The 144179-nt window shown below is 34.1% G+C and overlaps 1 protein-coding gene across 1 annotated transcript; it reads right to left on the reverse strand.

Annotated features, from left to right (window-relative positions):
• Positions 1-43177: 43177 nt before the first annotated feature.
• Positions 43178-100259, reverse strand: LOC149533442 (26S proteasome non-ATPase regulatory subunit 2 homolog A-like). The gene is made up of 25 exons (XM_089805544.1): positions 100044-100259; positions 99850-99950; positions 84589-84709; positions 84413-84472; positions 84222-84289; positions 83949-83991; positions 72416-72481; positions 71660-71698; positions 71354-71436; positions 70917-71031; positions 70576-70650; positions 67726-67887; positions 66626-66733; positions 66415-66519; positions 66195-66335; positions 65934-66038; positions 65588-65809; positions 45172-45285; positions 44843-45058; positions 44661-44720; positions 44434-44547; positions 44238-44323; positions 43899-44007; positions 43633-43811; positions 43178-43530 (listed from the first exon to the last, which is right to left on the reverse strand). Exons 1-25 carry the CDS (start codon positions 100146-100148, stop codon positions 43446-43448), a joined length of 2682 nt encoding a protein of 893 aa, XP_089661670.1. The 5' UTR covers positions 100149-100259; the 3' UTR covers positions 43178-43445.
• Positions 100260-144179: the final 43920 nt, after the last annotated feature.

A 144179-nucleotide genomic window follows, 5' to 3' on the forward strand; every position in this document is an offset into this window, starting at 1 on the left:
TTTCTTACAACCTCACCTTGTTTATTCATCTAATGTTTGAAAACCCACTTAGTTCAAATAACATTCTTATCCTTAGGTCTAGGAACCAAATCACATGTATCATTCTTTTCAATCTGATCTAATTCTTCTCTTATATCTTTAATCTAGAAATTATCTTTACTAGCCTTGTTAGCACTTTTTGGTTCTACTTGTGAAATCAAACATATTTCTTATCTTTGTACCTTATTCCTTGTCATCACTCCTTTCACTCTATTGTTCTTCTCTGTATTCTACAATTTGCATGTCATTCTACAAATATGTGTCAGTCTCATAAAATGACTCAACATTCTCTTGGTTAGCCTTTGGATTAATCTCTTCATCAAAATTTTAATCAAGCATTCTTTCTTGAATCCCAAACTTCCCATCAACTTTAACATTTGTGCTCTCAATAATAGTCTTGGTTCTCTAATTAAAATATTTGTAAGCTTTGATTTTGAATGAATAACCAAGAAACACACCTTCATCACTTCTTGCATCAAACTTACCAATATCATCTTCTCTCTTAACATAACACTTACTTCCAAATATTCTGAAATACTTAATTGACGAAGCATGTCCAAACCAAAGCTCATAGGGGGTCTTATGCATACCTTGTTTGATCTATACGTTTTTCATGGTATATACTGATGTATTGACTACTTCTCTGTAGAATATCTTTGAAACATTGTATTCAAACATCATAGCTCTTGCTTCCTCTATTACTGATACATTTCTTCTCTCTACTATACCATTTTGCTCAAGTATTTTAGGGGCTGAAAGATGTCCTTTAATACAATTTTCTATACAAGCATTGTTCGATTTATTTAAAGTAAATTCTATGCCTTTATTAGATCTCAAACACTTAATCTTCAAACTAGATTCATTTTCAACTCTATTTGTAAATGCCTTAAACTTCTCAAATGCTTTAAAATTTTATCTAACAAATGTCACCCACATCATCCTAGTAAAATCATCAAAAAGAATCATGAAATACCTTTCACCATAGAAAGCTCTTGTCTTTGTAAGACCACACAAACTTATGTATATTATCTCCAACATTGCTGATGTAGTAAAATTCTTGCTCGGAAAGGAACTTTTCTTCTACTTTTCTATAACACATTCCTTGCATACCATGTTAGTAGGCTTCAAAATTTTAGGCAAATCCCTAACAACAAGTGTAGTGCTCACTTTCACAATGTTATCAAAGTTTATGTGACAAAATCACTTGTGTCATAACCAATTGTTATCAACTTTAGAAACTAAACATGTCATCTTAATAGGATTCAATTAAAAAATATTACCTCGTGTTCTTGTACCAATGTCAATCATCTTACCATCTTTATCCTTGATAGTGCATGTCTTTTCTACGAATTGCAACTAATATCCCTTGTCAACTAATTGTCCAACACTTAGAAGATTATGTTTCAAACCATCAACAAAACAAACATCATCAATTTTAATTTTCCCATCAAGAGTAATAGATCCTATTCCTTTTATATAGCAGGTTGCATTGTTTCCAACTCTAACAATTCCTCCATCACAGCTATTGAGTTCAATGAACTTGTTCATGTCTCAATCATATGGTGTGAACAACCACTATCTATAATCCAATCATATTTCTTCTTTTCCACTTGTGATACTAGGAATTTTTCTTCTCTAACTTCTTCTTTTTAAACACTTTCCTCCTTAATTGAAACAAATCCTATTTGGTCACTTTCATTATCACTTTCACTCAAAAATATTTCCACACTAGCTTTTATATCTTCATCATTTGCATTAAGACATTCTCTAGACTTCCTAGGCTTTAAATTCTTATTAAAAAGATTTAGAATAACTAAGAGGGGGGGGAGTGAATCAGTTATCCTCAGGTCCATTTGTACCAATTAAACTTTTCAATACTCCAAACAACATAGATCTAATATTTAACCACTCAGTCTCTATGAAAACTTATTAGTAACATAAAATTGCAGTCCACTATCCCAATAATAACTAACTTCAAGAATGTAAAATATTAAACAATAAAACATCTCAAACATCATTCACACAAGTAAGACACCAAGATTTAATGTGGACACCCAATTTGGGAAAAACCAGTAGTAACACATCACCAAATTTTTACTCTTTTGAAGTGAGCTCTATTAGGAGGCAACACTATTAAAGGTGATGTAGGAGCATCCAGAGGTATAAGGGCAATCCTGTGTCACCCAAAAAAATGTACTTAGACTTAGTTTCTGTTTCATGTCTTTACATTTTGGATACCCATTTGGGTCAAATAAAGGTTCCAACTCTCACAGTTCAACTATCAGTGTGCTAGAAAATCCTGAAAAAATAGGAGCATGCAATTTGGCCATCATTTTGGTGACCTAGAAGGTGTGAATTGGTCAAATGAATGTAATTGTGATTTAGAGCATTCCAGCAAAAGAATCAGGTCAGAAGGCCCCACGGTTTGAAATTTATTGCAATTTTTTGAGTTTTGGAGACCTCCTAAGAATGCTTCAAAGTCATGTTTGGGGCATTAAATGATCTCGAAAAGGGTCAAAAAATGGGGGACGAGTGAAGGTTGTCCATAGGGCTATAGAGCGCTTCGAGAGCTTTCCAAAAATGTAAACAATTCGTCAATCGGAGCTACGGTTCAAAAGTTATGCCTCCCGGAAGTTCGGTTACCATTTTTGGATTCTTCTAGATTTGCATCGACTTCTAACGCAACTTCTGGAACCTTCTATTTTGTCGGTGGATGCCTACTAGCACTTTCTAGAATGTACTCCTAGTCCTTAACCCTCCGGGGTCTATTTAAGGAGATTTCTGGCATTGTAAAAGGCAGTTCGGAGTGGAGTTTGAGAGGAGGTACTAAAAGGAGAAATTATCTCTAGATTTATGCTATTGTAAGCCCTTAGGGCATGTTTTGAAGTTTATTTTCTCTGCACTGTTTGTACTAGCTTATTTTCTCAGTTAATATAATTTTCCCTTTCTGTTGGTTCCATTCTGTTCTTGGGTCATGTCCCCATCAAAAGGTTACAATACACACTATTAGGTGTGACCTTATTAAAGGATTTGATCACCTTATTATGAGTGGTCTTGTTAGAGGACTTAAGAACATTTCATTAGAATGTCACCTTGATTAAAGGATTTACAAATGACTGTTAGGTACACCTTGATTAAAGGATTTTAATTGATACAATGGTTAGAAAGTAAAAAAAGGTTGATCTAATAAGTACAACTCACTTTGCAAATAAAAATCATAGTGTAGCTTATATGTTAAGTTGTTGATTGAACTCCGTTCATGTCTCCATCACTATCTCTGATCTACTTGGAAAATCCTTCAAGAAATCACTCTTTACCTCTTCTCTTCTCCTTCTTCTAAAGTTTGCATGTCAAAAAATTAGCAACTTCTTACCCCCTTATGTTAATTTGTATGCCTCCTTAAATAGGTAACTTTGATCTTTTGTAACCTAAACACCATTTTTTATCTTAGGGTTAGGTCAGATTCATCGAATCCTTCTATCTTTTCATTTCCTCCTCCTTCTAGAAACTTCTCAAAACTTCTCTTTGAATCCATACCTATAAATGCTCAAACACATTTTCTATTACAATAAATTCTCTAGCTCATCAATACTTTCCTTCATGCACTTTGACCAATCCAGAATTTAAACTATGTCGGCTTGGAATCTCAATTCACTCACAAAATTACAAATGTTGACATTTGGTCAATACTGTGTTCCTCGGCCTTGGTCATCACTAGATAACTTGGCCATTACTAAATTTCTTGCTCAGTATACACTATCTTTGCTTGGTCTGACTTTTTTGATACTTTGTCTTTACTAATGCTCAATCAACACTATATTTTCTCAACTTCTACTATTCACTTGATCGACACTAGCACATCTCAGCTTCAACTATAAGTTCCTTAATCTTCTGCTTTGTAGTATGGTTTAGCCTATGCATTTGGTCCTTCATTGATCATCTCTACTAGGCTTCAATTCAACTATCTTCTCCACTCAATGCTATGATTAAACAACACATTATCTTGTCAAGATCTAATTGATCAAGTACCCATTGTAATTCCACATAACTCAACCTTTCCACTAGGTCATCTTGTTATCTCTTATTTTCAAATCCTCTTCATCAATCATCTTGATATGGTACTCTACGTAATTAGCAACTATCTCACCAATAAGGTTTGACATCAATGAAAACATAATAATTAGTTCAATTGTAGTTTCAAACAATCTCCCTATTTGTCATTGATGACAATACCTCACTTCAAGTTACCATACAATCCAAAAATTCACTCGAGTATCCACTTGATTTGCTTATGTCAACTCCCTCTATGTTTAGTAACATAACTTCATCGATATCCTTAGTTTCATTTTGATTCTTATCTCAGCATCCAACTATCTCTTTGATCTCATCTTTGTAGTTTCATTCGAATTCTCATCCATGCATCTCAAATATGCAACACCTCACTCTTTCTCTTTGCATATACACTCCCTCTTGGATAGATATTGTTTAAAATTGTCTCCCTCTTTGATGATAACACCTTCACAAATCTCTTTTTATATAAACTCTCCCTCTTTTCTCATGATGATGGTAACTTCCAAACTTTTTTCCCTCTTTGACAAAATTTCCAAAGACACTTCAACATCTTCAGTTATATGTCTCATACATCTTCAATATGTAGATATATCTTAGTTAGTTCTCTAAACCAAGTTCTCCTTTCATCTTTCTTATGACTAATTCAATATCTTGTGCTTTTGTCTTCGCATCTTTAGGTAGGTCCTAAAGTGTGACCTTCTACATCAATTTCTAAGATATTCTAATCAAAACATTTGATGTAGAGCTCCATCTTAGTTTAAGTAGCTTCAATTAAGGGAATCACCCCCAATTTACCTCTTAGATATTCATGTGCATCCTTAGGTAAGGCCTTTGTGAATATATCATTTATTTGTTCCGTTGTATTCACATACTCCAATCTTACTTATTTGTCTTGTACCAACTCTCTCAAGTAATGATACTTGATAGTGATGTGCTTGGTCTTGGTGTGCATCACAAGATTTTTAGATATACATTTATAGCACTTGTGTTATCATAGAATATATAAATAGGTTCAGTGATCTCTTCCTCCATTCCTTTTTAAAATTTCTTGATCCACTCTATGTTAGAAAAATTACCTATTACTACTACATATTCAACTGCAAATGTAGATTAGGAAATACAATTCTTCTTCTTTCTTGTCCAAGAAACTAGTCTCTTTCCTAGAAAGAAGCTCCATCGCTTGTACTCTTTCTATCGTCAATATTGTAGACACCTAAATTTGATTACACCGCTTTTAGTAATCCTATTTAGTTATCTCTAAAGGCATCATTAATTAAATTCTTATTTAATTAATCCTTTGCCATCCCCTAGCTAATTAATTTAATTAATCATCTATAGTCCTAATTGATAAATCAAATAACCTATTATTTATCAATTAAATCCTTTTCTCCTATCTAATTCCAAAAATCCCCATTTATTAAATAAATCTATTTGATAAATAAAATCCTCAAATCCAAAAACCCCTAACTTATCCCTAATCCTCCATTTAGCCTAATCCACCCCATCCACCCATACTAACCAAGCTTAGCCACTAACTCACCCACCCTCATTAATGCCATCCACTTTCACATCTCTAGCTAACATCTCTAATCTAATCTTAAACCCAAGCCTAATCCACCCCCTAATGTTGTCACATTCCCTAAACAAGTTTAAGACTTTCCTAAACCAAACCAAAGTCTCCTCTCAAAAATCCCAACCACCAAGTCATGAGTGCTCTTACAAACCATAAAAGACTCCTACAAGCCCACTCATGACTCTTACATCCATCTTCCACACTCTTCCCTCTTCCACATTCATTCCTCTTACATCTCTCTTACATACTCAACCCCACTCATCATGCCTTTAACCAACCCTTTACCCTACTCTCTCACACTCATCCTCCCTGTGACAAGTGTCACCTTCCCATTGGTGCTAAACAAGCACAATCCATGTGCTCTCCTTTGAGTGCATCCTAGCCCTCCTTAAGCCTTCATCTCTCCTTGCATCTTAGCCCTCCATCCCTCAAGCCCTTAGCCTATAAATTGAATCCCCTCCCAAGCCATTTAACAAAAATCCTTGAGCTAAATTTATCATACCCTTTTGAGAGCCAAAATCCATACCCATACCCTTATAATGCCAAATTGAGAGCTCACAAAGCTACCAATTTTCTATTACCCATCTCCACCATTGAAGCAACTTTGAGTATCTTGAGTATACATCCACATCAAAGGACGCATCTACAAAATCAAGAAAGCATGGAGTGTTTTCTCTTTTGAGGTTTGCACTTCTTGTTTGCTTTTCTTTGTCTAAACATATATGTGAATTTAGTTTTAGTTTGTGAATGTTTACTTTATTGTTAATGTTCTTTGCATACTAAGATCTAGTTCTACAAATATTTCTAGCATAATCTACATCAATATAGACTTTCAATTCAAACTTTTCATTCTTCTTGTAATACAATCCATAATCGTTTGTTTCGTTCAGACATCTCAGTATTCTTTTCACAGCCATCATGCAGTTCTCCTTAGGATTCGTATAAAATCCACCAACAATCCCAACTGCTAGTGCAATATCTAGTGTATTGTGAACAACATATTGCAACTTTCCAATCATTGATCTATAAAAGGTTTGATTCACATTAGCAGAATCATTATTCTTTGAAATTTTATGTCCAGTAGCCATGGGTGTTCCAACTAGTCTTGAGTCTTCCATACTAAAAGTTATCAGTGTCTCCTTGATATACTTTGGTTGTGTAATGTAGATCCCTTTCTTCATTTGATACACTAGTTGCAATCCAACAAAGAATTTGATCTCTCCAAACATAGACATATAAAACTCTTGCCTCATTTGATCTACAAATGACTTACACAATGCATCTTTTCCTCCAAATATGATATCATCCACAAATATCTTAGCTAGTAGTATCATTTTTTAGATTCAGTCTTCAAGTATAGATTTCCATTGTCCTTTTTCCTTGTGAAACCAATCTTCAACAAATATGTGTGCAACCTTTCATACCAAGCTCTAGGGGATTTTTTCAATCCATATAGTGCTTTGTGCAACTCACATACCATTTCACCTTTGTTTGGGTCAACAGATCCTTCAAGTTGTTCAATATAGAATTCTTCTAGTATTACATTTAGAAATATAGACTATGTCAGCTAGGAATCCCAATTCCTTTCCAAAATAAAAAAATTCTTGACACTCGGTCAATACTATGTTTCATGTCCTTAGCCATCACTACATAACTCAGTTATCACTAATTTTCTTGCTCAGTTTACACTGTCTATGCTTGGTCCAACTTTTATGATACTCTGTCTTTATTGGTGCTTGGTCGACACTATGTTTTCTCAACTTCTAGTATTCACTTGGTCAACACTAGCACAACTCAACTTCAACTATAAGCTCCTTAATCTTTTTCTTTGTAGCACAATTTAGCCTATGCATTGTTAGGATTAAACCATGGACAGAAATAACAATTACATGCAAATATAACCAATAACAGAAAATAGTAGATCACATAGAAAAGAACACAAGGCACCAAGGTTTAACGTGGTTCACTCAATCCTTGGGCTACATCCACCAAACAACAAGTCCAATATTTTTATGATCCAGTGATTACAACCTGATTACAATCTGTAATCCCTTACAGCTTAATACTGCCGCAAGAACCAATTTTGCATCACACCTTATGAAACAATCCCTAACCCTAAGCCCTTTTATACAAGTATTTTAACCACTTTAGGGTTATAATTAATAATTACATATCGACCCAAAATCTTGATAAAATAGGGCCCAAAAAAAAAAATTCGAGGTGATGCCTCGAACCCCAAAGAATTTATGAAGTATGTACAATACTTTCCTGATTAGTCACCACAATCTAACAATCTCTCACTTGGGGACTGATCAAGATCCACACTAAACAACATGCATTTGGTCCTTCTTTGATCATCTCTTCTAGGCTTCAATTCAACTATCTTCTCCACTTAGTGTTATGATTAAACAACACATTATCTTGTCAAGGTCTAACTGATCAAGTGCCCATTGTAATTCCACGTAACTCAACCTTTACACTAGGTCCTCTTGTTATCTCTTGTTTTCAAATCCTCTTCATCAATAATCTTGATATAGCACTCTACACAAGTAGCAACTATCTCACCAATAAGGTTTGACATCAATGACAACATTACAATTTTTCCAATTGTAGTTTCCAATAATTCCTTCTATATTTTTTCACTCTCTTAGGACATTTAGAAGCATAATAACCATATTCATTATAAGTCCAACATTTAAAGATTTTCTTACCTTTAGTTTCTCTTCTCACAAGTAGGACAGTTCCTTCTTAAATCTTTCAATCTTCTTTTGTTTTCCTTTATTATTGCTAGCATAATCTGCACTAGTACTAGCACCTCTTGTCAATGTAGGTTGAACAATTAATGCATTGAAAGAAGTCTCAATCCTATGCAGATATCCACTTTGTCTCAAACTAATCCCAATTGATTCTAATCTTCCAAGAAGAGTCTCTCTTGTGAACTTTTTTATGCAAGGTATAACTTGTTCAATCATTTGCCCTATATGCTTATATGTAGCTGTCAAATTTTTCAACATCTTCCATAAAATTTCATCTTCATCCTTGTTTCCATTGCAAGCCTTTATTCTTGCAAAAAAATTGATATTCTACCAAAATAGCTTTTCACATATTCATCTTCCATCATTTTAGCTTCTTGAAGTAAACATACCCAATTGTTGAATCTAACCTTTCTAGCATGCTTATCACCTTCAAAAATAGATTCCAAAGCTTTCCAAATTTTCTATGACAAATTTAAAGATTTTACCTGACTACACTCATTTTTAGGAAGAGTTGTCAAAAGTGTTTCCCTAGAAAGCATATTACACATAAATAGATCTCTCTAACCTTCTGTACAAGATCTTCATCAGCTACTCCCTTCTCATTTATAGTGAACAACCAACATCTTGGACCCATGCATAGAAGATGTGTCTTTATCTTCTCTTTCCAATAGTCGTAGTTAACTCCATCAAACTTCAGACTTTCTTTTCTAAAATTATTCTTCATAGATCCCCTTAAGTTGTTAAGTTTTTCCTTCAAGGACTTGATACTTTAATACCAATTGTTAGAAAGTAAAGTCCACCAAGATAACTAAGAATGGGAGGGGGGGAGGTTGAATTAGTTATCCAATTAAAACAACTTTTATCAACCTTATTAAATTGGAAACATATAATCAATAAGTGCAACAACCATAGAAAGATCACCATACATAATAAAATCAAATTTTTTAACTAAGAAGACCCTTGATCAAAGGGAAAACCCTGGTGGGGATGGTACCCACAAAATGATGTACTAATATATAAGTTCCTTGCAAGAGGATGGACCCTGTTAGGGGGCCATGAAATACATTCAGTTCATATCAATCCTTTTAGGAGACTTTGAATCCCTATGAGAAGAGCTCAACCCTATTAGGAGTTGTGGAAGGCAGAAGGACCCACTATCCAAACATCTTCAAGGGCAAGATCACTTCACTGTCCAACTGATCTTAGTACTTTTTTTCACAAAATAATACAAATAAACAATTGTCCATAGAAACCTCTTTGTCAAATACAGTCTCTATGTCATCTCATCATTCCTTATCCGCATCAAACACTTATCTAATCTCAAGATATTAAATATTAGCTTCATTGGATCTCACATCTAGGTTTACATACTTGTATTACACATTCATACACTTGAATCACACTTTAATACACATATTCCACAAGGAAAACAAAGTTTCTTTATACTAAGTCCTCAAACTAATTAGGGTGAAAGCACAAACCTATCTCACCATTTGTGATATTTTGAGGGGATACGGCCGAAACAGTTCTAACCATAATGGTTACGATCAAACACATTCTAGTCGTACATACGTGGCAGGTTTCCTCGTCGACGTGGCCTGCAAGGTTACGGTCGAAACATTTTCGACCGAAAGGGTTTCGGTCGTAACCCCATGTATCAAATAACTCAAAATATCATAAAAAATAGCCAAAAAGTGATGGACGAAAATTTTATAAGCCTGGGTGTTTCGGCCATAACCCTTCCAGCTGGAACAATTATGAACAAAATGGTTTCGGTCGGAACTACCTACGTGGCATCGTAGGTGGCAGCCACATAAGCAAAAATAAGAACTTCTGCAAACTTCTCACTTTGAAGGCCAATCTGACTTACTAAATTGAAGTTTTTTAAAAAACTAAAAATACAGTTTTGTAGATCTCGAAGTCAAGATTATGATCATATAATTTTATTTTATTTTTTTATTATGGATAATATGGTATAATTTGAAAATATTACAAGTAGGTATTTTAAGATTCAGGAAGATGTCTATTCAAAAATAAGAAAAAAATAGTAAATCATGTTCAAAAATTATTATTTTTTAATGCTACACTAGAGGAGAGAGTCTTCTTCAAGAATATGTAATTTTTTTTTAAAAATATGTAGATTTGATGGGAAAAGTTTGATGGGAGAAAAAAAAGTCAATTTTTGATAACTTTGACTTTGACCAATTATAACTTGAAAAATATTAGCTAAATTTCAATTTTTCTTTTTTGGTGCACTAGGTATACATTTCAACTCTAACATATTCCAAAATCAAACCAAAATATGAACATTTTCACATATTTGTTTGATGGTAAAAAAACTCTATATTTTTAGCATTTTTAAAAAATTAAAAAATAGATAAAATTTTCACTCAATTTTTTTTCAACAAATTACACACATAAACTTCATCTAATTTTACACATTTCATTAGTTTACATCATCTTCAAATTCTAAGCACAAATGCCACTTGTATGTCATTAAAGTTGAAGACTTTAAATTTTGATATCACTTTTCCTTTATAAAAGGTGACATGGGTTTGTGCTTTTACCCATTATTGAATTAGCCTAGAGTATTTCTCAATTCACAATCACAATAGTACCACATTGAGATAATATAATACATGTTACATTACATCTTTTCACAATTTCATAATATTGTCAGCTCACAATCTTCACAATCCTTCACATATGCACTATCAGGCTTAGTACGATCAACTATGCCATCTTTGTCATGTCTTCTATCTCTGTACAATTGCTCTTAATCAGATTCTATCTCTATTAGGAGATATATTCAAAACATCAATAAATGTTTCTTAGGAACTCTACCAGAATGTTGTCTTCAATATATCTTGAATAAATGTCATATGTATACATATTTCTACACGTGCAAAATTAACCACATAATTAGGACACTCTATAGAACACATCCACATCTGTGCATAGCCTCATCTTTAATCCTCAAACTGCACAAGCTCAATCTCTATTTATTGCTATGTTAGTCTTCACCGACTCATTAGTATGTTGACATCAATGATAAACATAGTAATAAATGCAACACACAATCATGCTAACAATCTCCCCAATGCTCCAACAATGCTAGGATACTCCTCTACATGAATACCATCACCATTCATGCTAGCATAAGTATGATTGTAGAAAAATTTAATAGGTGTGCTAGAAGAGAATGAACTATAAAAAATAATAGAGTAAGCTCAAAAAATCAAAACACATCTTGTGTCTCCTACATGGTGTAAGTATAAGAGTTATGAATAAAATGGCCTGAGAGAGAAGCCCCTTACTAAGGGTGCACCTAGAAGATATCTCAAGTACCAAGTACTCGCTAAATAATGAAAAAAATCATTCATATGGTCATTGGACAAAGGCATTACAACTAAATCAATAAAATTTCCCTTTTTAGCATAATATTTCAAGAGATCAAAGTAATAGAATCAATCAAATTTAAGGGCTCATTATGCAACCTGCAATTCCACATAGGACTAATAACTTCTCAACTGATATGCATAACTCAACTAGCTAGCAATGATAGAATTGTTAAACAAGAAAGATCCAGATGATATAGTGACATTATTGTTATTGAAACCAATGCCACGTATCTATAAATGACCCAATCCATCTTTCCATTTGAACTATTGGGTAGAAATCTATGAATCTAGGGTTCCAACTCTTATAAAGTTTGTAAATTATGTTGAAGATAGTCTGTACCTATAATATTCTTTTATCTACCAATATTTTCTTCATATGCAACAAATGACACAATGTAGTGAAGAAATGATGATAAACTTTTTCTAGCTACATTGGCACCCTTACTCTTAGGGCTCATTTGGTTGCATGCATAGAAATTGAGAATTAGAATAGAAAATTGGAATGGGAATGGGAATGGGAATGGGAATGGGAATGGGAATGGAGAAAGGGAATAGAAAAATGGCAATTCTAGTTCTATTTGATTCATCTAGAATTCAATTGAGAATATGTTAATCCTTTGTTTGGTTGTACAAAATTGGAATTGGAATAAGATTAAATTTATATTTTTTTATTTTTCTTTAATTTTTTTTATTTTAATTTATTATTTGTTTGGTTTTTTTTTAATTATAAAGAAGAATGTATTGTATTTTATTTTTATTCATTGAAGATAATGGGGAATTTAAATTATTTCAACTTTTTTTAAATAAATAGATAGCATCATGAAAAGGTTATACACAATAAATAATCGTGAAACTAGTAAAATATATTTATCATTTATATACAAAATCATACAAAAAATAATCTCCACGATCATAGTTAAGTTCAAAACAACAAAATGGACATGTCAAATTACTAAAATTTTCCCACCATCAGGTATACAAAGTCATAATAAAATTTACATCTCCAATATCTATCTTTTAACCATATTTATGCATTTGGCCCCAAACTGCCACAACCAATACTACAATAATAGAAATTAGCACACAAATAACACATCGTGCAAACATGATTTCAACTTTTGCCATGGAAGCAATCTCCTTAGTAGCAATATCTTGAATGTTGCACAACTTGCAACTGTTCCCTTCATCTTTTGTATAATTCGATGCAGTTGACGTAGATGGGCCATCAACAACCCACTTAAAGAAATTGTATCCATTATCACCCTAAATTCCAAAACTACATAATTGCTTGCCACAATAATTTATTAAGTTAAAAATAAACATCAAAAAAATAGTAAATTTTCAATTATTTAGAGAACATAAAAAAATTTGTCCATTTCTACAATACTAGCACCACAATGACACAATGGTAAAGTATCCAGAGTCATCACCCTTCTATAAATTTTTTAAAAATATAATGGGAGAAAATGAACCAAGAGTTAATAGGTTCTAGCATTCATTATCTAAGACTACACAAATAATTGACAAGTCAAAAGTATTCACAAATTCCAAAAGGGGAGGTAATGAATAATTACTAATTATAAACAAAATATTCCTACTGTTAAAAATGTTCACAATGTTTCACTGTACGAAAATATTTGATTGTACATGTATCTCAGATCAAACTGCAAACCAAAGTCTAGGTTAGTACTTTGGCTAATGTAGCCACTAAACCAATAAAGAAAACATCCACCTTAGAATCATATTACACTAATAGCCATACTAAAAACAATACTAAAATTATGCCTTTTATGAGTGGCCTGATCAAAACAATTGAACTGCTCCAAATTTCCTATTAAATAGCAACATATCATGGAAGAAAAAAGATTATAAGTTATCATAGAGTAGCATATGAAACATATTATGCCACACTAGTTTTCATACAATAACAACCATCAAAATAACATAGTTCAGAATTCTCTCTTTATTAGAGAACAAAATAGGACCTCAAATTGCTATAATAGCACCACAAATTATATCAATGTGATTACAAATATATAAACAAAAAATACAAAGATGAAGTTGCTCCTTCATCCTATGTATCCTCAAGAATCTATAGACAATAAGATAAATGTAAAGAGAGATACAAAGATAAAACCTTACTCCTACGACATATGAAAATTTGAAAGAAATGGGATTAAGAAGAAATGAAAACTATCTTCCCAATATGTTATATGAATCTACTCCAATATGTAATATACCTAATATTCAATTGAAACTTGAGACTCAAAACCACCTTCACCATCCTCAACCTTGAATCTACTATTGCATTGAACTTCCAATGTAGCAATTTTTTACCACTTCCCCCAATTACTATGTAAGCTCACATATCATTAGCAAAGAAAACATATATTTCAGAAAAGAAGAAATATAAGATAGATAGCTTCTACAGCAACACTCACACAAAAAAGGAAATCAGTTCCCAATCTACAAGTATGGTGTTCAAGTACAACAAAGGATTATCAAGTGAAAAAACTTCATGTTATCGGACATGCAAGAAGCTCAAACAAAGATGGATTCAAATCAGTTTGGGACTATTCTCCACTAGTGAAAAGTGGGTTTCAAGGTGGTATTGATAGTAATACATTTCAAACTTGCATGATTGATAAGCTCTTCAATAATACAGATAAAAATGAAGTAAATTATTTGGAATTTTTTAGATCACAAACAGTGGTATTGACCATGGTTTATGTCTTATGGACCATGTGAAGAATATTTCCTCTAAGAAATATAAGATTAATAGAGAAGAAAATTTCAAGGATTATTTACTAGTAAGAGCATTAAACATTGCCATTAAAGTTGAAGCTAAGGTAGAAAATGTTGACAAGATTGAGAATATGGATATCGACAAGATTGAACATTATATCCCTAAACATAGAAATAACTATTGCAAGTAAGTAATAAAACATAATTCAATGGAACTATAAATAATTCTGCAGTACAAAATTACCCCATCTATATAAATACAACAGCAATTCATCCAAGCAAGGAATGAAGCATTTCACAAGATTATTTAGCACCTATATACAAGAAATTATCTGCAGATTTTATGAATTTCATTTACATATTCCATATGTATACGTCTATTTAAACAATATGAAGGTAAAAAAAATTGTACTATTCTTTGGAAAATATCCCCAACATTTAATCTTAAATGACCTAACAAGTCATAAGTGTTACAAATCTTACTTGAAAAAGATTGTAAGTTCATAAACAATCTCAAAAAATTTGTAAGTTCATAAAGATTATAATATATTACAGAACTCCTCCAAACTTATATCTCATGTACTCTTCCCTATCCTCTTTAGTCATCTCTATGAACCCCCAAGCTTTCATGGGATTACAAGTAAAAAAGTTATATGCAACAATCAAAGTCTCCATACTAAGTCTAGGCATGGCCTTTAGGGAAGCATATGCACTTTCTATGTCTTGTTTGACTTCCCTTTTATCAACATTGATATTGGGAGCCTTGTTCATGCCTTGATCTATGTTCTGGATACTTTCACATATGACATCCAAACAAGTAGTCATGGTTGGCTTCCTCCTCTTTGGCCTCCTTATTGTGGGCATATAATAATTTTGTCTTACAGACGTAGTATAATTGTTTGAATGAAGGAACTCTTCATCCAAATCAAGAGTATTCAAGCCCCCATCCATACAAGTATTGAAGCCCCCATCATCCTCTAGATCAACAGCCTCTTCAAATAGATGTCCATCATCAATCTCTATAGTTTTTGTTATTGTATTTCCCTCAGCTATATCATTCCCAAAAATGATTGCTAACTCATTGAAAAATGTGAAAGGTTGCCTCTTGTACACTTTAGCATTTTTGCAGTCCTTTCTTTACATGATGCAAAAATTAATGAATTAGATGTCTTTCGTTACAATTGATTGCGATAATTTTTCTTTCATAAAATTGTTATCTAGAGAACATTACCTTCATCAACTCTTCCCATACACTATCATTGACATCCACACACTAAGTAGTCTTGTTTGAGGCAAGACCAATCATGTTTCTCAACTCTTTCATCATTTTGTAACCTTGCTTCCATGTCTTCAAATTGTTTTTAAAGTTATCCTTTACAAGATTCATATGCATATATTCATTAAACTTCTTCTCTATTTTTGTCCAAGCTTCTTTTCTAAAGCCCCCATCACCTTTTCTGCCTAACTGAATCTGCTCAAAAAGAAGATCTAGCAATTTTTGTTCCATGTCTCTTGTCCACACCACTTTTACATTTGTTGCCAAAGTAGTTGTCCCAATCACACATAACTCTGCATCCATGCTCATTAACATAATGGTGAATGACATTTGTAGCTATCAATAGGTAGCTAAAATTTTCTATAAAATAATCAACATCCAATATAACTCTAGATCGCATCCAATGAAATTGTTTTTTCATTACTTGGGTGCTGGAAAATATGTTACCCCTCATTCATTTAGACAAATTCTTTAAAATGAGCTTCAATGTGTCGCAAGAACATACCATATATATATATATATATATATATATATATATATATATATATATATATATATATATATATATATATATATATACTTGTAAATGATAACACAAGTTTCAAATACACAAAAATAAAGAGGATTTAAGGTTGTAATGTTATATTTCTACCTCAAAAGAAGAGAACCTCATAAACTAGTTAAATATATACTCATTCTATGAGAAAGAATCTCCAAAAATCTCGAACAAAACAAAGACAAATAGCAAGAGCTAAAGCTCATTTTCATGAAAATAAATCTACAACAAAACAAAGACAACAAGAAACACATGCATAGGCATAAAAAGGATCCACATATCAATTACTCATTAGTCAAATTTGATAGTTTTTGAATTTGTTTCAAAAAAATAGCATTTCCAGCTTAACCCATCACGATAAGAAGAATAAGAGATCTTCACTGTCAAATCAAAGGAAAAATACATCTATTGTACCATTCAAAGCCTCTTCAAAGGCCAAATCCCAATGACTTTCAATAAAGTCTCATATGTTTAAAAATGTATACATCTATAATATATTTACAATTTATTGTCGGTATTGAGGTATTAAATATAACATAGATGGGTAAGGAAACTAGATGAGACCAATAACATAATACAAAATCAAAACATAGATGGGTAGGGAACTAGATGAGACCAATAACTTCGATAAAAATTTTGCAATAGGATAAGGCACATATTAATCTCGGGAAAGCTTACACAAACCAGCTATAACATGCCAATAAAATCATGGCCTCTCACACATAAGTAATAAAATAAATACCAACTTGATATCGTACTAAGTGTAATAATAAAAATAATACCAACCTAATACTAGACTAGTGTAACAAGCAAATGATGAAAAAAGAGCTTTCTAAAATGAAGTCATCTTGGCATAATACCTGATGAAGGCATAAGAAAACATAAAGCATTAACTAACAATAAATTTAGTGCACCCAAGATATTACACACTACTTTTGAAACTTGGTTAATTAAACAAGAAACTGACACACCACCACTACATGCAAATGATTATTCAACAGTACCTTTGAGAAGACTCATAAATATACAATACATGTACAAATTCAAAATCATTAAAAAATTAAATGGTATCGTCAAATTTAAATAAAAAATTAGAAGTTAAAAAAGAAGACACAACTTTCAAATCCAATCAAACGGTGCACCTTCAAATCCAAACCCTAGTTTAAAAAAGTCAAGCACAACTTTGAATTCTATCTCGTACTTTAAAAAAATCAAACCTTTTCGGCAAAAAGAGGGGTAAAAATTTATTAAGACAGAAAGGAATACAACAAGGAGAGCTCAACAAGGAGCTCGATCCTGAGCAACAAGATCATCAAATTCTTGCACCATCTCAAAGGACAGTTGCCCCCTATCCCTAATATTCCAACCCGGATCATGACTAGAAGCCCATTTGGCTAAACAATCAACAGGTCTATTCCATTCTCGCGGAATATACTTGAACCTAATGAACTGAAAAGAGGAAGAGAAGAAAAGAATCTGCTTAACAACAGTGGCCAGCTGCCAACTAACATCCTCAAGCTCTTGCGAAGAAAGCATGTTCACCACCACCTGGGAATCAGACTCACAAATAATCTTACTCCATCCCCACAAGCAACACTATTCCACAGCATATAAAATAGCTTGAGCTTCCATGAGATTGTTAGTATAATCACCCTTATGAATTGAGAAGAAAAATTTAACATTCCCAGAACTACAACGAGCCACTCCGCCAATACCAGCCGGACCAGGATTCCCACGAGAAGAACCATCAATGTTAATTTTCAGAACTCCACAGGGAGGAGGAGTCCAGTGCCCATCCCGGTTAACCCGACCCTTCCTCTGATGGTGAAGCTGCTTGGACATAGAAGGAAACCTATGAGTCGCAACCCCATCCTGCAGATGAAAATTGAGGCGATTACAGATAGCAAGATCAACTGGATCCATACCCCCATCAAGCTCACACTTCACAAGAATAGTTTCCTGGAGAGAATGTGATATTTTCCACCAAAGATGCAAAACACCATAATTTTTGCACATTTCTTCCAAACAACTTTTCATGTTGTTTTTATTCATGTCATTGGGCATTAACATAGAGCAGTATTTGTTATTATATTTCTTTTGATAGCTATGGATAGGACATGATGAAACTCATGGTTGGAGCTTTAATAATTTTTATACCAATCATATGTAGGTTTAGGTTCCTATACCAGAAGCAAGGGGAACCTTTTGTGTTGAAGAGCAATCCTCATAATGCACTGGTAGTGATGGCTATGTTTTTCTTCGTAATGCTCGCTATTTTCATTTATTAGCACAAATATGTTGTATTGCATGTGATGCACCGGTTGGCTATTCCCACAACTTGTGTGGAACTTTCATTTTAAAAAATGAACATTACAGAATCAAGTTTACATATGATACGTATGCAAATTTTTAAAATGAAGATCATCACACTTGAGTTGTTTAGTGGAAAGCATCCAGTGTGACACCATCTCTAGAATTGCAAATGGAAGAATATACAAATAGACACAATCGGTCAAATGTTGAATTTGACTTCAATAGTCATTGCCAATGTCCTACATACCCATTTAAAATAGGAGACTTGGAAATTGTTATATGAGGGAGATTTTGGCCTTTACAATGACTAAATGTCTTCAAAAAAAATACTATTTCAAAGATTGTACAAATAGAGTAATTTTTTCTAAAAGATGTGATGCAAACTTCACATGTGTGAAGGAAAATATAACTAGAAACCTGGTTCATATGTGGGGGCTTCAAATCTTAGGACCGTCATCCCTCAAACTATTGAATGAGTAGATTAACCTTGCCAAGATAGAAATTAGAAACATCAGATGTCCAATTAACTAAGCATCAACATGTGGGCACCTTTATAAAGTACTACAATTGAAGATGATGGCTTTGAGTCCACGTTAATGGAAATTGGTGATGAGATTTTTGTAATAGGTACATGTTGGCTTCACATAAAAGTAATGGCATGCATCTCATTTTCTAACACCATGGAATCTACCTTGGGAAAGGTCCATGGAGGGAAAATGGCTACAATTGCTCTTTTTGTACAAATCGCAAAAGCTTTCCATGGATTTGAGATTTGTACTAGAGAAAATACGAATAAGGTTCATCTCAAACTAGAAGGAAGCACCTCAAATAGTAGAATTAAATTGATTCATAGTTCTCTTCAAGATTTACTAGGTATATTATATATAGAACTAGATATGTAACTAGAGAAAGTAGTTGTATCATATCATCCAAAGATGGCGGGACCTAGAACTTTCATGAAGAGGTGATCTTCGACAATTTCATCACGAGGCTTGTAAATGTTATACCCACCAGGATCTAATATACATCTTTTTGATGATTCATTCCATACTAAATCCAAAACCACCACCACATAATAGAAACTAAAACAACAAACTTCAAGCTAAAAGAAAAATTTGAATCAATTGCAACTAGAGACAAATCATTGGAAACCCTGAATGACATCCTCAAAACCCCTTTTAACTCCTTCTAGCAATGGCACGCAAGTGCAACACTGAGAAATAGTGGGAGTGCAAGTATATGTATCTTTATACTTTCTCATGTGTAGGTTATTATGCTATGACCTATTTCATGGGGTTCATCAAGTTTAATAAATGAAATTGAAAATTTGGTAAACTTAAACAAAAGCTAAAATATTATTTTAATTCATTGTGAATTTTCTCAAAAAGGGGCTTAAATAATTCAAGATGTATTGGTGGCCAAACCTTTTTATAGAGTTTAGATACCAAACTGTTGTGCTCCCTATTGAGTGGAGAATTAGTTTGGTTTTGGTGTGGATTCACATGTAGTATGGTTATAGTACTCATGCTCTACGAACAACATATACCCATTCATGGACACTGCTCCCTATTTTTTTCCAGCCAAAAACCTTAGATTCAAGCCAATCACCCATATTTATGATGTGATAGTTTTCCTTAATTCATGATTGACAATGGGTTTTCTAGAAGTTTTTCTCAAAATACAAATGACAATAAATTATGTACACAAGAAATTAATTGTTGTCAAAAATAAATTATGAACATTCTTTGACAAAATTTAGATAGATGACTCGAAAATAAACATCCCATGATTTGATATATTACCAAAAAAATACCACTTTGAATAAATGTCAAACACTTGAATCAGAACAATTAATCACATATTTTGATACATTGCCAAAAACAACACCAAATCATAAATTCAAAGCTCGCGTGTGTCTTGCATTAGTAATGAGGACATTAAACACAATGTGAAAAACATTCAATTCTACAAGGGATCTAATTCCCCATGGAATCTGCCCAAAACAAGATATACATTATAAAACCCTAGAAATGAAACAGAGAAACAAAATGAAGCAACAACATCCTAAATTTTCATGGTTGTGGGCATAGCTCACGTAAATGCCTGGTTGTATATGACAAAAAAAGAAAAGAGGTTTCAAATCTAAAATAGAAAAGTTCAATCCCATATCTTACCCGTCTTGCGAAGATCAAAGAGAATAGACGAAAATGCTCCCAGAAATGGTTGCTACAGGTAATGGCACACCATATTTGATGATGTGCACTCCTCTATCTCACAACCCACACTCAACAAACACCCTTGCAACATCATGTCAAAAACAAGTTTTAATTTTACAAATAGAAACCCCTGCATATTTGGTGTCAAAATTTGTGATTTGGTTTCTAGAAGCAGCAATGGTAAAAAAAAACTTCAAGTTCCCCAGAAATGAAGGAAATCATAGTGCATAAGCCCACCTGTTCAACACTTCTGCAACCGGTAAAATCCTGCCCAAACCAAATTTTCCCTAAAACATTGTGCTTCAACCTTGCACAAATGAGTTGGATTATTTCATCCCACCAAAAACCTACCCAACATACCCGCACATAGAACCATGGATCCAACAAGATTATTGATTTTGGAATAGTCATTTTGAGAATAGGAATAGCCTATTCTAATAACAAGTATTTTTTAGAATGGATAAAAGCTCATTTGGGGGTTAAAATGGGTATACATATTCTTATACCCAATTCCAATTCCATGCACCAAACAACAAATTAAAATAATATTCTAATTCTCTCCGCGTATTCCAATTGTATTTGAGCAACCAAACGGACCCTTATGTAATTTCCCTACTACTAAGTGGTAATGATTATGTATATGACTAGAATTGCTCCTTCTAAGCCATCCTTGAGGCGAGTGTTTATGGAGCTCTTTGTAGTGCATTGTTGTGTAATGGGCATTAATTGGAAGTATGAATTTGGTAGGCGAGGAGGTTGTGAGTATGGCCAACATGCTCTCATATAAGTTTCTTATCCGTGCAGGAACCATACTCGAGCTTTCAAGTCAAAAGAATTGCCAAGGGTTTATTATAATTTTCCATAATGCTTAGCAATAATACAAATCATTTGCTTTGGAACTTGCTAATGATAGCTAGGAACATGAGATGACAACTTACCTTCTATGTAGAATGGGGACAATGTTGGCCAGGTAGTTTGCAAACTTGAAAAAAAAATGGACATGGAGAGATAAAGTTGGTCATGAGGGGATTGCACCAATGTCCAATTTTTCCTTGTCGGTAGATTTGGTCAAGCTCCCCACGATGTTGTAGTTAAAAATGTCTTGCAGAGAGTTGGGTTGTTTGGTAGTTGATGCAAACCAAAAATCACAAGGAAATTGTGCTTTGTTTTTTAACTTCGCGCTAGATTGTCCATCCGTCTCTGAATTAGACAGTTGTGTATAAATAGCAAGATCCTCATGAAAAAGGAAAACTGTCATGTAAATTCATAGTCATTCCATGTTCCTCATTAAAAAGAATAACTAAGGATGAACACAACAATATTTATTAAAACTAACAATTTCATTGTCTAGTGCGCAATTCACTGTTGACAATGTAAATTACATAGTTTCTTGTGCATTCTATTGCATTGGGTCTGAAAAAAACTCTGTCCACCATCTGCATGGCCAATCAAAAGAAACCAAATATTTTGCATCAATCTTTTTGGCACAAAAGTATGAAAGTTGAGGCAAGTTAAACTACTAATAATAAACACTTACAGAGAAAATTTACGATTGTTTTTTTATTAGTTCCTATCTTCAAATTATATGCACGATATATTTACAAGAACTGCACATGACTCCTTTGCATGCCCTAAACACCAGTTGCTTTTCTTTGGATGCACAACCTCCTAAAAAAATGGTGCTACCGAGGCCCTATTGGCTGATCCAGTCAAAATTTACTATAGATTTTTTTTTTTAAAGTCAAACATGATTCCTTTTCAGATTTACAAAAACACAGTGAAATTTTCTCAAAAATTATGTTATATTCGATCACAAATTATACAGATCATGAAGATCAAATGCTGAAAATTTCAAAAAAATTCAGTGTGTTTTCATTTTTTTGAAATTTAGTCAATGGTGCAATTTGTAGGGAGGATAGCCGCATCCACTAATAGGATTTGGGCAAAATCATTCCTGATATGTATTTATTATCTTTGCAAAGTAATTGAATAACTGATAGAAGATTAATTGGTAGAGCCTTTGCAATAGCTCCATGCATGGCAAGAACTAAGAATGTTAGAAAATGACTTCAATTACCTTGACAGCATTGTTGCCCTCCTCTATATTACTATGAACTAAAAATGTTAGAAAATGACTGCTCAATTACCCTAACAGCATTGTTACCCTCCCCTATATTACTTTTGTGCAAATATTAACAATAAGAAATTAGAAATTCCAAAAACAAAATAATAATTTTAGAGATACCTCCAAAACAACAACCTCAAATCTTGTGGGGATTGCTCCCATGCTTTCAAATGTTCCTTTCCTTTTTAAATGTTTTGTTTTAATAATATTTGGAGACTAGGAGCCCAGATTTGTGAGCCATGTATTCAGAGGAAGTTGCTTAAATCTCCATCCACTAAACTGAGCTTTTTTGAAGAAAGAAAAGGTCGTTATTTCTATAGACTCTTCTACTATGATGGCAGTCAAACTCCATTAACTCATATAACTCTCCATCTAAGTGTTTGTAGCATTTACACGTTTATATGGCTCTCCATCACACTTCACATTGATAAAATAAAATATATGTGAGAATTAAATCTAGAGTAGATATAATACAATAATAACATATATTTAGTCTATAAAATAAAATATACAAGGAAAAATGGTTTTATTTTGAAGAGAATAATTATAGAGCAAAAGTATTAGAATATTTGTGGAGCTACAAAGGCTGGATATGACAAGAAGTTATCAAAATGGTGTTCATGGACTTCTAAAAGTTGGATTCTTTCTTTGATATATATATGTGTGTATATATGTATATGTGCACACACACACGCACATAAATCTATGTACACGCACATAGACATACATACACACATAAATATATGTGTGTACATAGATATATATGTATGTAGGTATGTTGTAAATATGCTCATGTGTATGTACACACGCATACATGTAGCTATATATGTATACATAGAGCCACACTCATGATGAACAAGGTCAAATACCAAAAAAAGTGTTCAAGTATTCAAAAAAGCTTATTTTATATCAAAGCTATATTGCATGCCTAGTATTACAAATAAATTTCAAAATGTAAATCCATTTTTCTATTTTATAATGTGTCATTTCTCAATTTACAAATGCTAGATGCATTGGCTTGTCAAAAGAGACATCCTCTTGAAAGAAATAAAGACAAGGCATATTCAATACGACTAGACTAAGGGAAGTCAAACCATTTATTGATGATATATTTTAGCAAGTAACATTTCTATGTCATTTATTTATATGTGAAAATTCCACCACACTTATCAATATTTTGATATCGCATGCCAAGTTGCGGGTCATTCCTCAAGTTTGTAATGCCCTCTCAACTATTGCAGCATTGATCTTGAAACAATTTAAAACCCCATTACTTTTCGCTGAGACGCAACTTGTAATTGTGATTAGAAGAAAACTAGTGATATGTTGCACTTAGTTATTGAAGGTTATCGATTCTTGATACTCAATCTAGTGGCATTTTATGTGCAAGCCCCTTTAAACTAAAAAACTATTGTGTTGTTGAAACTTTGCAATTTCCTTGGCCAATTCACCAACTACTCATATGCAAGTTTGGCTTATGCAAATGAATACTATATTTAAGTACAAGACATTATGTTCTTGGGCCACATCCTAGTACTAATTGTATTATCATAAAAACTATAAAAACATGATGGAGGAAATGTCAATGCTAAGAGAATGCTAATGCAATTGTTGATAACTTAAACTTATAGCTTTATTTGAGATATGATAAATAAGTTAACATATATGATGTTCTTATGGAATGTGTCTAATATTTTTTACAATTTTCATCTAATTGTTCTCTTAGCCTTTGCACTATGTCCTCTCACACCATGTCTTTTCTAGGTCCCCCTATCATTTTTCTTTGATGTGATAACTCAGCTATGCTAATTAAGTACATCACAAGGGATATCTATTGACATACCTTTCTATTGTTGCTTTGCAAATTGCCCATTTCTTCATGTATTCTAAAAAATTGTACATCTTTTCCATTCAAAGTGATTAATTAATTCTTAAATTGTGTAGATAAGTAATCAATTCTTGAAAACCCCTTGAATAGAATCATACACATTTACAAAATGACTTTCCCTCTTCTGTGGAACACTTTAACTAGGCGAGAGATAATAGAGCTCTTGCATTCTTACTATTCAAGGTTATTATGAGCCATCATAGCTATAAGGTCTACAATTCAAAATATAGTTTCTACTTCCTTTATGGATACTTGACACTCCCAAATTAGTGGCAATTAAAATCATCTCTTATATCGTAGCTTTTCCAATCACATTTCAAATTCAATCCACATATACTTAAAGCCCTTTTATTACAAGAACATTTTTCTTGATCTGTCAAATTCCCAATATGTTTCCAAGCAATTTTTCAAAAATAGGACAAGTAATAAGAATATACAACTACAATAGAAACATATAAACCACATGACTTATCATAGATAGTATCAATTGATGAAGTCCTAGACTACGTATGTTATTTCCAAGTTCAATTAGTCAATTTCAAAGTTGGTGACTACTTATTTGATGCAATATGTGTATTGCTACCTTGTTGTTACACACCTAATGATTCGCAATCATCTAATGGACCACTTTTTCCACTGCCTTCATTATTGCAATGATGTGGTTCTAAACTCTTTTAAACGTGAACTACACCCATAAATACTTTAGATTTCAATAAGATACATGAAAAAACCACTTATCTATGTAGAATGAGGCTTAAACAATTTAAGTCAACTCAAGTGGTGAGGATGGACTTTGGGGCATGCAATGGCTAGCACGTTGGTTGAATATACCAATATGTTTTTGGTCTAACACATAAGAAACCATATTTATATTTCAATATATATGCATCAAATTCTGGAATGCCAATTATTTTTCATGATGCTAATCCAATAGCTTGACACTTTGAACCTATCTTTTTAAGATTAAGTATATATATTGGGCTGCGAAATATGCAACCACAATTGTCAATTGTAAAGTGAAATGTAATCAATATCTGGATCACAATTGGAAAAACATTTGAAATGATTAGGCTCAACCGGCTTGCTACATTTTCTAGTTCATGTTTTGAAAGCATGTTTACTCCTATAAATTTAATGGTTGATAATCAATTTGATAGAATTGATTTACAATTATTTATGGCCCATTCCTTAGCCAATTACTTGAGAGCGCAAGGAAAATTTGCATTGTGATACTTCAACATGTTTGAACAATCTACTATATATCATACAACAATATTCTCTTGTAATTATATTCACTAAACTCTATGTTTGGAATGGCATATGTTGAAAGCAACCCTAAAGCTACTTAAATTGATTTGTCCCTTAGTTTTCAACCATATGAAATTTACATATAGTCATGTCATTTAAATCAATGTTTTATTAATGTTGGAAACTACAATTGGAACAATTGTTATGGTCTCATTGATGTCAAACCTATTGGTGAGACAGTTTGCTACCTAATGTAAGTGTCAAATCTATTTGATTAATGAAGAGGATTTGAGACATTATTCATAACAAAGAATCTAAAGGAAATAGTGAGTTATGAAAATGAAACTACAAATGGACACTTGATTAGTTGAACTTTGACAAGATAAATTGATTATTTAAATCATATTACAAGTGGAGAAGATAGTAATGATAAAGCCCTTAAGATGTGATCAAAGACAGATCAAATGCATAGGCTTGATTGAGCAATAGAGAAGAAGACTAAAGAATGTTGAAGTATATGCCAAGTGATGCTAGTGTTGATCGAGCTCCAAAACAAGCTTAGAAAAATTAGTGTTGACCATGCATCATTATCAATAGAGTGACAGTTTATGTGCCAAGAAAAAAATTTAGCAGCGACCAAGTAACCCAGTGATGACTGAGTGTCAGAACTTAGTGTTGGCTGAGGAACAACATTTTAACTATTTATGAGATTTCATAATTTCCATATGACTAAGTTGATTTCTTCGAATATGGAAAGCGTGTTGAAGATAAGGATCGATGAGTTGGAATAATTAATTCTAGGAGAGGATTAGGTAAACGACCTAAGGAATGGATTCCAAGAGAATTTTAATGAAAAGAAGAAGAAAAATGAAATGGTGATCAAACTCATTGTATGTAATGAATTGAATCATAATCCCTAAGATCTACAATGGTGTTTAAGTGGCCAAAGATCAAAATTACCTATTTAAGGAGGTACAGAGGCAAACTTATAGTGGGTGAGAGAGATGTTCCAGAAAATGTGAAGGTTGGAACAATTGTTGATGTTATTGACTAGCGAATCTAAGAAGAATTCTAAGATGAGTTGAAGAGGAGAGAGATTGCTTGAAGGGATGCCAAGTGAATCAAAGACAGAGACGATATTGGAGGCCAAATAATGATTCAATGTAAAGAGCCAAACAAATATCTATGAATGCAAAGTGAGTTTTACTTGAAAAATCAAAATATGTTACTTTTTAACCATTGTAAACGGTATTTGAAATCCTTTAATCAAGGTTGACCTAACAGTGATATGCAAATCCTTTAATAGGGTGACATTCTAATGGAATGTTCTAAAGTCCTCTAACAAGGCCACTCCTAACAGGGTAATTAAATCCTCTAAAAAGGTCACATTTAACAATGTATTTTGTAACATTTAACATGGTTGGCTCCTAACAGAGCTCACCTCAAAAGAGTGAAAATTGGTGACATGTTGTTGGTGGTTTTTCCCATGTTTAGGTTTCAAAGTTAAATCCTAGTGTAAAACTTTTGTGGATATTATTATGATGTTTTACTAATGAATGTTTACATTCTGCAAGCCAGTTATTTTAGGATAGTGGACAAACTGGTCGATGTTACTAAAAGTTGACTATAGAGACCGACCTATGGAATGATAAGATTTGAAGTTGATTATTTGTTTGTTTGTTCAATTGGTACATATGGACCTTGGATAAATGATTCCCCCCCACCCCTTTCAGTTATTCTAAACATTCTAGCAATTGGTATTAGAGAATGGGTGCTTATAGAGAGAAGTTTGAAGGTACTCAAAGCTAAAGATCATGATGTGCTAAAAGGAGGTGCCAAAGTTGAACAAAGAGAACTTTCTTGCATGGAAAATATTGATGAGTCTACATATAGCTGGTATTGGTGATGTTTCACTAGAATTTGTGGACAATGCATATGTGACTATTACAATAGTCTCTCTCACTACTCAACAACTGAAAGAGAAACAAGAGCACAATTAGAAAATGTTGGAGATTGCTTCAGCCCTAAGCTATGTTGAGTTTGATGGCATAAAAGAATGCAAGAATGTGAAGGAAATGTGGGATAGATTGAAGGACATAAATGGAGGATATGATAATGTCATTAGAGCCAAGTCAAAAAGTTTGAGAGCAAAATTTGATGAAATGTGACTATCAAAAGGTGAGGATATAGTCCAATACTATACAAGAATCAAAGAGGTTGTCAATTCTATTAGAGGAGCTAATGGAAAGATCAAGGATGAAACAGTGATAAGCAAGGTATTGAGAACTCTACTTCTTATTTATGTTATTAGAGTTTCTGCAATACAAATACTAAGATGTACACCAAGCAATACCCTAACTTTGGAAGGTGTGATTGGTAGGCTTACTACTTTTGAGATGTCTAATTTTGACAATTACACTCCTACTACTATTGAATCTTCTTTTAAATCACAACTGGTTCTTAGCAAGAAAGAAAAAGATAAACATGTGAAAAGTGACAGTGATACTTCTAATGATGCATCCTCCCATGTAGCTAATGACTCATCAGTAGGGTCTCATTGGACTCTTACCTGCTCTATGGTTTGACCCCTTAGGGTCAAATCTCATTGCTAAAGAATGTGCACCAACTCTAAATCCAACTACTTATCCTCTACCTATAGCACATTCCAATCAAGAATATGTATCACATCAAGAATCTACTGTTAAGAACATAAACATGGAAAACATCATGTACACAAGCTAAGTTGGGAAATTGATGCAAGAGCATCCTAGGGTAGTTGGTCATCCTGCATGATGGAGAGATTTTAGTGGAGTTGTGTGGACCTATTTGAATCTTGGTTAATTATTTTTGATGTATTTAATAAGTGTTGTAAGCCTTTTAAGGCATTTGGTATTTAATTTCTGTTGGAAGCTAACTTGTGGCTCAACATGTATTTAATGTAAGGGTTATTTAATTTGTATCTTACTGGGTCGACTTGTGGCTTAGTTAGGTATAAATAGGGAGTGTGGTGAAGTCTTTAGTCATTATTCATCCATATTGGAGAAGAGGATGCGGTAGACGAGAAAATTTTGAGAAGGGCTAGTAGCTAAGGCTTGGGAAACAAGGAGATTGCTTGGTGCGCTTGCGAGCATAAGTTTAGATCTTCCTTGTAGGTTTCTACTAGAGTATGAATCTGTACTAGCTAGGGTTTGGATTGGATCTTGAGGGATCTTGCAAAACTATTACTTGCTTTGTATTTGGTTGTAACCGAGAAGGCCTTACAACCTGACACATTGTATGTAATCACTTATTTTATGAATAAAGAGTTGTGATTTGATATCAGAGCTTGCATTGTTGTTGTATTTCCATTGTGTGGTTATTTGTTAGGGGCTAATACATCTTTTGTCTTGCACTACATTGTGGTATCAAAGCGAAGGTTGTTTTTGAGTGTGTAGACCAAGCGCTAAAGTTGAGGCAGATTGCATTAAGACTTGGGTGAGGCTGGAAGAGAAGGTTAATCTTGTGGAGTTGATTGATCTTCTGGATTTGTGGATTTATTGCTTTGGGTTTACGAAAATCTTGGAAGATGCCTCCAAAAAGATTGGACCCTAGATTGATTGATGATCTTCGTGATGTTGTGGAAAAAAGGATCTTAGGGAAGGTTAAAGAAGATTTTAGATCTAAAATGGAGGAGGTTAAAGCCAGTATCTGAGATGGTGTTGATGAAGAGTGATATGATTGTTGAGATCATAAGTGTTATAGGTGGTGTACCTTGGCATGCGGGTACTGAAGATGGCTATGAGAAAGTTGTTGAAGACTTTGAAGTTGCTGGATCAAATGGTGAGGACAGAACTAATCGTGTGGAGAGACCTATGGGAAATAGGGTTGGTCAATTTTCTAGACCTAGATCTCAGTTGAAGTTGAAGCATAAGATGGAGGTTTCTAATTTCTCAAGTACTTTGAATCCTAAAGACCTAATTGATTGGATTGGTGAATTGGAAGACTACTTTGAGCTTGAGGATATTGAGCACCCACTCAGAGTAAGGTTGGCACAAACTAAACTGAAGGGACATGTTGCTTTTTGGTGGAAGGAACTGCAAAGAGATAGAGATGAGGAAGGTGAGATGATCACTAGATGGAGGTTGATGGTAACTAAATTGAAGGCTAAGTTCATCCTTGGTGATTATGAACTTGAGTTGTTTAAGAGATTATAGAATTTGAAGCAAAAGGATATGATTGTGAAAGATTATACCAAGGAGTTCTACAAGTTGACTATTTAGTCTGGGCATAAAGAATTGTTAAAGGAGAAGGTAGTGCAGTACATTAATGGTTTGAAATCCAATATTCAAGATGAGGTTGGTATGTTGAATATTTCTTTGATTGAGGATACTTATTAGCATGCTTTGACAGCAGAAGAAAAGTTGAAGCAAAAGAATCAAGGTAGTTCCCAAGGGAAAGGGAAGCAGGACTACTCAACAAACACTAAACCAAGTGGAGAAGATGAACCAAAACCTTTTGATCAGAAGAGAAGGACAGGTAGAGTTGAGTTTAAGGGTACTGCAGAAGGTTGGTGATAGAAGAGTTTATGTGAATAAGGTTGAAGAGCGTAAACCTAAGCAGGGAGAGAGTTTGTTGGCTTGGCGAGTACTAATTGGTCAGAGGGCATTGGAATCTTGTCAGAGGAGTGATTTGTTTAGAAGTCCATGCAAGTTTGGTGGTAAATTTTGCAATGTGATTGTGGATGGTGGTAGTACTGATAACCTTGTTGATGAGGAGATGGTTCCGAAACTTGGTTTGAGAAGAATGAGACATCCTTATGCTTATAGGATTGGCTAGTTGCAAGGTAAGCATGCTTTGGAAGTGAGGGAGCAGTGCCTTGTTGATTTTCATATTAGGAAGTATAAGGATCAAGTGTTGTGTGATATTGGGGACATGAATAGTTGTCATGTGTTGCTTGGTAGGCTTTGGCAATATGATTGCAGGGATGTGTATGATTGTGTCAAGAATGTGTTTACAATTGTGAAAGGTGGACAGAAGCATTCCTTGATTCCTTTGCAAAATGAAGAGGTCAATGGAAGGAACCTGAGTATTGGGAAGAAGAAGTGGAACAAGTGAAAGAGTATACAATTTGCGGACTTGGAGGACATGTATGTGAAGAACCAGTTTGGGATTTATGTGCTGAATCTTGGAAGATGTTCTTCCAGCTATTGAGAACATCTTTTCGCACCTGGGGAGTTTGATGCAAGAGCATCCTAGGGTAGTTAGTCATCCTACATGTTGAAGGGATTTCGGTGGAGTTGTGTGGACCTATTTGGGTCTTGGCTCATTGTTTTTTATGTATTTAATAAGGTGGTGTAAGCCTTTTAAGGCATTTGGTATTAAATCCTTGTTGGAGGCCAACTTGTGGTTCAACATGTATTTAATGTAAGGGTTTCTTAATTTGTAGCTTACTGGGCCGACTTGTGGCTTAGTTGGGTATAAGTAAGGGTTGTGGTCACTAATATGTTTGGGTTGCATTTTTGACCTAAATTTTTTATGAAGGACCAATTTGGCTTGTCAAATTCATTTTTTTTAATATGATCCCAATAACATCAAAATTTTGATGCTACTTCAGTTTGTCATTGAAATTTTGACATTGTCGGGATATAAACAAAAAAAAGAAAAGTGAAACTTCATTTATTCATGTGGCAAAGTGCGAGCAGGAGGGTTCAGTGGCGTGACGAAGATCTATTCAACGTCGTTCAAGGTAAAAGGTTTAAATCCATTATATTCCTTATAGTCAATTGTTTGTTGGAGCATGGTTTTATTGCTCTATATTAAAGATTCAATGCTACAGATATAATATATATTTTTCCTCACCAGAGTCAAAACACTTTGTTCTTGAGTAAAAGAGAAACAACATAATGGAAAGTACACAGATTTAGGGATTCAAGATTATTTATCATATAAATTCAAGGATTTGGTGACTGCTGATAAGAAATATAAATTGAGGGAGATGGTTGATTAATGGATAGCTTTATTTCTTTTAATAACAACATAATTAATTAGAGATAAATTGTTGCTTCATTTTGATAGGATAAGGGGGAAAAAAGAGGAGATATTGGATCAATCACACACTTAGGAATGGTTGTGATTATGCCGTTATAGGCTATGGAGAGTAGGAAGTCATAGTGCAATTGGGGAAAGGACTGAAGCAATATGGGAAATTAATTTTTTTTGGAGAATCTTCAGCAACTATGGGTATCCCATCTCCTCATTAGAGTTTATGCTTATCCCATCTCCTAATTTAGTACTAGAAACTTCCTCATTTGTCGGTATAGGGGAGTCACTCTTGCTTCTTATCATTGGAAGAGGATGGGAGGTAATTTCTTATGATATGTAGTTTATGATTATCTAAGTTTCCTTTGGTAAAAGGATTCTATGGTGGCACAAAGCATTTATCTTTGTCCTTGCTTCCAGATGTTCTTTTGTGGGGGGAATGTAGGCTTTCGGGTTGTCTGTTAAGATGAGGGGAACCCTAAGATTTGACTCAAAAGTGTAGTTTTGTTGTTTAGGGCCTAAAGGGATGTTATTCACTTTTGAAACTTTTGCGGGTCTAAGCTTGCTTAAATCCTTAACTTCCTCAATCTTCGTCTTGGGTACTTTATGTGCATCAAACAATGTTAGCTTCCTTGCATATCTTGTTTTATTGAGAAAAAAAAATTACTTGTTGCCACCCATTTTTTTCTTCGTTAGCAAAAACTTGGGCCTATTTTACTTGTGCTTTGGTAATATTTGTCTCTTGCTTCATGAAGTTTGACTATGGATTCGAAAGATGCCTTCCTATGTCCATTACTTTCTCTTTTGGTTTTGCAGATAAGACATTGAATCTATTTCTGGTAATGACACGGTTAGGCTCCGGATGACCATATCACCCAAAATTAGAGAGATTTGGTGAATTTTGTGGGAATGGTTTTGCCTTGTCGGGGCAGATGGTAGCCTTTTGATTAGTGCAATCAGACTTTTTTGAGAAAGCGCGACTGTGATTTGCTTTTTTTGCTAGTTTTGGTAGATTCACTATTTTGTTTAAATTTGTACTTTGTAGTATTACTATCAAAATTTATTTTAAAATTATGTATTAATTTCTTTTAAAAATAAGAAAAAAAATAATCCCCAAAGACTCAGTAATCCAACAACAAAAAATCATGAATTAAATACAATCTTATGTGAATAATTAAATTGTAAATAATTTTTATTTATATAAAATAATTTTTTTTTAAAAATTAAATATACTAAAAAATTTATTTATTTATATTAAATATATCATATATGAATAAAATAATCATTTAAACAAAATCTCCACCAAAAAATACAATATGAAAGTTAATTTTTTCAAAAAAAAAAATAATTTCAAAATTACATGTTATTTTTTTTCTATAAATAAGTTATTTTCGGAAATAAAGTTTCCACATAACATTATTTGTTTCTAATTTAATCATAGTTTCAACATTATTTGTTTCTACTTTAATCATACTTCTAATTTAATCATAGTTTCAACATTATTTGTTTCTACTTTAATCATACTTCTAATTTAATCATAGTTTCAACATTATTTGTTTCTACTTTAATCATACTTTCAAAAGAAATTCTTTAAATTCTAAAGCGCAACCATTTTTCGACATTTGTTTGCCTCATCTTCCACTTCAATAGTGTTGTTCATATCTGTCATCATATTCTTACTCTTTATCGAATGTCTTTTGGGAGCTTTATTAGTCCTCTGCATGGTTTTCTCTTTTTCAAGAACATCTATTATATCTTTTATGTCCAAAGTAGTCATTGGTGATCATGTCAACTCAAACTTTTTTCTTCACTTCTTTTCTATGTTTCTTTCCATGCTTATCATTCACCCTTATAGTAATCCATTCAAGATTTATTTGTAATAGGTACCGAGCATAGCTTTGTACTCTGGGCCCATCCTTGCATGTTTGCTATTCTCAAGTTGAAAAAAATGTTAATGTGAACAAATTATATTACCTAAATAAATATTATTTATAGATAATTATTTCATCTCACCTTGGCCCTAGCTCACGATCTTTATTTTTGTAGTCCCAATTCAAAGTTTTATCCATCTATATAACATGTCCAATCTTATTGATTTGTAATCATTTATAATCTAGAATTCAAAGTGTTTTTGAAATATAAAGCGACCGAGATAAGGGGGTCAACCCTTACAGGAAGAAAGTTGGTAACCAACAAACACCTACAAAAGAAACAAGAGGCAACACAGCCACATACTATACTAACCAAAAACTTCCAGCAATAAGTAAGCAAGTCTAACAAAAGCCTGTAACAATCAAACCAACTAAGATTGTTCAGAAAGAACACTATTGGCAAAAGTAAGCCAACCCAACCCAAAAACAACACACAACCATTAACAGCAACATCTAAACTATAGTACTAAACGAACTATAAAGTTCTGAAACAAAAATTGTTGGCTTAAATAGGCCAACCCAAGTCCTAGTAACAGTCGTAAACCAGCAAACTATGTAGCAGTAGAAAACAAAAGAAACTAGGATCATTAGATCCCCCAAAAAAATAGCCAAATTATTTCTCATCTTTTTCCTTTCCTTTCCCGACCAAAAGGACCTGAGCCCAGTTTTCAGAAAGAAACTTATAGAGGAGTTTCTTATCTTCCATGGCCATCCCCAAATCATCCTTCTCCTGTGCTAGCAGTTTGAGGGTGGTAGCAGCTACATGATTGACCTTCAGTGCAAATTTAGAGAATGTGTAGAATCCCTCCTCCAAGGTTTTAACTCTTGTTTCTATTTGTGCAGTCTTTTCATTTTGTTCCTCTTCTTTTTCCTTGATTTCTTTATCAACCTTTCCAGTCCCCTCATTAGTCTTTGTCAATTGTTTTTCATCTTGCAAAACTTGAGGGTTACTAAAAACATTACATTTTTCCTTTACTGGAGAGGAAATTGTGATGGGGGAAGTGTGCACTTTGTTACTACATTCACAGAAAGTAATGGGCTGGAGAGTGAAGTTGACCGACACATGAGTCTCGGTGGTAATGTCTTTACCAGTTGACACCTGGATATTACCAGCAAACACCTGGGTATTATCCACCGAGTTCTCACTTTTCTCTTTTTTCCCTTCCTCTTTTTCTCTCTTGGAGTTAGAGAAATTCTCCACCTCCAGCTCCCTTTCATTGTTCTTAGAACTCTCCTCTTCCTCCTCTTCCACCCTATATCTTTTGGACTTTTGTTTATACCTAGCCTGGGTTTTAGCAAGCCTTCTCAACCTTCTCCTACCCTTTCCTCCTCCCTCCTCTTCTGAATCCTCAACTTCCACCTCCACGGGTTTTTCAACCTTAATTTTTTTACAACCCTTTTGTTCAATGGTCGACTCTAGTTTTTTCTTCTTTTTTTAATCTCCGCTAGGGGAGGGGTGCGGGTTGTAGATTTTGGTACCTATGCTAGTACTCGAGGAGGAATTCCAATGGTGGCGTTGATTGTCAACGACTATAACCCTAGGGGGGCAGAGGGCAAGATGGAACTGATATAGTTTAAAAATAAGGCCTTGGTGGATAATGGTAAAATTTTGACCATTATTCATTTTTTTCCCTAACATCACTAACCATATCTTCCAAAGAATGTAAAAGAAAAAACGGAATAGAAATGAAATCCCTCTTTCTAAAATGATTGAGCAGGGGCAAGTGATAGTAGTAGTAAACTCCAAACCTACCTTCAAGCGTAAGGTATTTCATGATCACCAGGTAGACATCATCCCATGGAGCCGGTAGCTTATCCGTCCTAAATCCTCCCCTATAATGCACTAGTTCTTCATCTTCCACGAAAAAACTGATCATACTAGCCTAGTCCGCCATTTTAGTGACCTTCCTTCATTTTTTCCCATTATGGACAGCCCAGGGGCCATTGCAATTACTTCCTCATTAACTTAGAAAGTAATGCCATTTATAATAACCTTGCGATCATTCCACCCATTCACAAATTGGAGTGCACAATTTTCATCATATCCCACCATTACCTACATGTAGGGAAGAAATCCCCCCTCCTTTAACAGAAACTAGGTTGCCATTCTATCTTTAAAATTTTCAACCTTTGATGGTTCCAGTCTATTCAAGTCTCCACCCATTTCTTCCCCACTAATTTTCGACCCTCCAACCTTAGTAATTCGCATTTGAACTTCCTTGTCGTCAGGCTTCTTGTGAATATTAATCACCAACAACACAACAATGATACAAATAACACCAACAAGGGTTTTAATCGTCTCCCAAACCAGTTTTCGAGACGCTACGAAATCCCAAGCAATTTTATGATGGGATTCACATGTACTTAGCATCATTATTCTAACATCCCTGAATTCACTAACAGCCTTGCTATTGAAATTTTTCGTACTTTCGAAAAGGAAGTAATTCAAATTTTGCTTTATGTTACCATAATGGCGAAATAACTGCCACCTCAAATCACCTCCATTTATAATCCAATCAGTACAGTGTTGTCTTATCAGCTTCCCCTTAAACTTTTTATTAAATTTAGCAAATTTCGTCTTCCTAGGTATAATGTTGCCAAAATTGGCACTGACCTTTATTTGCCTAACCATACTTAACTTTTGTTCCCCTCCTTTTCCTTTCTGATTAAGGCCTTAATTTCCTCCTTCAGACTTACTATGTTTCTCCAACATGTCAATTCCTTTAATTCAAATCTCATGGTGGCAACAGCATCCGCCACCATATTTCCTTCTCTATAAATATGTTGCAACTAGACTTTCTCCATCCCATCTATGATATGTCTTATATCCATGATAACATTTTGGATATTCCAACCTAGTTTGGAAACTCCCTTCACCAAATCAAGGATTAATTTAGAGTCACCTTCTATAGTTATTTCTTTTAACTGCATTTCCCTTATCAATTGCAGACCCCTATGCAAAGTCATTGCTTCAGCCAGATTATTACTTCCTCCACCAACATTCCCAGAATAGACTAGCAGCGCTTCACCATTTTCATTCCTCAGCACTCCACCCGCCGCTCCTATACCCCCTTTTGCAACACCATCAAAATTTAGCTTAAACTGTGTTAAAGTTGGTGGTTTTCCATCTTGTTTTTTGTCTACCTTGGAGTTGTCAAAATGGTTAAAACTCCCTTAGATACCCCATCTTTCTACTATTTGGCTTTCTTTTCTACTTGGTTCTTCCTTTGGAAGCTTACATTTGGCAATCATTATATTTTCCTTCAACAGTTTTTGCATAATTCCCATAAGTACCTCCTTTGTTTTTTCCTCCTCCTGAAAAATTATATTATTTCTTTCTTTCCAAATATGCCAACAAATATATGGTGGGACACTTTTCCATAGGAGTATTAGCTTAGGGTGATAGAAGGGACAGTCCCAATTTTCCACAAATTGATATAAGTTATCCTTCAACACCCAACATGGTCCCAATTTCTCCCATACTAACTCCCAAATCTTTAAAGCATAAAGGCATTTCAGGAACCGGTGGGAGATATTCTCCTCTTCTTTTTTGCAAAGATAACATCTGTTTGGTATTAAAAATCCCCATTTTTTCAGATTGTCCAATGTTAGAATTTTACTATGTTGAACAGTCCACCAAAAAAAATTGATTTTGGGGAGATTACTAATCCAAACTTTACTCCATATTTAGGAGTACAAGTCTTTGCTCCATAGATGTTTGTAGGCCAATTTGACTGTAAAATTGCCACTAGGAGTTAAGTCCCATACCACTTTATCCTCCTGTATTAGGATTGGAAATCTTTGTGCTTCCATCAATTCTTCTAGTTCTTTAAGAAGTTGAATATCCTCCTGGGCATACGTATCATTTTGCAACTTCTTCCACCTTCTTCCCAGGTCAATATAATCCACCACTCTCAGTCCCATTTCCTCCTTCAATTTCTCCATTAGTCCTCTAAATTTACTGTAAACCAGTGGTTTCCATGCCATCCAGTTATCCTCCCAGAACCTGATGTTATGCCCATTTCCCATAATCCATCTTACCCCTTCCTTCAGCAGACCTCTACTCCTAACAATATTCATCCAAATTTTGGAACCTCTCGGGAGGTCATTATTAAAAATATTATGGATGAATAGGGAGTTTGGGAGATATTTAGCTTTCATGATATTGCTCCAATCAATATTGTCTTCTCCCAGTATCCATCCAACTTTCGCAAGGAGAGCCTTATTTAGTCTCAAAGTCTTCTAACTCCCAATTCCTCCCTCTCCTTTGCTTTACAAATCTCATCCCAGTTGACTAAGTTTAATTTGTTCTTGTCTTTCATTCCTGACCAAAGGAAGTTCCTCTGTATTCTCTCTATTCTGTCAACCATGTTTTGGTTAATTTTAAAAAGTGACAAGAAATAGATTGGAATGCCTTGGAAAGCTGCAGAGAGTAACTATAGTTTACCAGCATTACTTAGAATTTCCCCTTTCCATCTTGCCAGCTTCTTTTGGATTCTTTCAACAATAGTATTCCAAAATTCATTGATCACCTCCTTAGTGGTTAACCGTAGTCCAAGATAGGTGTCCAAGAGGTTGGCCGACTGACAGCTTAATATGTTCATTATCCTCCTCTGCATAACGGCCTCTATGTTAAAAAAATAAAATTTGCTTTTAGAGTAATTTATTTGTTGTCCTAAATTATTTTCATAATTTCTAAGTATATTCTTTCATGCCTCAACTTCCATTATAGAGGATTCACCAAATAGAAATGTGTCATCCACAAATTGTTGCAACACTTCAGTATCAGCGATAGTTGCAGGGTTTATTCCTTCACATCCTAAATTAAACAATTTAGAAAATGATCTCCCCAACACCTCTGCCACCATAATAAAAAGGTGAGATAGTGGGTCACCTTGTCATAGTCCTCTTTCCACATCAAAATTGCCCCAAGGAGAGCCATTTAGAAGGATCGCATACTGGACTGTCCCCACCATCATCTTGATAAGATTTATGACTCTACCATTAAGCCCCACTCTTTCAAGCACATCATACAAGAAGTCCCACTTTACCTTATCATATGCCTTAGAGATATCCAATTTGAAAGCCATACTAGGGTTTTTATTCCTTTCCATAGAACGTATGATTTCATGAGTAGTTATCGTTGCATCTAGTATTTGTCTACCTGGCACAAAACCCTTCTGTGGTGTTCCTATGATGCTCTCAAGGAAAGGCTTAATCCTGTTGACCAACACTTTTGCAAATATCTTATACAGTGTGTTACAGAGGCTTATAGGTCTAAAATCTAAGAGACTCATGGGTGTCGGAGTCTTAGGGACCAAGGCAATAAAGGTTTTATTTATCCTTTTTAGTAGCTTTCCTATTTTGAAGAAATCTCTGGTAGCCCATATTAGTTCACCTTTAACGACCTCCCAAAATTGCTAGAAAAACATTGGGGGGAGACCATCAAGTCCTAGGACCTTATAGGCTTTCATGGAAACACAACCCTTTTTACTTCCTCTTTTGTGATGTTTCCTAGGATGCTATTATTTTCCACATCTCCCAACACTTGTGGTATCGTATTTATCAAACTTCTTCTGATAACTTAATTTCCTATTCTATTATCCTTTTTATAAGCCTTGTAGAAATACTCTACGCCATGTCTTCCCATCTCCTCTTGATCCTTGTATTCTCTTGCCCTTCTCCTTCCAACCTGTTGATCGTGTTTCTTCTTTTATGATTGGAAGCTGACCTATGGAAGAAGGTGGTGTTCCTGTCTCCCTCAGTTAGCCATTGAACCCTCGATCTTTGCTTCCAAAAAACTTCCTCCTTTAAAATGATGTCCTTCCATTTTTTTCTATATTCTTCCTCTTCGCGAGTAGTAGTATCCAAATTATTAGCCTCAACAATCTCCTTTTGCATCTTTTTAAGTTTTTCCTCCAGCTCCCCTTTGATTTTGAACAAATCTCCAAAAGAACTTCTAGCCCAACCCTTAACATTCCACCTTATATTATCCAACTTTTGCGTTAGTCTGTACATAGCAATACAATCTATCCTTATATTCCACCATTCTAGGATTCGATCTTTGAATTCCAAGTGGGAATGCCACATAATTTCATCTTTGAAAGGTTTTGGTCCTCCTCTTAAGCCATCCTCCCAATGAAAAATTAAAGGGGAATGGTCAGAAGCAGTTCTTGTGAAATTCTCCAAAAGGGAATTACCCAACCGATTTCGATTCCCTGAAACCATCAGTCTATCCAATCTTACTTGGATGAGATCTTTTCCTTTTCTATTATTAGTCCATGTGAATGGATTCCCTCTTAAATCAACATCAATTAAATCCATTCTTCCCATAAAATCATGAAGATCTTGCAAGCTTTCAAGGTTGTCTCTACTTCCAACTAATTTTTCCGATTGATAAAGGGGGGTATTAAAATCTCTCATACACATTAATTGTTTATCCTTCATAGTTTCTATAATCCTTTCCAACTTTCCATAAGTTTCCTTCCTCTCTACCTTGTTATTAGAAGCATAAATGTTTATACGCCCCCATTTTTTATTACTAGTTTGGAACTCAATTATTATAAAAAAATTGTCCCTCCATATCTCAATCCTAGTCAAAGAGCACGGGTTCCACATGGTTGCAATACCCCCTGAGGCTCCATCAGCATTCATATGTATGAAGGCAGCCCCTAGCATAACATGACTTACTAGTCTAACAAAATTAGCACTCTACTTTTTTGTTTCTTGAACTAACACACAATCAACATTTTCCTAAAATATACTTTACTTTAGAGCATACTACTTCGAGGGATTATTTAGCCCCTTTAGATTCCAAGAGAGGAATTTCATTTCTTACCTCTTGTTGCAGTCTCCAATGTTAGTTGCTTACCACTGGCCACGTCCTTGACTACTTGTTTTGTCCTGGTTGCTCTGCTAGTCGATCTTTCAGCTATCCCACAAGTTCCTACATCTGGTTCCAATGGTGATCCAAGTAGCCTTACCCAGACATGAGCTAGCTTATTAAGTTCTATGCCAACATCAAATCTCGGGTGCCACCTTGTTAGTGCAAGACAGTGCTTCCCATAATACCAAGTTCCCAAGAGTATTAAGTTGAAATCCTCCTCCGCGGAGAATTTAAAACAAGAGAGGCCACTCAGCATAGTAGAGATATCAACACTACCTTTTATCTTCCATTTTTTGCTAACCCACTTACGAACCATCTCTATCGTGGGACTAAAGGCCACAAATCTCCCTACCACATAATTTTAGGCCAGAGGTAATGCAGTCCACCCAAGCATCCAAGAGGGAGATCACCGGCCCATTAGCATTGTGAGTAACCTTTGGTTCCTCCTTAGAAACATTAACCACCTAGGAACCCACAAGTGCATTCTTCCAACCTCCCAAGGTCCCATCTATCATCTTCTATCCACTTGCCAACAAGCAACCAACAGTTTCACCTATTCCCAAAAGAGTAGGGTCAAATAGATTCTTCCCCTCCACCACCTCAGTCCCACACCAGTCTGTCGTGATCTCCAAATCTTTATGCAAGGTTAACACCACCTGCAGATCAAGGCAGGGTGAAGGGTCTAGAGGCTTAGGGCCCGCCACGAACGAATTCAAATTCAAAATGTGAAAGAGTAGTAATAGGTTGTAGAGCGCCTAATATCTTATGTTGATTCTACATAGACTTCAAAGTGTTATTTGGACAATATAACAATTATTTCTATTGCATCGACCTGAGAAAGCATTTGGTTTGCATCTTTCAGAGCAAAACATTTGGTCTTTGTTTGTTTGATTCCTCCCTTTTATCACTTAATTCATTTTCTCCAACAATTTCATTTTAACTTCTAATGACTTCACATAATACACAATCACATTGACTTTTGTTTCATTTTAACTTGTAATGACTGCACATGGTACACAATCATCATAAATTGTTGTTCTCTATTATATATGAGGCTACGACAACTATGGGCCTCACTACTTTTGTTTGGATTCTAGTGGATATTGACATCTCCACTCCTCCCAAGGGATGTGGTTCTCATGGTTAAAGACAGGCCTCACTATTTTAACCTCTAATGACTTCACATGGTACACAATCATCATATACTGTTGTTCTCTATTAGATGAGGCTACGACAACTATGGGCCCCATTACCTTTGTTTGCATTCTAGTGGATATTGGCATCTCCACACCCCTTCCACGGGCTGTGTTTCTCATAATTAAGGACTGCCCCTTCTAGTTTTAAGAGGATATATAGTATTTTTATCTTTAAAATCTCAGTTTTTTCAGCGCATGTTGCAGAAACCTCAGAATCCAAGGAAATAGTTTTCTGGGGGCAGTCTTTGCTTGAATTGCCATGACCCTTCGATATTTCGCCCAGTTTTAACAACTATCCCACAACCTGGCATTTGAATTTGAACATTACTTTCTATTTTCTCAAAACCCGATTTCAATTTTCAAATCCAGATTTTGACAAATCAAAACCCAGTTTTGCAAATTCCACTAACCAAACGGGCCCTTAAAGATTGTCCCTACTGGGCTCAGGGCATTTCAAAATGTGATGGGAAGGCAAGAATGCACATCGATGGTACAAGAAATTCAAACAAAGGTCCACACAAAGGTTCACATGTACTGATTAAGAGTAGCCTTCTGTGCAAATGACAAGAAAAATTGACCGGTACAGATACTGATATAAAATTATCTTTCTACACTTTTATTTCGGTAATGTTATGCCCAGAATCCGCTTCAACTGAAATTGGCTCCAATAGCTGAAGAGTGTCTCTTGTATGGAATGGCTCACCAGTCCACACAAAAATGCTGGTGACTATTTACAGGGGCATTGTCTAAAATAACTCCACATTGCTTCTCATTGTACCAAATTTAAAATAACAATTAAATAAAAACAACCGTGCTACATTTCAACCATCAGTTGAATCATTCCATCACACCTTAAGTGAAAATAGCCACTCGCAAAGAATGATCATTGTAAACTCATAAAAGACAACTATAAACATCAAGACCATCAAAACTAACATCTTGAAGAAAAAAATAACTCTTCTTGATTATATGGATTCCATTTGCTTTCTTCTAGCCAATGAATGCTCCTAAGATCAGACAAAAGCCATACCTGATCAGGAATCCGATTATGTGGCTTCTGGAAGGAACTTACTTTTACATCCATTTGTCTAGAAAATATGGAATTGATTAAAATGTAACCAAGAATAATAAATAAGACTACAAAACTCTCCCCATATCCAGAGTCAATTGTCACGTTCTTCAAATTATACATTGAAAACATTTGGATTTAGCTTGTAAGGTTGTCCTGCTGGTAATCAGGATTTTCCTTCAAAATAACAAAACCCTCCAACACTGAAGAAAGGGGAATATACCTGCAAAAGAAATTATTAGTTTTTAATTCAACAATTGCATTACATTATCTATTTTGCATTTGTACAAGCCTACCACGTGCAACAAAAGAAAGAACATCTCACTTTTCTGTTGCCAGTTCTGCTCTATCACCAGCTGCAAGTAGAACAGGTGTTGTATGCGTTTGGAACCCAGTTATAGTTTTTGGGCGGCCAGCCTGACCAACAACATCTACGGCTTGCCCTACTCGAACAGGAACTGACAAAGGCTTCAAATTCTCATCCACCGTCATCAGCATCCTTGGCTGTGCATTTATTGGTCAGAAGAGTTAGGCCAGCTTTTAAAGGGCATCATTTACAAAAAAAGCATGCATCCAATACATGATACAAACCTGCATGGCCAACACAAGGAAATAAAGAACATAATGATATTTTCCCAAGATAATCGACTTCATGTCCAAACACGCATGAAGCAAAGTTATAATACCAGCAACTGCAGAGCTGCAAATCAATTTTGGTTTTTGATTAGCAAGACACAAAACAAATAAATAGAAAAAGAGTGCAAAGAACCTGGTAGGCCAATTATATAGATAACAAGCTGCTAGAGTCCAACATATCCAAATCAATACAAAACAAGTGCAAAGAGTGACGCAAATTGAATACAAGCAGATGGCTTCAGAAGTTTGCAATTTTAAAATGTTGTTTCAGGAATGCAATATGTAGATACTTACTGTGACAACAAAAAGCGGTCTGAATGGTACGGACTCAGCGTTAACAACCCTTTTCCTAAATGAACCAAACCTTGAGCAATGCGGACCTGCAATATATCTATTTATGTCAGATTCCTGAATTAAGATTTGTTAGAAGTTGTTAAACCTAGAAAATAAAATTGCAGCTACAACATTAATAATTGGCAACATAGCATACACAGAATAGAAGGCTGGGATCTTTGTAATAATAGCTTGATAGATTTCGTAGCATGCCAGCTATACGGGCATTATTTGTTCCAGCACCAATTAATCCTAGAGCCAGTGTTGCAGCCTATAAATGCACATCATTATTTAGATTGTCAAATTTTAAGCAACTTATAAGAAAAACCTTTCTGGTGGAAATTGGAAAGATCATAAAGAAATATTATAACAAATACCACTCACCATAGCAACTTCTGAATCAGTATCATGACTAAGCCTACTCAAAGTATCCATCACATTGACCTAATATAGGTGTTTACATGTCAGATTTCAACAATAAACTTCTATCACACAAATAATCAAGCAAATAAGGAGCCAATAGTTAAGTATTTAAGCAAACGGAAGGACAGAACAGTGAACATTACTTTTGGATTTGATATTGACAATAGGCCTAGAGCCAATGGGACTGCTCTTCTGATATTCTGCTCTCCGTACTGCAGGAGGTGCTCCAAAGAACGAATGGCCATTTCAAGCCCTAGTTCTTCGGCCATCGCAACTAATGCAATTCCAATTACAGCTGGTGCCTGATGACTTTCACCCTTCTCGAGGTGTTCTGCACAGAGTCCTAGAAGACTTTGTACCTGATGGGAAAAAAATAGTTTACAAGATAATTAAAACTAACCTAAATGCAGGAAATATGGGTATACTTCATACAATATTTAATCCTGCCAAGTTCAAGCTGATCAACAAGCACCTTAAGAACATTGCCCGTGCCAGCATATGCACAAGACTCCAATGTGACTTGACAATATTTTGATATCTTCTCATTGAATGTTTTTGCCACTTCCAAAGTTGCATCCACATTTTCCTGTTTATTTTAACAATGGAAGATTAAATTTTATAAAGCAGAAAAAATAATCATGTAAAACACTGCACACCTAATGACAAAGATATTTAATTTAAAAGCTAACCCAATCAAACCTCACATAGCTCCAAGAGCACTAGATTCATTTAAAAAAGAGATCGCTGTAATCACCATATTATAGCAACGAATCTAATGCAGCACATCCCTTTACATTGTCTCTTAAAATAAATGGGCATTAAGCATGAAAACTTCATAAATATAATCTCAGATCTCAAGTAGGTCCTTTAACCATGTCAAAATTGTCAAAACTAGCGAGTTAAATGGTACTATGAAAACAGATTTACAAATCACTCTTTGCTAGACTTTGATTTATATAAACACAATTCTATTCTTCTATTTGTATCTCATTATAGATTGTGACTATTACTGTATTACATATTAACCATACCTGTACCAAGATCAGATCCTGATGGGTGAGATGATTAAAGAGTTCAAGCTACAAAAGCTAAAGCGGACTGAAAATTAGTCATATCTAGAACTTAGGCCTCAATATTCTGTCTTCAGGATCTGGAATATATATCCCTACCCTTTTTGAGATAAAATACTGGAATTATAAATAAAAAACCTGTGCTTAGAGGCCCTCAAAAGCATGTGCATATATTAGTGTCTCAACTTACATAAAAACGGTTTGGCTATATACACTTTGGTTGTGTTGCAAAACTTGAGATGCTCTCTTTTTTAAAAGATTCATGTATAGCTAGTTCATTTACACCTGTCATTTAAATATGTATTTGGACGCAACTGTAATTAAGATGTTAGCCATACCCTATATCATGTGTTACTGGCTTTGCATATCTAGGCCACAAATCAGATTTAGATTCAAATCGGATCTAGATTTGCAAACTGATTTGTGCTGGATTTGCACAAGGTCCAGATTTGACACTGTGGGTCCATCAGGATTCACACGACCAAGATTTGACTGACTTTGTGGGCCCGTCGGGATTCACATGTCAGGGTCAAATCGGCACTGTGCAAATCTGAATAGACCCACAGGGTCAAATCCAAACTCTATACAAATTCAGCACAAATCAATCACAAATTCATATATATAATGCATATATATATACATACATATACATAAATAAAGATATACATACATACATACACACATACATGTATGTATGTGTGTGTGTGTGTGTGTGTGTGTGTGTATAGCACACTCACAAATTCATACAAATCATATCGAAAAAATTACAGCCAGAAAAGCTTTAATGGACTCTCTATAACACAGATCTAAAGTAATATCCTCAGAATTCTGTCCTTGAAACCTGCAGTACATCTCCACATTAATATAGAGAGAATATATCTGGAACTAAAGAAACTCCATGGCTCAGATGGAAAAGTTTGGCTGTAGACGCTTGTCCAGTTCTAATGTTTTCTTACTCAATCAGTATTTTTACAGAAGAACAAATTTTTCTATTACACCTTTCGGTTGTCCTGCAAAGCTCTAGGTGCACTGTTTTGGCAAGATCCTTGTATAGCCATCTTCACCAATGCCAGTGAAAATCTTCATATAACTGAGGTGGTGATGGATGGTAAGAGGCCTGCTTCATGCAGGCACCATTTTGACTTCATGCAACTTGATTTTGAAGAGATCCTACTAATATGTCGTCTACACTAAGAATATTTTAAATTTTAAGGTTCACAATTTCAAGAGTAGGCTGTAATTGATGCATTCTCAAATCAGTTTGGCCAAGAAGTGGTTCAATGCGGCCTTATTCTTCATTTGACACTGGGCACCCCACCACTCTCCCCCGTCCCTGTTTAGGTGGATCCAATCAGAAGAATGAGAACAGGAGGAAATAGACCTAGAAATGTTGGCTTGCTGGTTTACCCAGACATGGTTTCCATTAAGGAAGTTTAAAATGTATATATTCTTCTTTCTATGCCAGTCATTGGGCCTTGCAATAACAAATGGCTATCCCAAGACAGTGATGACAAAGATGGAATGAAAGAGAAGGTTTCCGTTTCTAAGGGATTCTTCATCATTTTGTTCTGTTCTTTCAAACACCCGAGAGGAAGCACTTCAGGGACTTGATAGACCTTCAACGATCTGGAAATCAAGGTGTGATGCTTGACATGTTCATCATTTTATTCTGTTCTTCAAAAACATACGAGGCATGCTTCAGGGATCTTTCCAGACCTTCAATCATTTCAAAATCAAGCGCAACCCTACAGGGTAGGGTTTTTCAGGTCCCAACCACTCAACATCTTCTGAGATTTGGGTCTATACTCATGGTCTTTCACCTGATCCATTGAGCTGATCGTGTCTAGAGAAATTAAAAATACTGTCTGTTTTGAGATGTTTTGAAATCTTTTCAAATCTCATATTGTGCATGTTAATATTCAGGTGAAAATAAGTGATATGGACCTTCTCAGTGTCAAGGAATCCATTTTTAATTTTTAAGTGTCCATTATGAGAAAGGTTTTGTATTATTGCTACCCTATTCATAGGGTTGCTGACTCATTATACTCTAAAACCCCTTCCCCTCGAATTGGCCCTTTTTTAGAGAAGTGCTTTGTAGGGAGGGTGCAGAATCCAAGAAACGGTAATTGGCAGTGGGAATTGTGGTCAACCTTGAAGGCACTTATTTGACCCCAATGATCCATAACTTATAAGCACAGGATGCCTCTTCCCTCCCTTGTCTTAAGGTGGCCTCCCCTGATGTTCTCATTCTTCTCCAGCGAGTTAGAACATAAAGTTCAGATGACAAGGAGCAAAGTTGATTAATTAATCAATGCTTCGGCTGGAATGGAGTGTCAGTCTAGATGTTGAGAAATTGGGGCTTTTACCACTCCGAAATTCATACCTTTGTTTCTAGTTCATAGAGGAGGGTAAAAGGCTGCTTGTTCGGTTTTCACACCATCGGCCAACTGCCAAAAGGAACCCCCCTCCATTTTCTTTGGTGGTAGGAGTAATAGTCTTAGTTAGTCCTAGCTTAGTGGCAACTTTCAAAGTCTCCTAGTCTAAGAGATGAGCATGAATAGGAGGGAGACGTGAAGTTTGAGTATGAGGCAAGCATGAACAGGTTATGAGAAGAAGTTACTTTCAAAATTTTGGTGAAGTCCCAACGCTCGAGAGGCTTGTATACAAATTGAAGACTTGAAGAGAAGCAAATATTTGAAGTGGGAGATAAAACAGGAATGCAAGCAAATGAATGGACAAGTAAATGTTGAAAGCATGAAAAAGCACAAAAAGATATAAGTACTTAGTCTGTTGAAGGAAGACGTACTTTAGTGGAGCCCAAGAGAGTGAAATTCCACCCTTTGTGGGGCTCCAGGTCCCAAGCAAGGTTAGAATTCCACTTTTTGTTGGGCTCCAGGTCCAGCTAACTACCAAATTCGCCCAGCATCTAAAGACAAGATCAGAACATGATGGGGAGAGCTGTAGGTAATGTTTTGGCACTTGAAGGTGAATTTTGAGAGTTAGAGACCATACAAGCTACAGAAAGTGGAAAAAATCAGAAGTAAATTTCATGTTCATGGCAAAAAAATTTTAAAATAAGTTGATTTGATGTTAAAAATGATTGAAATGAAAGGGAAGATAAATCAGTGATAAGCTTAGAAGTTTGACCAATTTAGCATACTTTTCAAAGGCAATGAATCTGGTCAGAACCCAATGAAGAGTAGAATTCCACCTTCTGTGGAGCTCTTGAGCACAAATAAGGTCGGATTTCCCCATCTGGTGGGCTCTATGTCCAACCCTGCCCTCTCTAAAACTTGCATAATGGCAAAATGAAAAAATTTAATCAATTCAAGGCATTTGAACATAATTGATAAAGAAAACAAGAAATCAGTTTGTGAAAGCATTTGGCAAAACCACGAGTTGATAAGGATCCTTACTTTTTTTTTGGTATGAATTTTTACTTGGCAAGAGCCCAAGAAAGGGTGGAATCCCGCCCTCTGTGCAGTTCCTGATCCCATCTAAGGTCGGATTTCCACCTTCTGTTGGGCTCTATGTTTAATACTTGTGTAATGATTGAAAACCCAAAATCAAATCAAAAGATCTAAGGTTCATTTATGGAGGACATGAAAGATCAATTTCGTGAGAAAATGTCTTCATGCTCTACTTCCATGTTTTCCCTACGAAATGATGTCTTAAGTAGGTATTTCAACCAAAAACGAGGACATGAGGATCTAAATTTGCATCTAAAGTAGCTTGTAAGAAGGGATTTAAGTTCAAAAGTTGAAAATTTTGAATGTGGTCCTGAAATAAAATGAAGATATTAACTTGCAAAATCATGTGTTTTAAGTCAAAATCTGGAAATTAAGGCCAAAAGCATTAAAAATATGAAGACAATTGACAATAAATTTCATTTATAGCAAACACATCTTAGCTATGCTCAGCAGAGTTTCCAGGATGAGGATGTTTTAGGGAATAAGGACATGTTTCTGGTATGGGGACAGGTCAAGGTCAAAATTTAGGGGACAACGATTAAAACCATTGGGGATTTTTTATATAGAGAGACAAAATTCAAGTATGCATATCATAACATTGATAAACCATTCACCATAGACATTTTAGAAGAAGATCAATACATGGAAAATTATCAAATGACAAATACCAAGTAATTCCATTATAACAAAATCACATACATATATAGCGAAAATCAAAATGCCTAAAGGCTCCAAGTATCATGCATGAAATCGGAATGGAATAAAGGGAAGTCCAACTAAAATAGTAAGCAGTAAATACTAAATGCAATCTTTCCTCACTACTGATGCTGCTCTATGTTTTTTTCTTCCTCTTAGCAAGTACGTCAACTCTTAAAATGAGTCGAAGAGTTAGTGTTTTAGTATGGTCTGCATATTTTTCTTATGTCTTCAAGACAACTAGAGGCACACACAAAAAGAAAAAATTTTGAAAATAAATTGAGGGGGGTGTTTTGCCTTTACCCAACTAGCTGAAAAAAGGGGAAGGGCCAGCAGTTTTGGGGAAGATTGGAGGGTGGAACACTGCATCTTAGGCCTTGAGCCCAAGAGAGGGTAGAATTCTGCATTCACTCAGGCTCAAGCTGGACACGTCACTCAATTCTAGGCTCACACTAGACCAAGAAACCCAACAATGAAAGGGAAGCAATTTAATTAAAACAAAAAATGATTGCCAATTAATTTAAATTAATCATAAAATGTGAAAAGGTGAGATGCTTTTTACTCAAATGATATAATTAAAGTGCTAAGTCACCCTCGTTAAGGGCTGCGATTTCAGGATCTAATTGAATTAATTCCAATAAATAGACCAAGCCATCCTAGACCAAGAGCCACCTCTTTACAAACAAAATGCCTATATAAGGAGGAAATTGCCGTAACATTTCTCTCCACCAAGAGCAGATCGAACTTACAGCAAGGAACAGCAACTTTTATTATGTCAACTTTAAAGGGAATTCAGAGAATAATTTTAGGGGAATTTTGAAAAGATAAACCCTTGATTTTACAAGAAATTGGAATTGTAGTGAGCAAAAAAGGGAAATCTGGGCTAGAAATGAGGAAAAATCAGAATTTAAACATTATAGAAAAATAAATGTAGGTAGAAACAAGGAAGAATTGGACATTAGGGAGTTAGTAATTCAAGAAGAATCCACTCTGAAAGCAAAACTAAGCATTAGGATTTTATATATCAGCCAGCAAGGTAAAGTTTTCTACAACATTATCAAAATCTTGAGAACAAATGAAATGGTGAAGTCACCTTGTCTTATTGAAAAGTTGATCTAGATGCAATTTCATATGATAAAAGCTTTCAGATTTCCTTAATATAATTTATTCTCATCATTTTGTGAGATTCATGAAATCTCTTTTGGTTTTACAAGGTAGCTATGAAGAAGGGAGGGTTGGATCAAGATTCACTATTAGATTAACATAGAAAATCAAAGCATTGGTGGTATGCGAACCCTGAATTATCACACCAAAATGGATGCTACAAGATCAAGTCCAAGACTTCAAGCAAGATGACGTTCGAGGATGAGAACAAGTGCAAGATCAAGATCAAGACATCAAAAGGGACACCAAGATTTCATTCACAAGCATATTCAAGGTCATGCCAATGAGAAGATTTCCAAATTTTGAAGATGGGAAAGGGGAATTAAAATAATTTTGCAAGATAAGAATGCTGATGTGATGCCTATCTATTTCAAATCAATCGAAAAATTCATGCTTGCACATGCCAAGGATCAGCAAGTCATATTATGCCAAAATGTACATGTGGAAGACATCAAGTTACCTTATATATTTTCTCATTGGCTCTCAAAAAGCATTGTAATTTTCTAAATGACCCACAGGGTGGTGCCTTCACGTAATTGGATGGTAGTGGTGGCAACCCTAATTAGGTTTTGTAATGGATAAATCTTGGCCCTTCATTGTAATTGAACATTTACAAAAGGCTACAGCCTTCTCCTTTAAAAAGAAAAGAGAGTAGAGAGTAGGGTAGGAGATGAGACTTGTTGAAATTATTGCCATAATGCTATCAAAGTAGTTGCTGATTCATCGTTGACCTTCATGGTGGATTACTTGTATTGTTTTCAAGTAGTGCATGGTTTCTACATTTTCTCATCTCCTTCACGTAATTGGATGGTAGTGGTGGCAACCCTAATTAGGTTTTGTAATGGATAAATCTTGGCCCTTCATTGTAATTGAACATCTACAAAAGGCTACAGCCTTCTCCTTTAAAAAGAAAAGAGAGTAGAGAGTAGGGTAGGAGATGAGACTTGTTGAAATTATTGCCATAATGCTATCAAAGTAGTTGCTGATTCATCGTTGACCTTCATGGTGGATTACTTGTATTGTTTTCAAGTAGTGCATGGTTTCTACATTTTCTCACTTAGATTAGATATCATTTTATGTTGAGTAGTAGTCGAATGGGAGATGTAAAATGGTGATTAATTGTGAAGCTCATGTCCATAATTTTTGGTACTTGTTGGTTGCAAAAAATAGTACAAGGCTAATTCACGAATAAATTGCAAGTGTTTAATTCATGATAACAATCTCACCAACAATGGCTCACTTTAGACTTGTGCTATAATGTTAGTTGATTTCTCTATGAATTTGAAAAAGTTGTCCGACATGCCCCCAATTATTGTGTAGAAACTATTTGTAATAATAAAAATTGGTTCATGCTTTGTAGTGTGGGATTTTACTCACAAGAGGATTTTCACCACATAGATGAATATATTGTGGTTGAACAGTATTTTTTATTATTTTTCTTTGTTTCAATAAATTAAATATATTCTACACATTTTTTCTAATTATTGTTTCCAAATTTGGAGTGTGGGATTTTACTCACAAGAGGATTTTCACCACATAGATGAATATATTGTGGTTGAATAGTATTTTTTATTATTTTTCTTTGTTTCAATAAATTAAATATATTCTACACATTTTTTCTAATTATTATTTCCAAACCTTTGCTTCCTTTCACTAAGTATCCATATTTGCCCCTCTACAAGCAAATTCGACATTTGATTCCTAGTTAATTCGAAGTCGACCTTGGTTCATGTCAAATTTGTGGTTTTCTTGATGAATTCCTTGTGCAACCCTAAAACACGCCTGCACTTAACATTTGGCTTCATTTTTAATATTTCATAAACTCGACCTTCATTTGTGGTTGTTTGAACCGACTCATTCGCCTTTCATAAAATCGTCCTAAGGCAGCAATTCACTCTAACGTTCAATGTTTTGAGGCTGAGGCTAAGCCATTACTTCTGACTCCTGAGAACAACGACAGAGGTAGCTTTGTGTTTAATCTTTAATAGCAGAGAGAGGCAGCGATTTCTACTGCAACTCCAAAGATCAAAACAAAGGTAGGGCAATATAATAATATTGCATGCTGATGCAACTTGTTTATGCATCATAGTTTGATACTAGAACTAGATACGAATAGCATTCTGAGAGTCTAATTTCTCTTAAATTTGAGATTATAATTTCATTGTTTTTGAGATTCTTGGATTTGAACTGTTCTTGGTATTTTCAATTTGAACTTACTGATAGATACTAAGAATCAATTACAGTTTGACAATGTGTACATAATTGAGTTTTTTTCATTTTTAATTTTTTGTTTTATTTGTTACGTATTTTTCTGTAGATTATATCAAACTGCAAGTGCTTCTGTTGCAAATAATCCCACTTCAAAATCGACATTCCCCACTTTGGAAACATGTGCCGGGTGGAGGAGGTTGTGTGGATTTGTACCCACTCCAAGGAGGAATTTAGTAGCTCTTACAGTAGAGTAAAAGCACATTTGTGCCTTATTCCTCAAGAGGGCATCAAATTTTGCACCAGCAAGCCAAGAGTAAATGGAGTGTTACCTAAAACCTTCCTTCCAAATCACATCGTAAACAAATACATTCAAAAAGAGAAGCAAGCAGAGGAAGTTGTTGGGAGGGCAAATTTTTCGCATTCGTTGGAAAGTGGTAGGCTTCTAAAGAAAGGAAAAACATCATCTATGTCTTCAACTAGCACTCCTAGTGACCACCTGTAGAGACTCATCCATTCTTGTGTCCTCCTCAACAGCATAATGTAAGCAAGAGAGCGGTGGGACCCTTGAAATCATCATTCCAAAATGAAGCTAGAGACATTGCTAATCAAGCCATAGCTAGATGTGTTTATGCAAATGGATTGTCATTTAATCTTGTTCGCACACCATATTGGCAATACATGATGAGGGCAGTTAATGAGGCTCCATTCAGGTTCATTGGCCCTAGTTATGAGAAGATACGCACCACTTTATTAGATGATGAGGTGGCTCGTGTAGTCATGGGTTGAAACATGTTTGGCAATAGTACCAAATGGATGGAAAGATGCAAGGAACCGTCCTTTGTGAGTGTTATTGCAATGTCTACAAGATGTGCAATATTTTTGAAAGTTGTGGATTGTGAAGGAGAGGTAAAGGATGGTCCTTTCATTGCAAACATTTTCCTCCAAGCTATCAAGCAAGTTGGTCATCAAAATGTTGTTCAAGTAATAACTGACAATGCAAAGAATTGTAGGGTTGTCGGCTTATTGGTTGAGGAGCAGTATGAAGACATTTTTTGGAGACCTTAGTTGTGCACTCACTTCACCTAATGCAGCAAAAAATTGGCACTAAGGTTGAGTGGATAAAAAAAATGTATGAAGAGGCACAAGAGATCCAAATGTTTGTCACAAACCACCATATGACGCAAGCCATATTCAGACAATTCTTAAAATTGGAGCTCTTGAAGGTAAGTTGAATTTGTTTGATGTAATTTCTGGGTAGATTGTGTTCCAATTTTGTATCACCATTTCGGATCACACTCTGTGATCCATCATCAAGATGAGAGAGCTAAATGAGAAAAATGCTCCAATTGTTTAAAATTTAAACATGTTTTAAAAATCTAGTCTTTTTAGTAAACTTTCTATGTTTTCAAATTTTTAATCTATATTTGTTTTAAAATAGGTTGCTGAGACCCACTTTGCCTCCAACACTATTGTGTTGAGATGCCTTGTCAAGGTTAAATACGCATTGACTAGAATGGTAACTAGTGCTAATTGGAGTGTATGGAGGCAATCTAATAGTGCCAAGGCAGCTACCATAAGGGGATTGATACTAGATGAACCTTGGTGGGATCATGTTAAGTATCTTCTGAAGATCACCGAGCCTATATTGAGCATGATCCGATACACTGACATGGATAGGCCTTGTTTGGGTGAGGTATATGATGGCATTAACTCCATGATTGAGGACATTAGAAATATAATAAATGAGAAAGAGCAAGATCCTAATGAAATGTTCTTCACATCTAATCATGGTAGAGAGATGGAACCAAATGACTACCCCTTTGCATCTACTTGCCTTTGCATTGAGCCCTAGGCTCTACAACCAATCGGTCCTCAAGGGGAGTACCACTAGAGTTGCTTCTGATAAAGATCTTGAAATTGCTCAAGGGAAGTTGCTCAAGGGTACAAGGCAGCCTTTCGAGGACTCTTTCTTGAGCACCTACGACCTGCATTGAGGTCCAAATTTATGAGTTTCGCGAGCACCAGTAATTGTAGTCTTGACACTCTTGAAGACAAGAACAATGCTAATGCTCATAAATGGTGGTACTTCCATGGACAAAGATACCAACACTTGCAGCCCATTGCCATCAAAATTTTATCACAGGTAAGTTCTTTAATCTAAAGATTCTAATTTCTAGTTTCTTGTTGGTAATATTCCAACCTCTAATTTCTAGATTCTTGCTGGTAAACTCGCAAATCTTGATAGGTTGCTAGTTCATCATCATCTGAGAGGAATTAAAGCACATACTCCTTCATCCACTCAATAAAACGCAACCGACTAAACTCCAAGAAAGCAGATAACTTGGTGTTTGTGCATTCAAACTTGAGGCTCACAACTCACAAAGAAAATACCTACAAAAAGGGGCAGGAAAAAACAATGGGATGTTGACCCAAAGGCTACAGAGTTGGAAGTGCACTTTGATGTACTTGTGATTGAAGATAGTGATCCTGAGATACATAGTACTGATGGAGCTGTTCCTGAGGCTATGGCTGAGACTGCTGATGCTAGTGGCACTAATTGTGCTGCTAATCAGCAACTGCCTGCTGATGATGAATTATTTGATGATTTTTGATACATTGGTATTTGATCACATATGAGTCTATGACTGATTATTGGTTGTGATATGAATATCAGGATTTAACTGTGTGATTTTGAGTCAAACTTGATGACCCATGTTTCATGAGTAGTGATTCAATATGAATCCATCTCTCATGAGAATAAATGGAACACTTAGCACTCATTGGATCTAGGTGATGCTCACAGGGGTGAAGCACCGGGACTTCTCGGGAGGTCACCCATCCCAGTACTACTCCAGCCTGAGCGCGCTTAACTACAGAGTTTCCTCCATAGTTAAACCCAAAGCTTGCAACTAGTAATGTTGACATTGTTGTGTTAACGTTTTTGAACCAAAACATTCATATGGTGATGTAATTTGACATTTTGTCATACCATTCGAAAGAACAAAATCCTTAATATATGTGGTGGTGTATTTTGTTAAATTGCTTTATATTGGCATAGTGGTGTATGACCTTATTTCCTACAGCATATTTTTACATATATATAAATAAATAAATCTTGTACGGACGAACCCAAAATGAACTTGAACCCAACCCAAAAAATTATAGAGCGAATATCGAACCCACCTCCGAATTAGAATCTGAACCGGTACCTTAGCTGGGTATGAGTCTGATGAACAGTCTTGGGTATCGAGCAAAAGATTTTCTAATCTAATGTTGGTATGAATAGGAGCTTTCATATAAAGAGCTCTTAAAAAAAATGACTCTCTTGCAAGGACCAATAATTATGGTAATTTTTTCTCCAAGTATTAGGAGAATGGTATTAAGAGGCATAAACTCCATAAACCCTTCAACATGAGAGAGTTGAAAATATGTGAATAGGAAGTTGATGGAGCCAACCGGGAGTATGCTTAGTGAGGCATAGCATTGGTATAGCATGTAGTCTAAAATATTAGAATATTTTTAATATTTTTAGAATCTCTCTATATTTAGCTAGTTCCAGTTAATGGTCATTTAGGCCTTCTTTCAGTTTTTCTAAGCTAAGTCTATTTTTAGACTGCATATTTTATAGCATCTGTAAACTCTATATAAGAGTTCACTGTTAATTCAATGATCATTCTATTTTCTCTGTTCATTCAATCTTAACAATTTCATGGTATCAGAGCAAGGCAATGGGGTTTCAAAAAGTTTGACGAGGTAGCCTTTTCTGATCTAGAATATTTTTCGGAAATTAGTTTATCGAATTTTTTTCTGAAAATTTTTTAAAAAATCATTGGAGGTATTTTTCCAAGTTTTGGAAAACAATGAGCAAATTTTTCTTATAGAGAAATTTTAATTTAATTTCACCATTTTTCGTCTGCAGTCTGATTCAAACCTGATTAGGGTTTACTGCACATACAGACCCAATTCGCATCTGCCGTCAATAATTCAAAGCATCTGACTACAATCTACCAGTGCTTCGTTTAGGCAGCTGTTTTCTGCCGCAATAGTCTTTTTTTGGCAGCAATTAGCCCACATGCAATTTGTTTTTTCCTGCAGCTTTGGTATCAACAACAGGAGGTCCAAAGCATATGTTTTGACCTGACATCCTACAGCCCAAATCCATCTTTTTTGGCACCTGCAAACCCTTGACTTTTCGCACATTTCATTTTTTTATCCCTCAGTATTATCTGGACTTCCACCCACCTGAAGAATTTCTGCCTGCAATTCCAGAATTTTGGCAGTAACCACATCATCATTTCTTTTCACCGGGTTATTTTTTGTTCTGCACCTGTGCCTTCAGGGACAAACAGATACAAGGCCCGTGATTTCTGAAATTATCAGCCCAACTCAGCACAAAATTTCTCAATCAAAATGGCCACAATTTCTGGTGATTTCCAGTCTTCTTCAGTTTATAATGGGTGTTTAACAGGATTTATTTTTTCCGGCAATAATACTCACCCCGATCCCCACAACTGGTAGAATTGTCAATCGCAGACAAAGTTTTTCCAAAACACTAATAGCCTTTCTTTTGTCTGCACCCGCCTTTACAACTACCTCTGGATTTTTTTTTAATCTTTTATAGTCAAATCCTAATCCAACTATTTTATGTGGGGGAGGATCAATTTTTCAGTATTTCAACCCTAATCCCAATTAGACTTCAGAATTATTTTTTTGGGTTTTCTGCTTATTTTGGAATTTTATAAAAAAATAATCCTTAAAACAATTCTCTGACAGGTTTTCTAATTTTCCCCTTGACAAATTCTGGAGGGTTCTCATTATTTTACCTCGAAAATTATGACGTGGATTTTCAACTTTCACAAATTTTTCCCTTAAAAAAATCAGTTGGGTTTTACCATTTTTTTTGGAGTTTTGTATTCTTTTATCCATTTTCTTCGATTTGTATCTTTAGTCTTCTGTTGGGTTTGGATTGATTTTTCATCTCAAAAATCATGTTTGGTTTTCATTATTCATCAATTTTTCTCCTCCAAAATTGTTTTTAAAATCTGTAATATGCAAAGTTCACATGGGATGTAAGTTTGAAGGTTTTTTACTCTTTTTCTTTGATAAAATGATGCTTTGTAGTCTTCAAACCATAGTATCTTGCAGCCTGTTTTGAGGCATCACACCCATCTACAATGTTTGGAGGGTTTGTCAAATTTTCCCCAAAATTGTAACAACTATTATCAGTATTTGTCTCTTATCTATAGGGAAGAGCAGCTCTGTTATCCAACATCAGGTTGGATATTTCTGTGATGATTCCTAGTCAGTGATTTTGCCAATTCTAGGAAAGTCAGTGGAAGAGTCTATGGTATGCCCTACTCTCAGACCAGAAAATCATCCTTATGAAAGGGAAACCTTCCCTGTTTTTCCTGGCACTTGGTCATTGACATTCTGCAGATCCAGGGAGGGTCTCACTACTAACAGAATGTTTTATAGGATTTGTAACTCAAGACATGTATTGTCTTTTGCAAGGTAGTTAATAGAATTACCATTAAGGTAGGATATTAGAATATTTTTAGTATCTTACAATATAGCTAGTTTTAGTTAATGGTCATTTAGGCTTTCTTTTTAGTTTTTCTCAATTAAGTCTATTTTTAGACTACACTTTTTAAAGTGTTTGTAAACACTATATAAGAGTTCACTGTTAATTTAATAATTGTTTTGTTTTCTATGGTCATTCAGTCTTTAACAACTTCATACTACACCGATGTTTGTGGATAAGACTTCGCATAGAAGTCTTGACAAGCAAAAAAGAGCCTTCACTCCCTCATCTACATGCTCTTGGTCATAATGCATGCAGTCAATTTTGCTGGATATTGAAGGGACGCTCAATTCAAATGAGATCACTTCTCTCGACCAATTTGCTATGGGGTGGCTCTATGATTGACTTGGAACGTTTGGTTGGATGGATCTCGGAAGTGGGTGTGGCATTGGAGACCTCCCAAAAGGCATTCTGTCGAGATTAAGGAAGCATGTGTATACCCTTCCAACCTCATGCCATAGTGTTGGATGCTCAGTATCAGAAAGCATCTTTTAAAGACAGATGAAGTTGTTGAATTGGTATGTGTGGCTCCATACAACCAACACCTTTGCGGCCTCTCTAGGAGCACAACTTGATACGGTTCAACAATGGTAATCATTCCAACACATCTTCCTAGTGCCACGTAAGGCGATGTCTTGGGAGCCCATATCTCGCTCTTTGGCTGCTTGGAATTGGACATTTGCATACTTCCAGCCACGAACTCTATCTAGACACCATGTTACTACATTGTGCCTCTCTAATAGAACCAGCGTTGGCCTAGACAACCAAAAATCCTTCACTCCCTCATCTACATGTTCTTGCTCACAACACATATGCTCATCTTCCTAGGGAAAAGCAATCTATGTTGGTTAAGTTTTAACAAGTCAATAGTCCAAATACCACCCAAGACTTCACAATTTCATTAATAGGAAAATGCCATATACTTGCCATTAAATGGATATCATTACCCTTCATGATTTCCTAAAAACGTAGATACGAGAAATTAATTAAACAAATCATTATCTCCATAAACTAATGACAGCCATGATAACTAAATTAGCATCACTATTTTTTTATTAATTATTAGTAGAATGCGATTACACCAAACAACCGCAGGTTATGAGCAATGAGGCACAATTGCTATGGTAATGACTTTATTGAGTTAACCAACAACAGTATTGATAGCAAAAGGTAATGGTCATGCTAAAAAAAAAAGAGACACGGCCCTTTGGAGGGAAGGCATGGCTATTATGTAAGACATGAATCTCCAATGCCAAGGGAGGGTTGCAAATCAGCATCCAAAAAAGGGGAACATAGAGGATGAAGTAAAAAGATTTCTGATAAGCACAAACACATTAGCAAAAGCCACCAATACATAAGCACTGGATCTGGTTAATATACGACAAATAGTAGATACAGTATAGACAGCAACCCAAGACAAGAAATAAAAGAGGCCTCAGTGACCTTATATCATCCAATGGAAGAAAGAAAAACATTCAACACGGAGGGATAGGATCAATAAAAGCAAGCAGGAATACACATCGAAGAAAAAAAAATCAGCAGATCAAAGAAAAAGCATTCCAATGAGGAAATCACAATGCATGCAACCGATTTTGCTAGATATTGAAGGGATGCTCGATTCAAATGAGATCACTTCTCTCGACAACCAATTTTCTATGGGGTGGCTCTATGATCGATTGGAACGTTTGCGTTGGATGGATCTCAAAAGTGGATGTGGCATTGGAAGCCCTCCCAAAATGCATCCTGTCGAGATTAAGGTAGCATGTGTATACCCTTCCAGCCTCGTGTGATAGAGTGTTGGATGCTCGGTATCAGAAAGCATCTTTTAAAGACAAATGAAGTCTTTGAATTGCTATGTGGGGCTCCATACAACCAACATCTTTGTGGCCTCTCTAGGGGCACTCAATACAGTTCAACAATGGTAGTCATTCCAACACATCTTCCTAGTGCCACGTAAGGCAATGTCTTGGGAGCACACATCTCGCTCTTTGGTAGCTTGGAATTGGTCATTTGCATACTTCCAACCACAAACTCTATCTAGACACCATGTTACTACATTGTGCCCATCTAATAGAACCAGTGTTGGTCTAGAAAACCAAAAATCCCTCACTTCCTCATCTGCATGCTCTTGGGCACAACACATGCTCATCTTCCTAGGGAAAAAATAATCTATGTTGGTTAACAAGTGAGTAGTCCAAATACGACCCAAGACTTCACAATTTCATTAATAGGAAAATGCCATATACCCACAATAAAATGGATATCATTACCCTTCATGATTTCCTAAAAACGTAGATACGAGAAATTAATTAAACAAATCATCATCTCCATAAACTAATGACAGCCATGATAACTAAATCAGCATCAATATTTTTTTATTAGTTATTAGTAGAATGCGATTACACCAAACAACCACAGGTTATGAGGAATGAGGCACAATTAATATGGTAATGACTTTATTAAGTTAATCAACAGAGGTATAGATAGCAAAAGATAATGGTCATGCTAAAAAAAGAGACAGCCCTTTGGAGGGAAGGTGTGACTATTATGTAAGACATGAATCTCCAATGCCAAGGGAGGGTTGCAAATCAGCGTCCAAAAAAGGGGAACATAGAGGATGAAGTAAAAAGATTTCTGATAAGCATAAACACATTAGCAAAAGCCACCAATACATAAACCCTAGATCTGGTTAATATACGACAAATAGTAGCTACATATACACCTGAGTATAGACAGTAACCCAAGACAAGAAATAAAAGAAGCCTCGGTGAACTTATATCATCCAATAGAAGAAAGAAAAACATTCAACACAGGGGGATAGCTTCCAGATCAATCAAACCAAGCAGGAATACACATCGAAGGAAAAAATCAGCAGATCAAAGAAAAAGCATTCCAATAAGGGAAACAGAGGTAACTAAGTTCAACCTTGACCTATCAAGGTAAATACATCATCTTACCCACAGTGATTGATAATCAGACCACACTTGAAAGCAGCAGTCTGGTACTCTTTTCAGATCAGTTCTTCTCAGCATTCTATAATCGCACAACTGTATTGTGGTATATATTGAGTTCGTGCATTTTTTATGATAATTATCTCTTATGTATGTTCATTCATATAATGAAATGTAAAGTTCATATGCCTGATGATAAAACTGTCTGATATCCATCTTGTACGAAGGATTGATGGTATAGAAGGGGAGTTATAATATGATTATCTGTGTAGGCCACCCCTGGGATGACTATGTTACCAGCTCCTAGGGCAAAGAGGGCTCTGATATCAATCCGCTCTTGGGCTTAGATAGAACACCATAAACCCCCTTTACAATCTCCTCTTGACTTTAGGGGGAATGAGGCATAGCTAGGGAAAGCAGGTACAAGCACCACACAAAGTAGGCCAACCCTGTGGACGTATGTATTGACTGCCCAATAAAGCCAAGAAGGCTTAGGTTCCAATTTGCTCTTGGGCTTAGGTGTGCAAATATTGCTGCAGGCATACCTGTCATGTCTCTTACTTGGAACCTTCATGTGTTTGTAAAATATTATATATATTATATGAAATTATGAATTTGATGTGTTCTTGGGTTATGATTGCAAGGTTCAAATCCAGGATCACATTTTTTAAGGAGATCTTTTACTTGGTAAAGGTGTAACAGTAACCCTAATTTATTGAGGATGACCCTGCAGCGTGACAGTAATGTCACGAACCTCACAAGTGTGAGGTCTGTTGTTCAAGCCCTACCTGACCCTTTGTCGGCTTGGTTTGGTTTGCCGCTGTCGTGATCTACCTGGCCCCCACTGCCCACGAAACTGTAGTAGTAGTTTCCTGCAGCCAACTTCCCTGCCCATGTCCGCATGGAGTTTGTTTCCGCTATCCACCCACGGTTGCTGTTGTCACGCACTTTCATTGGTCGATGGCCCGCTGCCTGCCCTGTCTGAGGTGGCCGTTGAGCTGGAGATTGTTTGTCTTCCTTGGTGATTCAGTTCAGCACAACTGACGTGTCATTTCAGCTGCACAAGTCAATGCTCAGGTGCTATAAGGAAAGTTGAGCTGGCGTGATAATGTGATGGGAAGTTATAAGGAGATCTGTGATGTAAGGAGGTTGGGAGGTATAAGGAGAAGTGAATTGGAGTGATAAGGTGAGTAGTAAAGGAATCTCTTGATGGTGTTGAGGTGAATCTCACATGGTTGGGTCTCAAGGTTGATTGTAATATGATGTCTGCTACAGCCAAATATTAGAGGTGTTAATGCCTCAGAACTTCCACGGGGATGGGGTCCCCCAAATGCGACTCCACTAGTTCAAAGCTCCAGTCAAAAGCGACTACTAAACAAAAATAAATAACCCTAATTTATTGTAATTATAATTCTAGGGTAAATTTGGAAAGGGACATTACAAACATGAAAACAAAGAGATCGAATAAAACCTTCACCTCAAATTAAGGAGGTAAACTTAGCAAAGAGGCCAACCAAAGAGGTATGGCTTGCTTGATTTTGGATGTACTTCTGATGTGATTGCTAAGATCAATGACCTTAGAATTGTCAAGAAGGCAATGGAAATGGATGATTCTAGGTCCTCAACATTGGCCATGTATAGGACGTGGCGAAAATTAGAAACAAGGACACATGGAACTTCATATTACTACTAATCGATAAAAGCCTATTGGAAACAAATGGATCTTCAAAAAGATCCATGGTTACGAAGATACCCATCTACCCCCTAAAAGGCACATCTCCAAGACGGAAAAGCATCTCGGAGACTTTTCGCATCTCTAGAGACCTCAAAAAAGGTTGGAGGCTTCATGACAAAGTCTCCTGAAGTCTCCCAGTGTCCTAATCCAAAAGTTAAAGTCTCCCCGAAGTCTACTAATAAAAAATTAATGTAAAATATAATATTAAATTGTTTATATATTTTAGCCCTCATTTTAATGTTTTTAATGCAAAAATTAAGACCAATGACAATTTAAATGATTTTTTGGAGAGCAAGATAGTTGAAGACCTTGAGATGAATGATCACAACCTTGTGGAGTAGATGATAGTACCATCAACATAATAGTACTAAATAGATATGGTTTTTGTTTACTGTACTAAGTTTGTTCATTTTTGTTTGCATATTTGCAATTTAGCATCAAACTATACTTTCTTGAATTTAAAATTTGAATATGTAATGATAATCTCAAAGGGTATCGATTTGATGTGATGATGATCATATGCAATATTCGGAAAACAAGTATGACTATGAGATACAATAATGTGATTATGTGAGTTTTTAAATATTTGACTCTATTTAAATGTGACATTACTATTATTATTTACTTTACTCTTTTGGTTTTACAGTATTAGTATTTTGTATTTAGTATTAGACTGTTTAAACTATTAAAAAAATTGCCATCTCCAAGTACCCCCATCTCCTATTTTTGAAAAATTGACGTACTAGTGACTATGAGATACAGTAATGTGATTATGTGAGATTTGAAATATTTGACTCTATTTTAACGTGACATTACTATTATTATTTACTTTGCTCTTTTAGTTTCACAGTATTAGTATTTTATATTTAGTATTAGACTCTTTAAACTATTAAAAAAAAATTGTCGTCTCCAAGTACTCCTATCTCCTATTTTTGAAAAATTGGTGTACCGGTACCATTACCAGTGTTGGAGACCTCCAAGTCTCCCGATCTCCTGGTGACCTTGAAAAGATCTATTCATATGACAATATCAAAGAGATTGGTTATCAAATGATATTCACTAGTTAAGGGGATAGATAATGGTCATTTTTTCCCCAGCTGCTACAGGATCATCCATAAAGATTTGGTTATTAGCTGTAGCAGCTTGTGATTTAGAGATAGAACAAAAATATGTGAAAGCAACACTCTTAACTGGTGACTCGGAGATCTAGATGAAACGCCATTGACATGTTGAAAAGTGTAAGATATCACTAGTTTGTGGATTGATAATATTTTTGTATGGTCTTTAAAAATCTCCCAAGATGTACACAAAAATAAAATAAAAAAATTGTATATTGCCACTAAGATTTCTATTTTTGGTTTTTATTTCGCATTCACAGGATTCCAAATTTTGTAATGAAAATCTGCTAACTCTGACTTATGTCAAGAATCTGGAAAACTCTTAGTGCCACAGCCACCTGGAGAACACCTGACACTTACTACACACTAAAAAATTACTGCAGACCCTAGTAATTTCCTGTCAAAAACTGTTTGATTATGTACACCAAAATTTAATGGTGATTCTGAACAGTTTTTGGGGGGATTTTCAATGTTTGACGTATTTTGAATTTCTAGGATAAAATACCAACATAGAATATATATATATATATATATATATATATATATCTTCAGTGAAAAAATTATTAGAACACTAATATCAAGACTTAATTCATTAAAATAGAATAACATTCTGTGCCATATCAATAGAACACTTACTACAGTAGTTAATAAATTCAACATCTATAAAAAGTTAAGTTTCCATTTTTTTGTACTACATATTGAGTTTTGGAGTAAAAGGAAAAAAGGATCAAATGAAATGAGAAATAATTGGTGAACCAATTCTAATCAATTCTAATGTACTACTAAACTATTTGGAATATGATGGAACCATGATAAAACATCATGCAGGCCCACACTAACAGAAAACTGGATGCTGTTTAATTTAATCAAGTTCAGAATCCATTGGACACACCTGCTTCCCAAGGTATAAAAGACCTAGACCCAAACAAAGAAAACGAGTAAGAGGGTCTCCTAGCTCAGATTCACTTCTCTCCATTAGAGCAAGAATAATTGACTGGGCCACTTCATCATTGCAAGATCCAACATAAATCAATCCAAGAGAGACAGCAGTGAATGCAATGACATCTATAGGAGCCTTAGAGTCGGTCAAAATAGGAGCAAGCAATCTAAGCACCTGCAAGAATATATGCAAAGCATTAAAGATAGCAAGAATATCCAAAGAAAAAATATCACTTATATTTCCTATGAGTTAAAACATATGACTTAACATCATATCAAGCCAGCTGATTGTTCCTTACATCATCTTTTTGAGAACCAGCATATGCTAATCCAAGGCCCATAATTGCCCCAATCCGTATGCTGGAATCATCCTTGCATACATACTCTGTCAGCAGTGCAAATGCCTGCATATATGTACCAATTAATATGATATGGAACAAACATTATTCATAACTTCTAAATCAGAAAGCTTGAAAGGAAAAGTGGTCTCCTTAGAATAACAGTTCAACTTATTTTTTCCCCATTAAAGTAAAAATATAAAATAAATCCAAATTACTTACAGGATCACATTCATTTCGGATACCACAATTTACAATACCAACAGCTAGTAATGCTCCAGCAATGACATGATTATCATTGCTATGAAAGTACTTGTCAATTTGTGTAAGGCCAGCATCAACATCCCAGAGAAGAATTAGACCCTGCGATGTCAAAGTAAATCTTAATACCAAACCAGAAAATTCCACCCTAAAACTGCAGTTGAAGAGTCATAAGCCATACCAAACTAGCAGCTGCACTAGCCTTTCCATGTTCCTTGTTTTTGAAAAGCCAACTTCCTGAACTGCCTCCACTCGATGAATCTGAAGCAGCTGTCATCAACTTGTCCTGCACATGGACACCATTCGGTGAGGCACTCGTTTAATGGAACTTTCTAAAGCAAGCAACAAGCTGTAACAATGTTATTGATTTTAGAATCTACAATACAACTTACATGACCAAATCCGGCATTAACCAATGCATTTACAAAAGTGGCAGCCAAGTTCTGACGTGCAGAATCGACACTTGCACTTGCACTTGCACGCCCATCAATCAAATGTGCCTATACACATCAGATAACTTGAATGTGTCCATTAAATCTTTAATGGAATCGATTAAATTTCTTGCCAGATAAAACCAGAATGTACAGTATTTAGAATACTGAACAGGGCAAAATCTGGATTCCATTCCCAGTTTCTGTAGGAATATGATTTCTGCACTTTTCTGGAAATTTGTCATTAAAAACATAAGCGCCTAACAGACAGATGTTGATCAATGACCATTTGCAAATCACAACACTATGAATAAAAATTATATTTACCATATCTTTAAGCCGCAGAAAAGAAATTTAAAAAGTTTAAACTGGGTGTTCAATATTTAATAGTATCATTACCAAGCAAGATCAAGCATCATGACACTACTGTATCCCCAAAGATATAGCATCCCACAAAATGTCAATGTAACACAAGCAGGCAACCATCAACAAATGCTTAGCAGTACATGTGTCTTAAGTGGATCACCTAGGCTTGTAATCATTACCAACATACATCAAGAAGAAAGCCTAACTTGAATAAATTAAAAACCTTAAAAACATACAGGTCAATTTGAGGTCATCTTGCGATAACAAAAAACGCACAGGTCGACTAATACAAAATTAAAATCCCACAAAAGACTTCAATACTTGACATGAAGTACATGATTGAGTTGCGCTTGAGCTAATCTCACAATATTTAGAATCATGAGGAAAAGATGTCTTATTAGAAATTACCCGAACCAAAATATTGAATTCTATATACCATGCCTCCTCCCTTCTAACAAAGGCTTAGAGGTGCTTGTGTACTAAGTAGATCTCTTGCCCAGTAATCATTGCCAACATACGTAAGGGAAAATATCATTAGTATTAATAACTAATCATGAAGGTCATTGGAAACTCATTAATTTTTCTTATGAATTAAACAAGGAACAAAAGAAGTTCATTGCAAGCAACTGATCCATTGTAAAAGCTTCATGATAATACAAAAATTGCAGTATTGAGATCTGCCAATCAATTGTCACCTTATAGATGTCTTCAGGAGACTTGGCTTCCATTATCTCAAGATCACGTGCAAGGGACAAAAAGCCCTCACTCAATTTTATGTTATTAATTATTTCCTGTAACTGCTCTCTTTGCTCTTCATTCCCATTTGTCATTTCATCATCCAGCTCCAATGTCACTCCCTACAAAGACTCAACGCCATAGAAACACAGATAAGATTTGACTGTAATGCAAAAAAAAAAAAAATGCACAGTAAATTTAAAGGATGAATCATGACAAAAGCACAAACAATCAATATGCATTCTAAAATGAAATCTTTGCTGATCAGAGAACATTTTCACAAATACTTGTCCAGCCTATGCTAAACATATACCCGCATGAGGGCATGAATGCATAACAAGTATTAGCATATGCTAAATTTGTTTTGAGATTAAAATGAAGAAACACATTAGAGAGAAAAATTCACAAATTGTAAATTAGAAGTTTGACTCTTTTCATAAGTAATACCATTTTCATCCTTTATATTTAAGTAATATCTCCATTTAATACTCTCAGGCTAAGTCACAAGGTTCAGATTCAGCTACTATAAAATTCAGATAAGTTCGACAAGGGTAAAAAATTCAAAGAAAATGACATTAAATTTGCCTCATAAATTTAATTTATTTTAAAATATAAGTAAACTGTAATATATTTACCAAAATGACAAAATAGTTTAATATTACTAAATAGATTTGAAATCATTATTCAGAGATAACACATAAAATATAAGCCATAGTAAACATGCGAAATCACATTGCCAATATTCAAATATTTGGGCTTCAAATATGATTTCCAATAATTAATAAAATAAAAAATACTGAATTAAAATTTATTTAGAAAACAGTTTACCAATAAATACTAAATTAATATTATATTAAGTGCAAATAAATTATAATAAAGTTAAAATATTCAAAAATTGATAAGTTATTTCTTAATTTATTATATAAATCAAATATATCAAATATTAAACCTCCAACAAGAAATGTTAAAAATTGAATATTAATAAAAAAATAATATTAAATTTATATTCATTAGAATTTAAATGTTAGTTTTTAAATTTAAAAAAATAAATTAAAATTAAAATTAAATCTTATAGTTTTTAGTCTCAATTTACAAAACTTTAAAAAAGTGCACTCCTAAAAATTTTATAAAACAATGAATATCACAATTCAAAAACCTAATAACAAAAATTTAAAAAACATATAAACTAAAAGCAAAGTTGGGGCAGCCAAGCTATGATAGGGAGACTTGCCGAAATGGCTTCCAGTTCGCAATGTTAGCTAAATTTCCAATGGCCCTTTTTCTTCCACGGGTCAACAATGTCATTCGGACTCGCTCCCTTATGCTACAGAAAAAATTTATGCGCTAGAAAGTAGCTGTCATGGCTGAACGAGTTGTGATATTAGTCTTGACTACATTCACAGATCCATACATTGTTGAAACAAGTGTGGGTGTTCAAATGCCATTGGAAAAATATATTTTAATAAAAAAACCTGCTGCTTTTTCTGTACTAATATAAATGCAAACTTCTGCGAATTTTATGCCCATTTCCAATATTGCCAAATCTTGTAACTTAGCTCTCAGGTATCTTTCAGTTACTTTAGAAATAGAAACACTTACAGAAGGGATTCTTTGAGCCACAGCTCCAGGAATTAGATTTAACAAGACATCCTATTTCACTTTGCCTAATGATATGTTTAGTGAAGCCAAGTATAAAAGAAATTGTGGGAAGCAGGATACTTAGTCACGTGAGTCCAACTAAAAGAACAAAGGGTAACAAAATTGAAAAAATATTTCTCACAATTGAGCCATATGTAAAGCTATCATCACTTTGGTTATTAATAAAGAACTCGAGACAGGACCACTCTTCCTACTAAATTAGCAATTCAATTGTTTTTTCTTCAACCATAGGTCTGATAGAATTTAAAGCGATTATTGAGTAGCTGATTTTGTCACTAAAAAAGCTTAAGTTAGACTAACCTAAGTACCTAGTTCTTTTGCCATAAGCATCAAAAGAAAACTTCCTAAGGGTTTCAATTTTCAGTCTGTGGCATATGTCCAACGATTTGTCCACAACAACAATCAGGATTGAGACTGTTCTCAAATCTTCATTATTAGGACCAAGTTATTGGTTTAATAAATAATGCCATGCTTATAGTCAAATCTACTTTTATCACTCAAATTAGCCCATACATGCTACGGGTAAGAATCCAAAGTGAGAGTAGACCCCAGTTTACTCTTCCAACTTCATGAAATTTTAGAGACTATTTTTAAAAGCATAGACCTCATTCCTTTGCTTCAAACAAGTATGATCCAAGACTTGAAAATGCTGATAGAATTGAGAAAATATAACTGACACAACTAGATCTCATCCTTCGAAAATTAGCATATAACACTGTACTAAAACCCTTGCCACAGAAATTTTTAACAGTAAAAAAACATCATAGAAAATGACATTATCTGTGCAAATAAAATGAAGCATTTATTATCTTCTAGATTTTTTTTCATAATTCAAAACTAATAAATATTTTTCTGGTATGTGCAATGGATAAAATGTATAGGCTGCCCAAACTGATTTTACTTTTGAATTACTTAAATGAGAAACAACATTTCACAGTTCACTTGAATTTAACTATAAGACTGAAATTAAGACTATTTTATCAAAGAAATTTTTGGTACAAAAGTTAATAATGTCTCAAGAATAAAATGTGAATTAACAGCTGAAAATCAAACCTTTCAAGCAAAGCAACAAGAAATCATATCAGGATCCCACATAAGTTTCAAGCAAAACATATTTACTTCTCAAAGTATTTAGACAATTATCTTCTCACCTGTCGAGCCAAAATATAGCAGAGTTGTTTCTTCTGCAAGGGATCTACACAAGCAGAGAATGTGGCCTTCACATACTGTCAAAACAAAAACCAGCAGAAGGATTACTGGCATTATAAAATCTCCATCCAGCACAATAAAAACACGAACTAGAGAGCATCTGCACACTAAACATTCAGACTCCCTCATGAAAATGACCCACCAAATAATTGATCATCAGAACTAAATCATTACGTCTTTGTACATCACTTGATAAGTCAGTACAATATTTTTTCCTCACAACACAAAGACAAGAAATGATATACTATATTATAATATAATAAGAGTGAAACAGAATACATACCTGCATATTGTGCATACCCAATGCAACTGTCAATGCATTTGTGTATTCACCAAATTTGGTATAAATGGTATAAGCAATATCAAGGACCTGCATATCATCAGGTCCTGGGACATAGCTGTAACATTACATCTAACTTTCAGAAATACAGTTTCTGGTATCATGGATTGCAAACAATTTTCAGCAATGAATTTAGAGCATAAACAACATATCAGTCAATAGAACAATGCATGTTATCGTAATTTTCCATGCATAGATAAAAGGAGTGTCATTTGCAGATTCAAATGAACTGCCAAAAGTTTAATTGGACAGCAAATGGAAGGAACGAGTGAACAACAATTACATAAAATGCTTGGGCATAAATCTTTAGATGTCTGAATTTTTCATGTGATCCCAAAATACCTTGCAAAACTTTTTAAGCACAAGCATCAGCACTATACCTTGCGAAACTCTTCAAGTAAAGGCATGTTCGCTTGTAATTAGTAGCATCAATATGCTCAGTTAACAGATGCAGTTCTTCCACCTAAAGTTTGGAAAATATTTTATCAAGAAAACTATCAATGTTATGCAACCCATGACCGGAAAAACCATGCAATTTTTCAAACATAAGAAAATCAGAAAACTACAGAAATAGACAAAGTAATTAAATCAATTTGAACACAAGAAAACTACTGGTATTAAAAATCGCCTTTAGACTAATATCTGCAAGTATGGGGAACTATTTAACTAAATAAATCTGAAATTACCTCCATCAAAAGATCTACTGCCTCTGGTTCCGCGTTGTGCTGTAAAGAAAGAAAACACAAGCGTAATTACAGAAAAAAAAAATCTTAAACTCTCAAGTACATAACCAAAAATCTTAAACTCGCAAGTACATATAGTTTGTATCATCCATTCTAAAAAAAGTGCTTCCATTGAATATTTTAAATATTTTAAGGCTTTACAATTACCAATTGACAAGCTCAGTGAAATAGAAAATAGAGAACTAATAACAACAATATAAAGCTTCCCCAGTTATTCAAACAGTAGACCGTTTCAATATTTAGAAAAAAATTCCCTTCCCTATATACCAAAATCACACAGTTAAATCTGCTTTCCATGCTTAGTTTATGTTTTTATTTATTTATCTTTGACTCTTATCTCTGGTGCCTCATGACTACTACATGCATCCTTGACCTTTATATTTTCTTTTCCATTTGATTTAGGGTTTTTGTTGCATCATGACTCAAAAGTACATTCTTAATCAACAGCAAAAATTACATAACAACAATTGAAATAATGAAATGAATTGTACTAAAGAAATAGAAGTTCTGAAAAGCTTCCTTCAAATGTATTGAAGTTTGAACAGACAGGCATTAACCTCATCCGAATTTGATCAACTTAAACATCATAAAAGAGAGACGATTACAAGAATTGTCTTCTACATATGGCATCTACATAAAGTAAACAATAGTATTTAAGTATTCGAACTTGATAATAGAGTAGACATGAAGAAAACATACCTTAACATGAAATGCAACAATTTGTGTGACAAGATCCATAAGATCATCAGTAGGTGCCTCTTCGAGCTGATGTCAATACAAATTACATCAATCAGTTATATGTATAAGAGCATCTAAGATACTACTAACTTCACTCCATTCATAATCCCAATCAAGTGATCAAAATATTATTTTAATCTCAAAATATTATCACATATGGCACTTAGCACTGTCCATCTCCAAAGACATCCGTGCCATATCAACCACAAATGAAAAGAAAAATACAAAATGTAGATTTGCTCCATTTAAATGAGAGATACATGTACTTGATTCTAAGCTCTATTCTGTTATAAAAGTGTAGAAAAATATCCAAAAACATTGAGGCAGGTACACATAGAAAAAGGTTGACATCTCACAAGATCTTGTTCTGACATTTAGAACAAGTAAGAAAAGAAGCAAAATTTGGTTGCAGAAATAAAACAAGGAAACAGATTACAGAAGAATACATATTAGAAATTTGAAAACCAGGTGTCAAATGCATGAAAGTGAATTACCAGTTTGAAACAGATCTTGTGCATAAGCAATGAGATTACGCCAGTCATTGATATCATAAACATTAGTAATATTAGGAATAATAAAAAATCTGTTCGACTGCAAACTATATTTGGATATCTGAAAGTAAATGGAAAGTTAAAAAGGAGCCAAGCATTGAGGAATTAATATGTAAAACATAGTTAGACAGCACCAATCATGGAAAGAAAAATGAAAATCATGCGTTTGTAGGTTCACAAATTTGAAAGTGATGTGGTCCTAAGCAAATCAAGTAGAAAGAGTCATCTATGTTTGTGGCACAGCATACATTTTTTGAATATCAAATAACAAATGTTCCACCGTTTAATGTAAAATGGACACAACCTAAGAATTAGCTTTAAAAGCATCAATTAAAGGCTTAGTTGCCAGGCTCATGTTCATATTCAAATTCAGCAAAGTTGAAATTTGAAATAAGTTCATCAACTATAAAATTTTATGAAAACCTGTTATAGGACTTGTGGGTTAAGCCAAAATAAACTGCATACCGCATAGCAATGTCAGCTGGATTGACCCCAAATGGGAATTTCAAGCTGAATTTTGACTGTCACTACGAAACTTCTGATATTTCAAAAGCTGGTTACATTATAAGCGACTGGAAAGGAAAACTAGTATTGGTTGCTTCTAAAAGGCTTAATTCAGGGACTAACAAAAGTGTGTCACAAGTGCTTCTTCTGGGACTTCAAGTGTGCATAAGAAATAAAATTCAGGAAATTATCATAAAGGATGGCTTCATACTCATAGTCATCATAAATACCATAAAGTATAATAAAACCACTATATAGAAATCAAAAACAATGTAAAACAAGTTTTAGTAGAATCTGATATTATTAAATTATAAACTAATGCAGCACTGTTATAAACAATTAAACAATTTGCCAATGCATTATGGCATTGATCATAAGAAAGAATGACATCATCAACCAAATGTTTCCACATGGGCAGTTCTGTGTGAATTGACAATTTGAGGAATAGCATGATCAAAGTAGAATACAAAGGATGAATACAAGATCTCTCCCTTGTTCGCACTGATGAAGATTATCTTGCATCAAACATTTTCCCATAGAATTCATTTATATCCTTTGTCAATGTCAGGTAATTTGATTTCTCCATGAATTCAAGCTAGAATTGAAATAAAGATGTAACATCCCACCCCAAAAATTGGATCGTACAGTAGTGATTGCCAGATCTGCACCAGACACCATGTGTACAAGAACTGAAAGACATATACACTACAAGTAAACAATATACTCACAATACTCTAAGGAGTGCTATGAATGCTAATTTCAGCAAAGAATTTCATAATTCACCCTGAATCAGGCAAATCGTTTGTACCAAACATATCAAAAAAATGCTCTGTAATGATTTAGAGAAGCTATTGTTATGGTTCACTTCTGGTTGAATGCACCACGTGCAAGATGGTTGGGACTAAACTGTTCATGAAGTTTCCAGTTTCCACAGCAACTGAATAGCAATACGTATACTGTCCTTTCAAATCTTATGGATATATTGAGAAAGTGAGGTAATGCAAGCATTTGTTTAATGAAATAAACAGGGCATCTGCATCCTTGGGTCCAAGTTGGGCAACACAGTTAGCAGCTGTGATATACAGGCAGAAGAGGCAAATGTAGGTGGACTAATCTGATTAGAACTTCTTGCATTTTCAAGGGAAGCAAAACATGCATTGTGTGTAGCCAAGGCCAGTCTAATTTATGTATCTCTGAAAGTCTTCAATTATTTTTTATTTTTAAAGAGCAGGTCAAAGGGTGACCAATGCCTGTTCATTTAATGTCGACTTTATTTTATTGAGGTGAAAATGTTCATATGGTAGTGTATAGGGCTTTATTTTTTTGAGGTGAAAATATTCATATGGTAATGTATACACTACCATATGAACATTTTCACCTCAATAAAATAAAGTCGACATTAAATGAACAGGCATTGATCACCCTTTGACCTGCTCTTTAAAAATAAAAAATAATTGAAGACTTTCAGAGATACATAAATTAGACTGGCCTTGGCTACACACACTGCATGTTTTGCTTCCCTTGAAAATGCAAGAAGATATATATATAGTCCAAAGTTAAGAGAATCGGAATCGGCAAGGCCGATCAAATCACAAATCAGCCATGAATCGAAATCGAATCGGCCACAAATTGGCAAATTTATAAAACCCTTGAAATGTAGTGAGTAACTTATTTCATAAACCCTTTATCGCTGATTCGATTCACTGATTCACAAAAAATATTTTGGCTTGAATTGAATCGTGTGAATCGCCACAATTCTCGTTACTATGATATAAACCATAAGTTATTGTACAGATGAACCCAAAGCGAACCCAAAGCGAACCCAAACAATTTTTTGAACAAATCTTGACCCTGATTCTGAACCAGAACCAGGACCACCAACTTAGCACTAAACAAAATAATGATGTTTCCATAGTCCATGATAATGCAAGGCAGTGCTTTTGGATTTAGCTGCATATAATTTTTAGCATCAACAATTGGAAAACAATTTTTGATCTTTCATCAAGAAGAGAAAGAACTAAATGACGCAATATCAACTGCATATAAGAGGAGAAAGAAGGGGGTGAGGAAACCAACAGACCAACTTAATGAACAATATGTACCACAAACAAAGAAAATGAAAAACTCAAAGATGTCCCCAAAATAAAGGATTGAATAGATCACACTTATTAAAATTATAATACATATAACAAACAAGGAAAATCAAAAAACACAATGGTGCCCCAAAATAAAGGATTGAATAGATCACACTAATAGAAATTAAAATAAAATAGAAAGAATTATGAACATATCAAAGAAACCCATGCAAATACAGCAAACAAAAACAAAACTAGCAAGAATAATGAAATTAAAGTTTCTTAGTTGTATGCATAAAAAACCTTGTAAGAGGACACACACTATAAATAAATTAAAAGTTTTATATAGTATATACCTTAGATACTGATGCAGGCATCCTGGTGTGGGAGGTGGAAGCAGATGCCACTAGAAGCAGATCCTGAGGCAGAAGCTTGTGGAAGCAGATCCCAAGCATCTGGAGGTGAGTGGAATCCGCCTCCAAATGCCAAGGAGGTACTTCCAGAAGGAGGCATCCACAGGCATTTGGATGCTTCTGGGCCTCAATGGGCCCAGGCCCAAAGAAACTTTTTGTTACTGCTTTTTGCCACCTAAGTTTTAATTTAGCATATGCAAATAAGAGTTCTTTAATCTTTTTTTTTTGCTCCTAATCCCTAAAATGGTCCTAAAAGAGGTCATTCACCCAATCTCATCTTATTTTGTTTGCAGCTAAACTCTCTTCTCATTTGGTCTCCATTTTGGCATTTTGAAGGGCAAGAGATAGCTTCCAAAAAGATTTTTAAGCATTTGATAACATTCTTGAGTTCTCTAATAATTGTTTCTGAGATTTTGATGAATTTGTCAAGTTTGTGAAGAAATTTTTCAAATTTTTTTCATTTAAAAAAAAAAAGAAATAAAAAAACTAGTTTAGCTATCTATTTTAGTAGTTTTGTATAGTTTTTTTGCATTTTTATGCTTGATGTTCATAGTTTTTTTCTAATTTAAATTTATTTAATTTCTTATTGTAGGCATAGCAATAAATTATATTGTATCGTGCATGAATGGCCACCATCGGTAGTCAAAGTTCAATGGGAGGGCAAGGAATTGATAGTTTTAATAGTGATGTAGGAGCTCCTTTATGGAGACATGCCACTAAATCTCACAAGTTATCAAAGGTGGCTCATATCTTTGGGAGTGTAGTTATTGTCAAAGTAACAAAGGCAAAGCATTCAATAGATCATATTCCTGGATCAAACTTCATTTAATGGGCCCTGCTAGTGAAGGATTTGCAATGTGCAAGGGCACAAATGGGAAGGGGATGTCTAATGCACAAATAGCCTTAATTGGACAAGAAGAAGAAGTTGTTGATAAATTGGTTAAAAGATCAAGACAAAGTTTTTGTCAACCTCCATTTTGAACAAAACAATGCAATTACCCACTGAATTGTATCCTCTAAACATCCATTCTTGCAAGCACCCGTACCAAGGGTGGAAGAGGAAGAAGTAGAAACTACCACCTACAAAAGAGGACCATTGGACACCGCATTTAAAATGGAGGCACACAAGCTTATTGATCAAGCCAATGCACGTTGCATCTATGCCAATGGTCTTCCTTTCAACTTGGTGAGATCACCGTATTGGAAGGAAATGGTTGCAATCATAAATAAAGCATCAGCTAATTACACATGTCTTGTGTATGAAAAGGTGTACCACTCTATTGCAAGATGAGAAGGCAACCTCTAGGAAGTTAAGGTGAAAAAATAATCTTGGCAGATTATTGTAGGATGACCCTACCTATAATTACTTAAAAAGTTAGAGCATTAAGCATGGCAATGAAAAAAGTTGTCAGGAACTATTTTAGCTATAACTTATTAACCTTTAAACTTGATGTGTTTGTTGCCATTGTGTCATGGTCTAGCTGTAAGCATCATAATTGTAGTGCTAAATTGGTATACCACTCTATTGCAAGACGAGAAGGCTTGTGTAGAGAAAGTTATTCAACCAATTACAAATCAATGGAAAACATCAAGTGTTTCTATTGTTTCAAATGGATGGAAAGACGTGAAAAACCAATCATTGATTAATGTGATTGCAGTGTCACCCAAAGGGGCAATGTTCTTGAAGGTAGTTGATTATGAAGGGAAAGTGAATGATTCATAGTTCATTTCCAAAATTCTCATTGAGGCCATAGAGATGGTGGTAGTGAGAATGTAGTCCACGTGATTACGGATAATATCAAAAATTGTAGGGGTACAAGGGCTTTTGTTGAGGGCCTGTATGACCATATTTTTTGGACACCATGCACCGTACACTCCCTAAACTTGCTCATGCAATAGATTGTCACTCAAATAGATAGGGTGAAACAAATTAACCAAGAGGGGTAGGAGATACAATTGTTTATGATGAACCATCACATATCACAATCAATATTTAGATCGTTCTCCAAATTGAAGTTGTCGAATGTATATATAGTACTTACTAAATTTATTTTATTTATTTAATTTGAATATATTTTATGTCATTCTCAATCATCCAATTGTATATAACTTTGCTTAATATCTATTGACACATTGTTATGATTAACTTACTTAAATGATAAAAACATGATTTGCATCTCATACTATTGTGATTAGACGACTTCTCACCGTGCAAGGGGCATTAATCCAAATGGTTATTTCTAGCCAATGGGGCATATGCAAGGCCTTGAATTCAAAAAGGGCACAACAGGTCAAGGTATTGATCTTCGATAATAGTTGGCAAGCTTGTGTGCAATTTGTATTAGTTTTCACAGACCCTATCATGACTATGCTTTGCTTTGCTAATACAAATCAGCCTTGTTTGGGGATATCTATGATGGCATAGATACAATGGTAGAGAAGGTCAAACTTTCCATACAAACACATGACATTGACCCCACAATATGTAAAGCCTTATGCAATGAACTAGAAACAATCATTCGTCATCATTGAGAAAAGATGACTACCCCATTGCAAATCCTTGCATATGCCTTATCTCCAAGGTACCATAGCAAGCAAGTACTTGTTATGTCGAATAGAGTAGCACCATATGCGGATGAAGCAGTTGCTGGTGGAGCTACAAGGCCTTTGCAAGACTCTTCCTAGATGATGACATTCACAAAAAAGTTAGGACAAAATTTAGCTTATTTGCTTCAGGAACAAAACTTAGTCTACTTGCAATAAAGGACCAATATCACATGGGAGCTATAACATGTACCTCTATGGTCAAATTTAAGCACCTACAATGTCTTGCACTTAGAAACCTCTCACAGGTGAGTTTTATTTGTTTTTCGTTTACCACTTTTATTCTCCAATTCTTTAAATAGCTTCTCATTTTTATGTTTTACTCTAAAAATTGATTTTACAATTGAGAACATTGTCCAAGTTAAAAGTTCTTCTGTTATTGAACAGAATTGGAGTGCATACTCCTTTATCCACTCAATGAAGCTTGGGCTCTAAAAAAGTTGAAGACTTGGTTTACATGCATACCAACTTGTGTCTTTTGTCACGTAAGGATAATAACTACAGGGAAGGGGCGGCCAAGCTTTGGCATGTAGAACCTGAGTGTGCAAACTTGGATGCAACAATTCAAGATCATACTACAATCACGAATGATGATGTTGATAACATCACAACACATGGTGCACCTAACACAAATGGATCTATTTTTGGTTCAAATGATCTTGAACTTGCAGCAACTGGAGTTGGTGATGATCAAGACTTTTTTGCAAATCCATATGATTCTAATTTTGATTGATCAACATTTAATCATGAACTATATTTTGATTTTGTAATTGTGTGATTTTTCAATTAGCATTAGAACCATGAACATAGACTTAAATGATGTGATTTATAATCTTATTGAATATTGGATTTCAATTTGAATATGTACTGGTGAAGTTACAAGTATCAGAATCATAATATCAAATGTTTCAATTTTGTATATTTCTTTCATTTCTTTGCATAAATGCATCCGCATCCCCAAAGAAAAATTGTGCATTTATGCACCTACTTCTCACATTCACATCAATAACTTAGGTATATACTATGTACTATATACTATATATTCTATTACTACCAAAAAGATAATCTTGACAAAGACAAATAACCAAGTAACATGATCACCATCTAAAATAAATAAAGATCGGAAGAAAAAAACTTTAGATAAGAAGAGGAAGTGTTGAAAAGAGAAAACACGACACAAACTAAAACATGATTAGAATAAGGGGGAAATGAAATAAATGAAAAGAGAAAATTAAATAAGGGAAAGGAAACATAATAATCATTAACATACTTCAAATACATTGATAAAATTAGAGCAAAAAAATAATGAAAATTTAAAAATAAAGGGCATGATAGGAAAATATATAGAGAGGTAAGAAACAAAAGCACAAGGAGAGACAAATGAACAACAAAGAGGGATAAAGAAAGCAAAAGAGAAAACCTAAGAGTGGGACATAATAAAGATAAAGGAAGAAGGAAGGAGAAAAGGTGAAGAGGCATATGAAGGGTTTTGGAGAGAATAAAAATAGATGCCAAGCCATGTCTAAAATTTTATTACTTTTTGTCATTATAGCTGCACATTTCTCTTTCATTTGTTCATCATCCTTTTCATTTTATTGCTATTTTTAAAAATCTTGCTTCATATCTTTAATTTTGAGGCATCTTTATTTTTGCTTTTCTTTCTTTTTAGTATTTTGCTTTTCTTTGTTTGTGGTATGTTTTGTTCACAAATTTAGTCTCTTGGTTTTCCCTTCCCCATACTTCACCTCCTTTTTAAGCTTAGTCACCGATTCGAAATATGGGTTCAAAGAACCGGTTTGCCGGTATGGCAAAATTTTGTAAAGGGTTCTGGGTTCATTCGTACAAAAACATGTAAAAGTTATAAAAAATTATATATATATATACATATTTATGAAGCCTATAAGCATAGAGTATAATAAAATCATATGATGTGAACTCCACCTTGCACAAACTTCTTTTGTTCAATCACCTATTTGCACACCACAAATGATGTTAGAAGCCAAAATAACCTACTTACATTCATTTTTTAGGGCAACCGGAACTCAAAAAATATAAAATTCACCCAAATTCAATCGGGGCAGCCAAAATTCGCCTAAGTTCAAATTTTGGACTGCGAGTTCGAACTAGCCAAGGGAAACTCAAACCCTGATTGAACCTGGGTTGAACTGGACAAAGAATTTTGAATTGGTTCGAACCCAGGCAGGGTTCTTGGGCCAAAACAACAAACCTAGGTAACTAAGTTTTTAAGGAGCTCAATCTACAATGATACACAAAATGTGATCTAAAACCATGATGTTATAAATAAATACACAATTTCCATAAGTATTATCTGTGTTATGGGGTTCGTTGAATTTTCGAATTCAGATTCGAAATTTGGCAAACCCATAAAAAATGTAAAAAAATCATTCAAGTTTGTTATTAAATTAGTACAAAACTATTTTCTTGTTGTTTTACATGAATTCATATAATATTTGGGTGGTTTTTAGGGTTTTCTGCATAAAAAAAGGTGATGTAATGCCATTCATCGGTTGAAAATTAAACACTCTAAAGCTTGGCTGTGGCAAAATGACAATCGTTGAAGGTTGGTGAAGGGCAACCTAATGGTCATTGAAGGTCACGTCCAAAGGTCGCACCTAAAGATTTTTTTTTGTTTGATACTTGAAGGTTGCGTCTGGCATCTCCATTTTCGTCTGCTGACCCATTTTTGTATGATGAATGCATTGCATATTCCTTTGCAATTGCGATTGCATTTATGCTTGCGTCTACATTTGGTCACCTAATATAAGATTATTATAATTAGTGTTATTTTTATTATTAGGTTTGGATGTCGGCTATTACTATTGCCAAACATTTCAAATCTAAATGTTATTATTATTATAAGATTATTATTATAATAAATGTTGTTTTTATTATTAAGTTTCATTATTTTCTAAGATTATTAAAATAAATATGAAATGTTATTTTTATTATTTTTTATCAACCATTCAAAATAAATATGTAGGAAAACATTTATAAGTGCATATTTTATGTATATTTATTATTTATTATATACAATATTAATGTTTTCTACATTTAGATATGATTATTACTTTATTTATTATTATTGTATTTTTTAATTTTTATTTTGTAACATTATAGTTTTATTTTATTAGTCAAGATTATATTTTATTATCATTTTATTTTGTTAGTAAAGAAATAGAAAGATATTTATATTTTTCTTAATTACATAAGGCGAATTTTATATCGAATTTTTTTCAATTTTTTCAACTTGTCGATCTTTATCCGAACTTCATAGCTGCCAAACTCGAACTTGAACCTTGTGACTTAGAGTACTATCATACATTAAAATACTAAACTTAAAATAGATTAAAAAATATTTTAATTTGAATAATTTGAAAATAAAATTCATCCTAAAAATAAATATATTAAATATCAAAAATCATTCAACTTTAAATTTGACTAACTATCAAAATAGTAATAATTTAAACTTAAAACCATAAAAATTAATTATGTGACATCATTTCAGTTTTGCTTTTCTGTCACCTTTGCATATAATGGTACCCTTAAAATGTCAAACAAAAAAAATTATGTATTAAGCACTTCAAATATCCAAAAGCATGAATGAGTATGTTCCTTTGATTTCGGTTAGTAGAATAGCTACTCTAATTTAAAGATTGATTAAATAAATTTCACACATTAACCTAAAACTAATTAAGATATAAACAACTAAAACAGGAAAGCTAAAACAAAAAATAATGTGCACGATGATGCCAATGCCACAAATGCGGACCCTACAGACGTCATTGTAGATTTTCACTGTCACCTCCAGCAAGCACACATGCCACTGCAAAACTTTAGAGTTGCCTCCAGAGAAAAGAGGCAACTGGTGAAGAGAAATTTACAAACAGAGCAGAGACGCTACAGACACTAGAAATCTTCACTCAAAAACAATGGTCATTAAAAGCATATGGGATTTTTGCAGAGGACTGGAACAAGTTTTACAGATTTGAATTATTTGAAAATAAAATTCATCCTAAAAATACATATATTAAATATCAAAAATCATTCAACTTTAAATTTGACTAACTTAATAATTTAAACTTAATTAAACCATAAAAATTAATTATGTGATGTCATTTCAGTTTTACTTTTCTGTCACCTTTGCATATAATGGTACCCTTAAAGTGTCAAACAAAACAAATTATGTATTAAGCACTTCAAATATGCAAAAGCATGAATGAGTATGTTCCGTTGATTTCAGTTAGTAGAATAGCTACTCTAATTTAAATATTGATTAAATGAATTTCACATGTTAACCTAAAACTAATTAAGATATAAACAACTAAAACAGGAAAGCTAAAACAAAAAATAATGTGCATGATGATGCCAATGCCACAAATGTGGACCCTACAAATGTCATTGTAGATTTTCACTGTCACCTCCAGCAAGCACACATGCCACTGAAAAACTTTAGAGTTGCCTCCAGAGAAAAGAGGCAACTGGTGAAGATAAATTCACAAAAGAGCAGAGACGCTACAGACATTAGAAATCTTCACTCAAAAACAATGGTCATTGAAAGAAAATGGATTTTATTTGCAGAGACTGGAACAAGATTTACAGAAAGGAGAAAAAAAAGTAGTTTGAAACAGGTTTCTTAAACAAACTTTAATAACATTTTCCTTCCAAAATTTGTACAACAGTGTATATCTGCCAGAACTCTCTACTCTTCAGGCGAGGCCTGTTCCCCCAATAGAATTTAAGGTAGGGACTCAAATTATATTCAGAACCAACACCAAGCACTATGTCATTTGGGGGAGAGGGCAGCTCGGCACTAAATTGAATCCAGGCAACTCTGGGACAAAGATTATAGGTAAACAGAGAATTAGAGCCTAAGTTTTAGCTCATATTTGGTCATACATTTGGCTTCAATGCACTAAGATCTTAAAAACAAAAATCTATGTCTGAATAACCCGTACTTGACCAATACTAAGCACATAAATGATTCAGTAAAACCAAAATTATACAACTGCCACTGCTACAGAGACCCATACAGTTTCACTGCAAAATTTAAAACGGCACAGGTAAAGCAAAATAGATTAACCTACAAATGTCAAACTTACAACTATATTTTCTATGAATGTCAGCTTAACCTATTAATTAGCATCTTGGCTGCCCCTCTCAAAAATTGTAAATGCACTTGACTACAATTGTTTCCAATCAGGATGCACTAATTACAAGTGAATGCTATAGATATCTTTCCAACTTTGCAGTGTCTCGTGGAATACAAAAAAAAAATGCAGCTTCAAATCCTTTCTCACTACAAAGCAACAAGATGGTATAAACTAACCTGCCGTTTCTGATACTCTTGTGAAATTTCTCCAGCAAGATTCCTGGAATAATATTCAAATATAGCATAGCATTGCAGTAGTCAATTCTCAAGAGCACGAAGGGCAAATAACATTAAGGGCAAAAAAGCTCCCTGATTTAACCAAAGACAAGAGAACTTAAGGCTGACAAAAAAGAAGCCAAAACTGAAGACAAACATTTAAATTAAGAGTTAAATCAAAACGTGATTTAGATGAATGTGTAGAAGAATGACCTCCAGCTTGTGCCTTCTTACCTAACATACTCATGACCCCAAGAACCAATGTCTCCCTTTGATCCAAGTAATCTGTATTTTAAACTTTCCTGTTGTTGCAATCAATAAGATATAAGACACGTGTAGTACTCTAAAAGTGACAAAAACACAGACAAAAGTGTGATCAGCCAAAATTTATGCAAATCAGAGAAATTGGAGACGAAAATGCATACCCTTTCACCCTCCACAGACATGGTCAAAGCTAATACAGATAATATATCTGCAAGGTACTTCTGCAATCCAGAAAAAAACAAAGCACAAATTAGAATATTAAAATAATAATTAACTTGTACAGAATCAAATCATAAACAAAATAAAAAAAATCAGTGCGGACAAGATTTTTCAATACCTTTATATCTGACTCTATCATCATCTCATAGTATGCCTTTAACGTGCCATAATGAGGTCGTAGAAACTTGAGAGGTTTAGGCACTGATGTCATAGAGCTAGTTGCAGTTCGAATTTCTTGCCTGTAAAATCATCCACATGCAGCCAGTTCATTATTATTTGCTTTCTTACTTCCTGACATACTATTGAAAAAAAAGCATACAAATAAAAAAAAATTATTTGTAGCTCATAAATAAAAGACAAGATGGGCATAAAATTGCACCCCGTAGTCATTGCAGATGAACTAACTGATTACTAGAATACAAAGCTGAAAATAGACAAGTATTGATTAAATGACAACAGCATTACAAAACAAACAAATTTTACAACCAAAGCTAACAACCAAAACTCTTCAAAATTAGCAGACTTTGTTGCCAATTATCACTGCCAACCATTTTTAACACTATGCATTGATTCAAACAGACACAAGACATAGCAATATTTGTTAGTCCCAAAGACTACCACGCCTTCATATACATCTGTTTAGAACACTTTAAAAGCAGTGAACCATGGGGACTAGTTCCCTGCATATCCAAAATCCTCACATTTCCAAGCCAGACAACATTGCAGGGATGCGGAAGAAACCAACCTCCCCCCTCCTGCCATACAGCCACCGCCTCTGCCACGTCAGAATGCCATTGAGACTTCAAAGACAGCAGGGATGGCTGGACATTGTAGGAACTCCCAGGAGTCTGTTGGCCATCTTGAGGACACCTAAGAGTCTTCCATTGTTATATGATAGAAACTCTAACCACAAATCAAAACTGGTGAAAACATTGTGAAAATGACATTAGTAATGAAGGTTTACGAGGTTTTGGAGGCCTCATTTATGCATGTTGGAGGCCTCAACCCCACCCTTTATTGCAATAGAGAGCGCATAAAGGGTGTTGTCCCAGTTCCAACAAGAGACTGCCCCTTGACCCCACTTGGGACTCTATGAACCCCACAAGGGGCACTGCCCCTTGACCCTGCTGGGAGCTCCGCCCAAGAACCCTGCCAACAGGCGCTGCCCATGGCCCCATTGGGGGCTCTACCCATAGAATCCAAACTACCACACACCATTCTTATTGTTAATGCAATCATTTCCTTGTTTTTTATGTATATCTGTTTATATTTCACTTAGTATGCCAAAGTTTCATTTGCGATTCTTATACTCTGTGCTACCAGGTGCGCTTGTATTTGCAGGAATCCAGGTACAGATGCTTTCCGATTCGGATCCTGCTGCTGATTCATTTAAGAGCACACAATGAGCATAAGATATCCCTGCGGGTGCTCTCTGGTGCACAGGGATGCACACCAAAGAGACAGATTTTATGCTTCATGTGCACCCTTGTTCACATCTGGATGCACCCGCATGCCCAGTGATGAAAAAAAAATTAAAAAGTGTTTTTTTCGCTCCAGGCCAATGCAACACCAGCACGGGGGGGGCATTGCATACTACACATATAGAACTTGATGCTAGTTATGAAATGAGTTTTAGTATAACATACCAAATTGATTCTTGAAATACTTGAACATAGCAAAATTGCAACACCAACCAGAATCATTAAACATAGTACATAGTAACATACCTGATACTATAGTAACATTCAAAAATCAAATTTCGAATAGATGTTTGAAAATTCAAATTATCAGCAAATAGGATTTTCATTTATATTAGTCCTATCAAAGATTCAAATATCATAAAGATGATTACAATGAGTAGAATGATATGAATCATGATCAACATCTAAGAGTCCCCCTAGAGTCCCCTAGAGGGGATGCATGAGAGTCCCAAAGCACCCAAGTAGTATCATGACACTTTGGTGGCAGCAGGTGCCCCTAGGGACATCACTAAACTAGGTAGTCCAAGGTTTTGGGCTGGTGCACGTCCCTGGGTTTCATTGCTTAAAGCATTGGTTAGAAAGACTTCATCATTATTTTCTTCCACTAAATGCTAAAAAAAATTTAAAAAGTGTTTTTTTTCACTCAAAGCCAATGTAACATCAGTGTGGGGGGAGTGTTGGGACAGGGGAAACGTCGGGACAAGGAAAAAGGGTCTCAATTTGGGGACGGTGGCAAGGGGTTTGGGAAGTGTGTTCAATGGGGGCGTTGCATACTACACATATAGAACTTGATGCTAGTTATGAAATGAGTTTTAGCATAACATACCGAATTGATTCTTGAAATACTTGAACATAGCAAAATTGGAACACGAACCATAATCATTAAACATTCAATGTAGTAAAATAGTACATAGTAACATACCTGATACTATAATAACATTCAAAAATCAAATTTCAAATAGATGTTCAAATTGTCGACAAATAGGATTTTCATTTATATTTGTCCTATCCAAGATTCAAATATCATAAAGATGATTACAATGAGTAGAATGATTTGAATTGTGATCAAAACCTAAGAGTCCCCCTTGAATCCCCTAGAGGGGACGCATGAGAGTCCCCAAGCACCAAAGTAGTACAGTGACACTTGGGCAGCAGTAGGTGCCCCCAAGGACATCACTACACTAAGTACTCCTAGGTTTTAGGGTTGGTTGCATGTCCCTAGGTTTCATTGCTTAAAGCATGTGTTACAAAGACTTCTTTATCATTGTTGTTTCCCACTAAATGCTAAACGAGGCCATACATTGTTTTAACTTTTACATATATTTGTGTTTGCTATTTTTCTCTCTTCTCATTTGATCTCCATTTTGGTATTTTGAAGGGTAGATGATTATTATTGTAGAGGATTGTTCGAGGGGTGCCAGATAGCTTCAAAAAATATCTAAGCGCCTAAGGTAAGCATTTGAAACCTATTCTTGAGTCTTTTAATGAATTTATTTTATATTTTGATGATTTTTTTCTAGTTCGAGATGAAATTTTTAAAATTGTTTCCAAATTTTTTTAGATAAATAAACAAGTCTAGCTCTCTCTTTTAGTGTTTTTGTTTAATTTTTTGCACTTGTGTGTTTGTATTTCTTCGTTTTTTTTCTAATTTAAATTTATTTATTTATTATTATAGCAAAAAACCAGATTGCAAGAATGGTTGGCAGTGAAAGTTCAGCAGGTGGAGAAGCAACTAATAAATTCAAAATTGATATAACATCTTTATGGAGACATACCACAAAAAATTCACACAAGTTCCAGTAGGTGGGCATATATTTGGAAGTATAATTATTGTGATACTTTGGTTTAAAACGTAACGTAGCTCATATGCTTGGCTTAAACTTCACTTTGTGGGACCTTTTGGTTAAGGTGTATAAGTGTGCAAAGACCTAATTAAGAAGGGGTTGTTTCCTACATAAATAGTGGGATTTGTAAAAGAACAAGAAGTTGATAGATTGGTTCAAAGATCAAAACAAATTTATTACATTCATGTATCTGGAAAAACAAATGCATTTACCCTATGGATTTAGTTGCAGCCTCCAAACATCCATTTTATTCTATACCGAACATGGAAAATGAAGATGTACAAAATAAAATCTGCAAAAGATGTCCATTGGACAAGACATTCAAAGCAGAGCAACAAAGATTGCTAAACAAAAAATTAAATGTTGTCTCTGTTGACTAGGTGGTCAGCACCTCCTTTGAGATCCATGACATGGCTTAACCCCCTTCATGGGTCGGGTTAAATCTAGCATCTGAATCGAGTATTGACAATTCAAGCTCTCCGTGCAACTACAAACAATTCCAGCAATCAGTATCAAAGCCTCGATCACGAGTTTGAGTCTCCCTTGAATGGATGTTGAAGGCTCAATCAGTGTTGAGGGGAGATTGTTGACTTGGTGGTCAGCACCTCCTTCGAGATTCATGACATGGCTTAACCGCCTCTCGTGGGTCAGGTAAAGTTTGCCACTTCTATTGGGCATTGACAATTCGGGCTTTTGGTTCAACGGCAAATGATTCCAACAATCTCTATGCCAATGGTCTTCCTTTCAACTTGGTGACAACACCATATTGGAAGGAAATGGTGATGGCAATCAATAGTGCATCAGTCAGTTTCACAAGTCTTAAGCATGAAAAGGTGCATACCACCTTGTTACAAAGAGAAAGGAATGTTGTGGAGACCTCCCTTCAACCAATTAGAGATTCTTAGTGGTTTCTATTGTTTACAATGGATGGCAAGATATCGTAAATCATCCATTGATTAATGTAATTGCAGTGTCCCCCAAAGAGACAATGCTTTTAAAAATAATTGATTGTGGAGGGAGGTGAAAGATGCACAATGTATTTCCAGAATTATCATTGAGTCCATAGAAATAGTGGGTAGTGAGAGTGCAGTCCATGTAATTACAAACAATGCAAAATATTATGAGTGTGCAAGTGCTTTGGGCGAGGGCTAATATGAGCACATTTTTGACACCATGCATCATACACTCCCTCAACTCGGTGATGCAACAAATTGGCACTCAAATAGAGTAGGTGAAACAAATATATGTAGATGGGGAGGATATCCAAATGTTTGTGACAAACCACCAAATGTCACAATCAATATTCAGAACTTTCTCAAAATTGGAGTTGTTGAAGGTAATTGGTAAATTTAATTTCTTTATTTAATTTCAATAAATTTTGTCTTGCTCAATTATTAAATGTGCTTGATATTTATTGACATATTGTCATTAAGTTACTTAGGTTGTTACGATTGGATTTGTATCTCATACTCTTACTACACGATGACTTCTCAAGGTGCAAAGAAGCATTGGGGCAAATTATTAGAATATTTCTAACAATGCTCTATCTATCGTGTGTAGATAGTTGCTATTTTATGTATATATGTTTTGTATATATGAGCTTGTAAGCTCGTTGTATTTCATTCATTGATTATTCAATATACAAGATAATCTTCCAATTATTTTATGGTATCAGAGCTAGAGTAATTTTTCAAAAAAATTATAATTTCTTTATTGAAATTATTTGTTTTGGTTTTTCAAAATTTCTCAAGCTAAGGTTTTACGACTCCTCTGTGAAAATTGAGATTTCTTTTGTTGCGTCTGGTTCTGCAAATCACGGGTCTGACTTTGAAATCCGCAACACATCTCTAGTCTTTCTTTGGGAAAAAAAAAAACGCAAGTTCTCTTCCTTGTAAAATCGCGGCTTCATTTTTTTGAGATTCACGGCCTCCTTGTGGTCGATTTGTCTACTAATAGTGGTCCAAAGTCAAATCTAAAAGTCAGGGTTTGCAAATTGTCTACAAAATCGACTTTGAAATTCGCATTTTTTTACTAGGCATTTTCTCTGTGTTTTTCTCTGCTTGGCATTTTCTCTTTCAACCTGCAATCTCAGCCATTTGAGGAGTTAAATCTCCACTCTTTAGGGCGTTATCTACCCCTAGACGAGCTCTACAACAAAAATCGACCTTTTTCTTTCCAAGAAATTGCCATTTTTATACAATTTTGACCTACCAAGCCGCCGGCTAGGGTTTTGCCCGAAACCCTAATTTTTGGGGTCAAAAAAAAATTTTGATTACAGGTTCTTGGTGGGTTTTTCGAGAACTCAACTAGGTTGTCATCCATTTTTCTAGGTGCCTCGATTTTTGTGCCAACATATCCAAAAGTGAATAGCATATTCCTTTCTGGGTTTTCGAGCTCTCTTTTGGGTTACTCTCTGATTCTTCTGGGTACTTGTCTATTTTTTCAAGGTCAGCCTAAACATTGCCTCAAACTTCATGCAAATGGCATCCTTGACCAACTTGATGCTAGAAAACAGTCAACGGTTTAATGGCACCAATTATAACCACTGGAAGCAGCACATGTGAACCATCTTCAAGTATCATCGTTTGAATGCACTTGTTCTAGGTACAAAAACTCGTCCTGCCCCCACTAACACGCCCGGTGGGACCTTCGTTACAATAGATCAGGATAAGTTTGATGATCGGAATCGTGAAGCTGTTATGCTTCTCAAGCTCTTTGTTACAAATGATCAGCTACCTCAGATTCCTTCTGGCAAGTCGGCTGCAGACATCTGTAAATATTTAAAGGAACTGCATAAAACATCCGACAAGAGTCCAGCATTCTTTCTGAAGAATCAGTTGTTTTCCATTATGATGGATGAACATATGTCCTTACAGGAACATCTCACGAAGATTAAGGACATTCGTGATCGGCTTGAAGCCATGGGTTGAACAATGGAGGAAGAAGATATGGTAGTTATTACCCTAAAAAGCTTGCCAACATCTTATGAGCATTTCATAGAGACTCTCAACATTACCTCAACTAATGTTGATCTGAAATTCCCAAAGTTGTACACCAAGCTCCTACAGCAGGATCACTAGACGCAGCAGTTTGGCAATCGTGCTTCCTCACCCTCGTCTGAACAAGCCCTTGCAGCTAAGTTTCAGCCATCTCAGTCATCTCCACAAGGTAGTTCCCATCAATCCTCAAGCAATTTTCAGCAAAAGAGTGTTCAGTGTCATTACTGCCGTAAGTACAGCAACATCAAGAAAGATTGTCATCAGTGACTCGCTTCCGAACAGAAGAAGCTAGGAGGGTCCAATCTGCAAATTGGTATGGGAGGGTCCAATCAGCAGGCCAATGTTGCTAAACATTCTAAGACAAAGGAGTCTGTGTTCTATGCTTTTATGGCTAAAAGCCCTTTCGATTCAGCCTAGTCCTCTGTTTGGTATATTGACTCTGGTGCTTCACGTCATTTCTCTCATCGACGTGACTGGTTTACGAATTTCTATCGATATAGCGATTCAGTTGTGTTTGGCGAAGGAGAGGAGTTCAAAATTATTGGAAGAGGAAATGTTCAGATACAATCTGGTGGGTGTCAAATCATCTTTCTCAATGTCTACTATGTTCCTGGTATGGCAATCAATCTTCTCTCTATGAGTCAGATCATGAGAAATTCTCCTCAGTTGGATGTGGTGTTTAGTGCCCACAAATGCTCCATTATTGATCGAGAGACTTGTCTTACTGTTGCTACTAGTCTAGAGGATCATGGCCTATATTGGCTTACTGACACTGGTGATTCTCCTGAAATAGCTATGGCAGCTCATGATTTAACTCTCAGCACTTTGTGCCATCAGTAATATGGACATCTCAAAATTCAGAATCTCTCTCAGCTATCCCGAGAGGAACTTGTTTCTGGACTACCTCTGATTCAGTCGCAACACCTTGGAGTATGTGACGCCTGTCAAGCTGGCAAACAACATCGAACTCCCTTCAAAGATGGAGATTCTTGGCGTGCCTCTTAGATACTTCAATTAGTTCATGCTGATATTTGTGGTCCTATGAATACATCTTCAGTTACAGGTTGCAAATATTTTTTGCTTATTGTTGATGATTTTAGTAGAAAAATGTGAGTGTACTTTCTTAAACAAAAATTAGATGCACTTAGTACATTTTAGAATTTTAAGTTGTTGGTTGAAAACGAGTCTGGCTATAGTATCGTGTCGTTTAGAACAGATAATGGGGGGGAATTTTGTTCTCATGCATTCTTCGACTTTTGTGTTGAACATGGCATCAAGTGCCAATTCACCATACCTTACACTCCTCAACAAAACAATGTTGTTGAGCATCGCAATCGTACGATTGTTGAGATGGCTCGTTCTATGTTACAACACAGGAGTGTTCCTAATAAGTATTGGGTAGAAGCAGTGTTTACTGTTGTTTACCTTCTGAATCGTTCCCCTACTTAGGCTGTCAAGAACAAAACTCCCAACGAATTGTGGTCTGGTCGTAAGCCCAAGATCAGCCACCTGAAGATTTTTGGCTCTCTTGCCTATGTCTAGATTCCTGATGCTAAACGTTCCAAATTAGATTCCAAGACTCAATGACTCATGATGACAGGATATAGCGACAACCATAAGGCCTACAGATTGATAAATATCGACACTAATCATCTTGTCTTTAGTCATGATGTTGTTTTTGATGAAACTTGAGGACCATTTTTGTCCTCTTCTGAGCAATATTCTGAGGAACAGCCTCACAGTGTTCCCCTTCCTTTAGCACCTTCTGATGGGCAGAATGATATAGATAATGCCTGCCCTGGGACACCTGATGTTGATCCTGTTGAGACTCCTGAGAATGATCCTCCTCCCATTGTTGCTCTTGAAACTCTTCCAGCACCTCCAGAGGTCAGCTCTTCTATTCTCTGACCCAAATGGTGGGTTAAAACTATTAGTAATCTAAGGGATGATGAGCTCATTGAAGGTAGAGTTTCTCGAAATAAGCGCAAACAAACAATTAACTTTGCTCTTATGACTAACATTCATAGTGTTTATGAGCCCCGGATTTATTCCGAGGCTAAAGGTATTTATGAATGGGAACAGGCTATGGAAGCTGAACTTCAAAGCATTCAGAAAAATCAAACTTGGGTTCTTTCTGATTTTCCTGCAGGGAAGAAGCCCATTAGCTGCAAATGGCTATACAAGGTCAAATATAAAGCTGATGGCACCTTAGACAAGTATAATGCTCGTCTTGTTGCTCGAGGGTTCTCACAAAGGGAAGGTATTGACTATGAGGAGACTTTTGCTCCTACAACTAAAATGAGTACCGTACGGCTTGTTCTTGCTCTAGCAGCTCAATTCAGTTGGAAAGTTCATCAGATGGATGTCAAGAGTGCTTTTTTGAATGGTGACTTACAGGAAGAGGTTTACATGACGCAACCTTTTGGATTTAAGGTTGCTGGTCAGGAACACAAAGTCTATAAACTTGTCAAAGCTCTCTATAGTCTGAAACAAGCTCCTCGGGCTTGGTACATGAAAATTGATAAATATTTAACTGACCATGGTTTTCAACAGAGTCCACGGATTCAACCTATATATCAAACATGTAGGTGATGATGTCTTGTTTATCGTTGTTTATGTTGATGATCTGATCATCACTGGAAGTTCAACACATTTGATCACAAAAACCAAACAGGATTTGTGCAACACTTTTGATATGACAGATTTGGGACTCTTGCACTATTGTCTCGGAATTGAGGTTTGGCAAACTGAACACAATACCTTTCTTTCTCGGTCCAAGTATGCTAGAAGTCTTCTGTACAGGTCAGAATGCAAGATTGCAAACCTGCTCTCACTCCTATGGAACCCAGGCTCAAATTATCCGCTCAGTCTGATTCACCTGTTGTAGATGAATCCTTGTTTAGACAACTTGTGGGTAGTGTCATTTTTCTTACCACCACCAAACCTAACATTAGTTTTGTTGTAAGCTATGTCTCCCACTTTATGACAACACCCAAGATTGATCACTGGACAGTTGCAAAGCGTGTCCTGCACTATGTGAGTGGTACTCTTGATTATGGTCTTCTATACACTTAGAAGTTTGATTCTACACTATGTGGCTACATAGATTTAGATTGGGCCAACTCTGTTGATGATTGTAAGTCTACCACCAGATATGTGTTTAATTTAGGATCTGCTACTGTGACATGGACTAGTAAGAAGCAACAGGCGATGGCCCTGTCTTCGATTGAAGCAGAGTATAGGGGAGCAATTAAGGTAGCTTGTGAGGCAGTTTGGCTTTGGCAGATGCTTGCAGATATGCATGTTCCTCAGTCAGGACCGACTCCTATATTCTGTGATAATCAGGGAGTACTCAAACTAGCAAAGAATCCGGTCTTCCATGAACGAACCAAGCATGTTGAACACATTGTCATTACATTCGTCAATTGGTTGAAGACAAATCTATTCAGTTGTTGTATGTTCCCACCTTAGAGCAGTCCACTGATATCTTCACCAAGTCTCTCGGTTCTAATAAATTTAAAAAATTCAATGAGGCTATTGGTGTTATTGATAGATTAGGCATTATGGGAGGGTATTAGAATATTTCTAATAATGCTCTATCTATCGTGTGTAAGATAGTTTCTATTTTCTGTATATACGTTTTGTATATATGAGCTTGTAAGCTCGTTGTATTTCATTTATTGATTATTCAACACACAAGATAATCTTTCGATTATTTTACAAATGATTATTTCCAACCAATGGGGTGTCTTGGAAGGCTTCACATTCAAAGAGGGTCCAAAAGATTAAGACATTGTTCTTAGATGAAAGTTGGTGGGCTCATGTGCAATACGTACTGGAATTTGTCGAGCCTATCATGATTATGCTCTAATTTGTCGATACAAATGCACCTTGTGTAGGGGTGCCTATGATAGCATGGACTCAATGGTACAAAAGGTAAACATTGCAATACAAAAACATGTGAATGACCCTGTAGAATGTAAAGCCCTATGAAATAAGGTGGAATCAATTATTCGTCATCATTGGAAAAAGATGACCACCACATTGCACCTCCTTACATATGCCCTATCTTTGCGATACTATTGCATGAAAGTACTTTCTATGCCAAGGAGATTAACACTAGATAGAGATCAATAAGTTGCTAGTGGGTATAAGCTAAGTCACAAGGTTCAAATTCAAGTTTGAATATGGTCACTATAATATTTGGATGAAATCAAGGGTAAAAATATCATCAAAAAAAGGCATTAAATTCACCTCATATAATTTTAATTTATTTTAAAATGTAAGTAATTCATTTTTTAATGTCAAAATAGTTTAATATTGCTAAATAGATTTGAAATCATTATATAAATGATAACATAATTATAAAATCTAAGCCATAGGAAACGTGAGAAATCATGATTACCAATATTTTTATAAAACATTTGAATTTCAAATGTGATTTACAATAGAATAAATAATTCTAAATTAAAACTTATTTAGAAAACAATTTATCTATAAATCCTAAATTAATACTCTATTAAGTACAAATAAATTATAATTAAGTTAAAAATTGTAATGTTTTAAAATTATATTTATTAATTTATTATATAAATCAAATGTATGAAATATTTAACTTCAACTGTGAAATGTTAATAATTGAAGACTAATAAAAAATAAAAAATAACATTAAATTTATATTCATTAGAATTAAAATGTTAGTCATTAATTAAAATAGTAAAATAAAATAAAACAATTACTATAAAAAGTGCACTCTTTAAAATTTTATAAAACAATGAATATCACGATTAAAAAAACCTAAAAACAAAACTTTTTAAAAATTCTATATAACTCAAAACTAAAGAAGTTGGGGCGGCCAAGCTATGACAGGCAGGCTTACTGAAGCAGCATCCAGTTTGCAGCATTAGCTAAATTTCCAATACAAGAAATTTACACCTTAAGTGCTGGCTATCACGGCTAAACAAATTGCCATATTAATCTTGTCTACATTCACAGATTCATATGTTGTTGACACCAGCGTAGGAGTTCAAATGCTATTGCAAAAATATATTTTGATGAAAAAACTGCTTTTTTCTGTACAACTATAAATGTGAACTTCTACAATATTTATGCCCTTTTTAAATATTCATCGAATTTCAAACTTCAAGCTAGAACTTTGGTGAGTCTTGTGACTTAGGTTGCATTCAACAAATTTGAAAAAGTCTCTTAGAGCCAAATGTGCAGGTATAATGATTGGATTGCAACTCTTAGTGTTGGATGCCCTTCCTAGAGTTTTGATTGGGGTTTGTTGGAGTTTTGAAGTTTTGAATGATTTATTTATGTTGGTAGTTTTGGAGATTCAAAAATATATTTGACTGTGGATTAATAGTGTGAAATAACAAGAACATCTTGAGCCCTAGGCACTGCAGTTTCTAGCTTCATTGTTTGCAGATTTGTGTCTTGGACATGGGGTTTTCTGAAAGCTTGGATTGTGGTTTTCTTTGTCTCGAATGTCTTTCGAGCTGCTCAAACTCAGTGCTGCTGTTCATACACTAGAGATTGGATTTTCTTGCTGGGCATGGCTAAGTTGCCAATTTGGGACAGATTTGGATTCGGGGTTCGGTTCGTGGGTTCAGGCAAAAAAAAATTCCCATTTGGGTTCGTGGGTGGGTTCGTGAGTATATTTACCAAAAAATATCTGTATGCATTATATCTACAAAAAAATCAGAGAAACCCACCAATCCTCCTGGGTTCCGCTGGATTTGCCATGGGTCCGTCTGGATTCGCCATGGGTCCATCTAGATCCGCTGCGGATCCAAGCAGGACCCACAATCCAAATGAAGGACCCTGCCTGGACCCGCAACGAACCCGGGCGCAAACTTGGACCTGTGCAAACCCGGGTCCAGGCAGCAGGGTCCAAACCTGGTAACTTAGGGCCATGGCATTCCCTAGTGGAAGAACCTACAAAAGGTGCATATTAGGTTTATTTCTGAAGAGCACATTCAGATTTTGTAATATGTTTGTAATCTCTAAGTTCTCAAAGGCAAAATGAAGCCTTCTTTGCAGATTAGATCAGGTCTTTGTATTCCTGTGATTATTGAAACAATATTTGCTTTAGTGATATTTATTTCTCTGAGCAATGCTTGCAAGTCTGAAACAAAAGATTAAAACCATCAAGCTAACTGTTTGTTAAAATGACATGGTAAATGCAAATTGTAAAGGTTGCCAACTGTTTGACAAAATACCTTCACAGCTGAGTGGGTTGAAGAAGTGCCAAAAAAAAAAAAATTGGGTGGCAAACAGTGCTACAATTTACAAGAAAGGCCACATAAAATCAATATTTCTTCACCAAATTGATTAAAAGCTCATTCATCCTCTGAACATCCTGACTATTGGCAGCTTTCTTTTTAAGGTAACCACAAAGGATTTTCATCTCCCTTAATGCATAACATTTTAGTTTGCTTGTTTGCTATCTTTACATTGAAATCCCATAAGACTCAATTAAGTAACTCTCCAAAGTCTTTCTTTAAAGCTGCAAATAGCAAAAGTTTTTCATGCTTGTCTCTTATGATAAAATCAGTTCAGGCAATGAGTGTGATTGACGAGGATAACCACACATGCCTTTTCTATGCAGAACCATTACTAGAATTAAGAAGGTAATGGAAGTCACTTAACTAAGATGAGAATAAATGCATACTAATGCGTTATATTGACACTTAATGTACTGGAATACAATTTCAACGTCCTTGATCTGCAAGAAAAATTCAAGAGAGATTAAAGGATAATTTGCATACATTGAGATGTGTTTCCCCTCACTGCAAGAAACCTAAGAACCTACCACCTTGATTTCAGCATGGAAATATTTCAAATCCTAGTATGCATACATCATGAGGGCACCAACATTAACATGTCATTTCCACAATGATCACACAGCCTTGAGTGACTAAAAACAAAAGTAAGTTTATCTCTTAAGCTAAACCTAACTAACAATACACTCCTCCTAATCTCACCAAAATAGCACAAAATATGATAAACATATTGTATCATCAAGAATGAGCTGTTTCTTTGGTCAAAGGGATGAAAGATTAGAGGATCGTTTGCAATATTTAGGTACCTTTCCTCACATCGCAAGAAACATAAGAACGTACCACTGGAAATGTTTCAAATCCTAGTATGTACAGAGGATCTCCAACAATCTAGGGACAAAAACATTGACAACGTTTCCAAACAATTTTCAGGAAGACGTCAATGTTAACACGCATCTCCACAAAGATGACACAGCCTTGAGTGACCAAAGACAAAAAGTAATTTTATTTCTTAAACTGAACCTCACTAAAAACACTCATAATCTACATAAACTAGCACAAAATATGATAAATATATGATATTATCAATAATGAGGTGTTTTTTGTCAAAAAATTATGGTAACTGGTAGGACCACTTGGTTCTAATGTTTGAGACAAAATACAAAGAGGAATATGGAGTGGACTCCTTGCTGAAGGTGAAGGAGAAAGTATTCAAGGTACAGGAGTACAGGAGCAATGGATGGAGAAGATCAAAACGAATTCCCTATGGGAGGATAAAGCAGTTGAGAAGAAGCTGAGACATTCAAGCTATTGTACCATCATACCAAGAGGAATTTGAGACATAACTGCAGTGGTACCCCTACTAATAGAATGTTAATTAAAACAGAATCCCCATAAAGAAACCATACACACACCCCCTGATTTCAAGATCTAGACAATCAAAAAATATAATTTAGTATCACTTATTCCATTGAAACAATGAAATATTAACTAATCTCGATTAAGCTTGCCAATTAACCTTAATGATGTAAATCTCATAGACTGTCAGATATGATGCACCCCTTTTTCAGATGAGAAATTCACCTTGAATGAAGCATTGATAAAATATGACGGATTTCCCAATCACCAAAATACAAGACCATTGACTTTGCAGTTATAGCCTCATAGTTTGATATTTTATGCAGTTCCCATTTAGCTCTTTAGTTTAACACGGTTATCTTTTACAAAGAAAAAAATTGCTAATGATATTGAAATTTCAAAATTTGAAAAACTGGTGGTAAACATTTTGGGATTAGTGTCTGATGGTATTGAAAATCTTGACCTATCCACCAAAATTTTCAGCATAGCTTTTACCATTTTCATATCTAACATGTGTTCTTTCTTATTTTGATGTCTCTGAATCATATTTGGCATGCAATCTGAATTTTTTGTTGCCATTTTACGTCAACAAAATATAAGCATCAGTCTTCTGTCTTTGTAAATAGTTGGTTTTTGCTGGGATAGTGCACGACCCATTATCAAGTTCAACGGCATTAGTTTTAAACTTATCCTTACTCTTCTGAATTGTCATTAAAAAAAATTTAGACAGTTCCTGGTACTCTATGCTATTTTCTTCAAATAGCTAAGAAACTAAGAGTACTTTGTCATACATTATAAAATTCATTCCTTGAACTGTAGCAATTTATCCATTACTCTGCAATTACTTCGTACTGCGAATTCAAAGTCCAAAGTGTACTAAAATCTGCGATTTGCAGTATCGCATCTAAATCCCTGTCTTCAAATATCAATTCTACAATTTGCAATCCCTTTTGCTAGGCATTGATATATCTAGAAGTGTAGATGATAGAACGTGGATTGAAAATAATTGAACCTTCATAGCCAGTTTCTAATACTTTAATTTAGACTGTAATGCAAACATTAATTGGAAAGCAAAGAGATTCTGAAGCTCAACAATGCCTCTGCAAAGCAACAATTGCTACAGAATAGTAAAGCGCCGCACTTGTTGCTACAGCAACCTATATTTCAACCTCCTAGGGCGTGTCTTCTCCGCTTAAAACTTGTAATATAAAGGACGTATTGACCTTAGTTAATTCATATGAATTTATAGGATTTCCTCTCGGCTACTGAATACTTATTTTTACATTTTAGGGGAAGCGTACTTTTTACCATTTTAAGAGAGAGAATGGAAGAAAAACTAATGCATCAAAACCTACTTAACTTTAACATAACGGTCGGAATAATATAAAAGTCAAAACAACAGAGTACCGTACCTCATGCTCTCGAGAGCTGTCTTCTGCAGTCCCGGATCCGAATCCTGAACTCTTTCGACATATAGTTCTAACTGATGTTTCAATGCTAAATCCTCCTCCGACTATTCGACAGAAGGGGCATAAAATGAAAATGAATCAAAACCCTAAACCTAGTACGGAAAGAAAATTCGTACAAAAAGTAAACAAATCAATACCAGGTCTTCTTCTTTTTTCTCATCTTTGATTTTCTTAGCGTCCTTGGAAGGAGGAGGAGGTACTTCCACATTGCCATTGCCGGTATGGGCTGGAGCAGGAGCCATTTGCAATGACCTTTACCGAGCGGCAACTGCAGATGAGAGAATTGAAATGAAGTTACGCCCAAGCAACCCCTTTGAAAGATGCAGTAGAGGTCGAGGGTTTCTGTCTGCTTTGAATGATGAAAGCCTTTTGCTTTTACTTTTACCACCGCTGTTCGTTATGGTCTTTGCGTCTAGTTCTGTATAATTTAAAATTTAATGTTATTTATTTCTTAATTACAATTTCAAAGAATGGATACTATATTGATTTGTGTTTAAGGTAGTGTCTTTGATCATGTGAACACTGAAATAAAATAGTCTTGAATAGGGAGTAAGTTACTATCATGCTTTAACTCTCCACATTTCTTCAATGTTATAATGCCTATTCAAATGTTTAGCGAAGGCAAAATAAAAATTTAGATTGTATAGCTACAAAAGGACATTATTATGGGAGCGAGATGGAATCATATGAATTAGTTAAAATACACAAACAAATTTGTATAATCTAACATAAAATGGTGCAATTCAATCAAATCCCTAACAATTTTTATTTAAAAGTGCAAGAATAGCTCAAAGCATTTGCAACCAATTACAAATTTGAGAAAATATATTAGACACTAGAACCAATGTCTTGGTACAAAATAAAAACTTGAGTAAAAAAAGACTTCATGTAATAAATAGTTTATAGCAAGATCATAGAGTATTTCACAAAAATAATAATTGGCTAAATTCATCATTGCTTTAAACCTACTATCAATCTTTAGAAGCTTTCTTCTTACTAAAACTATAATTAGGATGTTCAATGTACCTCTTTAAAGTGTTGACTCTAAATCACAATCTTTAAGCCACTCTTGTGGTTACATCCTAATAACTTAATAATTGGGTGTGGTTTTGAGGAAAGCTTGTCACTACTGCCAAAAGAAATATTAACATCAACGAAGACAACAATGAGATTATAAACATCTATTGTCATTATTTTACCTTTGTCTTCTGTAGGACAAGAATTAGTTGGATCCTCAAAATTGAATTGTTATCATTTTTACATTATTCACCTATAGTGTATAGTGTATTCCTCATTAAACATGATTTAATTAATAGAAGATAGCTAATGATTTTCTTATGTCTTCCCTTTTAATAACATGTTTACATTTACTACTGTTGTGACACCTTTATCCATTAAAGAACAAGGAGACACTAAATTCTAGAAACCAAAGTACTATCTTTTTACATTATTCTAGTTCTTAGAATAGATTGCAACCACCATTAACACAACATATTAATCATTGAGATAAGATAGTTACGTGCCTTCTTGTCCCTTCTCTCTCATTGTTACAATTGTATGTTTCTATGTCATAGCTTAATTCCTTATATCCAGTATAGAATTGTTACTTATACCTATTTGATGTATTTATTGTGTTATTGTTTATTACACCCTAGACATGTTTGGAGGGTCATTTATTGCCTTTTTTTTTGGTGCTTTTGCAATTCTATAACTTTTATGGTTTATCATAAGTTTTGTCCTTCTTCCTTTCTTAATTTATAATATGATTATTCTCAATTTCATGTTACTTTAAAATTTATCCTTGTTTCCTCTCATTATTGTTGATTTTTTTGTATTCTTGAATGGTGACATTCTCTCAAAATGGTTGGAATTGGTAATTAAAAAGAAAAAATCAATTCAAGTTCCATTTTTATGCCCATGTCACTCCTTATATTTGCATGATCCTTATTTGTGGCTCTCTATATTATTAATAGATATGACATGTTTATAGTTATATTCCATGTCCATGTGCCTTGGTTCTTCCCTTTTTTTATGTTAATCTATAGTATGTGTACCTATTTCAATTGAGATTTGTGTTTATATCCCTAACAACATTTTCTTTTGTTCTAAGCGTCGTTAAATGTCACGTTTCTTAAGGTATCAATGCACTATAAATTGGACCACTTTAGGGATGTTTGAGTCATTTTAATGTTCTTAGTTCTGTTACTTTTTTCATTCATCCATCTCCTTTATTCAACAAACAATAGGAATCATGATATAGTTATAGGAGAAAGGAAACAAGATCCTACCATTCATTATAAGATATCACAAAGCATTTTGGTTGGTTCTCAAGTGAAAATATTAATCTCAAAGTCTATGACCCATTAGTTAACCTTTAAGGAGTACACATAGGATATAAGATATTTTCTTGTGTATTTTAAGTGTATGTAGTAGACTTCTTATCAATTGAAATAATACAATTGGTCATTATCACTTAATTAGTATGATCACATATTTTCGAATGCAACTCATTGGTTCACACTACCAAACAAAAGTGATAAATTGTTTGTATTGGACCTTTGGAAGGTAGTAATGAAACATTAAGAGATGTCATGTTTTGTGAATGAGTAATAGTCATGAATATATATATATATATATATATATATATATATATATATATATATATATATATATATATATATATATATATATATATATATATATATATATATATATATGATCATGTGGCTCCAAGGCATTTTAGTGGTAATTTGGGAAATGAATGGTCTAAGTTGCACAATTGATTTACTTGAGTGATGTGGGTGTTTTAGCAAGATGGTATTTATTCAAAGGACTCATGTAGTAGTTTGATTAGCCACTAAGAGGTAGAGATGTGTAAAAAAAACAAGCACATTGCACACTTCACTAATCATTGATTTCAAAGAAAATGACCAAAAATAAACAATGAATTTATTTATAAAGTATTATAAATATTTATCAACACCTAATATATGCAATCTACAATGTACTAAAAGGTGTTTGCTATCCCATTTCTATCTTTGACATTGTCATGTGGAAGGGAGCGTTGAACAAACTTCCAACATGACCAACCTAAGAATCAACACCTGAACATCCCAGAATACAAGATCCAAAAAAAAAGACCCAAAATAGGGCCTCGTTAGGGGTGATTTTTTCCCTTGATGACTAGGAGAAAAAATCCTTAAGGTTCCAAAATAGGTTCTAAAATCTTGAAATCTGGTCCAAATTTTGAGTGAATCCTATTTTTGTGTAAGGAGCAAACTCCAAGTGGATGAATGCATGAAAATAGGAGCTTTAAAGAGGATCTATTAGGTTTTACACCAATTCCACCTAGGGGGAAAGACATAAAAGGGAATAAGAAATGAAAGAGAAGAGGCGATTGATGATCTCGCATTAAATAGCTGTTAAACCTTCATTAAATTGGGGTGCTTCCAATTTAATACGGTACAATATCTTTATAAGGATCAATTACATCTATATATAAAGCATTTAAAAGCATCAAGTTCACCAAGAAATATCATAATGTCCAAGGTGAGAAAACATAATACCAAATATAGGTCAGGGCCTAAAGCATGAATAATTCATTCACCAAGATTTGAAAAGACATGAGAACTCATAAGGAGGCCAGCAAAGAGCATGGGAATATATTGACATAATCCAATGAGATTTGTAAACCAAGGAAATGGCTTGTAAGATCCAAAAACTCCAACTAGTCATAAAATATAATTAGCACATAGGTCTAACCAAGAATCCAAGAGAACTTCACCGAGAAGAACCAAATCAGTGTGTGAGCCCAACGAAAGGTTGAACACAATTCCAGGAAGATCCCAATAAGGTTTGCATGAGAAAATGAGTCAATAAAAAAGCGTTCCAAAAGAAACATAGAACTAAACTAAATAGGAACAAACTAAGTGCAAATATTTTTGGTTGATGCAAGATTGTCAAGAATCAAGAATGCTTCTAAATTAGATTAGACACTGATGCAACCAAGGATAAGAGACACCTCAAAGAATTCAAACCAATCCTTGCTACACAAGTCACACAATAGAATCAATATAAATCAATTGAGAGATACATAAGATCAACATTCCAATTACTAGATAATCAAGTATAATGGATTTGCAACATGCAATCTTACATTCCAGGCATGCATGCATCCTATTGCATGCTAACCTTTACGATGTTAGTGTAATATCTAGAACTACTTAAATCAAACTTATTATTTCTCTGAGGATCAAATACAATAGCTTTATAAATACTTTGCAAGCATCAACTCGGCCTAAGAAAATACTACTTTCTCCAATAATAGGAAATTTTATTACAATATATGTTAAGACCTAAATCATAAGATTATTCCACAACAAGGTAAACCACAAAAAGATAACCCAAAAGTAGGTCATCCATGGTGTAAAGTTATCAAGATGAGCTATGAAGCGTTGTTGATCAAGATCCTTCATGAGATCGGAAAATACAAACTAGTCGTGAAACGTGAGGAATAATGACGTCTCACCAAAAATCCAAAATATCTCAAACACAATCTAATAAATCAAGGTATGAAAAAAGTAAAGGTAAACAATGATGCTAAAACACTCCATGAAATGTAGAACAACAAATGATCCAAAGCGAAGGAATGTTGAAAGAAATTTAGCGATAGGTAAACTACAGAAAATAAGAAATAATTGTTTTTTGGTTGATGCAACATCACCAAAAACCCAATATGCTCCTACATCTGACATTTATCATCATTTGAAAATTGAGGTACTTTGTTTGGGCTAAAGGGAAATCAAGATGGTCTAGCTCATCCTAATAAATACAAGAAGAATCTTCAAATGGTTTGTCCTTCCATTTCACAAGATACTATTTGTATTGTCCACCTCTTGTACTTAAACCAATTTCATTATACAAAATCTATTGTGTCTAACTCTTCACACTATTTGCCTCTTGTACTTCAACCAATTATGCTATCCAACACCTCTTATTTCTCATCCTTTTGCTTCTTAAGATACCATTGTTGAATATTTGATCTATTGGTTTCACCAAAATATGCCTCATGATGCTCATGGAATTTTACAACATTGAAAATAGGTGATATATCCATGTCCTTTCAGAATTATACCTCATAAGAATTTTGTGAGTCAAATATCCTAAAGCTCTTATAGAATCCAAACTTTTTCATCTCCATTTTGTTTATTATCCCACTAGAAATACACTCTTTTTTAAAAAAACCATGTCCTCATCTCTTAATACAAACTTCTTATGTTACTTGCAATTCCTCTCTCCTTGTATTTTTGTTTCATCCTCTCCAAATGTCATATAACTTCATCATGCAATGAGTTCACAACTTCTAAAACTCTTCTCTTTCTATGTTTTTTTTGACCTCATGACTAATATTCCTTAATTTTTCTACTCCCTTAGGATTCATTTCTATAACTATCTCAAATGGTATCTCTCATGTACTCTTGTTCACTAAATTGTTATAGGAAAATTATCCTTTCATTAAAACCAAATCCCAATTCTCATATTTATCTCCAACCAAACATCTTAACATATTTCCTAAATTCATATTTACTATCACTCTCTACCCATTTGTCTGTGGATAAAATGTAGAACTAAACTTCATCTTAGTATTTATCTTCTTCCAAAATGTTCTCCAAAAATAACCAATGAACTTGCTATTTGAGTTTGAGACTACACTCTTAGGTAAACCATGCAATCTAAAAACTTTATGGAAAAATGAAAATTTACTATATGTGTTGCATTTGTAGTATCATTACAAGTTGAGATGGGAACATATTTGAAAATCTATTCACAACCATAAATATAGGATCATTACCTCATTGTGTCCTTAATAAACCAAGCGTGAAATCCATGTTAATGTCTTGCCATTGTATAGTTGGTATTGTCAAAGGTATATACAATCCCGTATTTTGGCTACTTCCTTTAGGAACATCACAAATATTACAACTTTATCTAGCATTGTCATGTAGAATTAGTTACTCACCAAAAATTCATGATAAATTAATATAAATGTTTTTCAACATCCATTTAGATGTTATCAATAGTCTACAATATATCGAAAGCTACTTTATATCCTGCTACTATTGTCATATGGAATTATGATGTAGCCATGGCAGGACAGTCCTCAAACAGAATAGTCTAGGTTGTGTAGCAAGAGTTGCATAATGGAAATAAAAACCAAAAGGAATTGAGAGAATGCAAGATCACCCATTCACAATATAATAGATTCATGAATTTAAATCTATTTTTCCAACAATAGGTGTACAAGCTTATAAAATAGGCTTATAGACCTGGTTACATATCAATATCCTACTTATATTTCTTTTTGAGTCTCCAAGCGTTATTTTACTACTAAGATATCTTTATAAGGATAAATTACATCAATATATAAAGAATTTGGAAGCATCAATCTGACCAAGAAATATCACAATCTCCAAGGTGAGAAAACATGATTCCAAATATAGGTCAGTACCTAAAGCACGAACAATCCCTTCACCAAGATTTGAAAAGATATGAGAACCAATAAGGATGTCAGCAAAGAGAATGGGGACATCATGATATAGTTCAATTAGATTCGCAAACCAAGGAAATGGTTTTTAAGATTAAAAAACTCTAACTAGTGATCAAATATATTGAACACATGGGTCTAACCAAGAATCCAAGAGAACTTTGTCGAGAAGAACTACATCAAGATGTGAACCCAAAGAAAGATTGAACACGATGCCAGGAACATGCCAAAAAAATTTGAATGAGAGAATGAGGAAACACATAAGGATTCCAAAGGAAACATAGAACTAAACTAAATAGGAAACAACTAAATGCAAAAAAATTTGGTTGATGCAAGATTTTCAAATCAAGGATGCTTCCACATTAGACATTGATGAAACCAAGGATAAGAAGCCCCTTAAGAAGTTAGACCAATCCTTGTATCACAAGTCACACAATAGAAGAAATATAAAGCAATTGAGAGATATGTAAGATTAACATTCCAATTATTAGATAATCAAGTATAATGGATCTACAACATACAGTGTTATATTCCAAGTATCCATGTATGCATCCTATTACATGTTGAAATCCTATATTCTAACCTTTAAGAGGTTATCTTATTATCTATAACCACCCAACTACTTAACTTTGACTTATTATTGCTCCAAGGATCAAATACAACAACTTTACAAATCCTTTGCAAGCAGCAACTTGATCCAAGAAAATATTACATTCTCCAAGAGTAGGAAAATGTATTAGAATATATGTTAAGACCTAAATCATAAGAATCTCCCACAAAGAGGCAAAATACAACAAGCTAATATACAACTAGGTCATCCATGGTGTTGAGTCATCAAGACAAACTATGAATCTTTATGGATTGAGGAAAATCCTTCACAAGATTGGAAAGCGCAAACTAATCATGAAATGTGAAGAACAATGATGTCTCACAAAAAATCCAAAATATCTCAAACAAAAACTAACCAATCAAGGCATGAACCAAAGTGAATGTAAAACATAATTCTAAAAACACTCCATGAAGTGTGCAATAACAAATGATCCAAACTTAGCACTGGGTAAATTGAAAGAAACAAGAAATGGATGTTTTTTTGGTTGATGCAAGATTGCCAAGAACCCAACATGCTCTGTGTCTGACACTTGGCTTTATTTGAAAAGTAAATCCCTCACTTTCTTGGGGATATATTAAAACCAATATGGTCTACTTTAGCCTAAGAAATTCAAGAAGAATATTCAAATAGTTTGTCCTTCCATTTCATGAGATACTCTTTATATTGTCTACCTTTTGTACTTCAACCAATTTCATTGTCTAAAATCTCTTGTATCTAATTAATTATACTTGTTAGCATGAATGTTGATGGTATTATTATAGGGGAGTATCTTAGAAGTGTTGGAGACATGTTTCAGTGGTTGTGTATTGCATTCATTACAAAGTTTATCAGTGATGTCAACATATTGGTTATTCTGTGAAGACAGACAGAGCAACAAACATAGATTGGCTTTGCGCAGTTCAAAGATTGAAGATAAGCTTATGTGCACTTGGTATCATGTTCCAAATTATGTCTACATGCTATAGTAAAGATTGGGCACAAAGATATGAAGACTAGACAGAGTTATAAAGGATTTGGTGAAGGTCGCTTTTAGACAACATTTCTGGAAAGCGAGTACTGGTGTTTGGATTTTATCTTCTAACATAGATGAAATCTGATTGAGTGAGTTGACACAGAGATTGAAGACATGTTGAAGATAATTTTATCAAACACACAAAATCAAATGATCAACGAGTGTAGAGTTATGAAGACTCTAAGTCAACAAATTGCTTGTAATTGATAAAAGATGTATTATTATAATCTAACGTGCAATGTAATATCTTAAGCATGTCCTATATTATCATTGTAAGTTGGGAAAGACTCAAGGTTGACTCAATAATTTGTTTTAGGACTTGGTATAAAGGAAAGGTCATTTCCTTGCAGATAGGTATCCAGTGCATATATTGTGTATTGTGATATGCGAGCTTGAATGCAAATATCTTTTGGATTAGAGAAGAGATTGGTGCAATTGAGGCACGATGAGCTTACAAGGAATTGTATTTGGCAAGATAAGTTATTGTTGGATAGTTTTTGATGTGCACTTGTATTATTTAGTGACGATAGTACTGAAGCTATTTGGACAGTGGGTCCTTTTGTCTTCCTTTCAAATCCTAACAAGGTTGACACAACTCCTAACAAGGTTGAAATCTCCTAATAGGGATTTAAAGTCCCTTAACATGGACTTGTATGTACTAATTGTATTTCATTGGATCCTAATAGGGTCCATCCTTTCCCAAGGAACATTTATATTAGTGCATCATCTTGTGGGCATCATTTCCACTAGGGTTTTCCCTAGTTAACAAATCTGGTGCTATTGTGTATGGTTATCTTTATAGGGTTGTTGTGTCTGCTACTTACATGTTTCAAAATTAAAGAAGATATTGAGAGTTGTTTTAATTGCATAACTGATTCACACACCCCCCCCCCCCCCAACCCAAGTTATCTTGGTGGACTTTACTTTCTGATAATTGGTATTAGAGCATCAGGTCATTGAAAGAAAAGCTTAACTGCTTAATGATATCTATGGTGAGACATTTGAGGAAAGATAGTCTAAAGTTTGATGGAGTTAACTATTACAATTGGAAAGAAAATATGAAGACACATTTTCTATGCATGGGTCCAAAATATTGAGTGATTATAAAAAATAGCAAGGATGTGATTGAAGAAAAAAATATTGAGGGTTGTGAATCAATAGAGACAAATACATTCATGTACAACATGATTTCTAGAGAAGCATTATTATCAGCTCTTCTTGAAACTAAATTTGGTTAGGTAAAATCTTTAAGACTTGCTCATGAAGTTTGAAATGCTTTGTAGAGTACATTTGAAGGTGATAAATATGCTCAGGAGGTTAGATTACAGAGTTGGATATGTTTATTTCAAGATGATAAGATGATGGAAGATGAATCTATAAAAAGTTATTATGGTAGAATATTAGATATTTTTACAAGGAACAAGACTCACAAAGGAGAGAAATTAGAAGATGAAGTTGTATGGAAAATATTGAATACTTTAACACCCATATACAAATAGACAGCATAGATGATTGAACAAGTTATACCTTGCACGACTAATTTTACAAGAGAGACTCTTCTTGGGAGATTATAGTCTTTGAAACGTGGATGAGATAGAGTGGAGGATTGTTTGGTATGGAAACTAATTTAGTGTACTAAGAGACGAACCTATGTTGACAAGAAGTGCAACAAATAGAGATTATACCAATAACAACCAAACAAGAAAAGATGAAGACAAGAATATTGAAGAAGGACTTGCCCTACTTACGAAGAGATAACCTAAAGGTAACAAATTTTTAAGTGTTGGACTTGTAATGAACTTGGTCATTATTCTTCTAAATGTCCTACAGGAGTAAATAAGTTCAAGCCTAGAAAGCCTTATAAATCAAGAGTACCTAAGGATTGTTGTTATGTTGATGAGGATGATGATTTTAATTTCAAAATGGTATACTTCTTGAATGAAAGTAATGATGAGGATGATGAAATGGTATTTGTTGCTATTAAGGAAGAAAGTCTTAAAAAAAAGAAGTTAGGAAAGAAAAAGTATTAGTATCACAAGTTGAAAAGAAGAAATCTGATTGGGATATAGATAGTGGTTGTTTCCATCACATGATTGGAGATACGAATAAGTTTATTAAGTTCAATACCTAAGATGGAGGATTTAGAGTTGGAAATAATGCAACATGTCATATAAAAGGATCTATTACACTTGATGGAAACATTGATGATGTTTATTTTGTGGATAGTTTGAAACATAATATTTTGAGTGTTGGACAATTAGTTGTAAAGGGATATTAGCTGCAGTTTACAGAGAAGACTTACATTATCAAATATAAGGATAGTGAGATAATTACTATTGGTATGAGGACAAGAGCTAATATATTGTAGTTGAATCCTACCGAGATGACATGTTTAGTTGCTAAGATGAATGCCAATTGGTTATGGCATAAGAGATTTTGACATATCAACTTTGATAACATTGTGAAGGTTAGTACTACATTTGTAATTAGAGATGTGCCTAAGATTGTGAAACCTACTACCTATTGAAGTCAATTTTTCAATTGTATGTTGTCATTGATATTACACAAATGTCACACTCTATTGCTAGTAGTAACCAAGCTCAGAATATTCTAGTATCAACTGAGTAGCATTCAAAAGGTACTAAGTTTAGAGTTCTAGTGTAAACTGAGTTAGGTCGGTCAATGAAGGATTCCAATATAATCTGAGTCAGGTCGATTACCAAAGGAAGTCAGTGTTAACTGAGTGACTCAGTTTTAGTGTCAGCCAAGTGACAACATAATAATTTTGTTTATTTTTTGGTTTATGCAAGCCAACCTAGTTGATATTAATTATTTGTTTGAAGAGGGCATTCAAGCCGACTTGACATGGGATTTCATATATATGGAAAGTCAAGTTTTGGATTGAAGAATGAAGTTGTGGAAGAGAATAAGATGCAAATAAAGAAGGACATCTAATTAAGGGTAGAACATCCAAGGAGTTGCAAACAATATTCTAATCATGAAGGATCCAAAGGATAAAATTGAATAGTGATCTGAATCTGCAAATCAGTTGCTTCGTCAATTAGCTCAATCATCATTATTCTCTAACAATTGTAGCAGTGATGAAATCTCTTAATAGAGTTGACTTAATAGTTATTTTTGTAAATCCTCTAACAAGGTGGCATTTCTAGTTTGAAGTGTCTTAAGACCTCTAACAAGGCCACTTCTAACAGGGTGATTCAAACCCTTTAATAGGGTCACACTTAACAGTGTGTTTTGTAACATTTAATAGGGTTGACTCCTAATATGGCTCACTTCAAAAGAGCAAAAAGTTGTAACTAGTTGCATTGGTGGTTTTCCCAAATTGGGTTTCCACATTAAATCTTGGTGTCTTATGTGTTCATGTTATTTGCTTATTGTTTTATATTTCTGCAACTAAGTTACTATAGGTTAATACACATTAATATCTCAAGATTGCTTTGTTAACTGAGCTACATTATTTATCTAGTTCTAACCGAGTTGTATAAGGATTTGGATTTTTAAGAAGTTTGTATTGACATCTAAGGAACTTGGAATTATTTTTGTTGTAACTGATTCACCCCTCCCCTCTCAATTACTCCTCTTATATTTCCAAAACTAACACAATGTGTAAAGAATGTGTTATGAAAAACTACAAGAAAAATTCATTTCTAAGCAAGAAATTGACCACTTCAACGAAATTAGAGATTGTGCACATAGATTTAAGTGGTCCTACAAAGACTAGAATTCTATGGTGAAAGATATTTTATGATTCTTGTTGATGTTTTTAGTAGAATGATGTGGGTTATGTTTCTTAGAGAAAAATCTGAAACTTTTGAGAAATTTAAGATTTTTAAGAGTAGAGTTGAGAATGAAACTGGTTTAAAGAAATGTTTGAGACCTGATAGAGGAGGAGAATTTACTTCAAATGAGTTTAACAATTTTTGTGAAGATAATGGTATAAAGAAACTGCTTTCAGCTCCTAAGACACCTTAATAGAATGAGATATCAAAAATGAGAAAGAAATCAATAACAGAGGCAGCACGAGCAATGATGCTTGAAAACAATATCAAAAATCTTTTCTAGAGAAGCAAGACATACAACAATATAAACTATGAATAGAGTGCAGATCATACAAGACATTAGTAAGACACCTTGTGAACTTTGATTTAGACATGCAACCATTGGAAGTACTTTAGAATCTTTGGAAGTAAATGTTATATTAAAAGAGATGATGATATTGGAAAGTTTGATTTTAGAAGTGATGAAGGTATGTTTCTTGGATATTCATTGAAAAGAAAGACATATAGATGTTTTAATTAGAGATCTAAGACTATTTTTGAGAGCACTAATGTGAGAGTTGATGAAAAATTTAGAATTTAGGAAAGGATACTTGATTATAATTCTGATAAAGAGACTAATCCATCAACTAACAAGGATAATGTTAAGCAAGGATAATGTTAAGCAGGAATTATTTTATGAGAATGACACTGACTTACAAATTGAAATTGAGAGAGAAAAACCTAGATGTGAACCTAGAGCATTAATCAGAGTTGAGACAATGACACATGACAAAAATTTGATAAAGAATCACCTTGTTGACCATATCATTGGAAGAAAAGATAAATGAGTTATGATAAGAAACAAGGTACAAGAAGAACTATGTTTAATTTCTCAAGTTGAACCTAAGAATGTTGATGAAGCTTGTGAAGATGATTATAGGATAAACCGATGAAAGAAGAACTAGAGCAAATTGAAAAGAAAAGAAAAACATGGGAATTGGTTCCTAGACCTAAAGATAAGAATGTTGTTGGAACTAAATGGGTATTTAGAAACAATATACATGAACAAGGTGAAATTGTAAGTGTTTAGCGGTAAAATGAAAGCACTTTAATAAGATGTAGGCTTCCACTTTACAAGGGTCATTGTGCCATTCAAATATGTATGTCAAAGAGAAAGAGGGAAATTTCCAAATATGATTCCACTTCTAACCCAAATTAGATTAGTTAGGACGCAAAAGAGGAAGGGGGCTACTACTATATCCAAATTATAAGAAGAATACAATACGAGGAAACATACACTTTGGCCCTTAAATATGATAATGTGAATGTGAAATTGAACTAATTTCTTAGGAATTGTAAATTTAGATGTAATGTAAATGTAATTAATCCAATTCAGATATAGATCTAGGGTAAAGATATGAAAGGAAATAACATATGAAAGACCCACCTTGAAATGCATAGAGGAAGATGTATTTAAGCTCAAGAACTTTCAGATCTAAATATTTTCTTAACTTCTAATCGTAGATCTTAGAATAAAATGGCGAAAGGAAAAAAACCCATAAATCTCCCTGAAATCTAAGACTAAAGGACTAGGTTGACTTAGGAAAATGTCCTTCCACTAGGTTAATGTAGTCTACGACTCCAAAACTAATGACTTCAGAAAGATTGTGAACTATAGGTTCTATATATGTAATCCTTTTCACTCCCATCCTATGAATCAACACAAAAAATAAAGGTTTGGAGAGTTTTGTTGGGGGAGGGCTTGCCTTGGTCAAGCCCTAGGTTAAGGAATTAATCATAAATTATAAATATAAATGTAAATGACTATAAAGAACAAGATCAATGTTTGGTTTCACCATGCCCATGTGTATGTGATGTATTGGAGATCTTGAATTGGCAATATAGGGTATCTCCATACTTTACAAAATATCTACTATAATTCCATCATGGTACCATGGATATGAATATGCATCAACAAAGAAGAAGATGAATGCTTCAAAGCGGATCTTCCCCCTCAATTGCAAAAAATACACCAGATCTTGAAGAGGAAATGCTTAAAAAAGATTCTTTAATGCTAGATAGAAATCTCCTTGCTTGAATGCTCGAACTCCTTGAATGCAAAAGGAAGAAATCTTCACTAGAGAGCAAGAGCTTAAATTATTTGAGCAATGATTGAGATGCGATATGAAAATGAAGCCTCCTTTTATACTAGTTTTTTAGCGAGAAAACAACTCAGGACGATGGGGGAGTAGAATTAAATAATTAGCAAACTCGAGGACTTTCAGGCCCCAAAACTTGCAATCACTGGGGACCAGGTCAACCTAGGTCGACCTAGTCTTGGACTAGTTTGACCTATGAGGACTAGGTCAACTTGGGTCAACCTAGTCTTGGACTAAGTTAACCCAGAAGGACTAGGTAAAACTAGGTTGACCTCGTCCAGACCAGGTCGACCTGGTCCCAAAGCATAGGTCAAACAGGTCACAGAAAGTGCCAGGAGAGGGTAGGAAGATAATAGACTAATATGGTCAAAAGGGTAGAAAAATAAAACTTGGAAGACCATGTTGGAAGGAGAGAGATGACAAAGAAGAGTGAAATGGAAGAGGAGAGGAGAAAAAGAGTCATTGAGCACAGGTTCATCCATGGTATGAGAGAGGAATTATGGAAATGGGTGCTAAAAGGTGTTAAAATGCAAGCGTGTCTATTTTAAGATGGTACATGTCATTGACCCCCACTTAGAACCCTAATTATAGTGTTCTCCACCTAAAAGAGATAGATAGATGATATAAAATAATCTCATTTAAATACATTACTATTAATTATTGATATAATGATAAATGAATATAATATATTCATTAAGTATCATATAAGTTATATATTACCATAATATAATGTAATGTATATATCAACATATTGATATAATAATATTATTATATTATTATATTAATATAATAATATATATAATATAAAATAGAAATACATCAAATACTATGATTGAAATGTATAGTTATTAAATGATAAAGAATAAATAATATATATGATAATTAATAATCAAATAAAGAATAACAATTATGAAAATCTTAATAATAATAATAATATATTAGCCATATAAATAATAATTATAATAGGGGCTTTAGAAGAGACACAACCCTTCAAACTTGACAAATATATAAGGATGCCACTTTTTTAGGGAATGGGGATCATGACTGACAAATAATTTATCTTATAAAGCATGGATAGAGAAAGGGGTCATTACAGTACAGTAAGAAACAAAGCAAGATTGGTATGTAAAGGTTATTCGCATCAAGAAGGATAGTAATGAAGATGTTTGGACATTGGGTCATTTTATCTTGCTTTCAACTTTTAATAGGGTTGACACGACTCCTAATAGGATTGGAATCTCCTAACAGGAATTCAAAGTCTCCTAACATGGACTCATATGTATTGATTGCAATTCATTAACTCCTAATTGGTCCATCCTTTCACAATTAACATTTATATTATTACATCATCTTACAAGCATCATTACCACTAGGGTTTTCCTCTTGATCAAGGGTTTCCCTAGTTAACAAATATGGTGTTATTGTGTATGGTTATCTTTATATGGTTGTTGCATCTACTATTTATATGTTTCATAATTAAAGAAGATATTGAGAGTTGTTTTAATTGCATAACTAATTCACCCCCATCCCCCTTAATTATCTTGGTGGACTTTACTTTTTAACAATACTATCTACCTCTTGTTAGTTTTGTTATAAAAAAACTCTTTTTTCTCATCCTTCTACTTCTTAAGATACCATTGTTCAACATTTGATCTACTAGTCTCACCAAAATATGCCTTGTGATACTCATACAAGTTTGCAATATAGGTGATATATCCATGTCCTTTGGAAATTCTAGTTCATAAGAATTCCCTAAGTCAATGTCCTCGAGATTTTAAATGGTCCAAACTTCCTCATCTCTGTCTCGTTACATTGTTCTGCCTAAAATACACTCTTCTTAAAATAAACCATGACTTTATCTCTTAATACAAACTCCTTATGTCTTTTACTCATATATTATCTCTCCTTATACTTTTGTTTCATCCTCTCCAAATGTTGTCTAACTTCATCATACAATGAGTTCATGTCTTCTGTAAATTCTTCTTCTTTTGCATTTTTCTCAACCTCTTAACTAATATTCCTTAAGTCTACTGCTCCCTTAGGATTCATTTACGCAACTATCACAAATGGTGTATTTTTTGTACTCATTTACTAAACTATTATAGGAAAATTCTACTTGCATTAAAACTAAATCCCAATTCTCATATTTATCTCCAACCAAACATCTTAACAAATTTCCTAAATTCTTATTTACTACCTCTCTTTGTCCATCTGTATATGGATGAAATGCACAACAAAACTTCATCTTTGTATTTATCTTCTTCCAAAATGTTTACCAAAGATAACCAATGAACTTATTATCTCTACATGAGACTATATTCTTAGGTAACCCATATAATCTGAGAACATTCTAAAAAAATGAATATGCTATATATATTGCATTTGTAGTCATCTTACAAAGAATAAAATGTGATATCTTGAAAATGTAACCACAACTAAAAATATAGGATCATCCCCTCATTGTGTTCTTAATAACCCAAGCATTAAATCCATGTTAATGTCTTTCCATTATCTAGTTGCTACTATCAAAGGTGCATACAGTCCAATATTTTGGCTACTCTCTTTAGCAACTTGAAAATTTTTACATCTTTATTTGACATTGTCATGTGTAATTAGATGCTTGCCAGAAACTCATGATAAATTAATATAAATGTTTATCAACATCCAATTGGATGTTATCAATAATCTATGATATATTGAAATCTAGTGTATATCCCACTAGCCTTGTCATCTAGAATAATGATGTAGCTATGGTGGGAGGGTTTCCAAGGAGAACAATTTAGGTTGTGTAGAAAGACTCACATAATGAAAACAAACAACTGAAAGAAGCTGAGAGAATGCAAGATCATCCATTCCCAATATCATAACATGATTTCAAATCTATTTGGCCAATAATAGGTGTGCAAACTTATAAAATTGGCATACAATCTTGGTTATATATGAAAATCCTACTTATACTTCTTTTTAAATCTCCAAGAGTTATTTTACATCCAATATATATTTATAAGGATCAATTACATCAATATATAAAGCATTTTCAAGCATCAAGTTGACCAAGAAATATCATAATCTCTAAGGCGAGAAAACATAGTACCAAATATAGGTTAGGGCCTAAAGTGTGAACAATTCCTTTACAAAAACTCAAAAAGACATGAGAACCCCTAAGGAGGTTGGTGAATAGCATGGGAGAATCATGATACAATCCAATTAGATTCACAAACCATGTAAATGGTTTGTAAGGTAAAAAAAACTCCAAATAGTCATAAAATATTATGAACACATAGGTCTAACCAAGAATCCAAGAGAACTCCATCAAGAAGAATCAAATTAAGATGTGAACCCAAAGGAAGTTTGAACATGATGCTAGGAACATGAAAAAATGGTTTGCATGAGAGAATTAGCCAACATAGAAGGATTCCAAAAGAAACATAAAACTTTACTAAAGAGGAACAAACTAAATGTAAATATTTTTAGTTCATGCAATATTGTCAAGAATCAAGGATGCTTGAGAGGCACCTCAAAGAAGTTGGACCAATCCTTGCTACAAAAGTCACATAATAGAAGAAATAAAGATCTAGTGAGAGATATGTAAGATCAACATTCCAATTATTAGACAATCAAGTATAATGGATCTATAATATGGAGTCTTACATTCTAGGCATGCATGCATCCTATTACATGTTGAAATCCTATATGCTAACCTTTAAGAGGTTATCTTATTCTCTAGAACCACTCAACTACATAACTAATTAACTCTAACTTATTACTGCTCTAAGGATCAAATGCAATAGCTTTATAAAGCCTTTGCAAGCATCAACTTAGCCTAAGAAAAGATTACATTCACTAAGAATAAGAAAATGTATTACAACATATGTTAGGACCTAAATCGTAAGAATCTCCCACAAAGAGGTAAAACACAATAAGCTAACCCACATTTAGGTCATCCACAACATAGAGTCATCAAGGTGACCTCTAAATATTTGTTAATCAAGAAAATCCTTTGTGAGATCAAAAAACACAAACTAGTCATGAAACATGAAGAACAATGATGTCTCATCAAAAATCCAAAATATCTCAAACAGAAAATGACAAATCAAGGTATGAACCAAAGTGGAGGTAAAGCATGATGTTACAAACACTCCATGAGTTGTGCAACAACTAATGATCCAAAATGAAGGAATGTTGAAAGATACTTAGCGATGGGTAAGCTTAAAGAAACACAAAATGTTTTTTTTCCTAGATTGCCAAGAACCCAATATTCTCTTGCATCTAACACTTGTAATTATTTGAAAAGTGAATGCCTCTATTTCTTAGGGCTAAAGAAAAACCATTATTGGCTGCCTCAACCTAAGAAATCAAAGAAGAATCTTCAAATCATGTGTCCTTTAACTTCACAAGATTTCATTCCCTTTATATTGTCTACCACTTAGACCAATTTCATTATCTAAAATCTCTTATATATAACTCTCTATACTATCTACCTATTGTACTACAACCAATTTTTTTGTCCAAAATATCTTATTTCTCATCCTTCTACTTCTTAAGATACTATTATTCAACATTTGATCTCCTAGTCTCACCAAAATATGCCTCATTATACTCACACAAGTCTGCAACATTTAATATAGGTGATATATCCATGCCTTTGGTAGTTCTATTTTATAAGCATTCCCTAAGTTAAATGTCCTTAAGATCTTACACAGTCCAAACTTCCTCATCTCCATCTCGTTACATTGTCCCACTAGAAATACACTCTTCTTAAAATAAACCATGACCTCATCTCTTAATACAAACTCCTTATGTCTATTACTCATATTTTCTCTTTCCTTATACTTTTGTTTCATCCTCTCCAAATGTGTCTAACTTCATCATGCAATGAGTTCATGACTTCTATATATTCTTCTCCTTATGCACTTTGCTTGACCTTGGGACTAACATTCCTTACTCTGCTACTCCCCTAGGATTCATTTTGGTAACTATCTTAAATGGTGTATTTCTTGTACTCGTGTTCATTATATCGTTCTAGGAAACCTTTCCTCGCATTAAAACCAAATCCCAATTCTCACATTTATCTCCAACCAAATATCTTAACAAATTTCCTAAATTCATATTTACTACCTCTCTTTTACATCCATCTATGGATGAAATGCAGAACTAAACTTCATCTTAATGTTTATCTCCTTTCAAATTGTTCTCTGAAAATAATCAATGAACTTACCATCTCAGTCAAAGACTATACTCTTAGGTAACCCATGCAATTTGACAACTTTATTGAAGAAATGAATCTTCTACTTGTATTGTATTTGTAGTCTTCTTACAAGGAATGAAATGTTACATCTTTGAAAATCTATCAACAACTACAAATATAGAATAATTAGCTCATCGTGTCCTCGATAACCCAAGCATTCTAATGTCTTGCCATTGTCTAGTTGGTACTATCAAAGGTATATACAATCCAATATTTTGGATGCTTTCTTTAGAAACTTAACAAATTTAGTAAATATTTATAAAATTCCTTACATTCTTATGAATTTGAGGCCAAAATTAATTCTCAACCACTAAAGTCAGTGTCTTGTCAATCCCAAAGTGTCCATTTAATTCTTCACAATGCTTTTCCTTACCCAGGTTATCCGTTATTGAACCCCTAGGTATACAAAATTAAGATCCTCTAAATATCATACCTTCCCAAATCGAATAATCTAACCACTTACTTTGGTATGTTGTAGTTGGTGTTCTTCATGCTCTTTAAGCATCTACCAAATAGGGTCCTCCTCATAAAACTATTCAATTCATCAAATCCCAACACTACAACTCTTGTTTTTGCTAGCAAACTTCTTGTTCTACGCAAAGCATAAAAAACTTTATTTGACTTATCACTTACATTCTTCAACACAAATGTGTAACTCTATAATAATTCAACCCATCTCATATGCCTCTTATTTAACTTACATAGACCATTCAAGGCTTGATGATCTATGTTGGAAACATAAGATGAGTAACTGAGAGGGGAGAGGTGAATCAGTTACTAAAAAAATAAATCCTAGATCCCTTAGATGTCAGTAAAATAAACTCTGATAACTGAATACTGTTGATGCTCTACAAACACACAAAAAATGTTGTAACTCGGTAAATATTGAATATGAAAACATTAGATGTTATATGTGATTATCATTACTTTAGCTTAGTTGCAAACACATAAAAGAAAATAGCATGAACACATTTGACACCAAGATTTAACATGGAAACCCAATTTGGGAAAAACCACCAATTGTAACTAGTTACTATTTTCACTCTTTTGAAGTGATCCTTGTTAGGAGCCAACCCTGTTAAAGGTTATAAAACACATTGTTGGGTGTGACCCTGTTAGAAGATTTAATCACCCTATTAGGAGTGGCCTTGTTAGAGGTCTTTAGACAATTCAACACAACTACCACCTTGTTAAAGGATTTACAAATAGCTATTAAGCCAACTCTATTAAGAGATTTAGATCACTGTTATAATGGTTAGAAAGTAACAATGAGATGACTTGATTTCTGATGAAACTGAATTGCTGATTACAGATCTCTATTCTGGCTTGTATACTTGATCCTTTCTAATCAAATATATATTTTCAACTCCACAAGGATATTTTTCTTATCGTTCTAATTCGCTTCCTCTTATCATCATTAAATCTTCAATGCATTTTTCACCACTACTTCGCACATTCTAACCCACAACTTTACCTTATACTTAATCATTCATATTGTCAAATCAGCTAAAATACAACTTACAATAGCTAATATTCATCTTCATAGTCAACTAGAACCAATAGATAAATCAATTAAACTTAATATGCCAAAACAAGAAAATCCTTCATTAGCCGACTTTGCTTGGTAGACACTAACTCAGAAACGATTTTCCTATGTTAACCAAGTGAGCTCGGTTAACACTACATATTCACAAAGTTCTTTTGGTAACTGAGTAAGCTCGGTTAACACTGGTTCCATCCAACTTTTCCTTTATTAACTGAGTGAGCTCAATTAACACTCATCTTTTGCAGACTTTCCTTTGTCACCCGAGTGAACTTGGTAGACATTATTTTCGGAACTAGGCAAACACTGGAACGCTTGGTAGACACAGAAAACTGTCTTCACTGCCCAAGTGAGCTTGACATACACTGATTGATAATGATTGACATTTGTGTAACATCAAAGACAATACACAATTAATCAATTATATCCAACAATCTCCCTCTTTGACATTGATGACAACACAACATGTCATAACACAACGAAATTTTTGGATGAGTAAAGTAAAGAACATATTCTTAGTTTCATTTTGATTCACATCCATTAGAACTTCCTCTATTAGTGTGAACTCTTTATGCCTTCAATTTCTCCCTCTGTCAAAAAAATTTCTATCTATAGCAACTTCTTCTGATAGCAAACTTTGTCTTTGATATTAGACCAAGTTCAATCTTCCACTTTGACATTTCTTCTCCCTCTTACAACAAACTTCCCCTTCTTTATAATTAAAATTTATATGAGATATGACAATAAACTTCTCCCTCTTTGACAACACATGCCAAAGATAATGTTCAATGAATATCAATGTACCTCAAGTACTGATTCATTTACAATATGCTTTTGTCAATACTACACCAACTGATTGATCTTCAACTTGCTCTGGTTGATCCATCACTAATCTTCATTTAGTGAGCTTCAGATAGGGGAATGACCCTTAGCTTACCTCTTAGATACAGAAATGCATCCTTAGGTGATGACTTGATGAATATGTCCACAATTTGTTCTTCCATGTTCACATATTCCAATCTGACTTCTTTGTCTTGCACCAATTCTCTCAAGAAGTGATATTTTGTAGCAATATGGTTTTTTTTAGTATGCATCACTCGATTCTTTGATATATTGATTGCACTAGTGTTATCACAGTATATGACTACTGGACCCTTGATCTCTATCCTCATTCCTTTCAATAGTTGTTTGAACCAAACAATGTTAGAACAATTAACTGCTATTGCCACATATTCTGCCTCTGCTATGGATTGAGAGATACAATTTTATTTCTTGCTTGTCCAAGACACAAGTCTTTTACCAAGAAAGAATGCTCCACCACTAGTGCTTTTTCTATCATTAAGACTTCCTGCCCAATCTACATTAGTGAATACCTTCAAGTCCAAATTGCCTATGAGTTTGTACCATAAGCCATAGTCTTCAGTACCTTTCAGATATCTCATGATTCTCTTGATTGCCGTCATGTGATTTTCTCTAAGATTTGCTGATAATCTTGCCACCATACCAACTACTAATGCAATATCAGGCCTTGTATGCACTACATACTACAATTTTTCAATCATTGATCTGTATGTGGTCTAATTTATCTCTTTGGAATCATCATTTTTGGAAAGCTTATGTCTAGTAGACATAGGGGTTCCAATTGGTCTTGAATCTTCCATTCCGAATTTCTTTAGTATTTCCTTGATGTACTTAGATTGAGTAATTTATATACCATTTTTGTTCTACTAAATCTACAATCCGACAAAGAATTTTATCTCACCAAACATAGACATTTCAAATTCCTTACTCATTTCTTCCGAAAATTCTTTACACAAGTCATCATTTCTTGTGAATAAAGTATCATCAAAAAATATTTCAGCCAACACAATCTTCTTGTCTGGTCCTTGTTTGATATACAAACTACTGTTATCATTTGTTCTTTGAAAGCCAATCTGTATCAAGTAATTATGAAGTCTTTCATACCAAGCTTTGGGAGCTTGCTTGAGACCATATAATGCCTTATGCAACTTACAAACCATGTCCCTTTTTCTAGGATCTACAAAACCTTCTGGTTGTTCAATGTAGACTTCCTCATCAAGAATGCAGATTTTACATCTATTTGATACACTTTAAATCCTCTATCTGTTGCATATGCTAGTAATGTTTTAACACCTTCTAATCTTGCAACAATAGCAAAAGTTTCACCATAATCAATACCTTCTTCTTGAGAATAGATTTTATACACCAATCTTGCTTTGTTTCTGGAAACTTTTCCATCTTCATTTAGCTTGTTTTTGAATACCCACTTTGTGCCAATTACATTTTTATCCTTGGATCTAAGAACAAGGGTCCAAGTTTTGTTCTTCTCTATTTGTTCTATTTCTTCATTCATTGCTTCAACTCAACTTTCATTATCCAATGCATCTTTAATATTTCTAGGTTCAAATTCAACAAGTAAACATGTATCTTTCAATTTGTTTCTTGTCATTGTTCCATCAGATTCGTCTCCAATGATCTAATCAGGTGCATGATGCCTTTTGACATATCTTGCTAACACAAGTTTTTTGGATTTGGAATGAGTTTCATTGATTTCATCATGAACTTTGGTATCAAGCTCAGGTCCCACTGTCTATGACTCGGGTCCTTCAGACTCGGTTTAAACTAGCTCGGTAGCCTCTGACTGTGACTCGAGTCCTTCAAACTGTGACTCGAGTTGCATTGTCTGCAACTCAGTAACTATTGGAGATTTTGGAGACACGGGAGGTGAAGCCTCCTTTCTTTCAGATAGGTTTGGTAGGGTATCAAGTTCATAGTAAAAAAATCTTATGTAATCCTCTAGCTCTTTGTTACTTTCTTCTTCACTCTTTTCTGCAAACTCATCAATTCTCACATGTGCACTTTCTATGATTTTGCAAGTAGACAAATTCAAACATTTGTATGCTTTACTTCTGCAGGAGTACCCTAGAAATATGTCTTCATCACCTTTGACATCAAATTTTCATTTTCTAAATTCTTTTAAGATATAACATTTGCTACCAAATACTTTCAAGTAACTTACATTAGGTTTGTAGCCATACCATAGTTGATAAGGAGTTTGATTTCAATCTTTCTTTAGTTGTACTCTATTCAAGGTATGAATTGCAGTGTTGATTGGTTCCTTCCAGTATTTGATCACAACATTCTTTTCTATCATCAATGTTCTTGCACAATCCATGATGGATTTGTTCCTTCTTTGAGCTATACCATTCTGTTGAGGTGTACTAGGGGCTGATACTTGTCTTTTAATTCATCTTTCGATGTAGAAATCATTGAATTCATTGGAGATGAATTCACCACCTCTACCTGATCTTAAAAATTTTAATCTCTTTCTAGTTTCTTTTTCTACTCTTGCTAGATGTCACTTGAACTTTTGAAAAGCTTCTGATTTTTCTTTTAGATACATTACAATCACCATTCTAGAATAGTCATTAACAAATAGAATGAAAATTTTTTCTCCACTGTAACTCTCTATTCCAATAGGTCCACATAAGTCTATATGCACAAGTTCTAAGACTTCTTCTGAATTATAGTTCTTTCATTTGAAACTAGTCTTTCCCATCTTACCAATTTGGCAATTCTTGCATAGACCCATATCAAATTTCTTCAAATTAGGAATACCTCTCACTTTTTTATGTTTGCTTATCTTAACCAAATTATCAAAGTTTGCATGATATAATCTTTTGTGCCATAAAAAATTTCTTCTACTTAAGCAATAAAACATGAACTTTCATTGAGATTAAGATAAAATAGATTACCTTTTGTTTGCTTGCTAGATCCAACCAAATTTCCTTTTCCATCCAATAGTTTGTCCTTTCCATCCATAAATTCAACCTTGAATCCAATGTTATTCAACTATGCCACACTCAGTAGATTATGCTTTAATCCCTCAACCTAATAAGAATTATCACATACAAGTTCTTTAGTCAAAGAAATACATCCTTTTCATTTTATGTTACAAGGTTCATTGTTTCAAAATCTTACACTACCACCATCATAATATTCCATGTGCTCAGATTTTGTTTTGTCTCCAGTCATATGATGTGAACAACCACTGTCAATAATCCATGTATCATTTTTGCTAACATGAGAGATAAGTGTCATTTTATATCCTTCATCATCTGATTCATCTTTTACAACAATATATACCATTTCATCTTCATTGTTATCAGAATCTTTAGCCATAAAACAAGATTTCTTACCTTTGTCCTTGTATTTTTTGTAGTTCTTGAAATCCTTCTTGCCTTTGTGCTTATTGTTTTCCTTTTCATCCTTGTTTTCTCTATTTGAACACCTTGCAACAATGTGACCAACTTCTTCACAAGAAAAATAGATCAGAGGAACCTTACCTCTTCTGCCTTTGGAATACTTTCTTGGAAGTAGGGCTTCAACATCTTCAAGATCATTGTCTAAGCTCTCTTCTTTTTCTTTTTTCTTCTTCACTTTCTAATTGATTGGCCTTTGATTTCTTACTCTTTTTCTTAAGTGAGAGTTTAGCTTCAAATGCAGGCTCAATATCTTTGGAACTAGGAACATAGTTATCATAATTAACCAACTCAAAACCTATCAATCTTCCAACTAGAGCATCCAAGATTATTTTATTATTTGGATCACATCTCATCTCTTGAATAGCAAACACTCTAATTGCATAAATAGGAAGAAGGGTTCTAAGTACCTTGCTTACAACTGTTTTATCATCAATGTCTCCTCTAGATGCTTTGATTGTGCTCACATTTGCTTTGATTCTTTCCATATATTTTGCAATCTTTTCATCTTCTCTCATTTTAATTTGATCAAAATGACCTCTAAGACTTTCAACTTTGGCTCTTCTTACGTTGTCATCTCCTCCATAAATGTCTTTCAATTTGGTCCACATTTCATGAGTTGTTTTGTAGTCTTTTACATCATCAAATTCAACATAACTAAGAGCAAATGCAATATCAATCATCATGATGTTGTGATGTTCTAGTGGAAGTCTTGTATTTAGCATCAATATATTTACAACCTGAATCACTAATAGTTGCTAGATGTAGCCTCATAAGTCCTTGCCATGCTACAAAATTGTCTCTATTTAGCTTGGGAATCTCTCTTCCATAAGACATCCTAATCTTTAGCTTAGGTCCTTGAAACCTTCTCTGCAAGCACCAAAAGCTCTGATAACAATTGTTGAAAATATAAGAGAAGTAAATGAGAGGGGAGGGGTGAATCAGTTACTACAAAAATAAATCCTAGATCCCTTAGATGTCAATAAAATAAACTTTGAAAACTGAATACTGTTGATGCTCGACAAACACACATAAAATTTTGTGACTCGGTAAATACTGAATATGAAAAATTTAGATGTTGTCTGTAATTACCATTACTTTAGCTTAGTTGCAAATATATAAAAGAAAATAGCATGAACACATTTGACACCAAGATTTAACATGGAAATCCAATTTGGGAAAAACTGCCAATTGCAACTAGTTACCGTTTTCACTCTTCTGAAGTGAGCCCTATTAGGAGCCAACCTTGTTAAAAGTTACAAAACACACTATTAGGTGTGACCCTATTGGAGGATTTAATCACCCTATTAGGAGTGGCCTTGTTAGAGGTCTTTAGACAATTCAATAGAACTGTCGCCTTGTTAAAGGATTTGCAAATAGTTGTTAAGCCAACTCTGTTAAGAGATTTAGATCACTGCTACAATGGTTAGAGAGTAACAATGAGATGACCTGATTTGTAATGCAACTAAATTACTGACTATAGATCTCTATTCTAGCTTGTATACTTGATCCTTTGTGATCGAATATATCTTTTCAGATCCACAAGGATATTCTGCTTATCCTTCTATTTCGCTTCCTCTTATCATCATTAAATCTTCAATGCATTTTTCACCAATACTTCACACATTCTAAACCACAGCTTGACCTTATATCATGCATATTGTCAAGTCGGCTAAAATACAACTTACAATAGCTAATATTCATCTTCTTAGTTGGCTAGAACCAATAGATAAATCAATTAAACTTAATATGCCAATACAAGAAAATCCTTTGTTAGCCAACCTTGCTTGGTAGACACTAACTCAGAAATGATTTTCCTATGTTAGCCAAGTGAGCTTGGTTAACACTGCATATTCACAAAGTTCCTTTGATAATCGAGTGAGCTTGGTTAACACTAGTTCCATCTAACTTTTCATTCATTAACTGAGTGATCTGGTTAACACTCATCTTCTACAGACTTTCCTTTGTCACCCGAGTGAGCTCAGTAGACAGTGCCTTCTGAACTAGGCAAACACTGGAACACTTGGCAGACACAAAAAATTGTCTTTACTGCTTGAGTGAGCTCATCATACACTAACTAATAATGATATGACATTTCATCAAAGATAATACACAATTAATCAATTGTATCCAACATATCTCTATACAAGAAAACATCCTTAGGAAATAGGTAATCTTCATCCACTTCTTCAAAGATTGAACTATAACATAAAAATCTTGATGATAAATTGAATATCTTCTCTTAGAATTGTTCAACTTTTCACTAAAATAAGTAATAGATCTATCTTCTTGACTTAATGCTTCTCTGATTGCATTTCTACTTGCATCACAATCAACTTGAAATACCTTATTGAAATTAGGTAAATCCAACACAAGTTGTTCAGCTACCTTCTATCTCAATAATTTAAAACTCTTATCTACTCCATGAGTCAACTTGAATTCATTTGTATCCCCTCTCATTGTTTTAGCCATAGGACCACAAACTGAACTAAAGTTCCTTATAACAATTTGGTAGAAATTTTCTAGTCCACGAAATGATCTTATATTTCAAAAAATTATAGGTGTAAGCTACTCAATGATTTATTTAACCTTCTTAAGATCCATCTTCAATCCATTTGTTGAGATCACAAAACCCAAGTACACTATTTCTCTTTTCATGAAATAATACTTCTTTATGTTTATCAATGACTTATCTTCCCTCAATCTTCGCAATACTTGTCTTAGATGAAACAAATGATCCACTTTACTTTTACTAAAACTTAGAATGTTAGAAAGGTAAAAATAAAAAATCTTACCCAAAATAAATTCAACACCTCATTCATCAATTGCATGAAATTACTCAATGCATTAGTCAATCCAAAAGACATTACCAACCACTCATACAATTATTTAATAGTCTTGAATTATATCTTCCACTCACCCTCTTCTCTAGCAATAACTACTATTCAAATCAATATGCGTCAAATACTTCTCTCCACTCATATAATACATTATATCATCCATCTTAAGAAAATAAAATTTATTCTTCATCGGGACCCTGTTTATAGCTCTAGAGTCAGTGCATCCTCCATTCTCTATTCTTATTTGGTTCTAATATTGTAGGTACTCCACAAGAACTCAAACTCTCTCAAATGAATCCCTTGCTCAACATTGTTTTTACTTGTCCATCTAATTCCTCATTCTCTATAGGTTTCATCCAATGTGATGCTTTATTAGGAAAAAACTAGCTCCTAGAATTAGACCCATACAATGAACAAAACTCCTCATGGGTGAAAATCCATTACAAAACTTATCTGAGATTATGTTTTTATACTCAATCAGTAACCATATTTTATTTGCTTAGGTTGTTCCTCCATGGGTTCCAAGTTAGCCTTCTTAGGTATCAATGCATAAAGCATACTATCATGCCCTCAAATGGATAACAATCAATAGGGTTCTTCAAGCCATCTAAGAATTTCCTTCCCTCTAGTAGACAAACTCTAACACTAGTATATATCTCATTTTTAGCTTCCTTTATCAAAAGAAAGAACACTTGTTTCTTCCTATTTGCAAAGATAGTATGCATATTCTTTCTAGCATCATGCAAGGATTATTAATACTATTACCATGGTCTCTCCAATAATACATGGCATGCACCCATAGGATTATATAATATGACATTGGAATTTATCATGATAAGAACCTGTTTTCAACTTCAAAAACCATTGTTCACTTAACAATGCCTTATGACCATCTTGGATCCATGCAATCTAATAAGGTTTTCAGATGCTTCAACACCTACAACTGCAACTTGTTCACCAATTCAATTGAAACTAACTTATCAAAACTCCCATTTTCAATGATCACTATGCAATATTTTCCTTGATCTACATATAGTTTTGAACAAACATTTCCTTGACAAGTTTTCTTGATGTGTCTCCTCATGACATAGGGATCTCCTTACTTCAAGGGATTCTCCATCCTCTGGTTAATTCAAAGATTCAACTGACTCTTCCTCTGCATAAGAAAATAAGCTCTTGTTCTCACTCCTTTTACTTGAATTCCATTGGGTGGATTCAAAGGCTCAATGTTGAAATGGGTTCTTATAAATAATGTTCTGTCATCTCTCCCATTACTACTTGATCTTCTAACTTGCTAGAAATTCTTGTCATTTATTCAGTACAAAATTTCTTTGGTCTTGATTATTGTCTTTCCTTTACTTAGATATGAATAAGATCTTCTAACTCTAGTAAATGTCCTTCCTCTTTGAAATATTCCACCTCTTCCTGTTTGTCTTTTATCTTTTTTCTTATTACTTTGCAATTCAACCAAATTGTTTTCATCTTAAATTGAAACCCTCAAATGATTCAAATATCTAGAAAGACTTTCAATTTCTTCATCTGCATGACCAAATATGTTATGCAACCTATAAAATTATTTGGTATACTCCTTCATTCTAAGATCCTTTTGATATAGGCTTTGGAACTTTCTAAAAAAACATACTTGACAATTAGCAATTATGAACTTGACCTTTAATTTGTTCACCATCTAATCCCATGATTTGCTTTTATCCTTGTAATGTCTTTATCTGTCAATCTATAAATGCTCCCACCGTAAGTATGTGTGTCCTTTCAACTTTGTGCAAGCATAATTCACCTATTTACTATCATTAGTGCTCTCATAGTTAGAATCTTTCTCTATCTTTGTGACCTAGTCAAGTAATTCATCTAAATCCAACTTGTCATCATAATAAAGTGGATTAAAATGTGGTCTAGCATTAACCCTAGTCTAGGCTCTCAAAATTGTATCATCTCTTGGGTCAAGTTCTTGTTGTGCTTCACCTTATTTAGCTGTCTCTATATAGTGACCTCTTCTCTGGGTCATTTCCATATCTTTTAACCTAGTTGCAATTTGCCTCAACATATCCAATACTATTGAATCTATATATCTCATTCCTCAACCTTTGACACATCCTTTGTGAGTTATTTCAAATAAATCCTCCTTCTCACTCTACCACCCCACAACAAATTAATTCAAGACTTTGTGAGATTTGAAAGAAAGATCTCACCACCACAAGGAACAAAACCTTGATATGATAGAAAATGATGTAGATAATTATAAAAGGTACCTCAAATAAGTCAACCTAATTCTCATAACATGAGTTACACAACATAAAAAATACAAATAAATTGAGATATATTAAAGATCAACCTTCAAATTATCATATAACAAGTATAATAGATCTGTAAAATACAATCTTATATTCCAAGACAACTGGCTTGCTATTATAGATTTAAATGCTATATGCTAACATTCAAGAGGTTATTTTACTGTACAAAATTGTTAAAACTTACTTAACTCCAACTTATTGTCACTCTAAGGGTCGTGTACAAAACTTTATAAAAAATTTATAAGCATCAAGTCGGCTTGAGAAAATATTACATTCTCTAAGAATAGGAAAATGTATTACAATATAGGTAAGGACCTAAATCATAAGAATTTCCTACAAATAGGTAACATAGTGTTGAGCAGTTGTTTTCCACGATGCTTAACAGCATCAATCCTTTCAAACTCTCTCTTGAAAAGCTTATCACTGACCAACTCCAAGGTTCCAAATGACTATTTTTCAACCTGTTGGGTAACTTAATTGAAGATAAATGTAAATGTTCACAAGGAGGCCTTTGTTGGTACCTATTAATTCTCCACAATTTTGCTGAAATGTAACCAAAAAATGATATATTTTTATATTTTGGTATTTTATGATGAATTCAATTTATCAATGCAACTGTTTGAATTCCTATTTTAACCAAGTGTTTGAAAAGAAAATAACAAAGATAGACCAATAAGAGAATACAGAAAATTACTAAAAGGGAAATTCCTAATGGACATAAGCCAAAGTAACAACACATTTGCGAATTAAATTATCAAAAGGATCTGGTAGGAAACCAATGAAATTAGGAGCAACGCTTCCTCAACTCTACCGATACAATCGTCAATGGGAACTTCAATAAAAACCAAAAGATGTTTCACATTTTATCAAATCGCGAGGCCACTATAAATGTGCTCACACTAGACAAAACACTATGTAAGAACAATAGTGGTCCCTTTTCCAATTCGTCACAATGACGAAATTTGTTAACATAAGGCAAACACTAGAATTAAAAGATCGCACAATTATAATAATACAATAAAACCATTAGCTCCATTATTATTCATGAACATGCATTCACAAAAAAAAACACACTCTGGCAAGATTTACTGCACTTAGAATGAGAGCACCAATAACATTTATTATTGCATCAAAATATCGGCCTAGAGTACATATTACATCCATGTATTTAAGAAAAATCGTATCCTCCTTTTGTGTTAGGAGTGAGAGCTCTTCTAATGCAAACTCATGCTTAAAAAACTAATAAAATAAAACTAATTACACACAAATTGACTCTCTAAATGGTGCTAAGTAGGTCTCCACCCTTGTTTATATCAATTAACAGGTGCATGAGCCTTTACATGACTTAAAATAATGAAAGAAGAAGATGATAAGAATAGAGATGTCATGAGATGATATGAGAGTCACAAAGACTTCTAAAAATGCAAGCTTGGAATTCTCTAGGTGTTCGTGGGAGTTGAATTATTGTTAAAATGTGTTTCTAATGCATGGAATGCTCAAAAGTAACAATTGGTAGTTAACTGTTGGTGCACTAATTCTTCTTCAAAATTATCAGTGCACCTCTTGATTTGGTGCACCTCTAAAAAGTGCACCTTTAAAAAGCACACCTTTGAAAAGTGCAGCTTGATGATAGGAGCACAAAAATTGACATAATTTTTTCTAACTCCACAAATTTCCAATAGTGAGAATTTTTCTATCTCCATAATTTTCCAAGAGTGAGAATTTTTCTAACTCCACAATTTTCCAAAACTGAGTATTTTTCTAACTCTACAATTTTCCAATAGTGAGAATTTTTCTAACTCCACAATTTTCCAAGATTGAGAATTTTCTAACTCCAAATTTTTTAGTTTCCATCATCTGGGTCTTGTTAACCTTCAACCAAAATGATGTGAATATGTTCCCCTTTGAACTTTTGGATGACAGAGATGATTTCATGAGGAGTTAACAAGTATAAACCTTCATACTTTGCCCTTACTTCCCTGTGGAAATAATGAAGTGTGACTTCTTAAGCATTCCTTGGAACTTGAAAGTCATGGGTTTGAGTGTGATCTTAGCTACTGTAGAAGACAATGAAGCCATGGTAATATTGGGCACCTTAGGGGCCTATGGATGTTTTATATATGTACACCCGTGCACCTTTAGAGATAATCCATTCACTAAATCTTCAAATTGTGCACTTGTGCACCTACATACCTTCAGGGAAGTGTGCAAGGTGCTTGATTAACCCAAAAATCAAAGTTCTCAATTTTGAAAATGATTTCTGGATTGTTCTAAAATGAGGTCTAGGACCACTCTTGTGTACTTATTTTGCTCTTTTTGATGATTTAGGCCCATTTGCGCACCTATGCACTTTTCTCTTCAAAAACTTGTAAAATTGTGCACCTACACACCTTAGCATCTTTGGGACTTTGGAATTGTGCACCTTTGCACCTTTAAAAAGTGCACCTTCAAAAAGCACAAGGTGCTCGATTCACCAAAAAGTCAAAGTTCCTAGTTCTGAAAACGGTTTTTGAGTTTTTCTCAAACAGAATGTGGGAGCACTATAGTGTACTTATACCTATTTTTTTGATGATTTATTCCCTCTTTATAGTCCAACATTGTCATAGACTTGAACTCCTTCTACTTCTTCTATTTGAAATCCTAAGGTGCCTATTTTGAAAATGCACATGCAATACCATGGTAATTTTTTATGCTATGGATGATGATGATGCCATGATGACCTACATGAAAGATAAACATTAGTATATTGGTGCTAGGGATTAAAAATGATGCTAACTGAGTAGAATCCTAAACCTGAACTACAAAATGTCCACTCACACCTTGGAAGATACCCTATTCTAAGGAATAAGATTTCGCGAGCAAAAAAAAGGTGGTCCCCATTTCCAAAGTAAAAAATGGGGCGTGTTGTGGAACCATAACACATAGGATGAGCTAACCAAGAAGTAGGTCATTCAAATGTAGAATCCTTGTGATATAAGACATGGAATTTCATTGACTAGGAAAATCCTTGACAAGATCAAAAAACAAAAACAAGTTGTGAAACATGAAGAATAGTGATGTCCCATTAGAAATCCAATATATCTCAAACACAAAGTAACCAATCAAGGTATGAACCTAAGTAAAGAAGAGTCTACAAAGAATCCATGAATTGTTCAAGAAAAAATGGTCCACATTAAAGGAACATTAGAAGAAAATCAATGACAAAACAAACTAAAAGAAATAGGATATGGGATAGTGTTTGGTTGATGCAAAATCACTAAGAACCCAAGATGTTTCTGTATCAAACACCCAAGGTTATTTGAAAAGTGATTTTCTCATTTTCATGGGGACATAGGAAACCAAGATGGTCTACCTCAACCTAAGATAACCAAAAAGAATCTTCAACTAGTTTTTTCTTCCACTTCACAAAACATTCATATTATTGTCTCCCACATGTGCTTTTACCAACTTTGGAATTCATTATCATCCATTTGTTTCTTTGGAAACTTATGCTTCAAATATGGTCCACTATCCTCACTAAATTATGTCTTATGACATTGATAAAGATCTGCCATGTTGAATATAGATGATATATCCATAATATCTAGTAACTTAACTTCAAATGCATTTCCTAAATCAAACTTCCTCAAGATCCTACAAGGTCCAAAATATCTCAACTTTAGTTTATTGTATGTCCCAATAGGAACTCTTCCATTTCTCAAATAGAACATTACTTCTTCTCCAACTTGAATTTCTTTATGTCTCCTCATCTCATCTACCTTTTCCTTATTCTCTTAGTTCATGCCTTTTAGATGTTCTTTTACCTAAGTATTTAATGGCTTCATATGTTTTGTAAATTCATGTACTCCTGACTTCTTTTGTCCTCATGGTTTATGTTTATTAATTATAATACACCTTTATTATTTATGCCCATAACAATATAAAATGATGTTTTCCCAATACTTTGGTTTACTAAATTATTGTATGCAAACTTTTCTTGAACAAGAATCAAATACCAACTTCTAGATTTCTCACTAGCTCAACATATCAACAAATTTCCTAAGATTCTATTTATTACGTTTATCGATCCATCTGCTCGTGGGTGAAAAGTGGAACAAAACTTTTTGACCAACCCAACATATCAAAAAATTCCCCAAGCTTCTATTTATTACCTTTATCTATCCATCTACTTGTGGGTGAAATGTGGAACAAAACTTCAATTTGTTTGTATTGTCTTCCATAGTCTCCTAAAAAATAAACAACAAACTTTGTATCCCTATATGAAACAATACTCTTATGTATTCTATGAAATCTTACAACCTCCTTGAAAAGTAGGTCTACTGCATACACTACATTTGTTATCTTCTTACAAGGTATGTAATGTGTCATCTTAGAAAATCTATCCCCTAGCACAAATATGGAATCATTCCCTCTCTCTATATTATCAAATTCAAGGAAGAAATCCATGCTTATATATCCCCAAGGTCTATACAATACTTGAAAGGTTTATACAATCCCACATTCTTACTAATCCCTTTTGCAACTTGACAATTCCTATGAGTTTGAACAAATTTTATTACATCCTTATGAATCTAAGGCCAAACGTAATTCCCACTTACTAGTGCCACTTTCTTGTAAATACCAAAATATCTTGCTAATCCACCAAAATGATTTTCTTTGATCAAATGTTCTCTCATAGAACCCCTAGGCATATATAACTAAGTTTCCTGGAACAACATATCATTTTGAATGAAACAATCCAACCACTTACTTTGGTCCACTATAATAGGTTCTTTACAACCTTTCCATGGTTCAACAAAATCAATGTCTTCATTATACAATATCTTCAATTCTTCAAATCCCAATACCTCGATTCTCACCTCTTTCAATAAGTTCATTCTCCTACTCAAGTCATCAACAACTCTATTTGACTTACCACTCCCATGCTTTGATATAAAACTACAACTTTTCATAAACGCTACCCATCTCATGTGTCTCTGAGCCAACTTACCTTGATTATTCAAATAATGCAATGCTTGATGTATACAATGCAAAATCCTTAGGGAATAAATAATGTCTCCACTTATTTAAGGGTTGAACTATGGCATATAAATTTTGATCATAAATTGAGTATATTCTCTTTGCATCATTTAAATCTTCATTAAAATAAATAATATGATCTCCTTCTTGACTCAAAAATGCTCTAACTGCATTCCCACTTGCACCACAATACACTTGTAATACCTTACTAAAATTAGGTACGACTACACAAGTTTTTTAGTCGCCTTTTGTTTTAACAATTCAAAAATTCTAATTGTTCCACTTGTCCATGTGAGATCCTTTTGATCTCCTCTTGTTGTCTCATTTATATGATTGCAAACTGAATTGAAACTCCCAATGAACTTTTGGTAGAAACTAGCCAATATATGAAATGATCTTACCTCTCCAACATTTCCAAGTTTAAGTCATTCAATAATTTCTCTTACTTTTTGATGGTTCATCTAAACTCCATCCACATACATCATAAATCCCAAGTGCACTAGTTTTTCCTTCAAAAAACCACACTTAATGTTTATCAACAACTTCTCTTTTATCAACCTCTACAACAATCATCTCAAATTAAACAAATTATCCTCTTTTGGATTACTAAAAAACAAATATCATTGAAATAGATAGTTACAAACTTACCCAATAATTCCCTCAACACCACATTCATCAATCTCAAGAAAGTACTCAATGTACTAGTTAGTCCAAAAGGCATCACTAACCATTCATATAATCCTTCATTTGTCTTGAATGTGATCTTCCAATAATCTCCTTTTTTTATCCTAATTTAGTGATATCCACTTTTCATGTCCATCTTTGTAAAATATTTGGCTCCACTTAAATAATCCATTATGTCATCCATCTTAGGTGAAGGAAATCTATAGTTCATGGTGATTTAGTTTAGAACTGGTACAAATTATCCACCATCCATTCTTCTTACATGATAAAATTGTAGGTACTACATAGGGATCAAATGTTCTCTAACAAAACCATTACTTGACAATTCTTTCACTTATCTATTTGGTTCTCCACTCTACTCGTCATTCAGTGTACAGCTTTATTTAGAAAACTTTGAGTTTAGATCAATACAATGATTGATACTTTTACATACAATAATCCATCAGGTACATTATGTTGAGATTATGTCATCATATTTTTTCAGCAACTCTTTTATCTCTTACTATTATTATTCTGGTTCCACATCAAATTTCTTAAGAATCAAAGCTCAATACACACTTTCACTTTTTAAACCATCAAATTATTTCCTCCTTTCAACCAAACAAACTCTAACACCAGTAAAGATTTCACTCTTAGGAGTTTATTTCACAGGAAACAACACTTGTTTCATCCCATTGGTAATGATCTTATATAGGTTCTTCCTTCCACCATGCAATGCTTGTTTATCATAGTGTCACGGTCTACCCAACAAGATATTTCATACTATCATGGTCCTAAATTTTACTAAACATTGTTAACTTACTAGTATCTTATGATCATCTCAAATACATGTTATTTGATAGGGCTTAGCGTGCTTCAATCACTACAAATTGAACTTGTTCAGTATATCCTTTGATGATATGTAATCTGAAATTGCATTCTCAATGATAACTTTGAAACACTTACCTTCAACTTTATATGTCGTTAAAAAAAAACTCTTCATCTTCAATGGCTCTTGAGTCTTATTATCATCAAAGCTTCTCGATCTTCAAGTTGATTTAGGGATCCAATAGATTCTTCCACAATAAAAGTGTTATTTCATTGTTCTTTATGATCTTATTTGAATTCCCTTGAATACATTCAAATATCAGTGTCATTCACCACACTTAAAATAAGAACCTCTAAAAATCCTCTTATCATATCTCTTATAACCATTTTTTCCACCAATTTTATTAAAGTTTTAATCATTCCTTCAATCTAAAATTTCATCTTTTATTTCTACCTTTCCCTTGTTCTAATCCACATAAGATCTTCACCTTCTAGTAAATGCTCTATTAAATAGGTTGAATAATTAAGAGGGGGTTGAATAAGTTACTCCCACACAAACTCAAAAATTTTCTTTGTCTTAATTAACACTTAGCATACATCCATTGCTACATAATATTTTTTGGTTAAAGCATAGTACTATATCATAAAACAGATAGACAAGAAAGCACAAATACATTGACACAATGAACACCAGATTTTAAGTGGAAAAATCAACTAGGAAAAACCACAGAGAAGATAATTCTCATGAATCACAACAAATCCAGTTAAGGTGACACTAACTAAGTCATTTTTTACAAGATGGATAACTGCCTGAAAACAGTGTAATGTTGGTAGGCTAACTACCTAAAAAAGGGGTAGTATTGGTAGGATAATTGATTGAGTAGCTACGCTACGAAATATAACAAGGCTCACTATTAATAGAATAGGGCTCACTACTAACAAAATGAAAGTGGAACTAAAATTGCTTATAATGTCAAGCCTTTGCAGTTCCAATTTTTTTTTTTTTTGCACCTCCTTGATCAACCATCTAAGTAAGTTTGCATTTCCATTGACAAATATAATATTACACATTCATAGGTACCCACTATCACATATACACATTTAGATGTATATACCCAAATCCTACCATAAATATGTCATAAAAAACAAATTTAAGATGAAAAACACCACCTCGAGTAATACCACCCTCGAGCATACCAACAAGTGGTTACCATGATCATCGGTGCCAATGAATATGATGAACATGCTAGGTTAAATTGTTAGGATCAAAATCATAGACACACTTTACAAAGGAACAACCCAAAGCAAAATCTCCATGCGAACACCAAGATGATCCAAGCAATCACTAAGACATGAAATGGTAATACAATCAATGCTCAACCAATGATTACGAACCATACATGAAACGTAGTGGTGAAGGAGCACCTAAGGAAAGAACGGTCATCATAATGAAATAAGGAACTATTGGTATAATTGATGAAGAGATGAGATTAGTGGCATAACTGATGAGATTTTTAGTACAATTGATGAAGTGATTATTGTAGGGAGGCTACATGACAAGTTGATGATGAATTGTTTTTAGATTTGATAATAGGTAGATCAATTATTTGGTTGTCATTGATTTCAACTATTTGACTAAGTGTTTTTAACATGTTACCAGATAAAGATTGAGTAAAACATGAGTTGTATTATGGATTAAGTGTTGATATCATACAAGAAGGTTCATCTATGAGTCATGATGCTATGTCTATGATAACACCTATTAATATGAAGATTGGAGTAAGTTATGATTAAAGAGATCAAACTAGGAAACTATCAAAATAGTCAATGATAAATAGTTAATTAATTTGAATGTAACTTTAGATTGGTGAAATATTAATTGGATCAATCATAGGATATGATTGATGATGATGTCAAGACCATATGGTTAAGATAGAACCGTATAATGTATAGAGGTGAAGGTAGTTTGGTGATCTGGAAGTGATGCTAAAAACAACAAAAACAAAAACAAATAGATAAACTAAACAAATAGGTAAACAAGCAAATAGGTGAAGGTTGATCAATTGATGAAGATTTGTGGAGCAGTCATAAGATTCAAATTAATTTTTTTCGGATCAATGATGATTTTTGAAGAGCTAGAAGCTAATTGCATGATTTTTGGAAAGGATTTGACAACACATTAATTGAGGTATGTGTTTGAGGAGGATTCTTCAAGAAGTTTCTTCTTGGTCAAAATAACTTATGAGATGGAGCAATATCCAAGGTAAATTGTAATTATGAGCTGACATGGTTAGAGGAAAATAACTTATGGATGCTTAGATGTCTTTCATCTTAACAAAATCAATTTAGATTGTTGGATGTAGGGTTTGTTAAGGCAATGGAAAGAAGTTCTACTTAAGGGGAAAATAATGGAAGTGTTGAATGTTGGTTGTAGACTTGAAGAAGGTTGTGTTTTTAGAGAAAGTATCTAAATTGAGTGTAATCAAGCTAACGAGACATGTTGTGTATGTATAAGAGTTACAAAACCTAATTGGATATGATCATGTAGAGGTAGTACAAATTGTAGATCATTTTCTTTTTGTTACACTCTAACCATTATAACAACAAAACCCCTTAACATGGTGGATCTTAGCAGGTCCCTATTGTAAAATCCTCTAACTAGGTGACATTTGAAAGAGTTCAAAATCCTCTAACTAGGTTGTGCCTAACAAGGAAATGATTCAATAGGTCTATAGGTAAATCCCTTAACAGGGTAGCACATAATAGTGTTGATTGTAACCCTTAACCAACCAAGTTCCTCATAGGATGTATTCCAAAAGAGTACACAATTTGTGGGTATCATCTCACACCATGGTTTTCACCCAAATTGGGTTTCCGTGAGATACATCTAGTGCCAACATTTGTGTGGTTAATTTTTGTATGGTTGCATGTTGTTTAAAGTTCATTTTACCTAATGTGTTGAATGAATGTTTGAGAAGTTAAAGGTTAAAGAAATTTGACTAGTCTAGTATACTAAGATTTAGTTTGAATTGATGATTACTAATTCACCCCAACCCTCTTAGTAATTTGATCTATATTAACAATTGGTATTAGAGACTTGGTTCCTTGATTTGGAAAGCCTAAAAAATAGGGAATAATATCTTAAAGATGTATAGGAAGGAGGCACCTAGGTTCACAAAAGACAACTTTAATACATGGGTAAGCATAATGAGGTTGCATCTATTAGGTCTTGGAGAGAAAGCACTGGATCATCTTACAAAAAAGTAAACTACACCTAGTAGAACCCTATTTGTTGAAGAAACAAGATGAATAATGACACATAATTATGTAATGATAGAGATTGCAAGTGCTCTATTTGATGTTGAACAAGGATATGGAAATGAAAAAGATATGTGGGATAAACTATACAAGTATATGGAGGTTACAAGCATGTATAGAAAGCTAAGGTTGATAGTCTTAGAGGTAAATATGATGAAATGAAAATGTAAGAAGGTGAAAACATTATACAATACAGTTCAAGGCTAAAAGAGGTTGTTGTTACAATCAAAGGAGTTGGTGGTAAACTTGAATAAGAAGATGTGGTAAGTAAAATCTCAAGAAATCTTTTATCACAATGTGCTAATAGAGTATCTTCTATACAAGGGTTGAGATCTATTAGTCTTGATAATGTAACTTTGGATTCATTGATTGAGAAACTTATTGCTTTTCAGTTGAATAATTTTGACAATAGTATGCCTAAAATAGAATCTACTATCAAAGCTTCTCTAACTATTGTTTCATCAAGGAAAGGAAAATGAGACGTGGTAAGTAAAATCTCAAGAAATCTTTTACCACAATGTGCTAATAGAGTATCTTCTATACAAGGGTTTAGATCTATTAATAATGTAACTTTGGATTCATTGATTGAGAAACTTATTTCTTTTGAGTTGAAATTTTTTGACAATCTATGCCTAAAATAGAATCTACTATCAAAGCTTCTCTAATTATTGTTTCATCAAGGAAAGGAAAATAATTTTCTCATAATTATGATGATTATGATCCTATACCGGTTGAGAAAAGAGAACTAGAAGAGTTTGAAGAATTGTTAGCAAAGAGATTACCTAAAGGTAAAGGCAAGTACAAATGCAAAAGTCCTCTATTTTGTTGGACTTACAAATGGATTGGTATCACATAGATTCCCTAACAATGACACGAAGGACAATGACAAGAAGGATAAATTCTAGAGATTCAAGTACTATATGGACAAAAGAAATAAATCATGTTACCTTGTAGAAGATGGTGCAAGTGATGAAAAATATGATGGAAATAATGATAAGGAAGAGATAGTATTTGTTGTAGTCAAAGAAGAACCATCTATTGATGAAGAAGGAGTTAGTAAAGAAAATACATTGACTTCAAGCATGAATGATAACAATGACTAGATAATTGATAGTGGATGTATACACCATATGATAGGAGACAAAAATAGTTTCATTACAGTGGAAGAATGTGATGGAGTTGTAGTCAGATTTGGTAATGGATATCCATGCATGACAAGGGGTAAAGGTTCAATTGCAGTTAGTGATAATTTTATTTGTGATGATGTTACAATGGATCTGTAACATGCAATATTATATTTGAAGATAACATGCTTGCTATTACAAACTTAAATCCTATATGCTAACATTCAAGAGGTTATTTTATTGTCCAAAATTGCTAAAATAGTTAACTCCAACTTATTGTCACTCTAAAGTTCATGTGCAAAAAATTTATAAAGCATTTACAAGAATCAAGTTGGCTTGAGAAAAGATTACATTCTCTAATAATAGGAAAATGTATTACAATAGAAGTTAGGACCTAAATCATAAAAATCTCCTACAAATAGGTAAAATAGGATGAGATAACCCACAATTAGGTTATCATTAATTTAGATTCATTGCGAGATAAGACATGAAATTTCATTGATTGGGAAAACCCTTCATAGGATCAAAAAACACAAACTAGTTGTGAAACATAAAGAATAGTGATGTCCCACTAGAAATCCAAGATATCTCAAATACAAAGTAATCAAGGTGTGAGCCTAAGTGAAGTTAAAACATGAATCTACAAACACTCCATGAAGTGTGCAACAACAAATGATGCAAATTAAAGGAACACTAGAAGAAACTCAATGACAAGCAAATTAAAAGAAATAGGAAATAAAATATAGTTTGGTTGATTCAAGATTAGTAAGAACCCAATATGTTATTGCATCAAACACCCAAGGTTATTTGAAAAGTGATTTTCTCATTTTTATGAGGACAAAGGAAACAAAGATGGTCTACCTCAACATGAGATAACCAAGAAGAATCTCCAACTAGTTTTTTCTTCCACTTCACAAGGTATTCAAAGTATTGTCTCCCACATGTGCTTTTACTAACTTTGTAATCCTTAATGCCTTCAATATCATCCAATTGTTTCTTAGGAAACTTATACTCCAAATATGGTCCACTATCCTCACTCAATTATGCCTTATGACATTGATACATATCTAATATGTTGAATATAGGTGATATATCCATAGTATCTAGTAACTCAATTTCATATGTATTACCCAAATCAAAATTTGTTAAGACCCCACAAGTTCCAAAATTTCTCATCTTTAGTTTATTGTATGTTCTAATAGGAAATATTCCATTTCTCAAATAGACCATTAATTCTTATCCAACTTGAATTTCCTTATGTCTCCTCATCTCATCTACTTTTTCCTTATACTCTTAGTTAATGCCTTTCAGATGTTATTTTACCTAATTATTTAAAGACTTCATATGTTTTGTAAATTCATGTACACTACACTTCTTTTGTCCTCATGGTTGATGTTTCTTAATTCTAATATACCTTTATGATTTATGCCCAAAAATATGAAATGATGTTTTCCCAACACTTTGGTTTACTAAATTATTGTATGCAAACTTTGCTTGAATAAGAATCAAATACCAACTTCCATTTTTTATGGCCAACCCACCATATCAACAAATTTCCAAAGGTTCCATTTATTACCTTGATCTATCCATCTTCTTTTTGGTGATATGTGGAACAAAACTTCAATTTTGTCTTCATCTTTTTTTATAGTCTCCTTAAAAAATAACCAACAAACTTTGTATCCTTATACAAAATAATACTCATATATATTCCATGAAGTCTTACAACCTCCTTAAAAAGTAGGTCTACTACATACAATGAATTTGTTGTCTTCTTATGAGGTATGTAATGTGTCATCTTAGAAAAAATGTCCCCTTACACAAATATGAAATAATTGCTTCTCTCTCTATATTAAGAAATCCAAGGATGAGATCCATATGTATATCTCCCCAAGGTCTATTCATTATTGTCAAAGGTTTAGACAATCCCACATTCTTACTAATCCCTTTTGCAACTCAACAATTCCTAGAAGTTTGAACAAATTTCCTTACATCCTTACGGATCTGAGGCCAAAATAAATTCTCACATACCAATGCCACTTTCTTGTCAATACCAAAATCTCTTTCTAATCCACCAAAATAATTTTCTTTGATCAAATTGTCTCTCATAGAAATCCTAGGAACACATAACTAAGTCCCCTTAAACAACATTTCATTTTTAATGATATAATACAACCATTTGCTTTGGTCCAATATAATAGGTTATTTACAAGATTTCCACAGTTCAACAAAATGAGGGTCTTCATTATACAAGATCTTCAATTCATCAAATCCCAATACCTCAATTCTCATCTCTGTCAAAAAATTAATTCTCCTACCTAAGTGTCTTAGATCTAATAGAGGAGGTGAATTTACTTCACATGAGTTCAATACATTCTATAAGGAGCATGGAATTAAGAGGCAAGTGACAAAACTAAGGGCACTACAACAAAATGGAGTTGTAGAGAGAAGGAACAAATCGATTGTTGAATGCTAAAGAACATTGTTGAAGCAAAAAAGAGTGGTACAAATGCTTTGGAGTGGTGATTACTTTTGTTTTAAAAATATGTTGATACTCCTAATGTAAGTTATTTCAAAATATTTGTAAGTGTTACATAAAAAAAAATGGTTTGAGTAGAAAGTTTGAGTGCAAAAGTCATGAAGGAATATTTCTTGGCTATTCCACTAAAAGTAAAGCTTACAAGTATTTAAACAAATGAACTAACAAAATGATTGAGAGTGCAAATGTCAATATTGATGAATTTTTTGAGAGGAATAAATAAGACAACAAGAAGAAAACAGAAGACCACAACAAGTTTGTCTACACTAAACAGGTAGAACCAGATACAATACCATAGATGGTTGAAGAAGTAAATGATGCTCACCTGGTGAACATTGATGAAGGTAACCAAACAATGAAACTGGTACTCCAAAGGTATGTCAAACTAAATCATTCTCAAAGTGAAATTATTGGAGATAAGAATTCTCATATGGTAGTAAGAAGTAAGGCAAGGGAAA

The sequence above is a fragment of the Cupressus sempervirens genome, chromosome 10 (genome assembly GCF_028749045.1).
Source record: "Cupressus sempervirens isolate cs-2001-9-10 chromosome 10, ASM2874904v1, whole genome shotgun sequence".
Taxonomy (NCBI): domain Eukaryota; kingdom Viridiplantae; phylum Streptophyta; class Pinopsida; order Cupressales; family Cupressaceae; genus Cupressus; species Cupressus sempervirens.

Excerpts from the sequence above, each read along its gene's own strand:
- LOC149533442 (XM_089805544.1), bottom strand. The coding sequence starts at position 100,148 with ATGGCTCCTGCTCCAGCCCATACCGGCAATGGCAATGTGGAAGTACCT. Across the intron at positions 67,888-70,575 it reads GCTATATTTTGGCTCGACAG|GGAGTGACATTGGAGCTGGA; the intron begins GTGAGAAGATAA and ends GAGTCTTTGTAG. Across the intron at positions 66,734-67,725 it reads CTCCTGAAGACATCTATAAG|GCACATTTGATTGATGGGCG; the intron begins GTGACAATTGAT and ends TGATGTGTATAG.